Below are 144,179 nucleotides of genomic sequence, written 5' to 3' on the forward strand. Positions count from 1 at the left end.
TCCTTACGTAATCACAATAGTCTATGGATCAGGTCCATATCAACTTTCAACACCAGATGGAGAACATTTGGAAGATTCAATTAATAGCATGCACCTTCGTAGGTTTTACACATAGCTCTTCAAAATATTCTAATTCAAAAATACAAAAAAAAAATAAAAAATATCAAAAATACCAAAAAATCAAAAAAATAGAAAAATCGTTACTTGGTGAAAATTTGGCAAATAGGTGCCTCGTGACACAAAAAATATTTGAAAAAAAAAATAAAAAAGGTAAAGAGAAATAAAGTTGTCCAACAGTGGAAACCACTTCAATGGCACCCTGGGCAAGTACCATGGTGAAAATCGGGTTACCGGTGCCATGTGTAGAGACATTGCTCCTCCCTCCTTCAGGATTCAATCTCATCCTTTCACTTTGCACACACTCACAACCTATCCATATATAATAAGTTTACCCATTCCCATCATGGCTTTTTATTGATCTACCTAGGATTGGTTAGCCATTCATAATAAAACCTCCTTTTCACCCTTTCCTTCTATAATAAATCAAGTCCAATCTGTAACTGGGGAAAAATCCTAAATCTAGTGATGGAAGTGGTACCTTGAGCATCGCATGTTGAGGAGCATCATCTTTTCATTCCTCCTTCTTTTCACGCACAATCCGCAATAAGAAGTCATTTGCATCGCCAATCCACAATAAATTTCCAATCTTATTTGCAATAAAGTATCAGTTTCATGGATTCAGTCAGTTTTAGATGAGACACAAGCAATAGTGGGCTTTCAACAAATCAAAATATTCAACAGACTTTGGCAACAACAAAGTTTTCAACATAATCTATCCTTTATTAGGACGACAACATTGTGACCAAATCAAATGTGGCAAGAAACGCAAATAACTTGAAGATTTCATTGTGTGTTGGTGTCAAGTCTTGGTTTTGTTTTGATTTTATTTTTTGGTGACATGTGTTTTAGCTTTTCTAGGATGTCTCTGACTAGAGATTATATCTATAGGATGTCTTTGACTAGAAAGGCGAGGATGGGATATGATTCACCTACTATTGTTTTGATGTTTGTGGATTGTCTCTTAATAATGTTATGGCTTGTCCAAGGATATGAGGAGACTGTGAGTCTAGTGTGAACTGGGGCATTCCTTGTTTGTGATTGTCTAATCTCCATGCAAATGGGTACAATGAATTTTTGGGTCGAACCTATACCTAGATTGTCATAACCTCTTAGCCATAATAAAACTCAATTATGATAATAGCACAAGAAGCTCTTTCATTTCCATATCTTCTACCTTTCATCCCCCTTTCTTGATTGACCTCCATTGTCCTTCCTAAGTCCGTGTAGCTTGCTATCACATGACTGAGTACAATGACACGCCAAAAATACCTACATTTCATTCACCTACATCACCACATGTTAGTATTTTTTATTAAATGAATACATATAGAAATCATAATCACATCACATCATGCATACATCACCGATTAGCATATCATATATGCATTTGCATTCTCATCATGTAAATAATTATAGCATGTCATACATCCACATATAGTACATTCAAATTTTGCATCATGCATGACATATAAAACATTAAAGAACAAACAAAAAAATGCATCTCATCATGTACATATTTTGCATACATATCATAAGCATCATAGAATTATTATAAGAACGTGCATACATAAATGACATCATCATATAGAATCACAAACACATAATACACATGCATATAACTGTTGCAAGGAATGAGTCATCTCATATATATATATATATATATATATATATATATATATATATATATATATATTAAAAATAATAAGTATCATGATACAATGATGTCAATATCATATATGGCTACAAAATCACCCGAAGGTGTCTACATTATCATACAAAAATACTGATACAAAATGGGATCCAAGAGAGCTATGATGAACTCCCTCCCTCGAAGCCAATTGGCCTCGAAGGAATTTGAGCTCTCGAATTCCCTGGTCCAAGATCACCATGTATGTCCCCTCCTCTATCCCCTCCTCTTGGTGGTTTGGGTGGACCCATGACCCCGCCACTGGATGCCTATCTCTTGTCTCTCCCTATAGTCGTAGTCTGAGAGGTCTCCTGTAGCTACCCGCCCTAAGATCTGGAGGAACTACTGCATAGCATAGGTCTCTCCAGTGCCCAATCTCCTCACCTGCTCATAGGACGTAGGCATAACCTACCCGACTTGTTCCTATACCTGCGCCCCTCTCCCTGGTACCTGTACCTGTCCCCCAACCTGTAGGAGTTGTCCTCCTCTCCCTCTTGGTGGCCTACCTCCCTGTGGATCCTTTCCTCCCTTAGCTCTCTCACCAGCATCTCTCTATCCACCGCTACCCCCCCACCACCATCCTCACTGCTCCTCTCCTTCGTCTCCCCCCACCCCTATCCTCATCATCATCATCCTCAGCTACTAGAGGCTCATCTGGGTCATTCAATCTCGGTACTAGATCTGTTGCAAAATAGGTTGCATACTCTTCATCTGTGCCTGCGTCAACCACATCTATCTGTAGATCCCAAGGCATAGGAACTAATTGCTCAAACTGTGTAATAGCAACATCATAAGACAAAATCGGTCCCTAATGAGCCTACTCTCGCACTGTCCGTGCAAACTCTCCAGATCCCTGAGGCATCCTCTACTGCCACCCAAATTGCCTACATAACCTATCAATCAGATTTTTGTCTAGTATATATGGCATCCGCGCGATCAAATACCTGCTCCTGAAGACATAAGGTAGCTCTATTGTGTCCTCCTAATCCTCGCAGTCAAGATAGGGTCTCCATATGACACTATCTATGTCATCGATCACCCATCTCCAATAGTCCATCTTCCCAATATGTGGCTGGGAAGTGATCATACTGTACAAATATGCATAAGACTGTCCATATCTTCTCCCTCTAAAGTGCACTAGCCTAGTGGTGCAGGAGCACCTAGTTTTGCTTATACTCTCCATTTTTAGTATTTTTCATGCTTAAGTTTCTTGTTAGTTTTAAAATTTTGTCATAGGTTGTTTTGATTCATTTCATAGATGTTTTATCTCATTTTGTGCTTTAGAGATCAAGTTTTGTTTTCCTAAGGTTTGAGTTGTCAGTTTTGTGCTCCTAGGCCAAATAAGGCTAAAAAGTGAAAATTTGCCTTATAGGCTTAGCCATGCTTTGGAAAGCATTGAAACATGTCTATAAAGTGTTTTTAATCATTCCTAGGTGATTTTGGAAGGTTGGTTGAGTTAGGTTGCTCAAATTGCTATTTGGAGCAACAAAAGTTGTCATTCTTGCTTGTAAAAGTTGTCATCTTGGACACTTTTTTGTAAAAAGAAGACAAAATTGCCTTATGTTCATATAGGACTTGATAAATACCTTCCAACACTATTTATATTCCTCCCTCTTCTTGGTATAAGGTTGGCTTTTGTACTTTCTATCATAATCAATTGAAAGAGCGAGCATTTTTCTATCTTTTCTCATGTTTTGAAATCCATTTGGATAGCAGTCTGTACTGGGGCTTCTCTTTTCTGTACTGTACCTTTTGGAGAGTGGATTTATTTTATACACAATTCTCTTTATGTAATTAGTTTGCAGGTTGTGTATTTGGAAGTTGGTTCTACAAAATTATTTTCTTTTTGCTCCTTGACTGCCCTGTCAAGGGTTTTGGACTCCAAAATGCATCAACTTGTCTAAATCCAGCTTTGGGCTCCCATGGGTGGACTTAGACAAGTTGTATTGCATATGTACAATGTAAATATTTCATATTTTGGCCAGGGTTGTGCAAAAGAAGTGCTTTTGAGCACATGCTAGGCAAGTTGGAGATGGACTTGGCTAGTAAATTTGAACAAAGATTCAAACAAGTTTGAGCTCAAAGGTAAATTGAGTGAACAAACCTAAGACAGAGGTTTGCAATAGTCTCCTTGGATTTTTAGAGACATTTGGAGCTCCAAACAGTGTTTGCTTTACCTTGAAAATGTGTCAAGTTGTAGCTGGCAGCGAGTACCCTGGTTTGGAAATTTAATGTCTTTTTGAACCCAAAGTTGATTTATGAACATGTCCATGCTTGGGAATCTTGTGACAAGTGTTAACAATGTGTTTGGAGGTTGATATATGCATTGGTGTAGTTTTCTATGAAGTTCTAACCATGCAAAGTGCAGAAAGACAGTGAATTAGCAATGACAGTGCATATAACAGTCATTTTATTGTTATATGGAAAATGTTTGATGTAATGTCATGCAAGGAAGAGTTGGAGAAAGTTCCAAATGATGTGGCAAAGGTTCTAAAATAGTTTGGAAGCTTTACTTGTGGTTTAGAAGAGACTTCTTTTGTTTCATGAGCAAAACCCTACTTTCTTGCCTAAAAATGTGGACAATCATTATACCATCTTCTCAGGAGTTAAAACCATAAAAATCCTTGAGCTTAGACCTTGTTGACACCTTCCAAGTCAAGTTCCATGGTTTTTATGGCCATCATTGTACTATGCAAGAAAAATTCGCCCCGATTAGGCCTCCTCGGGCTAGTAGCCTTTTAGCCCTGTTTTAACAAAAAGTTGAACCCGAGTGCCTCGATGATGTTAGAACCTTCCAAACTCTTGAAGGACAGTTGAAATACACACAATGGGCCTAATTCAATCAATATTGATAGTTAAGACATCATCTTGGGGTGTGGACCTATGGTGGAGGATTTGAGTAATATTGAGGAAATAAGCTTGAGCAAGGGAGTGTAGCAACATAATAGGGTGGTTATTTGAGAAGAGGTGTGGGTGTTGAAGGTTGATATTACAAACACTAATTGAGCACAAAGAAAAGCATGTCTTTTGAGTCCTTTTTGATTAATTAAAACAATTTAGACTTATTGAGCAACTTCTCACTCAATCTCCCTATCACCTAGTCACCACAATGTGCTCATATGACCAAACTCGTAGCAGAGTAACCCCGCAACCTAGCCTGCAGCCACTGAGATACGTGAACTAGTGAAGCTCATGATACAAGTGTGCTAATACACATGGACCCCATGCATACCTAGTGTGCTAATACACACGGACCCCATGCATACCTAGTGTACTTTGTCACAAGTGTCTCTAGAGTCCTCCCCTAGCCCACAACCATACCTCGTGTCGGCCTGTCCGGACAATGGTAACCACCGATCACTCCTCCAACTAGTGTCTGTAGTTTGCATCCAGTAGACAATATAACCTCCTAGTTGACATGTCCTAATCTCATCTCCAACTCCGAGTCAGCAAAGACCCATCTCAATACATCCCTGTCTCCCTCTCAATCCTAAGCCACGAGCTACTCGTGGATCAGTATCCACAGTATAAAATAAACATTCTCTAAGGTGACTGACATCTCACCAATCGACAAATGAAATGAACAAGTCTCAGAGCTCCATCTCTTTGCTAGAGCAGTTAGTAATCTTGTGTTCGCCCGAATCTCAGGCAGGTACATGATGTATCTCAATCCCATAGCCTCGACAACTACCTGCTCCTCAAAGGTCAACTCTGGTCGTAACCTTTGTGTCACAAGGAATCTCTCTTGTGACTCAATCTGGGGCAAGTACTCCTGCATCCAATCAAACAAATTGTGTTAATCGTAGTGGTACTTATGTTCATCACATAGTGCTACTTCTATCACAGTACTTATATCTATCACATGGCACTGCATCCTAGTGTATATGTTCATCGCATTGCAATTGATCCTATTTAGAGGCCCTGCTTGAGTGTATCCTCTTAGCAACTTATCTAATTGACAACGTATGTTTATCACATAATTGTCAATTATAACCTATCTCTGAGTTTGTCTTCCTAGAGGTCCTGCTTAAGTGTATCCTCTTAGCAACTTATCCAATCGTCAGTATATGTTAATGACATAACTGTCGATTCTAGCCTACTTAGACATAGACACATTTTTGCAACACAGATGTGGTTTTAACCAACCTATACGTGATTTCTTGCCCTGGACGCGCTTGTACATCATAGACGCGACGTTGTTCTAAATAGATACACTTGTCTTTCACAAACACGCCCCCTTGACACAGACATGCCTTCTCAGCATAGACGCGTGACAATCTATACCTAGACAAGATTGCATGTGTATACGCAACCATACCAAACATAGACGCACCTATCCTACGTAGATGCATTCGACACCGACCTAGACGCATTCAAATGACCTTTTATCAATTTCGTGTTTTTGTTTATCTACCCTAAAGTGCATTAATGACAACAATAAATGCATAAACGTACAAAGAGGCTTCGATGTACTTACCGACTCATCCATGTCGTCTGGTCTCTGATATCACTGGACTCGATCAAACTTGTGAACTCTATCCATCGTTGTTGGCTGCTTTGACTGCTCTAAGCTCTCTTTGCACTCTGATCTCTTACGTGTGTGGATGTAAATGAGGATGTTTTTCCTTGTGACCCTATCATATAGGTTACTTAACGCTAATCTCCCATGTCAGAATTTCTTCCCTGTGTCGGTCAATCCTTTCTAGCCTTTCTTTCTTATCAAAAGATTCTCTGCGATCTTTTCAAACATTTTCATCCAATCTTTTGAGGGGTATCATTCCCGTCTTGGGACAAACTTTGTATCAGTTTATCTTATCTTCTTTGAGCCAATGGGACAAGCTGCATTGTCTCAAAGAGGGGCAAAATGTAGACACCTAAAATTGTCCTCTTTGATTAAATAAATATTTTATTTATTTAATTATTTTATTGTAAGTCTTCTATTAATTATATAAATCTTTATTTATTTAATTAATTCATTAATCCTCTTCTAAGTCTAAACTCATTTAAATAAATGCTTTTATTTATTTAAATAATCCTTTTTCCTAAATTAAATAAATATTTTATTTAGTTAATTGATCCCACTTCCTCTATTAATTAAATAAATCATTATTTATTTAATTAATTCATTAGCCTTTTCTACCCATGATGCATGTCATTCATCTCTTAATTCTTCTCTTACCTACCCCCTTTATCATTTAATTATTTTCTCTACCTACCCTTTAATCCTAGCCGACCATTTATCCTTTACACCTCTTAATCTTATCCCTCCATTTCCTATAGTGTTCTCTATACGGGAGGATGCACTCTTCCTTTTCAACACTAATCAACTAATAATACAATCACTCATATGCAATCAAGCCTTCTTGAGATCAAGCTATCAACCACAATCTGTTCTTTGTTGAACTCTTGTCCACACATAAAATTTGAGAGAAAATATATCAAACAAGATCAATGGAGATAGGAGACAATGGAGATTGAAACCCTACTTGACATGTGAATGGTATATCTTGCTTTATTTTGTTGATTTGCATGATTTTAGGTATCTTCATTTGTGTATGGTGGATGCTTTTCATTGTTAGGCTAGGGTTTTGTGGTTGGATCTTTGTTAGTCTTTCAATATTATTGTTTTCACCATCCTTTTTCACCGTATACACATACACATACATACACACATATATACATATACATATACATATGTATAGTCCACTTCCGTTTACAACTTTCATCTTGGTTCAAGCCCCATTTGTTGTCAGAGCAAGAAGCAATATGCTAATGCTCTTTATATGTATGTATGTGCGCACACACACACACACACACACACACACACAGATATATATATATATATATATATCTTTATACGTATATGTATATATACACACACACATGTATGTATACATATACATACATACATACACATACATACATACATATACATACATACATACATGTATGTGTATATATACATGTACATGTATATACACACACACACACATATATACATACATATGTATATATACATAAATATATATGTATATATATATGTGTATATATACATACATATGTATATGTATACATACATACACACACACATATATGTGTGTGTGTGTGCGCATATATATGTATACGTATATATATACACCTTACCAAAGTAGTTTTTTTTAAAAACCAAGTTGAACTAAAACCAATCTTCCCCCAACAACTACTTCAATCTATTCATAGCAAACAAAAATTAGATCTAAACATGTTAGGATTTCGTATTATGAAACCTATTTATACATACATACATGTATATATGTATGTGTGTGTGTGTGTGTGTGTGTGTGTGTGTACATTGATTAATAAATAGATAGATATGAAAGCACAAAGGTTAAAACCTATCATAGAGATTAAATCCAACATTCCAAACAAGGATATTCAAACCAAAATATTACGACACATCGTAAATTATCACCAATTCGACATAAGGCAACTTACATACACACACACATCTCTCTCTCTCTCTCTCTATATATATATATATATAGAGAGAGAGAGAGAGAGAGAGAGAGAGAGAGAGAGAGAGAGAGAGAGAGAGAGAGAGAGAGAGAGAGAGAGAGAGAGAGAGAGAGAGAGAGAGAGAGAGAGAGAGAGAGAGATGTGTGTGTGTATGTACGTACATACATACATATATACTATATATTATAGATACATATACATATGTGTGTGTGTGTGTGTGTGTAATATAAGATGATTAAATAATTAAAATTATTTAACTAATTAAGAGAAGAGTTAGTGAAATTGACATTTGTAGGTGTTAGGGCAATTTTAGTTGTTTACAGTTTGCCCCTCTTTGAGACAATGCAATTTTGAGTGTTGTTTTAAACAAAATTTCATTGAAAATTTTCCCTAGTATGTAGAGGAATGGATGTAGGATGCCCCCTTGAGAGATTGTTTGTGCATTAAAGGCATGAATATCTCTTGAAAGAAGAATAAAAATGTTGAATGAAAGATGAAAGCTGATGAAATAGAAGAATGGTTAGTAAGAAGTAAAGAATGCTAGTTGATATTAGACAAAGGTTGATCAATATCAAATATAAATAAGAATGATTGATCAAATAGAATGGATAACACGAGATTGATTGATTGATTGGATTGGTTATTTGGTTGATTGGAATGATTGATGGATAGAGTAGTCTTGAGATTTTATTATGCTTTCACCAGTGTATAATAATATCATCATAGAGCCTTATTTTGTGGGAAATGAATGTATTGCACCAAGGTATGGAAAGACCAAGGTGAGGACTATTTATTTGTGTGGACAAACAGATTGCAAACAAGGAATGTCGTGACTCATACTAGTGAAAATGGACCATATTGGTGTATGTGAAGAAGTAACCACAAATCATGTTAATCCTGATGCAAGAAAGCATTATATGACCTTTGATTTGCATTGGATGTTTTGATTATGCAAAATGAAACCCGAATCACACATAAGGAAGATAGGTGCGCCAACAATATCGTCAAAACAAATTGCAAATAGAAATCAAAGATAAAAATCGTGATCCATCCTCGCTCCTCTAATCACTCGTGGATATCCTTGAGTAGCATGGGAACATGATGTAAATATAAGTCACATAAATATATAAGACTTAGTGGACCAAATGAGTCAACAACCATCTAGATCTTCTTGCCAAAGACAAGTGTTTCTTGATATGATGATTGTTTGATAGGATGCGCATTTGTAGAGGTGGAAAAGTGAATCACTCCAACAAGTGGATATCAATCTCTCGAGGACTTTCTAATCAGCCTCTCCACTTAGGATGAGCACAAAGAAAGAAGTTGTCAGGTGGCAATAAATAATAAGGGATAGGTCGCAGAGATCTTTTGAGGACCTCCATTAGCTCTCTGCCTAAGGACACATGCATGGGTAGTGCACGACATCACGACACATTGGCATCTTGTACAAATAAAGTATAAAGTTTCATACAAAAAATGCAATGCAACAAATACATGTTCCGAGTGAATTAAAAATATATGGACTTATGATATAAAGCAAAAAAAAATGACTATAAATGCTTAAGTAGAAGAGAAATATACAAAGGAAAAGAAGAAATCTCACAATTGGTCCAACAATAGATCCCTCCCATCAACCTACACACAAGCAAGAAATAAAAATCTTGGGGTTGTGTTTTAAAGGTCTACCACAATCAAACCCCCATTATGGTGTTGCCACCTCCATGAATAACCAAGATAGATTGATAGATAAAATGATAGATGAAATAGAAAGTAAACGTAATAACAAATATGCCAATGGAGATAACAGTGAGAAGAGAAGAACTTTGGTTCCACACCCAAAATGGAGAGCTTGGAAGAAGAAGAAGAAGAAGAAGAAGAAGAAGAAGAAGAAGAAGAAGAAGAAGAAGAAGACCTCCCTAGAGCATGAAAATGGTGAGAGTCTTAAGCATGAAATTCACAATGAGAATGAGATAAGAGTGTTGGAAAATTGATAAGAGAAAGCTATAAAGAATGCATAGAGTCCATAGAGAGCCAATAAAGTTTGTAGAGAGATAAAATGAATCTCCCAAGGTAAGTTATAAAACCTGGGAACGAAATAGATGTCGGTGGCCACAAGAACAGGTGTTGTGAGCTATGTTAGGTGCATGTGTAATGCTTCAATGACCACCTTTAAATTACAAATTTGCCAGACGGTAGCGTAGTGTGTGAATGTCTCTATGGGGCACATGCATCTGTGAGTCAATCAATTAATAGAGTTGGGCAAAGGGTGACAAGGCAAGCCAAATAGACAAAGGGACAAGGCATTGATGGAATTATCCAATCAACATAAAGAAAAGACACTTATATAGCATGGACTCACATATGATACAATTTACAACACTACATTTCCCCCCCACTTTAGCAAGCATGTTATTGTCACAAGATGAGATTTAAATTAGAAAACATTGGAAAGATGTTAAACCGAGATATGAAGGGTGAGGAGAATCCTCTAATTGTGCAGAGTTGTTCCTAGGGAAGAGACACGAACCTTTGTGATACGTTGCTAATCTATTCCATCAAACATGTCAGCTGCAAACATACATGTTATATGAAAAAGCAAAAATCTTGATAAAACAATACGATTAGACACAAAGATAACAAGATACTGATCACTGAGATAAAAATAAATAAAAATAAAAATTCATCGATGTGGGTAGCAAGTTGTCTTATGCTAGATAGCCATACGATAAGGCAATCATAAATTGATTTGATAGTGGATTGGCCCCCACAAAGGCAATAATGATCAAGTGGTTTGCCCCCCACACAAGTAATAAGATCCAGTGGTTTGTCCCCCACAAAGGAAACAAATAAAATAAAGATCAATTGGTTTGGCCCCCACCAAGGCAACAAATAAAATAAAATTCAAGTGGTTTGGCCCCCACCAAGGCAATAGGTAAAATAGAGACAATTACATGAATAGATATTGAGATGCAAATGTAGATATGCAGAGATATGATAGCCCCCCATGAGAATGTTATGTGTGAAATACATGTCATTCTACAGAGAATAGATGTCGTGTCATGTCAAAATAATGAAATGTTTATGTGGAATGCCAACTTGCAAGAGATGACAAATGAAACCCACAACATCAACAAAAACACAAGGAGACATGGGGATTTGATAGTTTAGATCCAAAAGAACTCACGACTATAAAATTAAATAATGCATAAGGCTACATACAAGTGACTCATCATGGTCCCAGAGTTTGCAGATTTGAAGAAGGCAAATGAAGACAAAGATAAAATAAAACTTGAGTCAACATGGAACAGAGCCTAAATGCCCCCAACATTTTTCATCATCCGTGAACGTCAAAATTTAAGATACGAGAGATAGAAGAAATAAGATCAACAAATAGATGAAGGTTCACAATGGATAATACCTTGTTTTTAAGAACCTACATAGTGACTTGGGTCCTTCGAGAGAGCACAAAACGCATAAAGGAAATCAAAACCCCCTATTTCCAAGCACCAACAGAGTAACTTGGGTCCTTTAGAGGGGCACAAAACACATAAAGCAAGCATGAGGGAACATAGATAGGCACATTCTAAGGAGGCTATTGTCCTGGTAATCGCCACCCATCAAGTTATCATCCTCCCAATCTTGATCATACAAGGAGGGAGGATGAGACTGAAGAGGAACAATCATGAGGGAAACATCAGGTGCTTTGCCAATGACGAGAGCTAGGGATGATGCAACTTCCACATCCTCATCCTATAACTCTTGAGAACTGAGAGATAATGTTAAAATCATAGATGATGCCAAAATATCCTCTAAGGAGTCAAACAAATGCCCCTGTACAGAAGAGGTAGGTGACTCAGCCCGAGGTAATGAAACAAGAATCAAATCATTGACCTCCAGAAGATAGATGAAGACAAACTCCAAAGAAATTAGAACCTTTTCAATAACACAAATAGATTGCAAGATAAAGAAAGAAACAAATAAATAGAAATAAAGGTTGTTGGAGCTGATTTTCGATGATTAAATTCAAGAATGTGGCCCTACTCAAACTTTTTCTTAGGTTTTTATAGAGATGAAGGCCTCTGATCAACCATAGTAGGTCTAAGTTCCTTGAGAAAGTTCCCTGAGAAAGCTCCAATTAAGGTGAGGTTGTGAAGTAGGTCAGGTGGAAAATGATACACTAGACACCACCTATGTATGCAACATGTTTATGGGTTGGGAGAACATAGGAACATCAAGCAAGGAAGTGATGAGAGACAACTCCAAGGAGGGAGCAAGGAAAACCCATACCCTTGTGAGGCGAGGCTCATTGGTAATCCCAAGAGCAACAAACAACATCATAGAAGACAAAGCAAGCACAGTTATAACAAGAATGATAGAGCAAGATTAGTCACAAAAATAATGGGAGCTAGAGCATACACCGATGAACCATCCATAGCCTTAAGAGCAATCTCACGTTCTCATGCCATTGCCCATCAATGATGCTTACACTCACACATAAGTTGGTTTTGACGTAAATGGAAACCAAAAGAAAAAGTCCAAGAAGGATCAACAACATCATGATCCATGGGAGATTCTTCTGAAGCCATTGCTGGAAAAGGAGAAGGCTTAATTGATGAAGTAGAGGTATTGCTGAAACAGGTCCTACAAGTGCAATTGCAGACACCCTCATTTTGCTAAAGGAGTGATCAAAGGAACATAGGGAACCCTTAGAGGCTATGATGTAGGAGATAGAGGTGACATATGAGTTCTAAGTGAATTCCTAACCTTATTGTACTAGGTAGGATAAGGGATATCAGCTAGCATCATAAGCTCAAACGGAGGGCGGGTTGTGGATGTTGATAGTGCGAGTGTCTTTCCTTTGCCTACACTAGGCGTAGTCACATGAACATAAGACATCGCCAGAGGTTGTGTAGTCCTAGGTGTGCGAGGAGGTCTACCTAGGTCTATCCTCAACCCCAAGATGGAGGAGTGGTAGAGGACACAACCCGCTGTAGTACAAGAGTAGACAAGGAAGGAGGAGAAAAAATGATGTAGGAGGAGATAAAAAAAAACTACAAGGTAGACCACTGCAAAGGACAACTCCCTCATTTTGTTCTTATAATAAGCTTTATAGAAAAGGTCTGAATGAGGAAGCATAGGCCCAATTATAGTAGGCTATAAATGATCCAACAAGAATCCCCCGTGGGCAATCAACAACTAATATATAGTATCTTAAATAACATACACTATGTCCTCATGAGAAAATTTTAAGCATTTGTGAAAAACTAAGGCGACTGCTTCTGTGGTGATCAACCAAGGGATACCTAACTTAACCAAGAACAGGTCTAACTAGGAGGAACATACAACCTGTCATGCGTTTGAACAAAGGTATGACACTTGTCATAACTCACTCTATGTAATCCATTAATAAACATTGCCTTTTCTGTAATAACATCGACTTGACATGTGGGATCAACCATCACACCTATGATATTGTGACTATTTATCTTTGCTAATATGTATAACATACCAAGATACCCATTGTATGGAGCATCCAAAGGTGTGAAAAATATGCAATCATTTCCTTTCCTATAGCTAGGGGCGAGACCAAAGTGATAGTGGCCATGTTAAAAAATGGGCCACCACTCAAATTATGGTTTGATAATGCAGAAATGAAGTTTGAAGAGTGAGGAGGGAATAGAACAATATAAATACGAATCTCACTCTTGGTTTTATCAACAAACTTGTTAGTTTTTTTTGTTTTCAATCACTGACCCGTATAGCATCGCTATCTATATGGCCTTGGACTAGATGTCTAAGATGAATACAATGCTCAGTATCGTGTCTAGGCACATGATGATACTAACAAAATAGAACCATCATATCACCGAGGGTATGGTTTGTTATCAGGCATTGGTCTGATCTCATGAAGGGTTATGAGATTATCTTTTAAAAGCTTTTGTATTATTCTTAAATAAGAATTTGACAATGATGCTTTGCAAAAAGGACAAGGTTATGATAAGCAAACACCGAACAAGAAACAATAAGAAGTCGATTGTTAGATGTTAGAAAATCATAAATTAAAAACTATCCTAAGCAAGCATATCAAAAAAGACACCACTAAGCAAAAAGAAAGCTTAAGGAATCTACAAAAAGCAACTAAGCTCTTCCAAATGCTCTCTACCATGCTAGTAGTTTCTCCTTCCTTGATCCTCTCCTCTCCAAGTTCCAAAATAGTGTAGCTCTCGGCAGCTTTTTGCACTATAGATGCTTATGGAGATAAGATTAAAGTATTTGCTTTAAATATGAATGAAAAGCTAATAATAGATGTTAGAGATACTAAGATGATTTGTTTTAAACCAAAATGACAATTATATGAGTTTATTATGCTAAAATGCTCTCTAAAATTCATTATAGATTAAATGCATACAAGTTTTCAGGATTATGACTATGAATGCTAAATGTTTGAGGCTTTGAAAATGAGGAATGTGAGCTCTATTTATAGGTAAAATGGAGCAATGGATGGTTGAGATTGAGTAATCTCAACAAGGGTCAGGATTGAATGATTTGAGATCCATGTGAGGGCTTTCAACCCAATCCCAAGATGACAAGTGTCAATGTGAGATAGGTTGAGAGGAGAGGGAATAAGCATTAAATGTTTGACATGACTTGAAGGTTAACTTGGAAGTTAAGGTCAAAGTTAGTTGAATGAATAAATTCTTTATTCAAAGAATAAAACTTTTATCCAATGGATAAACTCTTGTGCAAAGGCAAAAGGGATAACCATGGTCAAAGCAATAAATGTTTGGGGAGACACATGAGTGCAAGTTGAAATAACCATAAATGGTCATGTAAGAGCCATTAATGGTTTTGGAAGACTTTGGAGGATAAATTGTTGAACACACAAAACATTAAATGCTTTTCAAAGACTTTGAAGTCTTTGAGAAGTGACTCCAAGTTGCTTAGGAATGTGACAATAATTAGGGGATGGATTAGGTTAATTAGGAATGAGTTAGAAGAATCTAGAAGGGGATTAGGATTGCAAGTGGGTTTGGTGGGTGAGGGAAAACAAGATTTTTAATTAAAATAAAATTCATTTACTTTAATAAATAGGCGCAAGTTGCATTTGTAGGAAAATGCAAGTGGGGGGGGAATAAATGATTTAAATAAATGTTTTATTTAATTTATTTAAAAGAGGAAAAAATGTTAAATGAAATAAATAAGATTTATTCATTTAATTGATTGCGAGTTTGGTTTAATGAATTAATTAAAATAAATTGAATAATTTATTTAATCAATAGGAGAATATTTTGAAGATTAATTAATTAAATATTAATTTAATTAACTGATGGCTAGTGGATTTTTAATCAAATAAATAGCAAATATTCATTTAATTAAACTGGATAGATTTATGTGACTACATTTGCCCCTCTTTAAGATGGTGCAGTTTATCGCGTCATTTCAAAGAAAGAAAAATATGTGTGAAGAATATGCCCCATAAATGTTAATTTAGTGGGTGGTATGCCCCCTCGAGAGATGGGCCTAAATTTTTTGAAAAATTGAGCGATCTAGCGAAAAAGAATAAAAATTGGCAAGGTGATAGAAGAGAAGAAGTAAGCAATATGGATGAAAAATAGAAGAAATCGAAGATAAAATGGAGAAATGGGAGGCTCGGGAAGTTCACGGGGACCATGGCGGTGAGCGGGGGAAAATTACGGTGTCGGCGAAGGGTTTATATGGGGAGAAAGGGGTGAAAACAAGATCATTTGCAACCGCGACCAGTGTGAATTCAGAGCTCTGATAGTGACATTTTAGAGGAGCAAGCAGCAGTCAGGATGCTGTACCCATTGCAGAACACCGTTTCGAGCGAGGCTGGCGATTCTAGCGGCTAGACGACTACGGACCAGCAGTACGTAAATTTGAAAATTTGAATTTTACGCATTTTTGTCATTGAGTCCAAGTTGAGTCAGGACAATAGCGCTGAAACTATGTTTTGGTGCTGTTGTCCAATTAACTAGCGCTTTTGTGCCGCAATGGTGCTATTGGGCTGCTGTTTGAGCACTATTGAAAATATTAGTGCTATTGTGTGTATGTTTAAGCGCTATTGTTTGTTTAGCGCTATTGAGGGGTCAATTGAGTGCTTTTGTCTTTAAGCAGCGCTATTGTATAGGTCTTGTAGTGCTTTTGTAGGGTTAATTAAGCGTTTTTGTTAGGGATTTAGTGCTATTGTGAGGTGTTTAACGCTATTGTGAGGTGTTTAGCGCTATTGTTTGCAAGATAACGCTTTTGTTTAGGAAAAAAGATGCCCTAGTTGGTGTGAACAAAAATCTCTCGATGCCAATGATGGATGAAAAAGGGATGTGAAGTGAGAGTTGTTTTGAACCATAGCAGCCCTGATGAGACTTAGGTCATTAGGATAAATGTCTGTTAAAGTCTAGGTGTGTCATGATTGCTTACCTGTTGAGACCCGAAGATACTTGTTCAAAGTATCTGTTGATAGTCTAGGTTTAAACTTAAGATAGTTTGAAAACAAAACAATTGATGATGATTTATTGATGCCCGTGTGCAGGAGGATCTACGCATGTTGCAGTTACGCGAGAGACATCTAGCGACACAGAGGTTACGGGATCGGCTGACAGAGGTCGAGATTAATTGCATTGCATCGACTGGGATGTATGATGTGATGCATATGCCCATGATTTGGATGAATCACGGTTTGATTACAACTTTGGCAGAGTGTTGGCACGGTGAGACGTGCACGTTTCACCTAGCACAGGGGGAGATGACGATGACATTGGAGGATGTGTGGCACATCCTTCATATTCCCATTCGAGGTGAGCTAGTCACTTATGATATATCATAGGGGACTTTAGTGGTGCAATGATTCTTTGATGAGGACGTGTACATTAATGACAGCTCCATAGCTTGGGAGGACATCGCAGCATTGTACAAGCCATTGCCCACAGTTTTGTCTGGGATCGTGAGAGGGCTACTGTGTCTTGATAGGCGCTCGCATGGTCTGGCCATTGGATGGGGACAGGTTATAGAGCAGATGATGATGGAGGGGACTCGATTTGCCTGGGGATTGTGCATGTTAGCACACATGTATCAGGAGCTGCATGAGGTAGCGTACTGTGGGAGAGGCTCTTTGGTAGTGGGAGTGACGCTGCTGCACATTTGGGCGTGGGAGCACTTACCGGTGACTCGACTAGTGAGTCTAAGATTTCGGGTAGTTGATCAGCCCTATATGTTCATGTACAGCGGCATGATGAGTCAGCCCCACCTGGGGAAGTTAGAGTGGTGGCGACGGGCACTAGATGATCTTGATGCAGTGATCTAGAGACCTTATCTGGAGTGTGAGCCTTGGGAGGATGATGCGGAGGCCTTGCCGTATGTATTCATGACCCGATTCCTCATTGAGCGGACATCCTACGATGTAGAGAGACAGGTGCCAGGCAGGGTTCTGAGGTAGTTTGGACAACAACAGAGATTACCTAGGGGATCAGGAGAGTACACCAGAGTGGTCTGAGGGAGATATGCATGGGGGCCAGTACTTCCATATGATCAGGCATTGGCGGAGTTCCGGATGCTTCAGGCGAGGCCATGGGATATACGGCCGAGGGTGGTGGATGCAGGGGTATCGGAGGAGTATACGCAGTATATGGTGGCTCACTCGATTCCTCAGATATTAGATCCAATAGAGCCGATTCTTGATTTTGAGGAGGAGAGGGGACGAAGACGGAGGAGGGGAGGAGGTTGAGGACCGATGATAAGTAGACGAGGGAGGGGGGATGGTGGTGATGGAGGAGGAGAGGGTGGAGGTGGTGGAGGAGGTGGCTTAGGTGGTCGGGTCTAGCGGAGAGGGAGAGGCGGATTGCCACTGCGGATATCACAGGGACCGTTGGTGCCGGGAGGAGTCAGATTAGGTGGCCGAGGGATGGAGAGGGAGATACCGATGGACAGAGGGGAGGGAGCCACTGGAGAGGTACCTATGGAGACAAGGGAGGGAGCAACAGGGGGTGGTGATCCTTGGGAGCATATGCTAGCACATTTGCATACTCGATTGACAGCAGTCGAGACACGGGTGGAGGATCTGGAGGTGAAGGTTGCAGTGAGAGATGTGCAACTATTTGCACAAGAGTCAGAGCTGACTATAGTGCTGTAGGAGAGAGATCAGACCATTGACAGGGTGGTCCAGTTGCAGGAGAGAGTGAGGGTTTTGGAGGGAGTACAGGGACATGGACCGTCTGTGGAGGCATTGGCGAGGGAGGTACAGAGAGAGAGTGGAGAGGTTGATTATTGGTGGGGTCTATATGAGCAGGTGGTGCCAGTTAGTCAGCGAGCACTGAGCTATTCACAGATGTGACAGGCCAAATCAGAGCGATCTCAGAGGATGCAGAGCACTGGGGGTGTGGTGGGTCCACGACAGAGAGAGGTGTCAGGTGGTGCAGGAGCTAGTGGGGGTTTGATGGGGCCTCCACAGAGAGATAGATCAAATGGTGCAGGGACTAGTGGTGGAGTAGGTGGTGATGGTGGTGCAGCATCTGGTCAGAGTGGCATTTGAGAGAGTATTTTGCATGCATGTATTTTATCATTGTTGTTTTTGAACTATGTCTTGGATGGCTCTTGGTAGCCGATTTTTGTAGACTTTATTGTACTCTGATAGATGAGATGATATATATGAGGAGATCCCATATTTTGATGATATGCATTTTGTTATGTATGGATGTTATGCAGGATAGTGATTTTATGAGTTGATGCTTAGATGGATACGTGTATATGTATGCATTTATGAGATGATTCCTATATGCATGTTTTATGATGATTCATGATGTTGGATACTGACATATGAATGCAGGTTTATACATGTGTGCATGTTTTGATTGATGCAATGCTTTATATATGTAATGCCATGATGATGATGAATGCTTATGATGATTAGATGGATACGTGTATATGTATGCATTTATGAGATGATTCCTATATGCATGTTTTATGATGATTCATGATGTTGGATACTGACATATGAATGCAGGTTTATACATGTGTGCATGTTTTGATTGATGTAATGCTTTATGTATGTAATGCCATGACGATGATGAATGCTTATGATGATATGGACATGATTTTGTGTTTCATGTTGATATAATGATGAGATAATGATATGCAATGATGTTAATGCAATGTTTTGAATGAATGATTCTATGTATGTAGATGCATCTAGATGGTGTCTTGGATGAAAGTAATATGGATAAACAAATGTAAAGTACAATTATTTATATGATGATGTCTAAATGAATGCATACGTATAATGTAAATATAAAATGGTATGAACCAATGTTTGAGACAAATGGTTTTATGATTCTAAATGTCCTAAATATGATTAAGTAAAATGATAATGTGATGATAATGCAACTTATGGTTAATAACTGCACCTTAATGCAATAAAAAAAAGGATAATGAATGCAATGTAAATGAATCTCATAATGAGCATAATAAGACATTTAATAATGGATGAAGGAATGCAATTTTTAACTGACACTAAATGAATGTATGCAATGATAAATGATAAAGGATAATAAAGGATGATAAAATGATAATTGATAACTGACACTAAATGAATGCATAGTAAATGGCTAATACAATCAGGGATAATTGGTTTATATGAATGAATCTAAACATCCTGATTATGCAATGATGAGATGATATAAATTTTTAATAAATGATAATGAACTATATGCATTTTAAACAACTAAAATGATATGAAATGTACTTGATGCAAAATGCAACTAAATGTAATGATGATGATATGACCATGATGAATGCAAGGTATTTTAGACTTTGCATGATGCATTGATGATGTATCAGAGTACTTGGTCGCGATTGTATCCAAGACCAGCCCAATTGTCGCAGAACTTGCTCATTTTAACTTTGTTCACATTGGCATATAAAAATCATACATATGAATGAGTGAATGGATGGGCGATATGCAACAGAATGCAATATATATACAGATGAGATGAAATGACGATCCATAGTGCTTTATTTTTCATCATCGAGCTTTAACATGTTGTAAGAAAATACAAGCATCTTGACATAATGATTCAAGATGACCATAGTATTTCTTACATGGATTTGATATAGCAAGTTAATACAAACAACTTGATATAATGGGTCAAGTTGATTAGAGTATTGCTTGCGGAACAGACAAGGATCATCTTCGTTCATGCATGACTTGGATTGTCCTCCTTGATCTTGAGCTAATCATATCCTGATACAAGTTCACACCTTAATAAGAGACAAAAACCTTTATCCAAATTGGATGAGGAGGAACCAAAGAAGGAGCATTGTTCGTGCAAACAAAACAGTATATACATAAAGAATAAAGAATATGGATCCCTGGTAATGGTTCATGCTCATATGGTCGAGGTATACGATGTAGTCAGCAAGCCGTAGTGATCTATGACTGCATTTTGCATAAGATCATGTAGCTTAGTGAACTTCCCACGTAGACACCATTAGTACATGCCCCAGAACTTCATCGGAATAATCTGTAGAAGATACACATACAATGCTGTAGGAACCTGATACATATAAACGAATGAATTACTCATAAACCAACCAAGTATTTGATAGCTTAACACATAATTTTCCTGTCAAAGAAAACGTCATTTTGTCTTTGTTTTGGTAAGGAAGGATGCATCCTTGTTGAAGACAGTTTTTTGAGTGTTGATGTTGATGGTTTGGTCGATTTGAGAAGTGATCATCGTGCGAGTATTTTTCAATGCTTGTTTGGTATCTGCATGGATGAGTATGTACAATGTTTCGCCATGTTTTTCTATTTGATTTTCGATGTTTTCCGATGTTTTTGGATTTTGATGATTGTTTTGAATGTTTTTGAATTTTGTGAGATGATTTTGGATGTTTTTGGTATTTTGCAAGATAGTTTTGAATGAAGAACCAATGAATCACAAGTAATGTAGAATCCACTTCCATCAAAAGGTTAAGGGCATTGCCCCTAGTTTAGACATGACTCTAAAAAAGCGGGACGCAAGAGGCATGAAGTACTATCTTGATTGCGGATTAATAACAAGCCATGGTTTGGACGGATGGATGTGTGTATGAAAGGAATGTGATCGCAACAAGCCTGAAAGACAATGGAGCTATAGCCTTTACGAGTGGCGCCTGTTTGCCAGGTTTTCACCATCGCACTTACCCAAGGTGCCACCGGAGTGGTTGTTCACCGTTTGGATGCATGATTTTTCTTTACTCTTTTTTATTATTATTTTTTATTTATTTATTTATTTATTTGTATTTTCTTCAGGACATTTTTCTAGATGTTTTTGGTATTTTTTCCAGTATATACGGGAGCCTAACGCTTTGTGCAACTTATGTATAAAACCTTTTGAGGTACATGCTATTGATCGGATCTGCTAGCGGTTCTCCTTCTGAAGTAGCCAACTGATATGCCCCAGACCCAAATACAGCAGTGATAACATATGGACCCAGCCAATTTGATTCAAACTTTCCTTGATGTTCTTTGTTTGGTTCATAGGGGTTCGAATGCTAGTTCGATATGCCCATAGTACTAGATTCAATTGAACGTGCCAATCACGACCGACATCATTGACTGTCTTCTTTAGGATCCTCAATATGTTCTTATTCAATGGTTCGGCCTGACCATTGCCTTGTGGGTAATAGGGAGTGGAAAAGCGGTGTTAGATGTGAAATTTCTCACAGAGTTCACGGATATCCTGATTTTTAAAAGGAAGACCGTTATCTATGATGATAGACATAGGTACACCATATCGACAGATGATGTAATTGAGAATGAATGAGGCGATTTGCTTGCCAGTAACTTGGGTAAGTGGAACAACTTTGATCCACTTTGTGAAATATTCAGTGGCGGTAATAATGAATTTGTGACCATTGGATGAAGATGGATGGATTTTACCCACGAGGTCAAGACCCCATTGACAAAAGGCCCATGGTGTTGTGATTGGTTGCAATTCCTGTGCCAGTGCATGTATTAGGTCTCCATGAACTTGGCATTTCTTGCACTTTTTGACAAAGTAGTAGGAGTCTTTTTCCATTGATGGCCAATAGTATCCAGTGCGTAGGAGTTTTTTGGCTACTGACGGACCACTTGCATGAGTTCCACAAATTCCTTCATGTACCTCTTCCAAGGCCTTTGTTATCTCATCACGTTCCAGACATCGAAGGAGAGTACCATCAAGACTGCGTTGGTATAGGGTTTCAACAATAATGGTATATCGAGCAGTTTGGCGAATGAAGGTTTTACGTTGGTTATTCGATTGGTTGGGAGGAAGGGTGTGATCGCAGAGATAAGTGTAGAACTCACCGTACCATGGGGATTCAAAACCGACAAGATGACATATCATCTCGGATTCTGGGATATCATAAGCGAGAATCCAAAGCTGTTCTACCAAGAACTCGTAGCGTGTTGAATTCTGCGGAAGATCTAGGAGAGATGCAATAGTAGCCATAGCGTCAGCAACTCGATTCTGATCTCTTGGTATCTTTTCAAAGGTGATAGTAGTAAATGATGCCTTTAATTGGTCCACCATTTGCTTGTATGGCATGAGTTTATCATCCTTGGTCTGATATTCATCCGTTGGTTGTCGAATGACCAGTTGGGAGTCGCCATAGACTTGTAGTTCTTGTAACTTCCATTGTGTGGCTAGCGTGAGTCCTGTGATCAAGGCCTCATACTCTACTATGTTATTTGTGCATGGAAATGTGAGCCTGTAAGACTTCGGGATGCTGTCACCTTCAGATGTGATAAACAAAATGCCTGCCCCCGAGCCATGCCTAGTGTACGAACCATCAAAGTATAGTTTCCATGGTTGTGTTGTTGTGATCATGAATATCTCTTCATCTGGAAAATTGGAAATGAGAGGATGATCGCCTATGAGTGGTGCATTGACCAACTGATCTGCAATAACTTGTCCTTTGATAACTTTACAGTCCACATACTCGATGTCAAATTCACTGAGAATCTTCACCCATTTGGCCAAGCGGCCTGTCAATGTTGCTTTACTGAGTAAGTATTTGAGTGATCAATCTTCGCAATGAGTTGTACTTTGTGTGTCAACAGATAGTGCCTTAGTTTAGTGGCTGCCAAGATTACTGCTAGGCAAGCTCGCTCAATAGGGGTGTAATTGAGTTCATAGCCAACTAGTGTGCGAGAGATGTAGTAAACAATGCACTCTTTCCCTTCTGCATTATGTTGTGCTAGTAGTACACCCAATGCTGTACTTGTTGCTGAGATATAGAGTAACAAAGGTCTGCTTGGATCTGGTGGGATCAGCAATGGTGTATTCATGAGATAGTCTTTAAGCATCTGGAATGCTTGCTGGCATCTGGCATCCCATTGAAAGCGGATGTTTTTGTGTAGCAGATGTGTAAATGGGTGACACTTATCTGCCAGTTGTGCAATGAATCTTCAGATGGATTGTAGCCGTCCTTGTAATGTCCTTAGCTGACTGATGTTCTTTGGTGGTGGCATGTCCACGATTGCTTTGACCTTTGCTGGATCGACCTCAATACCTTTGCTTGAGACAATGTATCCTAGAAGCTTCCCTAAGGTTACTCCAAAGACACATTTATTTGGGTTGAGTCGAACATGATATTGTTCTAGTCTATCAAAGATTTTATCTAATATGTCAAGATGACCTTCTCTGGTGAGTGATTTTGCTAGTAAGTCATCAACATAATCTTCCATCATAGTATGCATCATGTCATGGAAGATGGTGGTCATTGCTTGTTGATAGGTCACTCCTGCATTCTTTAGATCAAAAGGCATTACATTCCAACAGTATGTGCCCCATGGACATGTGAAGGTGTCATATGTTGATCTTCTGGTGCTATCTTTATCTGATTGTATCCTGAAAAGCCATCCATGAGTGAAAGCATGGCATGTCCTGCTGTTAGGTCCACTATGATGTCGATGTTTGGTAGGGGGAAGTCATCCTTAGGACATGCCTTATTCAGATCTCTGAAGTCAGTACAAATACAGATGCCCCCGTTTGGCTTGCCGACAGGCACAATATTGGATATCCAATCTGCATAATCAATTGGTCTAATGAAACCAACATCTAGGAGTTTCTTGAGTTATGCTTTGACTAATACTACAATATAAGGATGCATCTTACAAAGCTTTTGCTTGACAGACTTGGCTCCTTCTGCTACAGTGAGGTGATGCATGACTAGATCAGGATCAAGCCCGGGCATGTCTGCATATGACCATGCAAAGTTGATCTGATGCCTTTGAAAGAACTCTACAAATTTAGGTTGTTCCTCTGGAGTTAGAAGAGATGCCAGATGTATGTGGTGAGGAGTTTCAGGAGTCCCCACGTTGTATTCTTTTGTTTCCTCGATGAGAATCATTGATTGTTTCCATTGTGTGCTACAAGGAAGGATGTCAAACCTTTCATCCTCAAGCGCGTTAGAGAGGTTTTCACCATTGGATACGCTCTTTATTTTTACTTTTGTTGAATCAAATAGTGCCACGGTGTGGTTTTCACTGGAAGATCCATGTCTTATTGTTATATTTTTACAGCTGAAAGGTTTGGCATCTGCCCCAAAGTATGCTGCGCTATTAAGTTCTATGGCGAATCCAGCTTTGTGATCCCCGCTTGGTATGTTATCCCGTAGTTCCAAAAAGTCAATGATTGCCTCATCGTTTTGGAAAAGGTCAAGACATGGGGGATTAGGGTGGTTCCATTCGATGAGTTCAGGATGGATAATAGGCATTACTTCATCAATTAGGTTAAATTCGTTAGATGTGTCAGTGAGGGTTAAGACGGTGTGGTGAAGGTTGTTGATGGTACTCTCACTATCAGAATCAGGCGCAGGATGCGACGTAGGGTCTGTGGAAGAAGTTTCCAGCTCGGGAACCCAAGAGGTCTTTATCTGTGCTTCTCTGTAAATAGGGATGTCTTTGCGAGGTGGAGGTAGTGATGTGTCTTCCTCATTTGAAGTATTAAGCTGGATGGAATCAAATTCCCATTCATGTGAGTTAGTCTCTGAGTCACTTTCCAGTATCCAATTACTATACCATACTGGGATGTCCTTTGAGTTAAACACTACAGGTGTGATCGGTTGATGTACCTTTGTAGATGAAATGATCGGTGCTGCAGGAAGGATGATGGGGATCAATGAATCCGATACGGGGAGTATCGGTAGTGTTGACTCTGTTGCTTCTGCTGGAACTGCTGATGTTGTAGATACTACTGCGGGTTCTGATACAATTGCTGCTGCTAATGGTGCTATTGATGTTATTGTTGTTGTTGATGGGATCACTGGTTTGATGAGTGGGATGATGGGTGTTGTAGATGGTTGTGTTGGGATTTTGAGCCTTGGTGGGGGAGTTGTGATGTGTTTGATGCTACTTTTATAATAAAAGGTGTCCTCTTTGCAATAGGCCGATATAGTGGTTTGCTGGGTTTTCCTTTGAATCTGAGCTTAGGAAAGATCTCCTTTTGAAAGCCTAGGCCTGTATTATCCTTGGGCTTTAATTCCGGCAGTAGTGGTTCATGTCTTCCTTGTTTGCAAGGTCCCAAAGCACTCTGACCATCATAACACATTCTTTGCATAATGAGGAGGCCTTTGCCATACTGATCCATGGGAAGTGTAGCTTGCGGCATATTGGTGGTGATGGGATCTCTATAGATCCATTCCGCTAAGTCCTCATCTCTGGTTTCTTCTTCTTGACTCTTCCCAAGGATGAGAGGCGTCAAAGCACATGCTGGCATGATCAGTGGTGTTTGAAGTAACTGCTGAGGTTTTCCATGTGTTCTAGGAGAAGTGGGCATTTGTCCCACACAAAAGAGTTGACTCAAATTGTATTCCCCAGGAACTTCCTCTATTATTTTCATCTTAAGCTTTTCTTGCTTGGGTATAGTGGTGTTTGAACTGGCAAGAGAGGTTGGACTTATGTATGAGGTGGAGGAGATGGCTTCTCTATTGTTAGGAACGGGAATCTCTGGTTGATGACTGATATTATGACAATATGCAAAGGGGTTTGCATCGCCCAGGATTGTGATCTCTACACCGTTATGTGGGAACTTGATACACTGATGGTAGGTGGATGGAACGACTTGCATGGCATGTATCCAAGGTCTTCCTAACAATAGATTGTATGGCAGAGGAAGGTCCAGAACTTGACAGATGATGTGTTTCACCACAGGACCCACTCAGATTAGTAGTACCATAGATCCTTTGGATGAACGCTCTGCATCATCACAGGCTTTGATTATGATTTTCTTGCGAGGATCCACTGATTCTATTGCATATCCCAAAGTTGTGACCAATTGCAGTGTACAAATATTCAGGCCGACCCCATTATCGATCAAGACTCGCTTGATCCTATGTTGGTTGATAAATCCTTCAATGTGTAGGGAAGCGTTATGAGGTTGCTGGAAGGAAGAGTTGTCACATTCGGAAAAAGTGAGACAAGTTGATGACTTTAGACTTCCATCCATGGCTTGGAACTGATCAGTATTTAGGTTTGCAGGGACTGACGCCTCTTGGAGAGCTTGATCCAAGATTGTTTTATGAGACGGAGATAGGCACAGTAGCTCTAAGATAGATATCAATGCGGGCATTTTGTCTAACTGTTCCACAAGGTTATACTACTTTGGGATAGATGGGGTGCTTTGTGGAGCTGGTTTTATGGTAATCTTGTTGCGACGTGTAACAACATTGCAAGTGGAGCTGGGATTTTTGATGGTTATAGTTGCAATTTGTTCACTGGCATCGTATAGGTGATTTATAGTGTAATTATATGCGCCTTGCGTATAATCAGTGGTATTAGTGCCTCTCCTGGAAGTGGAAGGACCCCTTTGATCTTGTGATGGAAGTGGATTTTTGAACATCAGATGATCATTGTTTGTTGTCTTTGGGTCATGTCCTTCGATTTCAATTTCACCTCGATCAATAAGATCCTGAATAAGATCTTTTAATCTGTGTCAATTACTTGTCTTGTGTCCTCTCCCTTGATGGAAATCACAATGTTCAGTATCCCTCCACCATGCAGGTTTGACTCGAGGCTCATAGTTTGATGGTTTGGGTAGGGTTACCAGATTTTGAGAAACTAGTTGTCGTAACACAGTTTCAATGGGTTCCCCTAAGGGAGTGTATGTTCGCTTTTGTTTTTGTTGACGAGGTCTGGGTTCATCGTGAAATGTGATGTGGCCTTGATTGGGAGGAACAACTGTGTTAGTCTGAGGTGGGGGATTTTGTCTTGCAAATCGAACTACAAGTTGTACACTTTTGATAGTTCTTGCATCCACAACCCCGTCGTTGACGACATTTTTGTTTTTGTTCCAGAAGCTTGGTTTGTCACTATTGAAGCGTGGGCGAGGAACATCCTTTGGTTCATTATAGATTTTGACAAGTCCTTTCTTGATGAGAGCTCGTTCACATTTTAATCCTTTGGTGATCATGTCATTGAAAGAGTCTGTGTCTTTGACATCCAGGTGAAATTTCATTTCTTCGTTTAAGTTGGAAATAAATATTTCCACTAGTTCTTGTTTAGGTAACTGAAGAGAACGTCTGCTAGACATTTGACACCATCGTTGCAGGAATACTGAGAATAGTTCACCTAGTTTTTGTTTAGTGTTACATAGATCAACCATGGTGATATCACGTTCAATGTTATGAGAGTAATGTGCCAAGAACTTCTAAACTAGCTCTTCAAATGTCCTAATGCCACCTGGTAGTTGGGAAAACCATGATGTGGTTGTTCCTCCCAAGCTTTGGGGAAAAAGTTGCAGTAGGTATGTGTCCTCGTATGCCACTTCGAGGCAAGCTGAATGGAATTCTCTGACATGATCGTGAGGATCTCCTTTTCCTCGATACTTTTCGAACTTGGGTGTTTCGAACCCTCGTGGAAAAGGTGGCATATAAAGATTCCTATCAAAGGGATAGGGACAAATGTCATTGAGTGAAAATTGATTAGTCTTTACGCCACTGTGAAGTTGTTGGGCGAGATTTTCAACTTGTTGTCGTAACATCTCTATGTCATTTGGAGGAGGAGGAGGTGGGTTACCTCGAGGAATGTTATATCTGATGGGATCTCTACCTCTTTCTTCCTCATGGCGACTTTGTCGTTCTGATGCTTGTCTGAGTTGTGCAAGATCAAAGTCAGAGGGGAGTTTGGCTCCTTCTTGAGCAAGCTTTAAAAAGTGAGCATCCACATTGCTCCTGAGTATTTCGTGAAAAGGTCTATTAAAGAGAGGGTTGTGCTGAGCCCTTTCTATTGTTGCAGGGGTAGGAGTACTTAGGTTTTCGTCATTAGCATTTCCTCCAAGTGCTTCTTGAAATTCGTTGATATTTTCCTCCTCTTCTTCTTCAATTTCTATTTCTTGTTGCCTTGACTGTGATCGGGTATGAGCCATTTTGTTTACAAGTTTTTGTTGAAGTTGGGTGAAAATGATAATGAGTTGTTGATGAAATGAAAGATTGATGGTTGGTGAATTGTGTTGCATGTGGATCTCTAGCACTTAAAGGTAGATGTGACCGAAATTCTTTCTTGAATTGCTTATTGTTTTTTATAAGGTTTAATGTGATAAGGTTTAGAGAAATCTGAGATGTGTTACAGACTTAACTACCTAGTAATGAGAGGATTCACTCATAAACTAGTTTTAACTTGTGTAGATATGTCTCTTAGGATGAGCTTATCCTAGATGTAGAAACAATCTAAAAGTGATGTTTTGTGTTTGATTCAAGCAATATCCCAAAAGAGAACTTAGGACAGGAACCTCTTAATGTTTTGAGAGTTGAAGATGAAGTGATGATGTGTGAATGAGATAATGGATGAAATGTTTTAACTTCAATAAAAGCTTTGTGTCACAAATGGAACAAATTCTACCTCTTCCCTTTCGGGCATTGGTGGCATTTCTCGATCTACATTGTAAGTGATACAAATGTCTGGGAAGAAGTTGGGATTGATCTTTCCTCCTTGGTTTTTGTGATAACTCAAAGCTCTATATTGCATAAAAGCTCTGCGGTTCAATGACTTTGGATCAAATTCGTTTGATTTGCCTTGAAGGTAGAGACGCATGTGATGTAGAAAAACTCTATAAGAGACAAAGATTTGTCTATTTAGATAGAATAATTTCCTCCTTTTGATCAAAGCCTTTGAGATCAATGGTCTTCTTTTCAAGTTGATGTTTTGATGAAGATTCTTCTTTCTCAAGATGTGAAGAATGGTCATAAAGTTTGATACTCTTCTTTGTTTTTGATCTTTTTGGTTGTTTTGAAAAATGTTTGGTTGGATGAATACTTGTTTTGATTTTTGGATTTTATGATGTTTCTTTGACAAGAAAACAAAGCAAGCACGCAAACACAAGAATGTTGCCTTTAAAGGCACAAATGAGTATGGGTCTAGATCAACCCAATCCTTGGAATTTTTATGACCCTTTCCTTTAAGTGTTTTTTTAGGCGTTTTTCTTTCCAAAGCCTGAAGTCAGCTCAATTTGCACTTGGTCTTGACTAAAACAAAAACACTTCAAACACTTTGTATCCCTAAGGTCAAATGGCCAGTTGCGATAAATTTAGCCCACATCTTGATATTTCTTCGACTTTGGTACTATGTACCTTATGAATCCCGTCGTGGTAGGTAAGGATGTGATATACTAAGTCTTGCACAAGCATAACAAATAGATGATCCCTATGATGGGGGAGTCACCACTTTCATCAAGCCACAAGTGACTTTTAAAAAAGCTATGTTTCTACTCAAGGAAATATGTATGGTGAGTATCTTGGGAGCAAAACCATATATGCTCTTGCACTGAATTATATCACAAATATCCTCAATCAATAGAACGGGTGGGCTACTACTTAAAGGTGTTTAGTAATTTTTGATGTCTTTGGACATAAGTTCATTCTACAGTGACTCACTTAAGAGCCTTGTAACTTGTGGTGGGGCCCATTCGTCCTTTCGGCAAGTTACACTGTAGGAACAACTATACCCAAGGCTACAACTTTCGCTCTCACCTGATTTCTATAGCGGTTCGAAGGATTTACCGCGCGAGGTCGTTCCCAAGAGTGATGTGTCTCTTGGCAGACCTCTCTTAAAAAGATAAAAAAAATGAGTGTTACTAAAACTTTTCTCTTGCACCTAGGACCACGAAAGCCAAGGGAGAGGATAGTGTGTGTTAGAAGTAGGACTATTCGACCAACTCTTTTGCACAAGTGTGCCAAACACAAAAAGCACTTGTTATTTTTAACTTGTTATTGCAATGATTTTCTATCTAATTTGGAGATGTTTCTCCAACAACCATGATGTTCTTTTTAACTTCAAAGACAATATGTTTAAGTAACTAGGAAAATGAAATCCTGGTCAACTTAATAAAAAACACGTTTGCTTGAAGTAAATAGCTTTTGCAAAATTGAGACAAGTTGATTGTGAATTTTATTTGCACCAAAATTTTGAAGTGTGGATTGCAAATTTTAGTTTGATGCAAGAAAGAAATTTGTCTTGTCTTGTTTTAAGCACCAAATAAAATGAACCTAACTTGCAAGGAAGTAAATTTGTTGTGTTCAATTTTTAGAGCACCAAATGCAAATGATCCTAATCTTGAAAAAAAAAAAAACTTGTTTTGTTCAATTTTTAGAGCACCAAAATGGATTTTTTTTTAACCTTTAGCAACAAAAGGGTTAGTTTTGAACACCTGCACAAGAAACGAACAATTAGGAAAAACCGAATTTATGGTGGGCTTCTACAAGCCTAACAAAATTTTAAATTTTTGGTTATAGGGTCTTTTTTACAACGTTCTGTTACAATAGTGCCACTCTGTGTTTGAACAGAAGCGCTATTTAACACAAACGCGCTAATACAGACACAACAACGCTAAAAGTAAAATTTTGATAGCAAATGCAACAACGCTAAAACAATCACAAAAGCACTCAAATAAGCACAAAAGCTCTAAAATAAGCACAATAGCGCCAAACTTGAGACAATAGCGCTAGAATGTCAAGTTGCAATAACACTACAACGCGATCAAAAATGCTAAAGCGCGACCTGTGTGTCAAGTTCAACATTCAAACATGTTTGTTAGTTTTTAAAAAGATTGTTTTGGGTGCTTGGATTCACGTCGGGTTCACCAAATGATGCTCTGTAAAAAGGACAAGGTTAGGATAAACAAACACCGAACAAGAAACAACAAGAAGTCGATTGTTAGATGTTAGAAAATCATAAATTAAAAACTATCCTAAGCAAGCATATCAAGAAAGACACTGCTAAACAAAAAGAAAGCTTAAGGAATCTACAAAAAGCAACTAAGCTCCTCCAAATGATCTCTACCATGCTGGCAGTTTCTCCTTCCTTGTTCCTCTCCTCTCCAAGTTCCAAAATAGTGTAGCTCTCAGCATCTTTTTGCACTATGGATGCTTATGGAGATTTGAGATTAAAGTATTTGCTCTAAATATGAATGAAAAGCTAATACTAGATGCTATAGATACTAAGATGATTTGTTTTAAACCAAAATGACAATTATATGAGATTATTATGCTAAAATGCTCTTTAAAATTCACTATAGATTAAATGCATACAAGTTTTCAGGATTATGACTATGAATGTTAAATGTTTGAGGCTTTGAAAATGAGGAATGTGAGCTCTATTTATAGGTAAAATGAAGCAATGGATGGTTGAGATTGAGTAATCTCAACAAGGATCAGGATTGAATGATTTGAGATCCATGTGAGAGCTTTCAACCCAATCCTAGGATGACAAGTGTCAATGTGAGATAGGTTGAGAGGAGAGGGAATAAGCATTAAATGCTTGACATGACCTGAAGGTTAACTTGGAAGTTAAGGTCAAGGTTAGTTGAATGAATAAATTCTTTATTCAAAGAATAAAACTTTTATCCAATGGATAAACTCTTGTGCAAAGGCAAAAGGGATAACCATGGTCAAAGCAATAAATGCTCGAGGAGACACATGAGCGCAAGTTGAAATAACTTGTAATAACCCACCATAATTAACTCAACAAAATTGACCATTCTTTTTTTTTGTTTAATTTATTCAATGTGTTTGATTCAATCGCATACTCTGGGCATCCATCCATTTGGATTAGGCATTCATCCATCCGAGATGAGTATCTAACCATACGGGTTAGGCATTTATCCATACGAGACATAAGATTTCATCTATCCAATACGGGATAGGCATCTACCCATACGGGGTAGGCATCTATCCAATCGGGATAGGAGGTGCTCTAGCCAGAGGCTTAGACTCATCGGGACCATTCGGGTCCTGAGCTACTCACTAAGTATTACACTCTTCTAACAGAAGTGCACCGAGGTCGTCGTCCTTAGGAGTAATTAAATAACATAATACAAGCTTGAATTCCGCCTCGAAATTTGGCTTAAAGCCTCGGGAAGTCAAGCGAATCCATATGGGATTCCTTCCGAGTACGCATTGAATTACTTTTTCAAATTTAATTATCTTATCTTTCAAATTAGGATTCTTACTCAATCTTTCTTTTACCAAGCCTAGACCCCACCCACGAACACCTGAGTACGAGGGACAACTCCGTCCCAAGATTGCCTACATACCCGTTTCGGCACGAGATCAAGGCGTAAAGTATGTAGTTCTATTTTCTACTCTATGGTTTGATGTAAACTGATTAGTGGGTACGCAACCCTTTCTAGGTAGTTCTATTTTCTACTCTATGGTTTGATGTAAACTGATTAGTGGGTACGCAACCCTTTCTAGGGTCAATGTCCCAGACAGTTTCTCTGTGGTTGCTACCCACGACGATAGCGCTTAAGCAAAGGCTCAAGATGGCTTATTGCTTGTGGCCTAAAACACTAGATCGTAAATTCTTATCATAAGCGTCACCCATGACCAATTGTCAATTGACAATAATTTTTGAGATTAAATCAATTTCATAAAAGCATTTCACTCACCATCCCTATAGGGATTTACTATAGTTTAACTCAACGGATGAAAGATCGTTTTAGAGTTATCTTATTAAATTATCAATCCAAGGGGGATTACCCGCCCCTTGGATTTTAACTTCCAAGTGTCTCTTATTACTCCCCGATGATTTATAGGGACGATGCCACAGACGTCGTTGATGTAGCTTTATTAGGCGTTAAGTACAGTAGTTCAACATGACGACATTACCCGTAAGCGTGACCTATAGGCACTGTATATACTGAACGCTACTTGGTTTTGGTTTTCCAACTTCCTTTATTTAAATTTTTCTAACTTATGATAAACATCATGTTTGGAAAATAATTATGAATTGAACGCGCATATTTAGACATTGCAAAGCTCAATTAATCGAAATAACTACTTGATGAATGACATGGGATAAAAACCATAACTAGAATTATTTATCATTCAAAACTTGAATATAACTTGCATAATAATGACAGCTAGGTAACTTGCATACTAACAATTAAACGTATAATTTGCATGAAGATGGGAACACCAATAATTGAAATCAATGTAAAGACATTTGCATGAAGCGAAGGTAGGGTAAGTTACATGCGAGAATATCGCTTATAAAACCACTAATCCCAACATAGAATTTAGCTTCAAGTCATTTAATATGGATTAATTGTTAAGTGAATCTTAAGAGGATCTAAGTATCTTTTAATATAAATTTGTTAAAACTTAGTTATAAATCTAATAATTACCTAAGTTAAAAAATTTATTAACTAAAATTTATATATATACATAAAAGAAGGTATTTAAATAACTAAAATTTTAAACATATATAAAAAAAGAATTTACAAATAAAATAAAATTAACATTGCCCTTTGAATTATGTTTGATCGGCATTAATAAGGGTTAATGGGAGTGGGACCCCATGGGTCCCCTCCACTACCCTGCGGCCACTATCGCAGCAGTGACCGTAGGCTAGTGGGGGGTACCGTTATGGTACCACTCCCTGCGGAGTATTAATTCCATCCTCCACCTGCGAGCCGGTACGCACAGGCATTATATCGTGCAATATAATTATTAATTACTTCGCATAAACTATTAATACCTTATATATATATATATATATATGTATGTATGCATGTATGTATGTATATTTATTTATTTATTTATTTATTTCTATAGTTCATTCCAGAATAATAAATTGTATAAAAGGAGAATACATAAACAGGTATGTAAACTTAAGAAAATATTAATGTAAGAGAGAATATCATATTAATCCCAGGGACGAAATATAACAGAGAAATAAAAATAACTAGAGAAGTAATTTGCTCCAGCGATGCACAGATTATCGAGAAGTAGGTAGGTGTTTAAACTGAGAAATACAAGCTAACACAAATGAATTATATTTTATTTCTCAACCAATGTCCAGAGAGGGTGATAGAGAGTTATTTATAGGAAGATTATTTATTTTCAGATTTCACAGGGAGAGAGTTTGTTCGACTGATATTCACAGAGATTCAACTAATATTCATAGAGAAATTTTTATTCAACTCATTTAACTAATATTCACATAGAAATTTTATTCAACTCATTTAACTAATATTCCCAGAGAAATTTTATTCATCTCATTTAACTAATATTCACAGAGAAATTTATTTAACTAAAAATCACAGAGAGATTTAAAATAATCACAGAGAGATTTAAAAAATAATCACAGAGAGATTAAAGAATAAGATTCAGATTTCCATTCGAAGGACCAGAGAAATGAATCAGAGGGAGGATTAAAGATTCAAATCACACAGGAAGAATTTTGATTTCAGAAAAAGAGATTTAAACAAATAAAAGAATATGATTTTCTTTTGCTAAATTTTTTGGAAGAAAAACAAAAGCAAGATCATGTGCATATTTTCTTGAGGGAAATAAAATAATTTAAATAACTATATTTTACATGCACTATATGAAAGCATCATCATTACTATTTATCCTCAAATAAAAGATTTAAAATCAAATAAAAGAATTTCTTTATATAAAGGAAGATCTATAACTATTGATAATACGAATTCCTCATAAGTAAATGTAAAGATAAACAACGAGGAGAGAACCTGGTTTATCGAGCTTGATGTTGAATCCACTAGCTACCCTTATGATCTTTCCTTGCAACTTGAAAGAATTCCTTCAAACAACAACTTAAAATTCCTGCAACGAAATTGAGACTACCAAAAAGATCTATTTCTAAAACTTGGGAAATTTCCATCAAAACATAATCAACTCCCTTCTTTGAAACTTGCATATAATTTTATAAGAAAATTCCCTCAATTCCACTATCTAGAAAATTTAATTAAAAAGGAGATTCTTTCCCAATTTTGGATTTCATGCAAATTGATTAGACTTAGTGGAGGAGTTACATGCAAGATGGTGGAGAATCCTCTAGAAGCTTCTTATTCTTCTACAACATGTGCCATAATTGGACGTGGAAAATAAATCAATAAAAATAATGTATATTTTCCATGTGTGTGTGTGTGTGTTATTATTTTTCATTCTTTTTATAACATTTATTCAATCATTTAAATAGCTTATCCAAAGATAAAATAAAATTGTAATTTAAATCCAAAAGTGATAAATGAGGGTTGTGACACAACCATAAATGGTTATGTAAGAGCCATTAATGGTCATGTAAGAGCCATTAGTGGTTCTGGAAGACTTTGGAGGTTAAATTGTTGAACACACAAAGCATTAAATGCTTTTCAAAGACTTTGAAGTCTTTGAGAAGTGACTCCAAGTTGCTTAGGAATGTGACAATAATTAGGGGATGGATTAGGTTAATTAGGAAGGAGTTAGAAGAATCTAGAAGGGGATTAGGATGCAAGTGGGTTTGGTGGGTGAGGGAAAATAGGATTTTTAATTAAAATAAAATTCATTTATTTCAATAAATAGGTGCAAGTTGCATTTGTAGGAAAATGCAAGTGGGGGGGGAATAAATGATTTAAATAAATGTTTTATTTAATTTATTTAAAAGAAGAAAAGGGTTAAATGAAATAAATAGGATTTATTCATTTAATTGATTGTGAGTTTGGTTTAATGAATTAATTAAAATAAATTGAATAATTTATTTAATTAATAGGAGAATATTTTGAAGATGAATTAATTAAATATTAATTTAATTAACTGATGGCTAGTGGATTTTTAATCAAATAAATAGCAAATATTCATTTAATTAAACTAGACAGATTTATGTGACTATAAAACATATTGAACTACGCAAATAGCATGAAAGTATTAACAAAAAATATTGCTATTTAGTTGATCGACTCCTATTGATACCAACAAGGACATAAATGTTAAGCCAACACAAAAAGATACGCATGAAGAGGTTACCAAACATTTCAAATGAAATTATTATTAAGCTATTAAATGAGATAATTTTAATATCTATCTACACTAGTCCATAGCGATAAGCTTTCACAATTTTGGAACAAGCATTTAACCTCCAAACTTTAATCACTTGTAGTAAAACATGACACCAAGATTGACAATTGGAGTGATAGTGCTAACATTTAGTAAGGTAGCCTTATTTATTTGATTCTCACCTTGCTACTTATCTCTTACTTATTATACTATTGGTTTACACTTGTTTCAATCCTAAACCATCAAACTCTCTCAAGCTGCACAACCTAAAAACATTCAGTAGCCCCTAAGTGTAGGACTCAAGGATAGCAAAAGTAAAATGGTGACAATAAGTCACTAATTGATCTTACACATGACATCCATTATCACAACGAATTTAATAAAATTAGTGAAAATTTTGAGGATTCTTTGTTTATAATAGAATCTCCAAAGGTTATCAACATTTCACTAAAGAGACCTATAAACTAAACAAAGTAAATTTACCTTGACATTGTTACTCTATAGTAGAATCAAACTATGAATTTGAAAGAAAATAATCATGTGTGAAATTAAATTGGCATATATTTTTATTTCATTTTTTATTTCTAAATGAGATTTCAATAATAACAACTGAGAAAACAATAAAAGTTCCGTGCTAACAATTATGTTTTTGCAATACATCATTTTAATAGTTAATTTTTTTAACAATCATATATCAGTTTGCACAATTTGTTTTTTGATTTTGAAAAAGTTAGAATATTATAGAAAAACAAAAAATTCACTACTGAATATTTTATTTCATGTTTAAAATATTTTAAATTAGAAATAATACTATACAATCATAAATTGATATTAATGATAACCTAAAATAAATCTCTAATATATGAACTTAAAAAACTATTAGTTTATTTCTTTAATATTTTTTTCATAATTATTAAAATTATTAATTATTAAATACTACATAAAATTTAAGAATACTCATCAATATTTGTTTTATATTAAAAAAACAATACAAAATAATTAAACTAAATATTTCACATGACAATTGTCTAATCATTAATTTTTAAAAAACAAAACTTCTCATTATATACAAATAATTTATAACCAATTTAAAAAGTAAAAAACAAAACAAAAAAACAAACAAAAACGAAAAAAAAAAAAACATTAACTATAAATAAACTCTAATTATTAAATAAAATATTTGGAACCTAAATAATAATAGAGGAATTGATTAATGTAACTCCTTTACAACAAAGACTAACTTTAAAAAACAAAACTTACCACCAAATCAAAAGTTTTTAGACCCCACTTAAAAAACCAATAAAAGAAAACTTCCACATCTTTCTTTAAAAAGTGCACACCTCACATCTACTCAAAGTCCGTATCATGCCACGCTCATTTTGTTCACTTTTTTCTTTTGTAAGCTACAACTACTAATCCATAATTCTTCCCTAAATGCATATCCACACCAAAAAAAAAATGGTTGAATGGAAAGACAAGTTATATCCTATCTACCATTCTCAACCCCAAATAAAATAAAAAATCTAAATTTTAAAAAATATTTTGTTACATTTTCTTTAAGTTATTTAGAAAAGACAATAATTAGTATTAAGTAACCTATCAAATTATCTATTATTTTATTAAAATTTAAAATTTATAGTTTTTGAGTTATATTTATTGATCATATAGTAGTAGTCATTTAGGAGAATCCATCTCTTATAAGTATGAATTATCTATTTAATGTTGGTTTTAGGTAATGTTTCCATATATGAAATATGAAGGCTTTTTGGGAGGTAACCTATACCAATACTACTTTGAATCAATTGCAAGTAATTATAGAGTTCTTCTAATATCAAACACACTTAACTTGTCACCCCATTTACATAATCTCAAACAAGAATTATATCTTATGAATTTGTTCATTATGTAGCCTCTTAATTCATTCATTGTCAAATAGGTGATTTTTTTGTCACATGTCAAATTATATATTGTTTTATTATGATTCAACTAAAAGATTTCTGAGTCTCATTGATTCATATTTCACAAATAATAGTTCACAAGAATTCATTTTTCATAGTATGAAAAGTCTACTTAATGTTCATTGCTTCAATATGATGTTTATAGATATGAAGAATCAAGATTACTTGAAACTCAAGAAATTCAATTACTCTCTTAAAATTAAACTTATTTAACTTGCTACTTCATTTATGAGACATTCCAACCTAATGTGTATAGATATGAAATATCAAGACTCACCTAATTCAATATTATTTAAAATTGATCTATCTCAATATTATTTACATTTAAGACACTCAATTAGTCTCTTAAAATCAAACCCATTTAACTACTCCATTTACTAGTCATTCCAATGTAATAATTATAGATATGAAATATAAAGACTTCTAAATAATGACCTATCTCAATATTATTTAATTAAATTTAAGATATTCATTTAGTCTCTTAAAATCAAATCCAATTAATTTCCTAGTACATTTACCAAACATTCTAATAAAAATATTATCTTAAAACTAGATATACCGAATTATATACTATTTTATTACATGATTAACTGTCTAATTTTAAAATCAAATAGTAAACCACGAATAAAGATACCTTAGTTTTGGAACCGAGCAAATCTTTACTGCTAAAAATTCAACTCGCTGCGTCACATTTTTTCATTTGCGTGAAATCACAAGCGAAAGAAATAGGAGAAAAGAAGTGAAATATTAAAAATACCAAATTTGTTAATGAATGCCTGTAGACGACAAGGCATTAAATTCAGTCCAACCCGCGGGAGGTTCGATTATCAGCTATGCCGAATCTTCCTCGCATATAAATTTATTCGTCCATTTTTTTTCGATGATGTGTGGAGATATTTTCGGGGTTCCGTGTAACTAGGGTTTGAAAATTTTCAGGTTTATTTGGTTTTGTGATGAATGTGAGCACGAGAAGAATGATGGCGCGTAAGGAGACTGTGCGAGATCTCGTGGAGGAAGCCAAGAAGCGCATTGTTTTGATCTTCATTTGCGTCATCGGCCTTGCATACCTCATGTCCCGTAAGTTTTACAGTTTATTCTTCTCATTCGATGTTGGTTGTCTTTTTTTAAGAATTATAAAAAATTAGGGTTGTGAACGCTTTTCATAGGGGTTGTGTTATTTTTTTTGAAATACTAAGTGTCCTGAGCGAAAGGAGTTGTCGGAATTCTTTGTTGATGTCAAATTCTGCAAGAAAAGAGATCAAAGCCTTTACATGGTTTGATGTTTTGAATTGATGTCGGCTTGAAATTATGGTATGAAGCAAGCGACTGGAAAAGAATAAGCTGTTTTGAGGATTCATTGTTCTGAAATGTTGCTTGGAAGAGACGTTCATTGATTTTAATGTTTTACGTTGAGAACTTTATAATGCTGGAAATTATAACAAATCCTTTGTGTTATGTGGAGAAATTAACAAAGACTTGATGATTTGATGTTTTTCATAGAGAACTTCTCAATTTAAATGTTGAACTGAAACTATGTGAGAAAAATTCGGTTACCTTTATGTTATGATAAGAAACTGATGATCCTTAAGAGATTTGGTTTTTTGGATTGTGACCATGTCTTCAATTTTAAATGTTGAATTGAAGTTATGCTGGAAAAAACAACTCACTCTTATGGTATGCTGTAAGGTGACGAATCCGCAAGAGCTTTTATGTTTTGGATTTTTTCTTGGAAAAGATAAGGACAACTTTAAATTTGAATGTTTAATTTAAATTATGATGTAAAATAACAAATTATTGATGTTATTTTGATAAATTAAGAAACAGTTGAACAATTTGGTGTTTTAACGTTTGGATTGTTGTTTGTAATAGGCATTTCTCAAATTTTAAGTTGAAAATGAAATTATCTTGGAAAACTTAACAAGCTTCATTTTACTGTTAAATTGGAATAATCAATAATGTCTAGTAATTCAGTTATGGATTAAACCTTAATATTATTTCGACAAAAGAACTAACCCTTAAAGATTTCATGTTTTGGAGTTCTTCGATTTTAATACTGAATTGGAAATACGCTAGAAAAAATAATGAACACATATTGTTTGATGAGAAATTGACTAATCCTTGGAAGATTTGATGCTTTTAATTGTTGCTGGAAAAATGCGTCCGTTAATTTTAAATTTTGAAGTGAAATTATCACAGAAAAGTTAAACAATTTTTTATATCATATTGAGAAAATAAGAAAATTTGGTATGAAACAAACGACTGGAAAACAATAAGCTTTTTTGAAGATTCAATGTTCTGAATTGTTGCTTGCGAAAGGTGTGCTTTGATTTTAATGTTTTACGTTGAGAACTTTATTATGCTGGATATTATAACAAATCCTTTGTGTTACGTGGATTAATTAACAAAGACTTGATGATTTGATGTTTTTCCTAAAGAAATTTTCTATTTAAATGTTGAATTGATACTCTGTGAGAAAAATTCGGTAACCTTTATGTTATGTTGAGAAATTGATGATTTTAAGATATTTGGTATTTTGGATTGTGACCATGTCTTCAATTTTAAATGTTGAATTGAAGTTATGCTTGAAAAGATAAACAACTCTTAATGGTATGCTGTAAAGTGACAAATCCGCAAGAGCTTTTACGTTTTGGTTTTTTGCTTGGAAAAGATAAGGACAACTTTAAATCTGAGTGTTTAATTTAAATTATGATGTAAAAATAACAAATTCTTGGTGTTATTTTGATAAATTAAGAAACAGTTGAACAATTTGGTGTTTTGGATTGTTTTTTGTAATATACATTTCTCAACTTTTAAGTTGGAAGTGAAATTATCTTAGAAAACTTAACAAGCCTCAGGAAAACTTAACTAGCCTCATTTTACTGTTAAGTTGGAATAATGTCTAGTAATTTAGTTATGAATCAAACTTTAATATTATGTTGACAAAAGAACTAACCCTTAAAGATTTCATGTTTTGGAGTTTTTCGATTTTAATACTGAATTGAAATTATGCTAGAAAAAATAATGAACACATTTTGTCTGCTGAGAAATTGACTGATCCTTGGAAGATTTCATGCTTTTAATTGTTGCTGGAAAAATGCATCTGTTAATTTTAATTTTTGATGTGAAATTATCACAGAGAAGTTACACAATTTTTTATATCATATTGAGAAAATAAGAAAATATGGTATGAAACAAACGACTGGAAAACAATAAGCTTTTTTGAAGAGTCAATGTTCTGAATTGTTGCTTTGAAAAGGCGTTCTTTGATTTTAATGTTTTACATTGAGAACTTTATTACGCTGGAAATTATAACAAATCCTTTGTGTTATGCGGAGAAATTAACAAAGACTTGATGATTTGATGTTTTTCATAAAGAGATTTTCAATTTAAGTGTTGAACTGAAACTATGTGAGAAAACTTAGGTAACCTTTATGTTATGCTGAGAAACTGATAATCCTTAAGAGATTTGGTTTTTTGGATTGTGACTACGTCTTCATTTTTAAATGTTGAATTGAAGTTATGTTGGAAAAAATAAACAACTCTTAGTGGTATGCTGTAAAGTGACAAATCCGCAAGAGCTTTTATGTTTTGGATTTTTGCTTGGAAAAGACAAGAACAACTTTAAATTTAAATTTATAATTTAAATTATGATGTAAAATAACAAATTTTTAGTGTCATTTTGATAAATTGCGAAGCAGTTGAACAATTTGGTGTTTTGGATTGTTGTTTGTAATAGGCATTTCTCAACTTTTAATTTGAAAATGAAATTATCTTGGAAAACTTAACACGCCTCATTTTACTGTTCAATTGGAATAATGTCTAGTAATTAAGTTATGAATCAAAGCTTAATATATGTTGACAAAAGAACTAACCCTTAAAGATTTCATGTTTTGGAGTTCCTTGATTTTAATACTGAATTGGAATTATGCTAGAAAAAATAATGAACACATATTGTTTGCCAAAAAATTGACTATTCCTTAGAAGAATTCATGCCTTTAATTATTGCTGGAAAAATGCATCTGCTAGTTTTAAATTTGAAGTGAAATTATCACAGAAAACTTGAAAAGTTAAACAATTTTTTGTATCATATTGAGAAAATAAGAAAATAACACTCTTAACAGATCTGATGTTTTGGATTGTTTCTTGGAATAGTTGTACATCAAATTTAAATGTGATTAAAATTACACAATAAACCCAAAAAACATTTGATATTGTTGATGCTTGTTTTGAAAAAGTATTCTTCAATTTGAATAATCAAATTTGCAGTGAAGTTCTTGAAAGGTTTTGAAACTTTGCATTTGCTTGGAAAAGGCATTCTTTAAATTTAATGCCGACTGGAAATTGTGTTGCAAAAGTGACAAACCCTTAATGTTTAATGTGGCAAAAAATGATGAAATTTCAACATCTGCATATTTTGGATTGTTGTTTGGAAAGTAATTTACCAATTTCAATGCTGTTTTTAAAAATCCTTAAGTACTAGTACATTGCAAAACCAATGAGCCTTTAAATTTTTTGAATGTTTTGGTTGTTGCTTGGAATATATTAAAATAATATTGTAATATTGATATAATGGTCATCTTAGTCATTAAGTTTGTATTTAGAAACTTCCTTTTATGTCTTTCGTCTTTAGTTAGTTTTAAGAAGTTTTCTTTCTGTCTTTCCTATTTCTATTCTCGATCGTTTCCATTATGGAAAGATCCTCTTGTAATCTCTATTTAAGGAGTTTTCTTCTTCTTTTGTAATTATCGAATAATCAATTATCATTTCATGGTATCAAAGTGGGTTAAGTTTTTTCTTAAAAAAAATTGTGTGTATTTACCTAGGTTCTATTTTCCAGAATTTTTTTAGATTTTTTATGAAAAATCATGGTGATGTTATGACAATTTTTTTCAGAAATTTTGACAATTTTTAAAATAAAATTGTGGTCTTTTCTTTGAATTTTTCGTGAGAAATTTTTAGAAGAATTTTTTTAATGATTTTTTTTGAGAAAAAAATTGGAGGTTTTTATTGAAGATTTTTGAAGGTGTTTCTTAAAAAGGTTCTTGACCGTCTTTCTGTTCATGGGTTCTTTCTTTGGCGGAGGGTTTTTTGATTTTTTTTCCCACAAAAAATCATTAAGGGTGTTGTTATTTTTTGGGTTTTCTGATTTTTTTCCCACAAAAAATCGTGGTCGTGTGTTATTTCAGCATTGCTTTAAGGGTTTGACGATTTTTTCCACAAAATCATGGTTTCTTGCAGCTTGTTTTTGGGTCACACTTAGGCTTTCTAGGGCGAACAACGTTCTTCTGCTAAAGTTTTTGATGGTTTTTTGTACAAAATCGTGGGTGCTGCTTCTTTTAATGATTTTTTGCAAAATTGTGTTCTTTTAGACTTGTGAAGCTTTTGAGCAGCTTTACCCAACATCATGTTGGAAGGATTGTTGTAAACTTGGTCATATCCGGAAATTCTGCAGAACTAGGAAGGGTCTCAGCAGCAAGTTCATGTTGTAGAGCATTCTGAAGAGAAGGGGGCAGCCTTCTATGCATTTGTTGTCAAATGACCTGCAGATTTTGTCAAGTCTTTTGTAGGGTAGTTAGTAGGATGACCATTAAGGGAGGATATTAAAATAATATTGTAATATTGATACAATGGTCATCTGAGGCATTTAGTTAGTATTTAGAAAATTCCTTTTATGTCTTTCATGTTTAATTAGTTATAGGAAGTTTCCTTTTTGTCTTTCGTGTTTCTATTCTCTATCATTTCCATTATGGAGAGATCTTCTTGTAATCTCTATTTAAGGAGCTTTTGCCTCCTTTTGTAATTATCGACTAATCAATTATTATTCCAGAATAGGCATTTTTGATTTTTAATGTTGGAACGAAAATTTGCTGGAAAAAAGACAAGCTCTCAATTCTTTTTTTATGAACACAATGGCCCTTAAGTTTTTGTAAGTTTTGGATTGTTGGATTGTTGCTTGGGTAAAGGTTAGATTGAGATTGTGCTGCAGAGATACCAAACAAATAATATTATGTTTTGGATTGTTGCATGGAAAAGGCATTCTTCAGTTTTAATGTAAAATTGTTATTAAAACTAAAAAAAAAAATCACCAGTATTATGTTGAAAAAGAAGCAAAGTTGCAAACCTGTAAAAAGATCTGATGTTTTCGATTGTTGCTTGGTAAAGCATTCTTGTAATGCTAAATCGGAGTAATGTTGAACAAATAACTAATCCTTAGTATTGTGTTGTAAAAATAGCAAATCTGTAGAAGTGCTCTGTTTTAAATTCTCAGTTGTTTGGAAATTATATTAGTCAACGTTAATGCTGAACTGACGTGTTGCGAAAATGGCAAATTTATATTATTGTGTGCCATAAAAAAGAAATGTTTTAAAAGTTTTTTGATAATTTGGGTTGCCTCAAAAAGACATTGTCCAATTTACTGCCGAATTGAATATTATGTGGCAAAATAAGAAAACCCTTAAAAGAGTTAACACCGAGGATGAAATTAAACTGATGAATAATTCAATACAAGGAACATGGCACTTAAAATGCAGTTGTTTTTCTCTTTTGACTTTTTGGTATTGCGTAAAGGTATTGATTTTGAAGCTAGATTACAGTATTTGGGGGGATGTTTTCTGGAACCTAGTTTGCTAAATAGTGATTTTGGTCCTAGATTGGCAGTTTTCATGTATTAACGAAATATTATTTATGAGGTAATTGTTTGCCTTTAATACAGTGACAAGCTCTTCAGTATGGATTAACATGCCTGCTGCAGTTCTTGTAATAATTCTTGTTCGCTACATTTCATACGATCTTGATGCCCGAAGAAGGAAAGGAGGACAAGGTACAGCGGCTTCATTGAATCATTCATCACAAAATCAAGTACCTCTCGGTAATACTCCATCTCCATCTCATCAAAAACACATTGATTGGAGACAGAAAGTTGACTCTCCATTTGTTGAGGCAGCCATTGATCAATTCACAAAGCATCTTGTGTCTGAGTGGTTAACTAATATGTGGTATAAGAAAGTAACACCTGATCAAGATGCTCCAGAGGAGCTTATGAACATCATTAATGGGGTTCTTGGAGAGATATGCATGCGTGCCAAGGATGTGAATCTTATTGATCTTTTAACAAGGTGGATAGCATTATATCTAATCTCAGTTTCTATCTAGATGCTATTTCAATGTTATAAAAGGTCCATCCTCTTAAAACTAATAATTACAAATCTATTAATGTAGGGATATTGTGAATTTGCTATGCGAGAATCTAGAGCTTTATCGAGTGATACAGACCCATATTGGTGAAGGGGTGTTGAGCAGCTTGTCAAAGGATGAAAGAGATGCAAGATTGAAGTTAACTCTAGCAACTGATGACAAACTTCACCCAGCACTCTATTCGGCTGAGGCAGAGCACAAGGTTTGAGGTTATCTTGCCATCTTCACTTGTTCTTGTTATTTTATAGGTTGGATAATAGTGTGATTTAGTGTAGTTTGAAGATTGCCTTCTATAACATGAACCGATTTTTGGCACTTTGAAATGTGGCTGTAATTTTTTGCCTGAGTATTCTGTAACCTGTTCTAATTCAAGTTTTTATCAGTACGGTCTCTTTTCAGGTTCTACAAAGGTTCATGGATGGTGTTATGAGTTTCACATGTAGGGCTGAAGATTTGCAATGCAAATTGTTTCGATATGTTGCTAGAGAGCTACTTGCCTGTGCTATGATCCGTCCACTCATGAACTTAGCTAGTCCCAAGTATTTTCTGCCACTGGTTGTTCTGTCTTTAGTTTCATACATTTTCCTGAATTTGAGATTCCTTGTTCTAATACATTCTAAGCTGCCGTGAATACTATGGTTTTTCATGTTGTTTTATCATTTTCTGTTGTCTTTATTTTCACTGGCAGGTTCATAAATGAGCGAATAGAATCTGTTGCTCTAGCCCGCAGTAATAAAGATGAAAAACAAAACAAAACTTCTGATTCTGAGACAAAACAGAGCAAGTCTGCAAGATCGAGGTCTTCAACTGATCATTTTTCTGGTTTTTTGGATCGCTCTGCCGCAGGGGTTGAACTTGTTCAGTTTGGACCTAGTCCTAAACAAACTTCCTCAGCTGAAATTGATGGGAAGGAAATGGGATCTATCTCTAGTCCTCATCAGGAATCAACACATACTTATCTTGGATTATCTGCAGGAGTCCAATCAAAAAATTCTATAGCTCACCCTTTCCAACAAGAGGGTAATAAAACCACTGATTTTTCTGGAGAGAGGTTTAAGATTCCTATTAAAAGTGCTGAGGGGATAGGAACTCACGGTGTTAATGATAGAACCATTCCGGCACGTCATTCCTTGGGTGGGGAATGGGCTCAGATGCTTGATACTATCTCAAGGAGAAAAACTCAGGCCCTTGCTCCTGAGCATTTAGAGAATTTGTGGACAAAAGGGCGTAATTATGTAAGGAAGGATATTGCAACAAATTTGTCACATACAGTCAATCCTAGGGTCATTGATAAGACAGACCTTGGCAGGAAGCCATTACATGAACAGCCAGATAATTCAGGTATAACTAACACCTCTCTGTCAGAAAGGAGTACAACTTTTTCTCCTCTGACAAAACAATCTACTGATAATTTGGACAGAGCAATGAAAAATGCCAACAAATTGAATCAACCTCCCCAGATTTTACACAAGCACATAAAATTTGAAGAACCCTTTCTTCAGCATATGGAGATTGTAGAAGATAGTGGCAGTTCTTATGCAAGCGAGGAGGATGAAAATAACACTGTGACAGGACTTGGTACACCTGGTGTTAAGGTATGGGATAGCAAAAGTAATAGAAGTGGATCCACGTCACATGTAAGGCATCCTTTAGAAAATGCTGAGGGTGACCAGGAAAATCATGGAAACAAAAATCACCTCCGGTATCGTAGGGTATATAAAAGTGCATCTGGCCGGAAAAGGGCTAGATCCCGTCATCGAGCAGATAGCTGGCAGGAAGTGGAACGGACAACTTTTTATCTGGGGGATGGTCCAGACATCTTGACCGTTGCCCAGGAAGAAGCAGTAAATTTGGAAGATGAGGATAATGAGAATGATGATCAGAGTAGAGTTACTAGTGGTACAATGGCTTCTTCATCAGATGCTATTTCTTTCATTTCTGAAACAACAAATTTATCTGGAAGGAATTCTCAGACCCCTCTCTGCGCTGCAAATTTACCCTGTCAGCAGCTGCGTTGCAAAGTACGTACTTATCATACTATCAGGTCAATGAGATAGAAATTGGACTGTATAGAAAGGAAGTATTATTTTAATGTCCAGAATTATAAGCAGAGTTGGTTAATAGGTTTGTTCTGTGTACTTATAGGGGAAGATGCTTAATGTCCCATTGTCATTGAGACTGTGAAGTACATAGAGACAGAAACCTAGTTAGGGGGAGTGCACACTGCATTTCTGAGCTGTGATGCTTATCAACCATAAACCATTGTGCATAATTGGATTCCTAATGAAAATAATGCTCTGTGGAGTCATGTAAATAGGAAGGAAACATAATTCCATCTTTTAGTTTTTAATGGCTTCTAAGCTGTGCAAAGAGTCTTATGGAATTTCTTTGGCAGGTTTTTGGAGCCGACTTTGTTAAAAGTGGATCTAAAACCATTGCTGTATATTCCATCTCTGTAACAGATTATGCAAATCATTCTTGGTCAATCAAAAGAAGGTATTGTAATTAAAAGATCTGAAAACTTAGTACTAACTATTCCATCTTTTTGATGCTATTTTAAACCTGTTGTGTTGATGGTCAGTGCCTGTAGATATTCTCATTTAAGGGTGCACTGCTTTTGGAACTATTTACTTTTCATGTTGGACTTGGCCGACTTTGTTTAAGGTTTGTGAAAAATTTGATGCATATAGATTTCGACATTTTGAAGAGCTTCATAGACGACTCAAAGATTTTCCAGAATATAATCTGAATCTGCCTCCTAAACGAATTTTTGCATCAAGTCTGGATGCTTCGTTTGTTCACGAGCGCTGCAATTTGCTCGACAAATATTTGAAAGTGAGTAATCAATGTTTCATTTGCATCCTATTGAATTTAATGAAACTTGACGTTGAGCATGTGCTTTGTTATTTAGAGATCTCTTGTTTTCTGTACATCAATTTTTTCTTTATTTCTTTGAAATTGAGAGAAATAAATTACCTATCTTTAGAATGTAACCCATTTTAATGCAGTTAGTCATATCTGATTTTTGATTTTTTGTTTCTATGTAAAAAGTGGTCTTGCAATGTACCATTGTAGGGGTCTTGGGGGTCGATAGTTTCATTCATGTGGAATGATTGTCCATGTTTCTGTCAAATGCTGATGGGAATGTGTTTTTTTAATATTTTAGTGCTTCTTGTAGAGTTTTCTTAGAAGGGCATGTGAAATCAAACGTCCACAAATAAACTTCTAAACATTAAATGCCAATCCCTTCCCAATTTGCCCGTTAAATATAGTTTATGCATGTAGATTATATTTTATCCTTTTAATTATTCATACTTCCATTTACTTTTATGTCTGGGTGGGATGCTTTTTGATAAATAAAAAGATTTCAAACATCAAGTAGCAGTTTTCCCAAGTCATCCATCAAATATAGTGGAAGCATGTACATTATATTTTGTGCCTTTTCTTATGCATACATCTTGCCAATCTTTTTATGACTACATGGGATGCACTTTGACAGATCTCATTACTTTCTGACAAACAATCTTGTGAATATCCTTGATATAGGCAGTGGATATAGGCTATATGTTCCGTGTTTCTTATGTCTTGGAGACATGGGGACTGCTCCTGGATATCCACAAAATACTAGGGATGCATTATTCGCCCCAGAAAAGACACATCTGGATGCCTCTTGTCCCCTTTTAAAGCGAGAAATTTTTTGTGTAGTTTTTAAAAATTATTTTAGCCTTTACCTTGCTGAAGTTTTGGTCATAGCCTTTTAAAGCAAGAAATTTTTTGTGTAGTTTTTAAAAATTATTTTAGCCTTTACCTTGCTGAAGTTCTGGTCATAGCCTTTTAAAGCAAGAAACTTTTTGTTTAGTTTTTAAAAATTATTTTAGCCTTTACCTTGCTGAAGTTTTGGTCATATGTTCTCAGTTCTGCTGCAAAACATGGCTGATACTGTTGAAATTGTATGGTATCAAGTGCATCCAACTAAATTCTGTGATGTGCCTGAAATGATTTAGTTAACTACCTAACTCATACTTTGCGTATACTATGCAATTATGCAAGAGGTTGGATATAGCAACCAAAAGTGGACTATTTAGCCAAGAGTTTCATGAATAGGTATTGTACATTAATATTACAACTGAACAAGATTACTACTTGGCAGTTGCAAGAGAGGCAGCTAGTTGCCTTTGGTCTGTTCATATTTTTCATCTCGTCAATTTCTAGAAGTGCCATAGAGTTGGCAAAACAGGGCTGACACTGTTAAAGCTATGTGGTATTGAGTATGTCAAACCAGACTTTGCAGATTTGACTATGAGTGCTTGGAATGATGTCAAAGATCATGTGAAAGATTAAATGTGACCTGAAGTACTGCTCTGACACCACACTATTATATAAATTCTATTTCCTACTAGATTGGTTGTCACTTTTTGAGAAGCAGTGGTCCCCACGGCTGCAAGTTGAGAGAGGTAGTGTGAAAAGAGTTTTTGCAACTTCTGCTTTGGTGTATTAATTCCTTGCACAAGGCATTTGACCAAGCTTGACAATTTGTTAGATTAGAATATCCTGATTTCTTGTGCGTTTGACCTATGATTTGATGATTTGATATGCATCTGCTGGCATGCTGCAATTTGGATTTAGTTTTGTGTTTGAGTTAATCAACTACATCTAGCAAAGGTGAAAAATAATGACACAAACTGAAACACCCACAAGGACTATTTTTTTCTTCTTCTTAAATTAGAGTTCAGACCAATCTAAAGCATGCATTTCTTGTTAACTATTAACTAATCACAGTTTGATTAAACAATTGTTTAATCAAACTTTCCTAACTTCATCATGACAGATGCAAATCTGAGTACAAAAACCAGCCATCTGGTGGTGTAACTATTCAAGTTGAAATGTATAAACAGTTGGCATAATCGTTTGGAAAATAACCGATTGATCTCAAGTATGAAATAATAACCTCACTATTTGGATCTGCATGCCACGGACCAGAATTAATGGATATAATAATTTCATGAATGGCAATTAGGAGACAAGCTATTTTTGTTTAATATACAATCTGAGTTTCAGTTGGGATATTTCAGTTGTTTCCTCATAAAGGTGCATATATAATTGAATATTGAGTAATAATAATGTAATGCCAATGATGGATAAAACAAATAACAAGTTTGCCAATCCAGTGAGCAGATGGCAGCCCAAATGAGCTGCCAACTTGTGGCTTCCATGAGAAGTATGTAAACTAGGCAATATAGTAAATCTTTAGATTTTTCTGTCTATTTCTGTCTGCTGTCTGTCTCACAGTCTGTCTTTTTGTCTGTCTCTTGCATACCATACATCAGGGCCAAAGTTTATTGGTGGTTATTGTCATCTTGTCAACTTGGCAGTTTCTATGTATGCCTACTAAGATTTTGTCTTCAATTAACTTTATACTCCAATTAACTTTAATCTTAAGAAGTGATTAAAATGGTATCTTTGTTCCACATTTACCTGATTTTTGTCTGCTCTTTTGATAGTCCATTTTGACATTTACTCCTTTCTTCCTTCAAGCATTATATTAAGAGAAATTTGATGTGTTTGAAGAACTCGAGGATACTTACAAAAGGATTTTAATAGTTGGTCAAGATCAGAAATTACATGTGAATGTGTGGACCTCTTACACATTAAGTCTCAAGAAAATAAAAGAAAAGTCTAATCTATGACGATGTTTTCAGTATTCTCTGTTGGTGTTGTATGATGGTATCCTTTCTCAGTTCTCAACTTCTCATCGCTTTGGTCCTTGGGCTTGTTATTTTCCTGCTCAACTGTATGTGCAACCAATGGGAATGTGTGTCCTTCAATTTAAGTGGACATATTTGTAATATTGATAATTTCATAATTCATTCAGAAGTATGCCTTCTTTAATTTATTACAAGATCTCTATGGATATTGGTTTGCTGGACTTGCTTTTATATGGACTTCTTTTTGCAGGATATTTTCATTTTCAAATATGGTGGGCTTAAAAAATCAAATGAATTCTATTTTTATTAGTGTTGATTCAAAGATGCACTTGATTATTTTGTGAGATTGATTCTGTTTTTTACTTGCAGGATTTGCTCTTACTTCCTAACGTAGCAGATTCTATTGAAGTCTGGGATTTTTTAAGTGTTGATTCACAGGTGTGTTCTGTTATTGTGAAAAATAATCTATTTTTATTTATTAGTTTGCATAGCCATTTTTATTTTTTATTTTAGTGATGGAAAAGTGGCTCTAACTTATTCATCATTTTTTTGACAGACTTATATGTTCTCAAATTCCCTCTCAATAATTGAGACCTTATCAGGTGAGTGATTTGGTTGTGCTGTGGAAGACATACTCAGTATTTCTATGAAATTCATTTGTGATATTTATCCAGTGGTCTTTTTTCTTTCCTGAATTTTTCTCTTCATGCAAAATGTGGGCAGTTGATCTTGATGTCAAACAGCACGGGAAGCATTCAAATACCCTTGAAAATTACACAAAGAATAAACAAGAACATTTAGATCAGATCCCAGATAAAATACAAGTAAGAAAAATTGATTCTGCTTCTAATCTAGCAACAAGCCATGTTAAGGAAGAAATCAGGTGGCAAGGCAGAGAAACTGAACAAGATCAGCCCCTAAAGAAGAAGAAACAACTTGAAGGTATGCACATCTATTTTACAGATAGTGATTCAGAGAATTGAGAAACACAAAGGAAATTTTAAAATATCTGAAATAAGTAGAAATGCTGCAAGGTCAGAGGTGAGTGTATTGAGGAATGCTCCTGACATATTCGGTGCAGTTGAGGATGATTCTCCACTACCATCTGAGGTAATCTTAAACTCATTTTAGAGTCTATTTCCTCTTCTTGGTTATATTTATGTTTACAGGATGCTATTTTATAGTTGCTTTGCATATTACATAAGGCAGATTTCAAGAAGAAATATGGTTCTGTGAGGATATCTTGTTTCTCAAATCAAGCCTTCATTTTGTTAGATTTGTAGTGCTGCTTTCACCTTAGATTTGTGCTACTGTTAATTATATTATGAACACATTTTCAAGTTTCTATATTTAGTATTGTATGATGGTAGTAAATACACACTTTCATGAAAATTAACAGTACTCCCTTTCTTTTTAAGATAACTAACTTTAATATTACAATTAGAATATTGTATATAAGTAGATGGTGCCAGAAAGTAAGTCATTTCCTTTTCACCAAAACAAGAAGAGCAAGCATCTATAGCTGTATTTCAGAAGACAGGTTACAGTTCCCATCCGAAAGGAGCTTTGCAGTTTGCACTATATACTAAGTGAAAAAGATAATGAAAATCTATTCTACTTAGCTTTACATTTCACCTTCCAAAAAATAGAATGAAGTATTATCTGAAAGACATCTTAGAAACACCATGTTGGTTTCTTACAAAATCATGGTTCAACTACATTTTGAAAGGAGCTCGGTGAGAAGAATATAATGCCATTACTTTATTCCTAGTCGTAACCAAAATTTTGGGTGGATCCTATTTGTAGTTTTAACCTTGTGGGTGTGATAATGTTATAGTTTATGTGCATGGTGCAAACTAGAAATATGATTAGTCAGATGAAATCCTTATGGAAGTATTCTTTGCAATCCTATTAAGAGGGAAAAGTATCATCAGGGTGTTTTTCTGCCCAACCACGGACTTACTAGTCCCCTGTGCCATTTCCAATTGGAAAGGCCCGACTCTTCGCAGGGAGGTTTAAGAAGTTGGTTCAAATGCCATTTGAGTCCGGTGTTTGTCCCTACACAACTCTAGTCGGTCACACCCCATAGGCAGATCCTAACTAGTATGACTTCTGATTGGGTTGCATAACTGGACCAAAAGATCTGACTGATGCATACTTATTGTAGCGTCACCTTGGCTATAGGTTTTACATGTTTGCAACATGTTGACGTGTGTAGTCACTGATCATCACCCTATCGGTTGAACTAAAAGCAAGAGGTAGAACTCCAAACCATCAAGACTATCTCTTACGCTATTTGCATATTGACTCTATTTGACGCTTACTAGGCTTACACATTTGTTTCTGACTTAGAGGAAAACAGATTTGTAGTAATAAGCACCACTAGCTATTAATCCTGCTTTATGAAACACTTTTTATCTTCTTTGTTGATGATACCTTCTGGTTCCATACTTGAGCTCATGAGCTAGCTAACCTGCTCTCTCCTGTTCTCAGGTATGGGAACTCAGTTTACCATTACTGTATTATCTTACAATTGTTAATTGTACCAAGACTCTCTCAGGTCTGGAACTTAGTTAATTGCAAAAAACATAGAACTTGTGCGCTTATCCTTTCTAGGAATACATACCAGTATTCTGATTTCTAACTTTTAATTCCTTGATTGGTTCTACTAACCATCTCAAATGCTTATGCTAGATTCTACTTGAGTCTATGCTTTCAAGTCCTGTTTGGCTAGCCACTTTGGCTTCCTATCCAGCTGCAGCTTATTATTACAACAATGTTGCTTGTAATTTGTGTTTCAATCCTAGGATAGTTCTGAGTTTTAAAATGTATTCGATACCACCGTACAGTATAATAACATGGCTTTTGTCATTATTTCCATACACTTAAGCACACTTAAAGAATTAGGTACACAACCAATAGTTCCGAAAGTACTTCTACCTTAACATTTGTAGTTCGTTCTCTTCATGAACTCGGCTACAACTTGAACTCTTTAGGACTTATATTCTTTTGTTTTGAAAACTCAACTCATGGATGACCACTTATCTTTCAACTTGGTAACCATTTACAACACACATGAATCAAGTATAAGCAAATAGTTCTCTACTGAGTATCTTAGCTTATTCATCTTGGTTGGACTATCTGCCTCTTCTTGAGGTTTGAAGTCTTTTTAATTCTTATTTAATTGAGTATGAAAAATACTGCCTTGCCGAATTTTAAGTGTAACCCCCCTTATGGTTTGCTACTCCCTTTTTTAATCTTGCAATTAATACCATGGTATGAATAAGATTAAGTAGGCAATTTACTGCTAGCTCTCATATACGTGCTAAGCTTCTGCATGCATTGAGTTTATACATGCTAACACTGCACTATCCATATGAACTGTATGTTTTAAATATGCAAAAACTGCATCTATGGAGCACAATAGAGCTACCATTTTGTCTAAGTAATCGTCTTCATACTAGGGTAATTAGGTATTCTCCTCTTATAGGAAAATTAGTCACTTACATAGACTCGGTTAATCAGTACTGAGAACATTACTAGTAACAGTCTCCACCACAATTCTGGTTAGCTGTTTGTTTGGCGCTCTTATCTCGATCTCAGGTAATCCCTTAAAAGCTTTCTGCTAAATTTTGAATGAGAGAAAGAACAAGATAATGAGGTATCACACAATTATTGCCGCCTTGGCATCTTACATGTAATTACAACATTCTCAAGTCCTTATGGTTTGAATTTAACCAGATTCTGGAATATGTTTTTTGCGGTTTTAATTCTGTCTCAGGTGCACATGGAGTTATCTTATCAAATTGTTTAAACCCCAAACTCATAGGGTTGTTAAGGTGTAGTTACTTTACTCTGTTTAATTAAGCTACATGTGCATTCTAATATCGGATGCATTTCCATTTCAAATAAATTAGAGCTTCTAATACAGCTTCAGCTCAGACAAAAATGTAATCTTGTCATATATAAGAATGGAAAGAATCTCTTTCTTTTCATAAAAGAAAAGCATGGAACTGAAACAAATAGAATGAATAAGAGAACATGACCTGTTTAATGCAGCAAGTGAAATGAAGTGCAGGGTCTCCTCTTCCAGAAGTTATACGGTCAGCTATACTTCTTCCCTACACCAATGGTTTGGCAATGTATGCGTATATGAAGACTATCGAGACAGTGCTCTTATTTCTGAGCAGAACCCCAAGCTCTATTCTCCTTCACCTCTTGTAATTTAGTTTTCTTTTTCGCCAGTGAAAACCAAAGAATGCCCTCCCTCCATTTCGTATCTTTTTTAATACTTCACAACCCGTAATATCCTTACAGATTTCAAAGACTTTCAGTATCTTTAATAATGAAAGGTTTGGGCATATTTCATATTGATTCACCTTTAATTTGAGTCTCATTTCACTCACATTTGCCTAGAATGCTATATTTCCGCCTTTGCCAATATGGCAGTGATCAACTCGTACTAAAGTCGAGTGGCAAAATAGATAATCTACTTCAGCTTAAGCGCGTTATTTCACATATGAACCCTTTAGAATATAATAAGCGATTCTTTTATTAACGTATGATCTCATTCGAGAGGCATAGCTCCCGAAACTATGGTATACATAATTAAGCCATACAAAAGATTTGAGACAAGTTCAAGAAGTGACTTCAAGAAAGTTCCATAATTATAGGGAACATTTAGAGTTAAGACAAAGATCTCAAAATGGTTTGGTCAAAAGAATTGAATACCAAATCCAAGACCGGGATGGTAAAAACCCTAATCACCTACATTGACTAGTAGGGTTACCTGACTTGACATTGGCTGACGGTAAAAAGTTAAACACAATTCTACATGTTTCAACTTACAGATAGGATTACAAATGGCATTGAGTCCTTCTTTTGTTACCTTCTGACCTAATGATACTTCCCCTCCCTTCTCAGAGGACGATGACCTCCTACACACACTAGGTCAAATTCATGTAGTTAGTCTGGAATCTTGACATATCTCTATCATTGCATTTATTGATAAAAGAAGCAATCATCTCATATTCCATAATGATTAAAACTAAATCATTAACATATGTTTTGCGAATCACCATTCCACAATACTAGGCAACAAGTATCAATGCATAAAATAACATCAAAATATCTACGTCACAAGTGGGATGTAACAACCAAACATTCCATTATCTCTCTTTGCAACTTTCATGATCTTCTGTAAAATATCTCACAAGGTACTGCTCTTATTAATAATTTTGGACTTTACAGTGAAAACGGGGTTTCAGAAGAGAGGAGCATCAACAACGTCCTCTGTATTAGTTGGGGACAATTTAACCCACACCAGACTGTCAAGATAAAGGGATGGGATTCAAAGTACAGTTCAAACTCATTTGAGTCATATTCATGATGATGTTTGCAACCCTTCAATTAGAATGCCTAATAAATGACTTCTCTTTGTACTTGGAAATGTGGATGCTGTATGCAGCCTCCTGGACCTTGTGACCTCTCCTCTGAGGTGGGACATGAAGAAAACTTCATGGCACTTATATGTGTCAAAATTGGATCAAGACTTCCATACTGTTTTGGCCACCTAAGTACACATAAAGAGCATTACCATTGTTCCTTGGGATTGTCTGGTCATACTCCACACCAAACAGGTTTTCAAACTAAAGCATGTGGTACAAATTTGAGTGCCTCCTTTGTATTGTGTAATGTCCCCTAATTGGGAATGGCCTAAATTTGCCCTAATTCTCAATTTCCAAGTAAGTGGTTTTTAGAGTATAACTTCACCTGATTGAAACCCTGCAAAAAGATTAGAAATCATTTTCAACAACAATAATTCCAATAAGTTGATTATAATAACTGAACATTAGTAAATCCATGGCAGAATTATCAATTCAATCATAAAGCATTAAACATATTTGGAAGGCTCAACCATAAGAGAGCATGGGAGAGAGTGACTTTGATGGGGTGTCTTGGATCCTCTACCCTAGGCCCAAGAGTGGATATATCATCTCTCTTGGCCTCATGGGGCACATGCCATCCATATGAGTTGGTCTACTGAGTGAGGTGTCCACTTTCCGTTCTCCCTCATCTTCCCATCCTTTTCCTTCTCTCTATGATTGGTCTTCTTGTATTGATGCACCATGATAGAGGAAAGAGGTTACAACAGGGTGCCCAAGAAGCCATCTCCTCTAGGCCCAAGGGAAGTACCTTCTGTACCCCCTTGGCCTCATGGAACCATCTAGTCCCCTCATAGAGGTGGCGTACCTAGAGGAGTGAGCCATCACCGTACCACTCTTGCAGGCCTACTTTCCTTCTACCATGGCTATTGTGATACAATCAGATGCAGTTTAATGGCTATTGTGATACAAAATAGGAAAGGTTCCAGTATTACCCAATATAAGCTACAGAATTCACAAAATAATAAATAGGAAAGGTTCCAGTACTCAGAAAATAGGAAAGATTCCAGTATCATATATATACTTAAACATATAATAAATAAGCTACAGAATTCACAAGTCAGATGTAGTTTAATGGCTATTGTGATACAATCATAACCGCAATGTATTACTCAATCAGTAGGGTGCAGAACTATATTCATTAGTGCAGCATTCATTCTATTATATACAAAGGAACTCATACCAAACAGTGTTAATCAATCAATCTGCTGTATACTATTAAATGCTTTCTTCGATGATCCTCTGGCTGCTGAGCGTGCTCAACTTATATCTCTTCATCGGGTAGAGAAGTGGTGACCATTCACTAAGGGGTGACTCCTCTTAACAACCTACATGCCTCTTCATATCATTCCACACCCTTAATACATTATCACTCCTAACTAATCACCATTGCTAGAGATTAATGGTAAGGGCCGATCTTTATTGTCTTTAATCCATGGAAGTTCGGCTGTAGTAAATCAACGATTTTCTCCATGAAATTGCAAAGTCTTACTGTGTAAGACAATTTTGTTATTGGGATCTGCTGTGAAGAAATGTGAGTCGCTGATCAATCATGAAAGTTCTCCCCTCCCAAATTTGCTTGCCCTTGAGCAATGATCGTTTTAACTAATTTTTCTCAATGCGAGGACTTCTAACTAACCCTTGAAGACTTGTAATCTTAAGACAAGTTTTGTCTCATCAATTGTAATTGTAAGAACTGTGTTTGGTTGTTTCTATGGATATCCCCGACTAAAGATTTGTAATCTTAAGACATGTTTTGTCTCATCAATTTTAATTGTAAGAATTGTGTTTGGTTGTTTCTATGGATATCCCCGACACACTCTTTAAGTGCACAAATCAAGCTGATTGTTAAAAAATTACATAAGTCAAAGTGAGTGCTGAGAACAGTGGTGGACTGAGAGAGGCGAGTCTGTAGCTGGTGCCTGGCGGATTGACCGAGGCAGACTAAGAGAAACGAGTCTGTGTTTGGGGCTGCAGGATTGAGGTGATTGCATTTTTGTGGAGAGGTGAGTCTGTGTTTGTGGCTGGCGGACTGAGGCGTTATGTTGAGAAGCAACTGCAATTTCTAGAATCCAAACCATTGGAACTCCTGCCGTGCCGCATTTTATCTTCTACCACCGTGTATTTTGTTTTTGATTTTTTGGAATTTGATATAGTTTATATTTATTAATATTTTTTATAAATTTATAAACAATAAATCAAATTATATTAAAAGATTAATATATTAAATTTTTAATAATATAAATTTTAAAATGTTATATTTAATTAGGTATATATTGTTGGATTAAAAAACTGTTATATTAAATTAAACTATATTACTTATATTTAAAAATAAATAAAATTATATAAAGTGAATTTAATCCAATTTTTTTTCCGAATTTTTACCCTTGCTGAACTTCATCCAAATTTTATGGTTGCTGAATTAGTATTCAAATTTGAATGTTGTGACTTAGTATGTAGACATGAAGCATACAGAAATACATGTATTGTAGATCCTCCTTACTGACTAGAATGTATTTTATTGATCCATATTTACTTGACAAGGAAATTTTGGGGTCTTTATGAGTTGACATATTACAATTTTTATTGGGGGAATCTTAGGAATATGAGGGCGTTGTGATTACTAGATTGGTTCCTGCACAAAGCTCCATGTGTTAATTGTCCTCTCTCCTTTTGATGGTTTTCTCTCAAGATCTCCTTTGTCATATCTTGTTTTCTTGTTTGGGTTTCCTTTTGCTTCTTCATTTGATGTTGCCTTTATTATATGTAGTTGGCTTTCATTTCCACATATATGTCCAGGTCCCCACTTCTCTTTGTATTTGTAGCACAAGTGTTCATCTTTAAGGCCCCTTCTCTTGCAACTATGCCCCGACCCCCATACCTCTTTGCATTTAAAGCATAATTTTTTCTCTTGGGTTTCATCTTGTTTACAAGTGTGTCCTCATTCCCATTTCTTCTTGCAATCAAAACATAGTCCTTTCTTCCTTAGTTCTTCTCAGTTGTCATAAGAGAGGCATGCTCTCTTGCGCTTATCTTTCTCATGGGAGGGCTTATCTTTTGATGCCATCTTATTAAAGTGATCCTTTTCCCTTGTTTGGGCGGTATCAAGTCGAGTGGATTTAAGGATTGCTTCTTGGAGTGTAGTAGTATCCAAGACACTAGACCTCGGGTGGTATCCAACAATCCTTCTGTAAATAAGTAGATGAGCTTTCTTTCTGATATTCCAGGTAACATAACGGTAGTCTTTGAAATTCAGCCACATAATCTTCAATGAACCCCTCTTGCCTTATTCTTGTTAACTGTTTGAAGTGTTTCTCGAGGTGCTTTTGATCAAACCTCTCAATTAGTTTTTCGGTGAAGGTGTCATAGGTTATTATGTTTTGGTGGTTTTGGGTGACTAATCCGTGGTACTAACATTCATGGGCTACTCCCTCTAGGTGTAATATGGTGAACTTAATGACATCCTCTTCCACCATTGAGTTAAGAGATAGGTATGTGTCAAGCTTTTGGATCCATGCCTGGGCTGTGATCTTACTTGATCCATCAAAATTTGGGAGTATTAATTTGCCTACCTTGTGCTGCAAGTCCCTATTGGTTTGGTTTCTTCCCCTTCTTTGTGTGTTCCTGGTTCTAGCCTCACAATATACTGTAAAAGGGATACTTCTCTTAGCTCTTGGATCAAGTCTTGCATATGCTTAAGCAAGATGATTCCAATCAGGGTTTTGTGCATCTATATCTTCTTCTTCCCCTGTTCACTCTTCCCTTGTTAAGAAGAGAGGTCGGGTTCTCCTAGGGGTAGATCTTGATGTGCTGTCATTTTCAGATTGGCTTGGGGTAGTTTCCCTCCCATTTCCTTCTTGTGATCTTAAGAGAATTCATGGTGTCATTCAGATTTTGTAAGGCTTGGGAAGTTTGTTCCATGAAGGTCCTGAATTCTTGTTCCATTTGCTCACTTCTTTGCCTAAGCATCAACTATTTTATCCCTCAGGCTGGCAGAATCATGCTCTGATACCAATTGTAATGTCACGTGATTGGGAATGCCCTAAATTTGCCCTAATTCTCAATTTCCAAGTTAGTGGGTTTAGAGTGTACTTTAAGTTGATTGAAACCCTGCAAACAGATTAGAAATCATTTACAACAATAATAATTCCAATAAGCGGATTATAATAATTGAACATTAGTAAATCCATAGCAGAATTATCGATTCAATTATAAAGCATTAAACGTTTTTGGAAGGCTCAACCATAAGAGAGCATGGGAGAGAGTGACTTTGATGGGGTGTCTCGGATCCTCTACCCTAGGCTCGAGCAGATATACCATCCCTCTTGGCCTTATGTGGCCCATGACATCCACATGAAGTGATCTACCCAGTGATTTGTTCACTTTCCATTCCCCGTCATCTTGGCATCCTTTTCCTTCTCTCTATGATTGGTCTCCTTGTATTGATGCACCATGATAGGGGAAAGAGGTTATAACAGGGTGCCCTGGAAGCCATCTCCTCTAGGCCTAAGGGCAGTACCCTCTGTACCCCCTTGGCCTCATGGAACCATCTAGTCCCCTCATAGAGGTGGCGTACCTAGAAGAGTGCCCCATCATCGTACCCCTCTTGCAGGCCTAGTTTACTTCTACCATGGCTGGAAGTACTCAGAAAATAGGAAAGATTCAAGTATCATATATATACTTAACATATAATATTTTAAGCTACAGAATTCACAAATCAGATGCAGTTTAATGGCTACTGTGATTCAATCATAACAGCAATGTATTACTCAATCAGTAGGGTGCAAAACTATATTCATTAGTGCAGCATTTATTCTATTAAATACAAAGGAACTCATACCAAACAGTGTTAATCAGTCAATCTGCTGTATATTCAATGCCTTATCAAGTATTTACTATTAAGTGCTTTCTGTGATGATCCTCTGGCTGCTGGGTGTCCTCTACTTATATCTCTTCATCGGGTAGAGAAGTGGTGACCATTCACTAAGGGGTGATTGCTGGAGTGTTGGCATCCCTTCCTAAACCATTACATCTCCTCTTATCAACCCACATGCCTCTTCATATCATTACACACCCTTAATATGTTATCATTCCTCCTAACTAATCACCATTGCTAGAGATTAATGGTAAGGGTCGATCTTTATTGTCTTTAATCCATGGAAGTTCGGCTTTAGTAAATCAACGATTTTCTCCATGAAATTGTGAAGTCTTGTGTAAGACAATTTCATTATTCGGATCTGCTGTGAAGAAATGTGAGTTGCTGATCAAATTGGGGGTATGACATATTGTCTTCTCCCTGCTTATAGGATGCGATGTGGTGAATCAGGCATTATACTGTCAATTCCCATATCAACCTTTCTGTGTAATGAAGAATATAAACTAATTCCCAAAGGACCTCCCAGCAAAAGGAGGAAAATATCAGCGGTGTATCCAGTCCACTCTATCCCACAGCAAACCGATGACCCATAGTGGCAATACATTTTTGTTCAATTTGCAATGCCACTTTTAGGACTGTGTATCTCCACCATTGAACAGCACTGTCAATTTATGTTTAAATTTTTCTTCATTTCCTGTACCACATCTTTGCTTCAGTTCATGTCCACCAGGGCTTTTGTCCCTATTGCAGAAGCTGGTGTAAGCTCTCTATAAAGGATTCAGACTAGATTTGCCATGGGACCAATAAGGTTGAGCACAGGTCTGATGGTAAGTTCCATCTGGATCTGGACAATACTGCTAACTTCCTAGTTAAATTTAAACAAGCCTTGTGATGGATAGATATGCCTTTGAAACCGGTTGGAGTTTTCTTTGTCTTCTACATTCTAGTGTTGGGATGTTGGGTTATATTTATATTTTATCTTTTTCGTCTTGTATTTTGGCACTGAAACATGGTCAAGTATCTATTATAATGCTTATGTTTATTTGCGTTGGCTGTTCAGAATTTTGAACTTTGAGATTAGGTCCTTCTGCTCTTAGCATTATTATGGTTCTTTCATTTTCTTGACATAATATAGCTTAGAGGATGATTTAATGCTCCTTTTGGACTGCTTTATATGGAAGTGCTCAACTGCTTCTTGAACTATAACTATCTTGTACAAATTGCATTGACTAATTTCCACCAATTGGGGGTAATTTATAAGAGATGTTTCAAAGCAATCTTGTGTATTCTTGCTTTTGATGAATGAGGTTCTATCCTAATTGGACCTTAATTTATTTTGAAGAGTCATCTTATAGATTTTCTATGAGCATCTAAGTTATCTTCTGTGAGCACTTGATGCAATTGGGAGAATGCTTTGAGCATCTAAGTTCTCTTTTACAATTATTGTGATTGAATGATATTAAAAATTAACTTTTTGTGTTTGATGCATTGCAACATTCATATTTCCAACTCTGGTGCATTGATTTTATTACAGATATTTCCTCTGTTATGTTCTGTATTGATAGCCTCATAATATGATTTTTCAATTTTGCTTTTTGCAGTGGACAGCGCCAAATCTGAGTGCACCAATATTGAACTTGGTGGATGTCATTTTCCAACTGCAAGATGGTGGTTGGATAAGGTAACATAACCTTTGAAGATGTTAATTAGAAATAAACACACTGTGTTCAGTTTTTCACTGCAGGGGAAAGTAATTGTTGAAATTATTATGGGGCTTTCACCCATCAAAAGACATGGTACATATTTGCGGTTATACAGCTCTTTAAAATGGAACAAGGCTTAAAATATGCTACAAGGCCTCTTGTCTGTAGCAAACCTGTGGCTTTAATATTTTTTATTACAGTTCCAAAATACTTAAAAACACCCAGATTGGTGAGACAACTTTGAGTTTGAACCCCAATCTGAAATAGAGACAGGTTTGAAATAGAGCTCTATGATATTTTCTGAAGTATAGTGATACTCCCAGAAAACATAAATAAGGGCGAAAGTTGTCTGGTTAGCCTAGAATCATATTCATTTATTCTCTTAGCTTACAGGTTGTAAAATAAACTTAAACATGGAAAGATTTAACTCAAACTGGTTAGCATGTTCTTTTTCAGGGCTCCATTTGTTTGTACCTGCCTCTTTATGCAGTGAAACAAGGGAATGCATATAGAGTTTCGGTACCTCCAAACTAGCAATAATTTTTCATCAGATGAGTTAAGAAAGGAGTGTTAAAAACTTCAAGGGTCCTCATATTTGTTGACTCTGATCTGACTAAATAAGTTTTTTTTTTTTGACAAGTTTGGGATTTAGGGCTCCTATCTCATTTTATCAACTTCAAAAAAAGTCAGTACACTTTTCATTTTATCAAGATTTTCCACAGGGATATTTTATTTAACATTTATTAACAAAAGTAAAGATGCTCATGGTTATTTTCCAAAATTGCAAGCATATTAAATAGAAATTCACTATAGGAGTTCTGAAATTTGTTTTACACTCCTTACAGGCGCCAGGCATTTTGGGTGGCCAAACAGGTTCTGCAATTAGGAATGGGTGATGCTTTTGATGACTGGTTGATTGACAAAATTCAACTTTTGCGCAAAGGGGAGGTCATTGCTTTAGCAATTGGAAAGATTGAACAGGTGACTCCTTCATGGAATATCCTACCATTGCCTGCAGATGATGGCATGTGTTTGTAGACACCAATTAATTAATTTTAGAATTTCTATACTTGAATATTCCGTTTGTTTTCATTGGCCTTGTTTTGGAGTTGATGAATGCAGTGGGTATTCTGTTCCATTTATTTGGGGGATTTGATGCTTTTCTAAGACATATATTAAAGCCAAAAAATGGCAGCAAGAATAAAGGCTCTTTATCCTTGAGCTCTAATTGCTCCTTTTCTGAATGAGCTGGACAACTATGCTTGCCTCTTTTAACCTATAAGTTAACTTACAAGATACAAAATATAAATCCTGGCTACCTGCAAATGCTCAATAAAGAGAAAGATACGCCACTCAATTAGTTTTACCAGATGGATTTGCACTAAATATAATACTGTCTGGGCATCACACTGTAATTTATTTTGCTGTTTTTAATATATGTTTTAATTGGAATAGGCTGTTGTGCACTGCTTTTTTCTTTTCTGAAAATTTTATGCTCAAGAAAACAACATACTACAAAATATAGGAGAGGCACCATTTTTGGTAGTAATAATGTATGAGGTAAATACCTGAATCTATTGCAACTTTTAGACCATAGTACATAGTGTTGAGACCATAATCTTTTAATTCCTGATGCTTTTAAATTCAAGTTCATCTCTCTCAAGCAGTATAAATATCACTTTCTCCTTAGAGTTCAGACATTAAAGAATCATGGTTGCTTCTTCTAGTTATTTGTGTTCATGCAGGCAGGAGTAATCTTTCTTTCATAAGAGTTATATAGTTGTTCTTGATGCATTGCAAACATTCATTTCATGATGATGGATTATCTTACATATCCGTGTTATCTGAACTTTTAAATTATGTACTGCTTTCTTAAAGATTCTATAATATTCTATTGATCTTTATTATTTGTCCCTAGAATTACATGTCCTTCTTTCTAAGATGACAATTTAAAAAAATGGAAGGTTATTGTGAATCTTCATCAAAGCAATTCCAATATTCTTACATTGATTCATTTTAAATCTTTTCAGATGCACATGTTGCAATCTAGAAATTGACCATATGATTGGATTGGGGTATAACATGGAGGGAATGGGTTATAGACTAGTAGTTGCATGGTAGAAGGGAGAAGCCCCAAAGGTCAAATTCCTTTAAATTGTGCTTTGTGCATCTTGCATGCTTTCTCAGGGAGCCTAAGATGATCATCTTATGTTGAAATGCATTTGGTGGGCCTATGGCTATTATGTAACGGTGTTGTCCTGCATTTTGGTTGGCCCATATAAATTAAACTTGTATTCTACAGAGCTTGTCTTGAGCAAACCATGAATGGAAAAACTTAGAGCTATCATGTTGGATTCAATACCATTGAACTTGTTTACAGGAACGGCAACAGTTTTCAACTAGCAATGCATGTGACAGTTTTGAATGTGGTTTTGTCCTTAAACAGCCTCCATGGGAAACACAACATTTGTTGTGTACAGAATATATTGGTCACTGCTAGCTGAAAGAGGAAAAACACATTTTGATAATGAATGATAATGCAAAGATAGTGTGTGTGACAACCTACCTGAATTCTGAAGCTTGGATGTACTTTCTTGGGTTCATTAGCAGAAGCAGAAGCCTTATTTATTCTACAACCTGAACTTTTAAAACTTGAATATGTTCTTCTTGAAAGTCCATGCTTATATAATGAATCACACATGACTCGTGGCCTTCATCAATGAGCTGAACAATTAGAATGGAAAAGCCAAGTGTTGCTAATCTTGTGCTTAACTTCTATTTCAACAAGTGACTGTTAATTGACACTCAACTGATGTTTGATTGTGTTGGTTGAAATTCTGGAAGAATTGGATATTTTGTCACCAAGTGTGATCCATAAAATGCTGGAGATACTCTCCTAGCATTCACCAATTATGTATTTCATACTTGTTAACCCTACAAACACCTTCAAACACAACTGAACTTTCTTTCTTAAGGTTTTATATCAGCAAAACATGTTCATGATGGTTGCAATAGTAATAAAAAATACATAGAAGAAGTAAAAGTAAAATTTAAACAGACAAGAATGACTGGAGATATGATTTACATCTCTGGATAGATCCTCGAAAGGGAAGAAAACTCCAGAAGGGACCTTTTGCTCCTCATGCCACTATCTTTCAGTCTTTTCTAAGTGTCTACAATGCCTTTAGGGCAGATTAGAGTTTCAACAATGAATAGAAGAAGGTTTGTAATGACCAACCTCTCAAATATTGTTTACAATGAATATACCCCTTTCCCATGTATTCCCAAAGGTGAACCAAAATGAATAAACCCCTCAAATTCCACTCATTGTCTGTACTTTGATAGAATTGCTAGAGCAATTTGGATCTTGGTGTGGTAAAAATGTAATTGCCACTTAGAATAGTAGCGGTTTCAATATCGTAACTTGTAGAAATTGGCAAATTTGTTATTCGCAAATTTCCTCTCTTTGTAGTTGTAGCGTCATAAAATTGCAACCTTGCAATTTTCGACCGCATTTGGGTCTTCACATTGGCGAAACGAATCCCTAAGCCTGATTGGAGACTCGAGACATGCTCGCACCTCCCGAAACATTCATTTCCTCGCATCCTGCACTTCCCTCCTACACTTCTTGTCCTGAATTAGGGCAGGACAATGGCGTGGCGCCCTTGTCCTTGCCCTATTTTGGGCTCCCTCCACTTAAGTCTTGCATTGGGCTTGTCAATGAGCAGGAAAAGGTTTTCTATGTCGGCCTGAGACAAAAAATCAGTTACAAACCCTAATTGGCAAGTATATAAGATGCATTTTCCCCTCTAATATGCATAAGTTCGATAAGTTCAATAAGTGGATGAGCTCGATAAGTCAACGAGTTCAATAAGTTCAAGAAGCGAAATCAAGCATTCAAGCATTCCCTTCAAGCATTGAGCATCTCAAGGTTCCTTTCAAGGCTAGGTGTTGCATTCAAGTCAAGGATTCAACCATTGAAGAGGAGATCCCTATCAACATTCAAAGCATTCAATTCTACATATCCTTTCAAACAACTCTATCAACATTTCAATTGCATCCTCTCTTGAGGCGAATTCTACTTCAGTCATTTACTTTCATTTACTTGCACGTACTTTTCATCATTTGGTTAATTCCAAAACCGGGGTTTGACCTAAAGGCAAACCCCTAATCCCAACAACATTTTCCTCTCTTTCCTGTGTGTAGGTTGCAGGTGCGCAGCTGTATTTGCAAGTTTAAGCTTCATTTTCAGAGACGGAAAAACCCTTTTCGGTGCGCGGATTTTTCGGAGGACCAAGTACACTTTCAACACGGTCCCGACAACTTTCGATCAAATTTACAGGGGGCTTCGTCTCGACATTTTACTGCTAATTCAAAGTGCACAGCTTCATCCCGCATTTCTATCTCAAGTTATAATCATTTCTTTGCTATCTTTACACTTAGTTTCAATTCACTTAATTCATCCTATCCATTCTAAAAGAGGGGTTACATTTTCAGAGACGGGAAAACCCTTTTTGGTGCGTGGATTTTTCGGAGGATCAAGTGCACTTTCAACACAGTCTCGACAACTTTCGCTCAAATTTATAGGGGGGCTTCGTCTTGGCATTTTACTGCTAATTCCAAGTGCACAGCTTCATCCCGCAGCTCTATCTCAAGTTATAATCATTTCTTTGCTATCTTTACACTTAGTCTCAGTTCACTTAATTCATCCTATCCATTCTAAAAGAGGGGTTACTTTTACTTTCCAAATTCATTGTCAATTCACTTAGCATTCAATCTCTTTCCATTGATATTGGATCTAGTGAATTCAACTCCCCTCTTTTAAATGTAATGTGTGAAAGAGGTTGAAGAGGATCCTTTGTGAAACTTTCACTCCTTTCTTGAGAAGGGTAAAGCTTTCCACTTGATCTCCTCATCACCCCTTTTTCACCATTACATTTTGGTGAACCCAACGTCTTACATGCTTGACATTTCACATTATTGCATATTTATCATTTACAAGTTTAATTTTCTTGCAAAACTTAGTGATTAATTCATTCAAAACCCTAGTTGTTAAAACTGGAATTGAACTTGTGTGTTGCAAAAATTGCTATCTATTGTTTTAGATTTGGAAATTGCATTAAATTCAATTTCTTATTTGTCTTGTTCAATTTGCAAATCAATTTTACAAAATTAATTACAAAATTAAGTGGTTAATTGTCAAAACCTTAATTTTCAAAAATCAACTTGAATTTTTGAAAACATTGGATTCACATTTAATTTTCAGATTTGGAACTATTTTCAGACTTTTCTTCTTCCCTAAAATTCAAATTTTTCAGTTTCCCTCCCTTTTCCAAAATTCAAAATTTTAAAATTCAGTGGTTAGGTCCTAAAACCCTAATTTTCAAATTCACTTGGGCTTTGTGTAAAATTCAATCAATTTCAACTAATTTCAGTTTTCAAAACATTATTCAAGGTAGCCTTATCCATTAAGTTTGACCTTTTTCAAATTTGCAATTCAATTTCTTATCTTTTTCAAAACCCTAATAGGGTCCTATTTTCACATTCAAACCTTAATTCCGCATATCTAAACTTCGTAAAATCAACCAATTTTTTGAGGTTAACTCTAAAATCATCGTAGCTTTCATCCTTGAAAATTTTTGAAAAAGTTGGTGGGACTGTGTGCAACTTCAACACGGTCCCTGACTTTTTTTCCGAAATTTCGGGAGACTGTTATGATTGTATTTAATTTGCTTAAATCCAGAAAATTAGCTGATTTTGTCGAATTTTGATCCCTCTAAAATAAAAAATACTTCACAAATTCAACATCACAACTTTCAATAAAAAATTTAAAATTAAGTTGTTAATTGTAATCTGCCCTAATTTAAATTTTTTTGTCAATTTTAAAGTTAAGTAGTATCCCATTGGCCCGAATTTTAAAATTTCAATTTCTTTTCATTCTTATTTTGGAAATTGTGTCATTTCTTCTTTCAACAAAGTTCAAATTGTATAATCATCATTTGGGCATTATTCAATTTTGCAAACTTTGTTCCCCAAATTCAAAACTCAAATTCAAATGTCAAATTCAAATTTTCCCTCTAGTGCATGAGTTTTACCACTATTTGTCCTACCTCTATTATCCCCGTTAGACGAAGCATTAGAATTATGGCTTCCCAAGGTTTAATTCCCAAAGAGATGGAGCCTAATTTGGGTGACTTCTTCAATGAGGATAATGCTAACTCTTCTCATCCTAATAACATCCCTATCTACCCGATTGATGATTCCAATGATGAAGAAGCAGCTTTGACTAGAGTTTCCATAGATCAATTTTCAAAATTGGACAATCAATTTGACAACGTTCAATAATGGATGTCCCAAGAATATCCTAGTAGTGAAGCTCTTCCATTAATTGAAGGTCTAAAACGCATGATTCAAAGTGATAAGAATGGAATTGATATATTGCGTGGCATTCCTCACATTGTTGATTCTAATGTCATGCCTATAAAGAGTTGTGCTGAGAACTTAGGTTATTCACAACCTCCTACACAAGTCAATCATTCTATTCCTTTGACCACTTCAATGAGTAGCATTCCTACTTTCACTTCAAACATCATGATTACATCAACTCAAAATGTTATACCTACAACCATTAGTCATGGGGGCAATCCCTCTTCTTCATTTAATCCTCCATCTTTATCTATGCCTTCAATGAGTATTCCTATTGTCTCTCAACCAATCAATGTGACACAAGGGGGCAATTCGTCCAATCATTCTATCCCTCCGTTTAGTATCCCATTTCCTACTCAATCATCACCTATGCCTACTTACCATAGTGTTCCACCACCCTATTCTCAATCAATGCCTTCTTTCAATAACATCACGCCACCTTCTCAATCAAACATGTCTAACATAAATTCTTCAACCGAAGCAACCATTAATAGCCTTGCCCAAACTGTGTCATCATTGCAACAACAAACTGCTTCTATGAGTCGATCCAAGTTTAGTGTGCCCACATTTGATGTTGCGAGCCCTCTTTCTCTTGATATTGTTAGAGCTGTCCCTCCTAAATACGTTGAAGTCCTTCATTTGGAACTCTATAATGGAAAAGGTGACCCTTTAACACATGTCAAAACATTCCAAACTCTGTGTACTGACTTTGCTTATGATCAAAGATTGCTTGCCAAACCGTTTACTAGAACACTAAGAGATAAGGCTTTACAATGGTATTGCTCTTCGCCTTCCTATTCTATTACTTCTTTTCCGCAATTAGCAAATGCTTTTATTCAACAATTTCAAAACAACATAGGTCCTAAAATCACTTTGATTGATTTAATGCTTTTATTGGTAGATATAAGCATTTGTATTCTCAAATTTCTTTTCCAGTGCCTGATAATGATATTCAAAGAATTTACATTTCTAATTTGCAAAAAGACATTTGGGACAAACTTCTCCTTTCTGAGTTTACTTCCTTTCCGCAGTTGTGCGCAACACTTCACAATTATCAACTGACTGTGAGTCAACTGGAGCAATCTACTCCTATGGCTCCGAGTGATAAGGGTAAGAGTGTTCAAGAACCGTTTGCGAAGTTCAAACCGAATAAAGGCTTCATCAAATTCAATGACACCATCAACAACAACAATGTGAATGTTGCAACAGGTGTGCCTCCTATTTCTAAATTTTTCAGAAGAAAAAGACAATTTACTCCTTTGATTGAATCTTTACATAGCATTATGTCTCAGTTGTTACAAAGAAATGTTATCAACCTTCCTCCAATAAAACCAATTGAGACCCTTCTAAGGCAGCCTCACCTTACTTTAATAATAATTCTTTTTGTCAATTTCATCGTCAACCTGGTCATGATACAGAGAAATGCTTTGCATTAAAAAGTAAAATTCAGGACCTGATTGATAATAATATTATATCTGTGGCAGGTGTGAATGATAAGGGAAACAAATCGGTAGCTCCTCCTAATCAAAATTTTAAGATTTTTACTGATCCTTTACCCTCTCATACCTCTAACGTGATTGAAACTTAACATACCTCTTTCTCTCCCTCTGATCTTACCACCACGACTCCAAATTTGGTGAATATGGTAGAGAAACAAGAAACACCTAAGGATTCATGTATCACATTTGACCCTAGTGAGACCATTAGAGCACCTGATGGACCTTTATACATAGTTGCGAAGATTCAAGATAAACCTTGTCGCATTGTGCTTATCGATCCCTCTTGCATGGTTAATGTCATCACTGAAGAGTATCTTTTCACTTTACTTTTGCATAAACCAATCTATGATGATGCTAATGTGGTCGTTAAATTATTTGATGAATTTTCTTGTCCTACTATTGGTTCTATCACACTCCCTATTGAGGTTCACCCTAAATCTATGGATGTCAACTTTGTTGTCATTCCTTCATCTGAACAATTCCGTATGAAGTTAGGTTACCCTTGGCTATCTTCCATGAAGGCTATTGCTTCTCCAATCCATTTGGTTTGAAATTTCCCCACAATGGAGAAATCATAACTGTTAACTATAGCTTATTTCAACCAGTCGAAAGAAGCCCAGGTGTTCCTATTGATTACTTTTGGCCTCAACAATTTCAATCTCTTCCACAGAGAAGTGATGCTCTCTTTCAATCTTATCAGAAATGGAAGAAAGATATGATTTTATCCTTAAGCCAACCTAGAACTCCAACACTTGATATTCCCATCATTCTTGAAGATGTTGTTCTTCCTCTAACGGATAGAACTAATCTTCCTCCTAAGGAAGATTCCCAACCTATTCCTATGGATGAAACTATGCCTTCTCCTAAGAAGAACAATAATATTCCTCCTAAGGTTAGACTTGTACCTCTTCCTCATGATGGACTTGGTCTCCTTCCTACACCAAACATTCCTCCTTTGTGTGGTGCAGTTCCGCCTCCTTGCTCTTATAGAGAGAAGAGACCTGCCTCTCCTCTTGTTCAACCTAAGAGACCTCAACCTAAACCTCCAACTACCAAAGATGAGAATATTTCTCCTTTCATAAATAATCCTCTTTCTTCTCAGCCTTCCGCTAAGACTCGACGGAATCGTTGTACGAGAGATCGTTGACGGAAACGTCGTGCTAGAGCTTGTGAAGTTGTTTCTCAAACTATTCAATCTCCCAAAACACCAACAGTTGACATGATTCCATTTTCTCCTCAGCCGGATGTTGAACCTAAATCTCCAAATCATAAGTTGCAGAAAACGTGTGATGGTTTTACTTCTATTCATGTTAGAGCTCCTCTTTTTATAAATCTTGATGAAGAAATAGGTGAAAATGTTATTCATGATGGCAATACAACTCTTAATGCTTCTGATAGTGAATATGAATAGGATTCTTTACATTCTTACCCATTGCACAACCTTTACAAGCATCATCATGAGATAAACTGAGTTTAGGCATACCTTTAACCATTTTACCGAGAGCGAGGAGAGCTTGGAAGTGTAGGTGACCCAATCTTCTATGCCATAGCTCGCATGATTCAGGGGTCTCATGAATTAGAGCTTGAATTGGATTAGCTGCAAGCTTATATAAACTATCACATCTATTTCCAATAATACGAGCAGATTTGAAATTAGGTTTCGTAGGCCAAGCGAGTACTTTCCTTTTAGAAAATGCTATTTGCAAACCCTTATCTTCTAAGGCAGAAATGGAAATAAGATTTCTTTTAATACCAGGTACAAAGAGAATATCACATAGTTGTAAGGAAATACCATAATCTAGTTTTAAAGAGGTAGTGCCAGAACCTTTTACCGAGTATCGGGCATCATCATCGATTACTACATGAAGGTTGGTGTCCTTTTCAATCAGATCTGAGAGATGCTCACGAAATCCTGAGATGTGTCTGGAGGCACCACTGTCAAGTATCCACGTATTGCTATCCGTAGGAACATTGCTGGATAGAGCAGAGATAAGAAGGTAATCTTCACTTTGTTCGGCAACTTCATTTAAGTTGGCTTCCCTTTCCTTTGGGTCATTCTGACAATCTCTGGCATAGTGGCCATACTTATCACATTTGAAGCAACGAATGTGAGAGGAATCTCTTAGACTTTTTCCTTGCATCATAGGAGGAGGATCTGAAATCTTTGCTTCTCTTTTCTTTTTTCCAATGTCCACCTTTCCTAGATTTAGCTAAGAGAACATGATTATCTTTGTGAGAGTTCTTGAGTTTTCCTCTTACCTCAATTCGAGATTCCTCTTCGATGCAATTAGATTGAAGACGCTTAAAGTTGGGACGATCGGCTCTTCCACCAATGCTACGAATGAATGGTTCCCATTCATCAGGTAGACCATTTAATGCAATCATAACAAGATCTTTATCCGAGATTTGGCAATCAAGAGTGCTTAGCTTGTCCTTTAGTTCATTGATCTTCATGAAGTAGGCTATGATTGAGTCTTCTTCTTTCATTTTCATGTGAAGAAGCTGTTGTCTTAGAGAAAGGGCCCTGCTGAGGTTGTTGACTTCATACATCCCTTCCAAGTGTTTGATCATTTCCCTGGCAGACACAAACTTTGATATGACAGTGACAAGATGATTCTTGACGGACTCAATTATGATCCTCCTAGCCTTGAGGGAATCTTTCTTGAACTGTTTCAGCTCTTCAGCATCTTCTGGAGGAGACAACCTTTCTTCTTCTACAAACTTCAGCAGATCATTCTCTTCCAGGATCAATAGAATACGGACTTTCCAAGCAGCAAAATCAATGGCTCCCTCAAGTCTATCTTCAGCCTTCAAACCTGACATTATTAATCTGAAAACACACAGCAGCTATATGCACAAATGATTTGCTAAAATCAGAAGTTAGTGACACCTTGGCTCTGATACCATGTAATTTTATACCCTAGGTTTATTAGACAGATTTATATCCTTTAGTTATGCCCTAGATTGTAATCAGATCTGTCATAATTTAGTAAAACCAGAAATGAAGAAAGTAGATCAGAAACAAACACAAATACCCTGGGAAAACCTCCAAGGAGGAAAAACCCAGCATTAAAGACCCTTAGGTCAGATTATATATTCTCTTGATAGCAAAAGTACAATACTTAGCTCCTTTTACAAATCTGAATCCTTCATGAATGACAGATCTGCACTCCTTCAAGTCTGTACCAAAATTGCTTTTGCCCTCTAGAACTAATTCGCCTGAGTCTGGCTAATTTCGCACTTCTCCAGAGCAAGTTCGCACTTCTTCAGGCAGAGGTAATTCGCTGAATGATTAATTGATTGTATTGACTTGCAAGGTGTCTTATCTTTATATGCATCTTTAACTTTGTTTAATTGCAAGTCGGCCTCCTTTAATTTGGGTGCCAATATTTGTTGTAGTGTGGGGTATATAGGATAGGGTTGGGCTTATCCTTGGGGCACATTACCCTTTAGGATAGGGCCTAGACCTAAGTGGGTTCGGATGTTGCCTTTAAGGCAATCCGAACCCATACCTTATCCTAGTTACAAACAACACCTATCAATCTTGGTTGCTAGATGAGAGTAATCGACACTTGGACACAATCAACCATTTAGTGCCTTTGGAATTTATATTCAATCGTTGTACAATAGTAGGAATTTTATGCTTGGGTTGGGTGCAAATTGAAGAGTTGTGCAAAGGCTTGCATGATAGATAGAGGTCTTTATCACAATTCACACAACTATCGAAAACCATTTGCCAATTTGCATGGCGATGTACAAAACAACTAAGTCTAATTGGGTTTTGTGCAGAAGATCAAATTGTGTATCCAATATAACACAAAACATCAAAACATATTAGTGCATCCATGCTTATCTTGTGCATAGAAACAAAACTGAGAAACAAAGAAAGAGATATTTTTGGGTGATGCAAGATTACTTGACCCTTGGATTCCCTACATCAATCACCCTAGGTGAACAAATAGTAAGCATAGTGCTCACAACTAGGATTGCATGGAAGATTGGTTTTCTTGTCAGTGCACGAAACCAAGATTTGTGTAGTTTATTCTTATTGCTTTTAAAACATCTGCTTTTGCCAGTTTGATAGTCCTTGTGGTTGTACAAAATCTGATTCATTTAGTGCATGGGAGGAATACAAATCAAGGACATAGAATAATAGAGAGATATCAAAACCTTTTATATTATGAGTATGACCTCAACAAATATTAATGTAAAATATTTGCACTCTTCCTTGGGGATGCCCCCCCCCCCCCCCACAAAAAAAAAACCTTGCATCCCCTTACCGAGACTTGGAGACTTGGGGAAAACGCCCCCCCACAACATCACTGCTGGGTCGCTTGATATGGAACATGTCATTACATATCGATTGCAACCTTTAACTTTGTGAAAACTAGTTTGCCATCACCGCTGGGTCGCTTGATATGGAACATGTCATTACATATTGATTGCAACCTTTAACTTTGTGAAAACTAGTTTGCCTTTCATGGGGCCCTTGCAAAGATGTTATATTGCAAATTTTGCCTTGAAGATTTCAGTTCACCTTAATTTGTCTATTAGTGCTGCCCCCCACTAATGCCCCATGCCCCTCCGTTAGGAAACTCCATGGAACTATGGATATTTGCCACTTTCTAATCAACAAGATGAAGATCTCATGAGGGCAAGGTGAGAGCATATGGTGAATATATATTATTCTTTTGTGTTGCATGATGACCAAGATCTCATAGGGTGAGGTGAGAGCATACAATGGGTGAATAATAATTTCTATATGATTTATTTAAATAAATATCAAAGCTCAAAAGATATAGCAATAGATTGAATGAGCAATAGAAATCTTCACAAATACATTGGAGCTGAATCTTATTGCTCAAATATGCTGGAATGGTTTAGATAGATAAAATACAATACGAGTCTAATTTTCTATTGATATAAGTTGTTGCCCCAAATACTTGTTGGAAAACATATGAATTTTTTTTAGCACAAATACATATGGATGAGATTGCCTTTAGAAAACCAAAGGAGTTTCATCCTCCAATCTCAAGGAAATAAAAAATGGCCCACTTTGTTTTGTAACTCATTAATTTCTTGTCATAGAATTTGTTATGATAAAACTGCCAAGTGTTTTGGGAATTACAATAACCTTTTATGAAAACCCGTTCCCCCATATGTTGAAACTAAATATTATTTTAATTTTTTGGTTACTTTTCCAACCTTGGATTTAACATATACCGTGATTTTTTGTGCAAGAAACATTTTTCTTTAAGATGATTTTTTGGTACTGGTCTGGTTTGTTTTGGGTTCGGGTCCTGCTCCGGTTCGCTTTTGGGTTCGGCCACGGTTCATACCTGGGCAAGCTGGTTCGTCAATGGTGAACCTAGGGCGAACCCAGGGCTAACCCAGGGCAAACCTAGACACTTGGGGGGTGCCCAAATTTACATTTTTTTTTGTAAAATTTTATAGCAATGAGTTCAGACTAGCAGATTTGTGTGATTGTTTTGCAAGTTATCATGCAGGTTTAAGACTTAAAATTATTAAGAACAACAACAGACAATTGATAGATTTATTCAAATTTTTTATGTCTGAAGCAAGATAAAATAGAGCAGCAAACAATTGAGTTCTGACCTCTTACTTGTTAACCTTATACAATGTACTAGAGCAATGCTCAATCACAACAGCAAAATACCCATGCATTAGGTCATTCTGATTTACAATCCTCGGCTTATGAAAAGCAACAAAAATATTCAGTTTCCTGAGCTCACTTTCTTGACTGCTCATTCTTCTTCTTCTTCTTCATCATCTTCAATGGCATTAGTCGTTTCTGTGAAAGACTTTTTCTGTTATTCTTGACTGCTATTGCATTTTTTCTTGACTTGCAATTAGTCTTTCATCTTCTTAGTGCTATTCTTGACTGCTAATGCAAGAAGAAGAAGAATCCATTAGATAATTTAAACTTAGTATAAAGTTCCAATTGTTGCAAGTTGAATATTGAATTTGAAACAATGATACGTGAACTTGATATTATCATTTTAATATTTTGATGTTGAACTTGAAGTATATGATGCTATGATTGTATGAACTATGATCATGATGCTATGATTAGAAGTTTATGGTGTTTTTGTTGTTTATATGATATATTGTTGCTTATAGGCTGCATATATATATATATATATATATATATATATATGTTTTTGTACTAACGAACCCAAACCCCATTTCAAAATTTTGCCGTACCGGCGAACCGGTTCTTCAAACCCGAACATGAACCCAAACCGGCAACTTAGGGTTTTAATTTTAATTTACATTTTTGTTTACTTTTCAAACCCATGGGCCCTTTATTAAAAATACTTACGTATCCTTATTGGAAAGTAAGGATTGAGCCTACATGAGCGAAATTAATTAAAAAGTGACATTACGACTTTACCCTTTCCAAAATTGCTTGCCCTCAAGCTAATGCAAAGCTCGATGTCCTAGTATCGTTGATTCTTCCAAGCAACAATGGCCTTCTTTGTTACTTGATGATGTATCTAGGAATAATGGAGGGGGTTATTATGATGTTATTAGAGTAAACTCTATGAACTGTTGAGATCCCTTATTTTATAGCCATAGTGTAAGCATGCCACTAGATACCATACTATACTTGTCCATGATAGTGTGCATACCAGTATGATAAATGTGGTAATTACTTGAAGACAAAGTCGGCATGCCTTTCAAAAGAAAGCATCTGACTGCCCATGAGACTAGTTCCTTAGAGAAAGTCCCTTCCATGCTCCTAGCTGTGATCACTTCATGTGACCTCTTAGGTATGCACTTAAGTATCATGTCTTACCCTTGATATTTGAACTTCAGTTCCATGCATTGACAATTTTGGGAAAATTCCCTAAGGTGATGCAACCACTCTACTCCAAAGATTATATTTGCTTCCCCAAGTCCTACCACAGAGAAATAATCAACCTCATTATAGTCACCAAGGAATAACTCAAGATGACAACTTACCTTGATACAAAATCATGAATACAATAGCAATGGTGACATTGAATCTAGCAAAGGCTTCATCTTTCATCCTTTCCTAACCACCTTCATTAATGAAGTTGTGGGTAGCCCCACTATTAGTAAGCATGATAATTGGCTGTTTGGATAGACCCACTATCAATAAGAACCATAATGGCTATTCAAATAGCTCCTCATGAACTCTGAATGGATAAATATTGTGGCACTTTTGAGAAAGCTGCAAGAACATCTTTGCCAATGCTTGCACCTTCATCTATCTCAAATTTAGGCTCAATACTCTACTTTCCTTTTGCTTCTTGTAGTTTTGGTTCGTCAACTTCAATCTCCTCATTAGAGACCATCTTTTTTAATGTCGGAAACTCTTCCCTAGTAACTCCAAGTATTTATTGAAAGATATGGTGGCTTTGAAGGATTTAGATTTCCTTTGATATTCTTCAAAAAGTCTGTCAAGCTCCTATATGGAAGTAGTCTTTTTTAAAGTAATATTGTAATATTTAGCATGTAATGGTCATCTAGTTAGTTTTAGGAAGTTTCCTCTCTGTATTTCGTCAGCTAGTTAGTTTTAGGAAGTTTCCTTTCTGTATTTCGTCAGCTAGTTAGTTTTAGGAAGTTTCTTTTTTTTCTTTTGTTCTGGATTGTTTCTTTTATAGAAATATTGCTTGTACTCTATATTTAAGTAGTTTTCATTTCCTTTGTAAATAACGAATTATCATTTCATGGTATCAAAGCAGAGGTACCTATTTGGTGAATATTTAATAAAATTCATGTTTTCATTACTTTAAATTTTTTTCCAGAAGTTTTTTGAAATGATTTTCTATGAAAATCTGGAGGTTTTTTACCGTACACATTCATACGAAGATTTTTTTGAAGGCTTTTTGACCGATTTTTTCTTAATAAAAATTGTGGTGTTTAATTTGTAAAACTTCGAGCTGTTTTTTACAAAGAAAATTCGTGAAAATCGAGGCATTTCTTTCTGAAAATTGTGGCTAGAAATCACTTTTTTTTTTTTTTTCCTTGTGACTTTTGTAGCCCTCATTCCAACATGCTAAGTTTTGTCTTTCTCGTCTGTGATGAGAGATTTCCCGCCTTGTGATTGTTCTTGTTGAGACATGTTGCTATTTGCGCGACCTCTATAGCTGTTCGCATATTTCTCAGTCCGCGACTCGAGTTTTCTACAGCTTTTATTCTTGTGTCGTCTTTTGTCTAGGTTCTCGCGTTTGCTTTCTTTCTAATTGCGACACCTATGTTTCCTTGTGCCACATGAAGGTTTTGGGGTTTCGTGACTAGGGTTTTCCTATGGCACAATTTTTGAAGTTTTTTGTGCATCCAAATTTTCAAGATCATGGGTATTTTGTTTTTTTCATGATTTTTTCACCCAAAATTTGTGGGTTCTTTGCTGGCAGGTTTTGCATGATTTTTTTTCGCCAAAAAATCGTGGAGGGTTTTTTGCACGATTTCTTCCCAAAAATCATGGCGGGTTTTTCCATGATTTTTCCTAAAAATCGTGGTCTTCTGTTGCTATTTTTGATGATTTTTTAAATCATGGGTTTTCACCGTTTTTCCACAAAACAAAGGTTTTGTCGATGTTTTCTCAAAATCGTGGTGCTGTCTCACAACTACTTTTTTTGATGATTTTTGGACTATCGTAGGTTCTTTTTTTTGCCAATTTTTTATCAACAAAAATCGAAGCTTTTTGAGAATCTAATCTCGGTTTTAATATCTTTGGATAACAAAAGGGATGGCTTCATTACCCAACATCATGTTGGAAGGCACTTAGAGGTTCAATGACAAGAGCTACAATACTTGGAAGTGGAGGATGCTCACTATTTTTGAGGACTGGTGTCTAGACTAGATTGTTTTGGATGATAATTTTGCTTGTCCCATGGTCGTAGGCAAAGACCAGGACAAGTTTGATGAGAGCAAACATGAAGTATTATGTAGCTTAAGTTATTAATCACTTATGAGATGCTTCCAAAGGTTCCGTCTGGTAAGACTATTGCACAAAAAAAAATTGTACGATACGTCAAATAAAGGCAGATCTTTCTTCCTTAAGAGTATGATGTTCTCGATTACGATGGATGACAAGATGTCTTTGTAGGATCATTTAATGAAGATCAAAGTTGCAAGATGGAAGAAGAAGATATGGTGGTTATATAGTTGAAAAGCTTACCACGATTGTATGAGCACTTCATCGAAACTCTTAGCATTACATCCACTAATGTTGACTAGAAGTTTGATGAGCTGTGCAATAAGCTCTTGCAACAAGCCAGGTGGAAACAACAGTTTGGTAGTAGCAGTGACACGGCCAGTGTGGAATAGGCATTTACTACCAAGGATAAAGGCAAAGGCAAGTTAGCAGATTGGACAAAGTGCAGTGCACTTGATGATTCTTCTAAGAATCTAAAATCTATCACATGTCATTATTGTGGTAAACTTGGTCATTTCCATAAATTCTATAGAAAGGGGTTGGTTGATTAGAAATCCAACCATGGAGGGCCTCTGCAACAAGCTCATGTTGCAGAGCATCTTGAAGAGGAGTCTACCTGGCTTTTATGCATTCGTGGCCAAATGATCTGCAGATTATGTAAAGTCTTCCGTAGGGTAGTTAGTAGAATGACCATTAAGAGAGGGTTTTAAAGTAATATTGTAATATTTAGTGTGTAATGGTCATCCAATTAGTTTTAGGAAGTTTCCTTTTTTTCTTTCGTCATCTAGTTAGTTTTAGGAAGTTTCCTTTCTGTCTTTTGTTCTCGATTGTTTCTTTTATAGAAACATTGGTTGTACTCTCTATTTAAGGAGTTTTCATCTCCTTTGTAAATAACGAATTATCATTTCAATCTTAGGTTTTGTTCTTTCTTCTTTCTGCAGAAATGTTGGTCTAGAAGGTTTTGGGATGGAACTAAGTGCTAGTCGGTTATTTGCAAATGAATGTTCCCTTCTTTGTGATGTTTTGGTATGACCTTGATCTCACAAAAGGGATAGCATTGGACATATTAATCTAAATCTAAAGTCCTAATATGGTGTCTTGAAAAAACTCGGTTCTTTCTTCTACTGCTATGGGTCTTTTGGTCCTCTCCATTCTTGACATGTTGGCAGGATATTAGCTTTGATAACACTGATGATCTCAACAAATTTTAATATAAAATATTTACCACTATTTGTTCACTCAAATCACTTGAGAGTGAGGTGAGAGCATATGGTGTGTCAATATTATTATTCAACAACATCTGATCACTGAGATCTCGTTAGGGCGAGTGAGAGCATATGGTGGATGAACAATGATATTTACATGTCATTTAAATAAATATCAATGCCCGAAAGAGATAGCAATAGATTGCTTGAACAATAGAAATTTTCACAAACATGCTGGATCCAAATCTTATTACTCATGTATGCTAGAATAATTCGAATAAACAAAATACAAACATGAAATGAATTTGATCACACTATGTTGTTGGTCCAAATACAAATACTCGCAGGAAAATAAGGCTCAAGTTATGACAAAAAATCTATAAAAAAATGGTCCTCTGATCTTCAAATCCAATTGTTTTTGTCTTGAATTGATAGTTGAATACAAGGCTTAAGTTATGACAAAATATATATAAAAAAATGGTAGTTGTCTCCAAGGCTAGACAAGCACCTTATTTTATAGCAGTAGGAGGGCATAAAGATTGAAAGTGAAGGGCAAAGTAAAAATAAACCATATTCCTCTTCCTCTTTTCTCTTCTCTTCCTTCTTAGAAGACAAAAGTGTCTGTTAATAAAGGTATTCACACAAGAAGTTTGCATAATTTCAATCATACATTAATGATCTAAGTATTGATCAATTTGTGTCATATAAGGAGGTCCAAACTAAATCTCAATGGAAATAGGCTATGAAGAAAAGATTTGATTCTATCTTGAAAATGACACTTGGGGTCTGATTGAACTTCCACCAAACGAAAGTAATTTGCTGCTGATGGTTTATAGATTTAAAATTAACTATGGTTATTCTATTTACAGGTAGAAGAGTAAGACTTTGAAGAAGCATTTGCCCAAGCGACAAAGATGATTGCAATCAAATTGTTTAGTACTCTTGCAGCACACTTTGGGTGATTATCAAATGTGAAGTGTACCTTTCTCAATAGTATTCTTGATTATGGGATTAGTCAATTGCAATTGGTGAGAGTGATAGAAATTTTAAAATATTTGTAAGCTTAGTAGAAGATTTGATCAATGGGCAAGATGAAGAGGCTGAGCAGAGGGACCATATCTATGGACAGGTTTAGTGTTACTGTTGGACAAACTTCTTTTCAATGCTTGTCAGTCTCGTCAAAGACTATATGCTATCATGTATGCAAGCTAACTTATACTTGTTGTTAGATCCTATCAGCAGTTTTGTAGGGACAAGGAAGGTGGGCCTCCACAATCACAAAATCTTTAGAACATTGCCACACTTGAGGTTAATGTTACATATTTTCTTGCCATTATATTTGGCAGTGGATTGTGTATGGCTCTTCCTTTACATGGATGCTTGAGGACTTCATTTAGTGCTTCCTCATCCATAGATGAGAGAAGAAAGGAGAGCTGTTAATGTGGAATGAACTCCCCAACAAGAGATATGCAAACGATAGGAAAAATAAGAACAAATCTACTCAAGGAATGTTGGTGTTCAGTACCAGTTAGGCAATAGATATGACCCTCCATTGCTAGTCGAATTTTCACTACCAATGTAACATTCGCTCCAGTTTTTCTTCAATCCAATCCATTGTCCATGCAGAAAAGCCATCCACAAAACCTGGAGATGCCGTGCATAAAATTATGTGAGTTATATTTGCCAGGTCTTATTGTGAAATTGGTATAACATCCATGAGCCATCATCTCCAATGAGCAGTGAGCTAAATGGAATGTTGTGCTATTATGCCAACTATGCAACATGCAGCACAGGGATTCCAATGTGTATGATGATTGTATGGAAGCAGAGTTATTAGAATCTCTTGTAGGGTGACTGCACATGGAGTGGTTTAATTGACAGTAGAATCCAGATTCACTAGTTTTACTCCATATTGGGAGTGTTTCATATTTTCCAAAATAATCATGAAAATACCTCAAAATGGCATATTTACTTAAAAGAATTATAAAGTGAGTAACAAAATCCCTATGCAGGAAAACAGCTCAAAAAGTGTAAAGCAAAAACATGAACTGCCTGTGCCCTTTTATCATTATCACAAAAGCACCCGGACAATTGGAGGCTTAAAGCATTAGGGTTTACAGTGCACGGGGAGATGTTTTTGCTAAAACTAACCATAACCTAGTGAGATCTGCTTTTCTGGAGCTACAATGATGCACTTATCTATATGGCATAAAAAATTGCTCCTTGCTTTTTCCTTAAATTCCCTTTTTTGAAAGCTTTCAACCCAGACATACATGTATGAATCCATATCCATAACCAATCTGAAAAATATGAAAAACATTTTATGAAAAAACTGTACCAATAGGAAAAGGATGGGTGAAAGGAAGTCAACTTTCAACTTTCTTTGTACACACGGGTACAAAATGTGTAACATAATTGAGGAGGAAGGACCACAGAACTGTTCTTACAGGTTTCAGCTCTCAAATAGGTTGATTGCTACTTTATCAATATCCAGAACAATAGTACCAAACTCACCTAGGACCAATTAAACCTTACATCTGGGAGGCCTTTGGCCCTAATACCTGCCAATCTCTGATGCAGACCAGAAAGCTGTCTGTTGAATTACAGGGATGGTTTTCCATCTAATTCCCACCAATATCTGATGCAGACCAGAAAGCTGTGTGTTTAAGTACAGGGTGATTTTCCATTCAAAAAGCACCAAGATCTATTTTCAATGTGAATATGCAATTCTTATGTGTTTTAGAATTCCATGTGTAAACACCGAGAAGTGTTTGGTCATAGTGGCATCACAGTTCCAGTTCATGCTCTGAAGGAGCTTTCGGCAGGTTTTCATACTTCCAGATAACCTTTCATACACAATGACTCTTGGGTTGAATGAGAAACTTTAACTACCTCGTCTCCCACCATTTAATGTGTATGTGGTTAGGATGCTTTCAGACTTTGGCTTTATTAGGGCTATGGCAGATGCCTTGAGGATCAGTAGGAAAGTAATATATACACATATTGTTTGTGTATTGAGATTATTTGAAAGGGCAAGCTAATCTGAGTGATGGAATAAATTGCTTTGATATCACTAATTTGGTTGCCACTAAATTACAAAATATGATGATGTATAAATAGGAATGAATTTTTTAGTACTAATCAGTGATGATGTATAATTCATTCAGACAGCAAGAAAATATTGGCAATGAGAATTGAAGGGAAAATTTATTCATGGTTAGCTTTGCACAAGGCAATTTCTGAGAAAATATATGGATATTTGTATATCTTTATCTCCTATCCGTGCAATACATTTTTGTAAAGACTATATGGAACAGGAACTCTGGAGATAGCAGTGGGAAGTTGGGAATGTTTCATCTTCTATAAGTTGCTGAAGAAGTGGCGACATGCAGTCAATGTTTTCATTATGTAGTTCCAATGTGTGTAGTAACTCTATTATTGGGGCTGCTCCCAATGTTTATATAATAGCCTTTTATCCCTCAATGCCTTTGCTCATTGCCTATTCATGCCAGATGATGACAGCTGAGTCACTGGGTTAGATGGCTGGGTGGGTTGTATATAGACATGTACCCAGCAGAGAAGGAAAAACTATGTCTTTTCTTCCTTCTGAAGTAATTGCCTGCCTACAATATCATTTTGGAAGGGATTGATGGCCACAATTCAAATTGGGTCATTAGGAGAACCGGCCAACACTGAGAAACAATGACTGAAATACGCTTCGCAGGCCCCAGTGGCCTCTAGTTTGGAATGCCATTGAGTAGAGGGAGGCATTTTTATACTGTCTAGATTGATGTGCATTGCTGCCGACATAGCCTATAGTCTAATTAGTGGTGATAACTAATATTTTTAGTGGGTCTAGCTTAGTCTGGGAGAAACTTGGGCCCCAGGCAGTGATTCAGCTGTACATCTTTATTTTTCTGTAAAAAAGATCAAACTAATATGCAATATGGTTATCTACATTTGATTTTGTTGGGTTATTCCAACACCTGGCTTCTTTTTCACTCGTTTGAGTTATTTTATTTAGGTTGGGGAGCCCCATCAACTATACCTATTTACCAAGCAAGGAAATATGGTTGCTATATTATTGAGTATCATAGGGATTTTTTAATAGATCTTATTGAGACATGAAGTCACTTTAATTATGTTCATTTTCTTTAATCCTTTACTACATTCAATTAAAAAACTTACTTTTTACTTATCACTGTTTGATTGCAATTTGGTTGTGATATACCATTCAACCTATTAGTTGTTCATCTTTAATTAATCATCTTTTCTATCCTCTTCATATGTTTTTCAATTGCAAATATTGGTTGAAGTTAATAGCCATTAAACTATATGGTGATGGAATGATGCACGGACAAAGCAACAATAGATATAAAGTAAATGCATGCTTTGCCAACTTATTTTGATTCAACAGATTGTGTTTTATGGTGGTGTTGCATTGTGAAGATGTGAGTTTAAAAGCATTTTTGGTTTTCTTTGTTGAATATTTGTAGTGCATTTATTGTTGCTGTCCTTTCCCATTGTATTTTCCTAAAAATTTGATGCCGTGCGAGAATATTATCCTAATAATACTGCACAAGATTGTTTAGGAGGATTTTCCTAAGTTTATTCTTATCTATCTTTAAGGACTGCTATGCCAATTTATAATTATCATCACTGTAATACTAACGTAGTGCTCTGTATCTTGGAATATGCTTGTGGTGATTGCCATAACGAGGTGAATTTTATATGCTGTAGATTCTTTGGCCCGATGGTATATTCTTTACTAAGCATCCTCGGCGACATCGGCCACCTTCCCAAGATGTGGGTTTATCTGTGCCACAAAATCAAGGAACGATGACATCAGCAAAGGGAACGGAGTTTAGGCAACCTAACGTAAAAGATAATCCATCCTTACCAGATCCACAAGTGGAAGAAACTCGACGGGCAAAATTTGTTCGTGAGTTAATGATTGGTAAATTCATCTCTTTCTTATACATTTCACATGGCTTGTTTTGAATTATTTTACACCTCTGCAATAGTATATATTAATTCAATGGGAGTATGATAGAACCTATTTTGTCAAATATATCTTTTATAAACTAAGTTGCCGGGTGTGGGTGTTGGTGTGGATGCGGGTTCGCGCCGGGTCCGGATCTGGGTTCAGTGCAGCTCTGGGTTCGCTGTGGCTGAGTCAGCAGTCAGCAAAGAATAAAAACAAATGAATAGAATTTCTCAAAAGAAGCAATAAGAAAATTGAGTCTGGACAAGTGGTATGAGTGGTTAAATTGCTAAAACGAAGAGAGTTGTGGAGAATATGACCTCGATGTCACTGATTCCTTAGACAACAATGAATAAGAAAGCCGATCTGCTTCTGATGATTGCATATTTTGATGTGTGACTGTGTTATACGCAGCTCTGCTGCTATTGTCAATTATTATACACATTTCTCAAAGGCAAGGGTTTATTAATAATTGACAATAGCAGCAGAGCTGCGTGTAACACAGTCACACATCAAAATATACAATCGTCAGAAGCAGATCGGCTTTCTTATTCATTGTTGTCTAAGGAATCAGTGACATCAAGGTCATATTCTCCACAACTCTCTTAGTTTTAGCAATTCAACCACTCATACCACTTGTCCAGACTCGATTTTTCTGTTGCTTCTTTTGCGAAATTCTATTCACACACACACATATATATATACATGTATAATTACATACATATATATAAATTTTTTTTAGGGTTTGGGTTCGGAAAAATGGTCGATATTTTATCAAGTATCATAGGGAATTTTAATAGATCTTATTGAGACATGAAATCACTTTAATTTTGTCCTGTTCATTTGGCAAAGCATTACTTGAAACACTTTACTTTCTGCATTCAAATTTCAATCTTCTATATTGTTTACTGTCTGGAAGCAGTTATGGTAATCAATCTGAAGTGTGTTTATTGACACTTTGTCCCATTCAATTGGCAAAGCATTTAACTGAAACATTCTAGATACGTTCTACATTCAAATTTAGTTCTATAGTGTTTCCTTGAATAAGTTTAATGTCCATATGTAGGATTGACTGGAAGTATAAACCAATTTTGGTATTTGAAGACATTTTGCTTGTTGGTGCCCTAGAATATGAGGGGCTTGACCAACACTCAGATTAACCATAAAAAGCTGACTAATGTTTGCTCTTAACAGGGACTGCCTCATTCCTCTGTCCTGAAACCTATCCTAGTAATGTGTTAATCTTTTTGGTAACAATTAGAACTGAAACTTCCTCAGACAGAAATTGCCAGATCTGATCAGTGGTGTAAGTCACGTGACTTAAGCTTCTATGGCTTGTTTATTATATGACATATACTGGGAGTCTGATAATCCGCTACATTACATTTGTAAACTGTACATTCCTTATACTTTAAGTTGGGACATGCTTGCAGGCAAGTTACACCCCAGAAGATCTTGGACAATAACTTAAACCAGATTCAACGTTTTTACTGTCTCAGATCTTGGACAATAACTTAAACCAGATTCAACATTTTTACTGTCTCACTTCCATTTTAATAGTTTCTTTGGAACCCTAAATTTAAATATATATGATATGTATCTTAAATATATATTTTGTGATGGGCCTAGATTGTTTTTGTAAACTGTTTATCAATGAGTTTGTTGTGTTCCTGCTTCACAGATAATGCCCCGGCTGCTCTTGTTGGTCTAGTAGGACGAAAAGAGTATGAGCGATGTGCTCGGGATGTTTATTTCTTTCTACAAGTATGTTTCATTTACCATGTGTCGGTTTTCTCTAAAGTTGAATTGCTTCTGTAATTTAGGTTTTTCTATCAGGATGCATTTTTCTTCTCAATGCATGTATCATGCTATTTATTTGTATTTATTCAGTTTCGATAATTGGCTGTTTGGAATGAAGAGAATTTTATCTGATAAATCTTCATGATCTTTTCCATTTCTTTGCAGTCAGCAGTTTGTATGAAACAATTAGCTTATGGCCTTTTGGAGTTGCTGCTTCTCGCTGCATTTCCTGAGCTTGATGATATTGTGAGTTCTTGTCATACTGGAAAGGGAAGTTTTAAAGTAAATCAAGAAACTAAGTGATTTTATTCATTCTTTTTGTATTTTTTTTGGTTTGGATATGGTAATTCTTTGTGAGATTGTTTGACATTGATTGAACAAGTCCTGGTAAAATGGAGTTGGTCCACTTGATGAGTCGGAAACATGCTTATGGGCAATGTGTCCCCAAATTTTGATGGGATTTTACCCTTTGTTGATATTGTATTTGTAAAACACAACGAAGAGCCATGATAAATTTCATGTGTTGTATGGTTGAGTTGAACTTTGTTATTCTATAAAAGTTTTCACATTTGTAATTACTTTGTTGATATGGGCCTGATTTGTGTACAATTTACGATGCTGTGATTATATACTTTCATGTCCCAATTTAAAAGATACATAAGTTGTGATTTGTAACTAGTTAATCAATTTCCAAACGATGAGCTTACTTGTGGCATATATTGTCTAATCCACCTGATATAAAAGCTGCTTATTAGTGTAGAAGGATGTTACCAGCTTGTAGGAATAACTAAGTTTGATATAGTATTGGTTGCTTTTGTTAAATGTCCTAAATTTCTTGTGAAGACACTTAAGCAGTCACCATTGAGTTATAAGAATGCTTGAAAAACTTTATTAAAATTTAGCATACAGTCTCTTTTTTATGCGCATGCTTTCAAGAAATACAATTCAAAGAAAAATTCATTGACTCGGATGTTTTTTAATTAAAAATTATCATACAGCATCACTTTTTTTACGTGTATGCTTTCAAGAATACAATTCAAAGGAAAATTCATTGACTCGGATGTTTTTTACTTGGGAAGAATCAAGATGTACTTATTTGCTAACCAAGTCATTGATTTTAGTTTACTTTTAACATGATTGCAATTATTTAATCAAACCTTACAACACTGTCCTTCCCCCACCTCTACCCCCCACTGGCTAAAATCTTTTAACAAGTGCTACAAAAAAGTACTGAAGTATAAGCATATCCCAAAGAAACAGAATAAATAGGTTTACAAATGACTCTTTAGCTTACATTTCTGAACGTTTATTTTCTATTTGGTATATTCTTGTTCCTTCCAATTCAACCACTACACAAGCAGTCACTATTCACCAGAGTTGCACTGTTCACCACAGGCAATGTTTTTGACTTAAAAATCCTACATGGTATCATGATCGTGCTAAAACTCTTTAATCCATAGATGAACAGAATGGAGGAAGGCTGCCAGCAAGTACGACACTCGTTTCTCACAGTGGAAGTCAAATGGAAACCCTTTCCCTGAAACCAGAAACCCCATCATAGAAACTAACTTTCACTGTTTCAGGCTCCACTAATGTAATAGTGTTAAAATATATTTGATCCCATTACATGTATCATAGAACATACTTAATCTTGTATCTAGAATAATAAAAACTTGTTTTAGTTCCAGGCCAACGTGCAATAAAATTCATCCTTCACTTGTTCAACTTCTGATCTGCCTCTACAGCCTTTGGACGTACATCATCAATCTGGTTTTTAAAACCTGGGAGGTAGGTTGCTAGGTTCTTTAGAGTCTCCATTGTCATCTCATTCACTTTTTCAACAATTAATTCTTCTGTTGTTCTCCCCCTAAATCTTTGGATGACATTTGTATTCCTTCGCAGCTTATCTCCATCTTCCTTGAATATGTTTATCTCGAGAAATGACAAGTGATTCCTTAAATCCTTGATATCCAGTCGAAACTATGCTATGGTTGACCTTATTTGGGTATCCAATTCATCAATTAAGGAGATTTTCCACTCAAACATGTTTACCGGTCAACGAGTCTGATCCATTGTTGCCTTCATTGTTGATTATCCCTTCATTAATCAAAAGGGCTAGGGGCAACTCTATATCATGATCGTGATAAAATTCTTTAATCCATAGATGAACAGAATGGAGGAAGGCTTCCAGCAAGTACGACACTCGTTTCTCACAGTGGAAGTCAAATGGAAACCCTTTTCCTGAAACGAGAAACCCCATCATAGAAACCAACTTTCACTGTTTCAGGCTCCACTAATATAATAGTGTTAAAATATATTGATCCCATTACATGTATCATAGAACATACTTAATCTTGTATCCAGAATAATAAAAACTTGTTTTAGTTCCAGGCCAACATGCAATAAAATTCAACACTTTGTCAAGCAAGCTATGTTTTCTTACTCTTTCATCTAGTTTTAGTTCCAGGCCATTCAATACAAGAGACACATTTTTACAGAGTCTTGCTAGTGTTTTGGTTATTTAGATTGCCTTTGGAGTCAGATATAACATGCAAAATGAGTTAGCAGCATAGACAGGCTTTGTTGGCCAACTAAATGCTAAGAAATTGAATGGATCAATTCGTCAAATTTAATATGTAATATAAATGATAGTATTGTAGAGGAATAAAATGGTTCCTATACAAACATTTAATGTAAATTAGTTAATCCAACGATGAAAATCTAACACTATAATTCAGAGCGGAATCTAGATGACATTGAACCATGTACATTGTACTGAAATTGACAGTGGAGAGAGGTGCTCAGCTCTGTGTATGACTACCGAATATTTTGTTGTAATATAACACTGTGATTAGTCTGAGGAATTTGATATTAGGCATGCATGAGTTAGGCTTTGTCATCTTGGAAAACGTTTTGTATTGTGTTTGGATTTGTAGTCTTTCCATCTATGACGTTAAACTGACGTTTTGTTTATTCAGAGACCTGTTTGCGTATGCATATCTAGACTGGGTGGTGCTAAAAAGCACTGATAAGAGTTTTCTCTCTAGTTGGGGAATCTGCATTTTGTGTCGGTTGTAATCAGGACTTGTTAGACCAATTCAACATTATTTGAATGCACGCAAAGTAGAAGGCACATGCTCATGTATTGGTTTTATGAATGCAGATGCTGATGCAGTGAATGCCCAATGGTCAAATAATGTTTTTTGTGATTGCTATTGGATTTAATTGTTTGATGCTAAAGAATGATCTAGGAGTTGTGCTTCTATACAAGCTAGCGTTCAAGTTTGAATATTTTGCATTTGAGTTTGGTTAACGACCAATTGAGATTAAATTGAGTTAGGGTCATAAATAATTTTAAATTTGGAAAATGAGGTCAAGGCTGCGCTTGTTATCCTAAATTATGTTTAAGAATAGGTTTAGGTCTGGTTTGGGATGAATGCCATTTTTTTTTTCACAAAAATGATCATTTTAACTCCAGACATTTGTACTTGGGACAAGGGTCTTAAGGGATTCCAAAACAAGCAAGGAAAAGTGTACGTGAAACACTCTTCACCTATACATTTTGCTTCCACCTTGACTTGGATGTGAATTACCATAGATCACCATAGATCATGCTTATTAAATTAATTTATGAGCACATGAAAATGATATGGATATTAATTATGATCAATTCCCTTTCTATTTATTAAATTTGTTTTCTGCAACAAACCTTTGCAATCCCTATGATGAAATATTTTTGGAAGAATAAATGTATCGACTTGGTTTAGATTATGTAAATTATTAATGTTGTTTGAATATGTATGGACAATATTTATAGTGTGCATATCTAATTAAGCCAATGGAAACAATGGAGGTTTTGCAAGATAGTCGTCGTTGTGAATTTCCTTGTGATACCTACATTAAGAGTCATGGGAGGGCTAGTCTTTATGTGAAAGCATAATGCTAGATTTTAATTGGGATATTTACTATGGGTATTGGTACTTGTTTATGTGATATTTTAGATTTTTTTTTTTTTTTTAATGTTTTTACCCCTATTAAGTAACTACCTAGGGTCATTCAAGTATTTTATTTATTTGAAAAGGAAAGAAAGAAATGATCCAATTTGTTTTAAAGGAATTCTTGAGAATAGGATATTTTTTCTGGGAAATGTTTTTGTTTTTTGTTTTGATGGTGAATATTTTAAAAAAATCAAACCTACTTGTTGCAAATTAAATTCAAGTACATCTTATAGAGATTTCTATTTAAGTATTTTGATGTAATTGTGAAGGTGTGTTTTTATGTAGCTCTCTATTTGCTTGTTTTGATAGTGAATATTTTTTAAAACCAAGCCTACATGTTGCAAATTAAATTTAAGTGCATTTTATAGAAATTTCTTTCTCAGTATTTTGATGTAATTGTGAATGTGTGTTTTTATGTAGCTCTCCAAATCTGATTGAAAGTAGCCTATGTGTGGGACCTGAGGGAGGATTGAGGTTTCTTTTGGAAAAAATATTACAATTTCCTCGTGAAGAAAAAATTCTTGGCAAGTGTGCCATAATTATGACATTTATATTGTAAAAAATCAAATTATTTCTTGTAAAGGAAAATTCTAGACGAGTGAGATAATTATAGAATTTATGTGATGAGAGGATGATGTTATGAGTGTGATGTTGTAGAGGAAAAATGCTTATGTTGGAATATTCTGTCATGTTGATAATGATGCAAGAAGAATGGAATTTTTGGGGAGATTATAATCGCTTGAGGAGATATAATTTTTGGGGAGAATGGAATTTGCATGTGCTTTGAGAATTTCATCGAGTCTTTAAAGTCTCTAAAGACTTGGAACTATCTTGGAACACAATTTACATTTATTAATGATTTTGAAATATTTTTGAGCGAAAAGACTAAATGAGAATCTAATATTTTTATTGTTCAGTGCTTTCCATCAAAGTGATGATATTTTTCTTTGATTGTTGAACTATTTATCTTAATAATTTATTAAAAAATATATTAATTTTCTTTTCTTTCAGTTATTATATTAAAAATTGATATATATTTGCTTACACTTAAAATATTATTTTTATATAAAATTTTAATGCAATTTTGATTAGATTGCAGAAAGTTTAATGTACTACACTTAAAATTCTGCAAAACAAATGTTACAGTTGATAATATACTAAATATTATTATATGTTTTCGTTGTTTAACAAAGTTTAGCACAATATAATGAAGTTGGGCGACCATTGGAAGTGGGAATCCCCACCCTTGGAGTGTGGCGCATTAAGAACCATTCCCCATACATCATAATTTCAAATATTTTTCATGTTTTCATGACTTCTACTCATGTATAAGATTCACATTCATTTTATTAACTTTTCTGCAAAATTTATAAATGCAAGCAATTAAGTTTATTATGATTTAATGAGGAAATTATTAACTTTTCAGAATACCTCTTTATGATAGTTAGTAATGTAGTTGATAGAATTTATAGTTAAGGATATAAGTTATATAATGATTCAAAAGATAAATTTATGTAATAGTTAACATTAATCAATAATTTGAATTTTTGATCTTATTTTTAAATTTTAATTTAATATTTCAAAATTTAGAGTTTTCATTTTGGAAATAATAGTTGATTAGAAAGGAGCATAGAGGCAATGCTTGAGTAGGAAAGAGAGCTTAGCAAATACTTCAATAACTCTTAACTTGTGATCAATCAAATAGTACATTCCTCCTTATCGTAATAAAAATTGAATACATGCTCTAGTTTAATTTTGACATAAGCAATTAGAATAAACAACTCCCATTTCTATCTTAGGACGTGAATGAGCTTATTCAACATCTTTGTGCATTCCAGGGCATAGATTGAGAAACAATATTGAGAACGATATATATCTCACTCAAACACACAAATTAATCAGTCAACACATCATTGAACTAATGACCAGTAATTATGTATCATTATGAATGCCATATGATTGCAATTTGAAAAAATCATTTGAATTGCTTGTGTGATGATCTATGGTACTAAACTCCAATACTTGTGTGAAAATATGCAGTCTTTGGTTTGAGATCAACATAAGGGGAAGATTAATGTAGATGATGTAATCAATTGCAATTCTAGCAATAAAAATCAATCCCTTACAACCTACGAAAGCCAAGAAGTTGGCTAAACAATAAACATTTCCTTTTATTTTGAGTGCCATTAAAGTGGAAATTTCTATCTAGCCGCCTAGGATGCACCAATGCATAATTTACCTTCATGCACCATAACTTATGCATTGGTGTATCCTAGGTGCTAGATAGCCATTTCCCACCAATGTTAAGATTAGACAATCCTTGCTAAAAAAGGATAATGATCTTGTTGAGAAACTATGACCATCATATTCACAATAAGAGCTCTCATTTTCGCTGGCTTGATTAGCAAGAGCATCCCAGAGAGTTTGCTTACTTGAAGCAATGAATACACTCAAAGTTAGAGTTATTTGATTGATTTGATCTCAAGCACATGCCATTTTCCAATTAGCAATATTTTTTTGTTTGCTGATATTCATAATTATTTTGAATCCCTTTCAATTATAATTTTAGAGAAGTTTTTTGTGAGGGCAAGTTTTAGCTCCAATTAAAGTTCTTCAATTTTTCAGTTCATTATTTTTATCTCTTCAAATTTTAGATGTTGCAACAAGATTTTTTTTTGAATGATTTATTATCATTGTCTTTACATCAAAGAGTCAATGGTTGTTACGAGAGGCACCATTAAATATACACTTAATCAGTGACATGAGGGGATTTCCATTAATTGATTTTCTATCACTTTTAATCTTATCCTTTGAAATGATCATTTGAACTCTAGAAATTTGTACTTGGGACAAAGGGTCTAAGGGATTCTAAAACAAGCAAGGAAAAGTGTACATGATACACTCTTCACCTATACATTTTGCTTCCACTTAGACTTAGATGTGAATTGCCATAGATCACCATAGATCATGCTTATTAAATTAATTAGAGAAGCAGGAGGGGACTTCCATTAATTGATTTTCTATCAATTTTAATCTTATCCTTTGAAATGATACCATCTACCATTAGATGATGGAGGTTTAAGAAATTGGAAATTCTTACGAACATTATCAATTCCAATTTGCAATTTTTTTTAATGAATAATTTTTGTTGGCATTAGGCATTTTTGTTTTTGATATTTCTCTCTCCTTTTTGTAGAACTTTTCCAAGATTGGGAATAGTATTTCTAAAAATTCTATGAATTTGTTCTAACTAAATGCACCACATGATTAGAGTTACACTGATTTCTCAAATTTTGACATAGTTGGAATCTTTGTACAAATTTGGACAACATTCAAAATGTAGTAGTAAAACAGTATGCATGAGGCCAACCCAACTTTTTCTTGTAATTACTTCGAACATTTTATTGATAAAGTTATAATGTAGCAAAAGATGATTAGTATCTTCATTTATATGATCACAAAGAACATATTTGAGGAAAGAGATACCAAATTTATCAAACCTCAAATTGGTTAGGATTTTATTATCGAGAAAAATCCAAGAGAATGTAGAAATATTACTGCATGAATTTTTAGTAACCTTTGGCAAGTAAGTAAATTTAAAAATATTTACTTATAAAGTGGTGCTTGGTGAAATGAGGTTTATCGTGATGGTCAAGTAGCACAAGTCAATTCAAGGTGCTATCATTAGATGAGTAGTAGTTGGCTAGTCTACTATTACTAGATCAATCAAGTGACACTAGATACCTAAGTACTTTAATTTAATTAAATCATTGACACTTGATAAATATAATATTTTAGAAGTAGTGTGTTTCTCTATTGAACTTATACTATGCTACTTAACTAAGCTCTTCATTAAATCATTGACACTTGATAAATATAATATTTTAGAGGTAGTGCGTTTCTCAATTGAACTTATACTATGCTACTTAACTAAACCCTTAGATTGAGGGACATGTTGAGATTCACATGTTAATTGTATTTCTAGTTGGACCCATAAATAATTTGAGATTTTAAGGAAAATAGTAGGTTCATTTTTTTTCTCTAGATGCTTATATTTGTAGTTCTTTAGGGATGAACTTGGTTTATGAGGCTTGACTATGTGCTCTATCCATAAGTTTCATTACCTTAAAAATATAGGGGTCTAATTTTATGGGTCAATTTAGTTGAAGTAAAGAAAGTAGTCAATATGAAAGTAAATTTTTTTAGAAACTCATAAATGATATATATACAAATATCTCTTCAATACATTCTCCTTCTATTTAGTTCTTTATCTTCAGACATAAAAATTAAAAGGAATCAAATGTGTACCATCTAATAATCATTCAAAACAAATATATACAAGAAAGCTATAATATGCCATGTATTTGGAAATGATTGGTGTAATTGTTCTGGCGTTTGGGTTACCTGTAATATTCATCCTTGACTTGTTCAACTTCTGATCTGCCTCTACAGCCTTTGGACATACATCACCAATCTAGTTTTTAAAACCTGGGAGGTAGGTTGCTAGGTTCTTTAGAGTTTCCATTGTCATCTCATTCACTTTTTCAAGAATTAATTCTTCTATTGTTCTCCCCCTAAATCTTTAGATGACATTTGTATTCCTTCGCAACTTATCTCCATCTTCCTTGAATATGTTTATCTTGAGATATGACAAGTGATTCCTTAAATCCTTGATATCCAATCGAAACTACGCTATGGTTGATCTTATTTGGGTATCCAATTCATCAATTAGGGAGATTTTCCACTCAAACATGTTTACCGGTCAATGAGTTTGATTCATTGTGGCCTTCATTGTTGATTATCCCTTCATTAATCAAAAGGGCTAGGGGTAATTCTAAAACTTCATGCAACTCATGGAGTATCAAAGAGAAATTGTTTTTCTCTATTTTCACATTTTGTAACTCGTTCCAAGCCTTCATTTACTATGATATTAGAGCATATGCTCTCATAGATTATTCTATGCATACCATTCCATCCAATGTAACTTTGTTGGCCCAATTATCTACGACTAAAATGATAGATTGATTTCTTTTAATTTGCTTTAACTTACTGGGGTCCAATGCCTCAATAGGAACATTTTCACTTAGTTTTGGTGTCGATATTGTGTCTACATTATCAGAGAGTTGAATGTGCGAACAAGAGATTTATCCTTCGGTGTTGTGATTGAGGAGAGATTGGTGTTGCAGAGAAAACATCTGTGCTTAACCAAAACTATCATCAGGCATTTGTAGATGCTATCATTGCAGTTCATTTCTTCCGGATTGTAGTCCGAATCATATTGTAAGTCGATAAACTTATAAGGCACTGGTAGGGGGGGTGAATTAGTGCAAGCAAAAACAACACAAATATGATCACCACTTTATCAATTTGAAACTTAACAAGCATACAAGGAAAACAACCACATAAGCTAACACCCAATAAAGCATGCAACTCATAACACAATGTTTTTCACGTGGAAACCCAAATGGGAAAAACCATGGTGGGAATTAGTACCCACAAGATCAACTATCTGTAGAATAGGGATCAGACCAGTTAAGGTCTTATAAATGCTCTGTTAGGAGCACACCCGGTTAGGAGTGCCTTAGCCTGGTTAGGAGCTATTACAATAAGGCCTGTTAGGACCAACCCTGTTAGGAGCTACCCAGATATGGGATTTAAACAACACAAGTTAATGTGTGACCCTGTTAAGGGATTTAAACCTTTGGACCAGTGAGGATCCTCCCGCACCCTGTTAGGAGTGACCTTGTTAGAGGATTTTATCTTGCTGCAACTCTTAGGAAACAACAAGTGACTGATATGCTGTTAGCACCTATGTTCCTGATTAGATCCGCTTCAGATATGCTTCTAACACTGACTAAACATCAATATTGAGCTTCACCTTTCATTGCACAATAACATTCGCACTTCGAATCTCATCTCTGATACAACATCACACAATACACTCCTTTTTATAAACAACTCTGCTAAGTTGGCTAAGAACTCTTGGAACAATTTCCTAGGTACATTGAACCTAGTCAATCTTGCACATTACGCTTTCCTCATGTCAGCCACATAATTCATAACTCAAAAATAAAACATTATGTCTACTGATTTATCGATCTAAGTGAGTCTTTCTCTACCGATTAACTGTTCTTCCTGACTGACTGCTCAAAACATCTTAACTTGCTCATTGAATCTACTGATGCGGTTCTGGTCATAGACTCCTGCCAATGCCATGAACATATATTTCAATCCGCAACACTTAACTCTTCACCGATCTTCCGTACCGGTTGCTTGAACATAGTTTTATCACTGTTTACCGGTTCAGTGTTTAATTGCTTCCTCTACTGGTTGGACTAAAAGACTTAGATGAATAATAAAACTTGGTTACCATCAATGACACCACAATACAAGTCATCAATTAACCTCTTACAACAAAATCATCATCAAGCCAACAAGTGAGACTTCCCTGAGGGTTGTAGCCTTCCAGGCATATATCTTTTGAGTAGTGAGCTCTAGGCAGTGCGCCTGAATGCATGTACATTACCCATTGTAATATTTTCACATACTACTGCAGAGTATTGTCTTACTGTGGGTAGGTTCCCATCGTGATTTTTCCCTTAACCGAGTTTTCCACATCAAAAATCTTGGTGTTGTGTGTTGTGCTGTTAATTTGCTTATTTGTTTATTGCTTCAGTTTATCAGTTTATGTCTTAAAGTTTAATTTTCTAGACCCGGTGAAGATTGATTCACCCCCCCTTCTCTCAGTCTTCCTTCTTGATTGCTGATATCAATTGGTATCAAAGCTAGATCCTCTAGTAGAAGCTTAATCGCTTGAGGAGATCCGAGATGGCAACTCAAGGTATTCTTTTTAAGAAGGACAATCCAAGGTTTGATGGAAGTAACTATATTGTATGGAAGAGCCGGATGGAGGTGCACTTGAAGTGTCTTGGAGAGGATTACTAGAAGATTACTAAGAATGTCTATGTTGTTTCTCAGAATGGACCATCCACTCCTGATGAGGTTAAGGAAGAAAAATATAACATCGGAGCGAAGGAAGCATTACTTAGTGCCCTAACTGATTTTGCAATGACAAATGTTATGGGACTTCAAACCGCACATGAGATATGGGAAAAGTTTGAGATTCTGTATGAAGGTGATAGTCATGTGAAAGTTGCTAAGTTGCAGAGTTTGAAAGGAAAGTATGAGACATTGAAGATGGGAGATGCTGATAACATACATTCATACATGGCTAAGGTGAATGAACTTGTCCTTGGTATCAGATGTGCCGATAGAAAGATTGAGGTTCAGATGAGATTGTTGCTAAGGTGCTGAGATATTTGCCTCTTGCTTATAAACATAAGGTTTCCTCTATTGATGAGGTCCGAAGTGTGTCTACAGTAACAAGAGAGATGTTAGTTGGAAAACTTGCTGCATTTGAGCCAAGTGAATTTGGAGAATCACATGGAAAGTCTGAGATTGCATTTAGAGCATCAACATATGTATTCGGTAAGCAGAAATTTGATCCTGATGAGTGCATGATATCCAGATATGAAAGAGAAAGGAGAGAGATAACATAGCAAGAAAGAGAGCTTGATGAGCTTGAAGCATTGATTTCCCAGAGATTTCCTAAAGGTGTCAGTAAGTATGATGGAAAGTTGCCCTTGAAATGTTTTTCTTGTAATAAGATAGGACATTTTGCTTCTAGATGTCGGGAGAGAATGGCTAAGTATGACATACATGATAAGTTTGATAAGCATGATAGGAATGATAGATATGAGAAGCATGAGAAGTATGATAAGCCTTATAAGTCTAACCAAAAGTTTAGGAACCAGAAGAACTATTATTATGCTGCAAATGAAGGTGTTATAGATGACGAATCAGAAGGAGATGAAGTTGTGTTTATTGCCATTAAAGAAGATAGACCTGTGCCTATTGATTGCACTAGTTGTTCTGTTGAGGAGAAAGCATTGGCTGCTAAGGTAGAAGAAAAGGGTGAATGGGTGACTGACAAAGGTTGTTCACATCATATGACCGGTGATAAAAGCAAATTTGTAAGCAAGGAAATGTATGATGGTGGAATAGTTAGATTTGGAGGTGACAAAGCTTGTGTAATCTGTGGGAGAGGTTATATTTCTTTTGATGGTAGGCATAACACTGATGACGTCTTGTATGTTGAAGGTTTGAAATACAATCTTTTGAGAATTGGGCAGATGGTTGACAAGGGTTATGATCTACAATTCAAGGATGTTAAATGCAAGATCTTAAATGCCTTCGGTATAGAGATTGCATCCAGAACTAAAACTGAAGGTAACATTTTTCATTTGAATGCTGGTGAGAAAATTTGTTTAATTGCTAAGATAGATGAGAGTTGGTTATGGCATAGGAGAATGTGTCATGTAAACTTTTATTTTTTGATTAAGATCAGTTCTACACAAGCTGTTAGAGTCTGCCTAAGATTGTTAAACCTGTTAATCCAGTATGTAAGGAATGTCAGTTGGGTAAGCAAACAAGAATTTATTTCAAGAGTAAACGGTATACATTTGATGGATTGTTGGATCTTGTGCATATTGACCTATGTGGACCTACAAATATTAGAAGTGTGCAGGGTGAAAGATGCTTTATGCTGCTAATTGATGATTATTCCAGGATGATGTGGGTTGTGTTTTTGAAGGAAAAATCAGAAGCATTTGAAGAATTTAAGATATTCAAAGCTAAAGTTGAAACTAAGTCCAGATTGAAGTTGAAGTGTCTGAGATCTGATAGAGGTGGAGAATTTTGTTGTGGTGAGTTCAATTCGTTTTGTGAGATGAATGGAATCAGAAGACAATTTTCTGCTCATAGAACTCCATAGCAGAATGGAATTGTTGAAAGAAAGAACCATACTGTTTTGGATGCTGCAAGAGCTATGTTGATTGAAGGAAATGTTCCGAAGGTCTACTGGAGAGAAGCTATTAGCACTGCAGTCTATACATTTAACAAAGTTCATATCAAAGGTGATACCGGTAAGACCCCTTATGAGCTTTGGTTTGGTCATATTCCTACTGTAAAATATTTGAATGTTTTTGGTAGCAAATATTATATCAAGAGAGATGAGGATATTGGAAAGTTTGATGCTAGAAGTGATGAAGGTATCTTTTTGGGATATTATACAAAGAGAAAAGCCTACAAGTGCTATAATAAGAGACTGAGAAAGATAGTTGAGAGTGCAAATGTGAAGGAGATCAAAGCTTATGATGATGGTCAACATGTTGTTTTAGCTCCTATTCAGCTTGAAAAGCCTAAGTAGAATGATCTGGTAGAGACTGTTAATCTAGATGTTACTGTTGTTGGTGATAATGTGTAGGAACCGAAGGATCATAACAAACAAAAGACTCTGAGGTATGTTAAATTGAATCATTATGAAAATCAGATTATTGTTGATAAGAACAAAGGTGTGATAACTAGAAGAAGGTTAGCTAAAAAAGAAGTATGTTTGATTTCTAAGGTTGAACCTAAAGATGTTGCCGAATCCTGTAAAGATGAAAACTGGATAAGAGCCATGTAAGAAGAGTTAGATCAAATTGAAAAGAAAAACACTTGGGAACTTGTGTCTAGACCTAAGGATAAGAATATTATTGGTACTAAATGGGTTTTTAGAAAGAAATTGAATGAAGCCAGTGAGGTAGTCAGAAATAAAGTTAGACTGGCTTGCAAAGGGTATTCACAGCAAGAAGTAATTGATTGTGAAGAAAATTTTGCTCTGTTTGCCAGAATTGAAGATGTTAGACTATTACTTGCTTATGCTTCTTATAAAAATTTCAAGGTATATTAGATGGATGTCAAATCTGCATTTTTGAATGGTGATCAAGAGGAAGAAGTTTACATTGAACATCTTGATGGATTTTCACTATCGGATGATGGAGACATGGTATGTAAGTTGAAGAAAGCACTTTATGGACCGAAACAAGCTCCTAGAGCCTGGTATGCTAGATTACACAAGTACTTGTTGAAATTGGGATTTATTAAAGGTGCCATTGACAATAATTTGTACTTTAAGATTGAAAATGATAAAATTCTGATTGTTGAAGTCTTTGTTGATGCCATTATTTTTGGTGGTGATGATATGAGTATGAAGTTTGCCGGTGATATGCATAAAGAATTTGAGATGTCTATGATTGGTGATATGAAGTTTTTCTTAGGTTTGCAGATTGCATAGACAAGAAAAGGTATCTTTATATCTCAAACTTAGTATGTGAAGGAACTGTAGAAGAAATTTGGACTAGATGATTCCAAACCGGTTGGAACTCCGATGGTGACTGGTTGTAAATTGTACAAAAATGATGAATCTCCAAAAGCTAATCAGAGTTTGTATAGATCTATGGTTGGTGGACTGCTATATCTTACTCAGACTAGGCCTGACATTATGCATGCTGTGTGTATGGATGCTAGATATCAAGCTGATCCAAAGGAGTCATGTCACTGGTGTCAAGAGGATATTCATATATCTAAAGTGAACTATGGATTATGGTTTATGGTATCCGAAGAGTAATGATTTCATGTTGTGTGCCTACACTGATGCAAATTGGGCTAGTGATGTTGATGACCGGAAGAGTACTACTAGTGGAGCATTCTTTTTAGGTAAGAAGTTGGTTTCATGGGCTAGCAAGAAATAAGATTCAATATCTTTATCTATTGTTGAAGATGAGTACATTGCTGCTGCTAGTAATTGCATTTAGATAGTTTGGATGAAGCAAATGTTGAAAGATATCAGAGTTATTCATGATGAGCCTACTATTATATGCTGTGATAACTCTAGTGCCATAAACATGTCCAAGAATCTGGTGCAACATTCAAAGACAACATATATCAATCAAATACAATTACTTGAGAGAGCAAGTTAGTGAAGAAAAGGTGAAGCTAGAGTATGTATCTACTAAGGAACAAATTGTTGATATTTTCACCAAGTCTTTTCTTGAAGATACATTTGTCTATTTGAGAGACAAGTTAGGAATATCCACCTCTCTTGATGAGAACTAGATGCATTGAGCTGCATTGATTCAGTATATTTTAGAGCCTTATTCTTTTATCCAAACTGATGAGTTGATGCTGCTCCTCTGCTGGAGTAGTCTGTTGATTTGGTTGTGTATCCCACAGGGAGAGAGATTCGTGTTTCTGTTTTGGGGGAGAGTTTGGTTTTCTAGATCTTTGGCATTGCTGTCAAAGGGGGAGAGAGATCATGTGAAAAACTGCATTATCTATCTTGATCTTAGGGGGAGTTTGTTGGTGATATCGTCTTTCTTTGCATTGACTGTTTTTCACATTCATATGTTGCCATCAATGCCAAAGGGGGAGATTGTTGGAGTTGTTGGATTTGGTTGGTCATTGCCGCTACTAGGATATGTTGCTGTCATTGATGTCAACATATTCCTGTGATTTATTCTGGTGAGTTTGGGAAGATTTTCTGATCTGGTTTTGTAGTTTGGTTTTGCTGATCACTGTTTTGTAGAATCTGGTATTTCCTCCGGTATATTCCGGTGTGATCAGATCTTGTGCTAAGGATTTTCAATATTGTTTGGGATGATCTTGTGTATCTTCATTTCAGATGGTTCATGATTTGGTGCCCCACAAGTTATCTTTCTTCATGACAGTTGCTGATTGGTCGTGTTCTTAAGCTTTCTGATGTTGATCGATGAAGATTTGATAAGTGGTGTTGGTGCAGCTGTTGGTGATGATTCTAACATTCTTGTTGGTGTTTCCTAGTCATCCCCTATTTTTTTGGGTGATCCGTATTGATCATTGTGTGATTTTTTTGGTGGTTTTCATCAACCGGTGTTGATTTTCATGTTATGCGGTATTTCTGGTGGTGTAGCGTGTTGCGGTTAATCTTGGAGTGATTTGTGGTGGATATGATCATTTGGGAATTTAAATTAGGTCCATTCTATGTAATGTAAATCATTTTATTTGTCTGGTGGTTGATCTTTGTATCGTGTAATGTAATTTTGTGAATTGAGGGTTAGGGTTTGGCCGACCTTGTTATCAAAGCTGATGAATTGTATATATAGGTGAATTATACACTTAGTTTTGATGTCGATATTGTGTCTGCATTATCAGAGAGAGTTGAATGTGCGAACAAGAGATTTATCCTTCGGTCTTGTGATTGAGGAGAGATTGGTGTTGCAAAGAAGACATCTGTGCTTAACTAGAATTGTCATCAGGAATTTGTAGATGCTATCATTGCAGTTCATTTCTTTCGGATTGTAGTTCGAATCATATTGCAAGTCAGTCAGACTTCCTTGAGGGTTGTAGCCTTTCAAGCATATATCTTTTGAGCAGTGAGCTCTAGGCAGTGTGTCTGAATGAATGTGCGTTCCCCATTGTAATATTTTCACATACTACTGCAAAGTATCATCTTACTATGGGTAGGCTCCCACCGTGGTTTTTCTCTTAACCGATTTTTCCACGTCAAAAATCTTGGTGTTGTGTGTTGTGCTGTTAATTTGCTTATCTGTTTATTGTTGCAGTTTATCAGTTTATGTCTTGAAGTTTAATTTTTTGGATCCGACAAAGACTGATTCACCCCCCCTCTTAGTCTTCCTTCTTGATTGCTACTAACACACATATATTCCATAAATTGCCACACTAACTCATTCAAATTATCCACATATATATATACTGTCTCTAGGAAAGATAATCTTCTAAGTCTGCCAAGACAAAGATTTAATATAGGTCAACACTAAACATTCTGATGGTGGGAAGGAATGAGAAGTAGACTCTACCACAACACACATCATCAATTAGATCAACACGTTACATCCATCACATATTATGGACCCAAATCATGACTCACATGCTACACCAATGCCATTACTCATCCTCAAATTTCAGACTTAATCCAGACCCAAAATAGCATTACCTAATACAACAAAAATAAGAATGGAACCAAGATACTTATGAATACAATTGATCGACACCATAGAGAAATCTAGATCACCATAAACTCAATCAATCCACATTGAATATCAATTGAGACACATCTTCTAGATCACCACACTTTCCAGACCACTAACTCATATGTTGACATCAATGACAACCATTCATGACAACCATCAACAACACATTTGCAATAGGTTATTGCATTTGTTGTCGAAGATATTGGCAGGATGGTCGTAGTTGCTCCCCTTGTTGGCAAATGCACACTCTAATGAGAAATTGTAGGTGATTGAAGGTATTGTCATTGATGGCAACCTTACAATCATATGATATCGGCAGACACCGACATCGACAGACTCTACACCGACATACAGTTCATCGGCACCGAAAAGATTATCGGCACCCTGGCCGACAAGATTTTTGTTTAATATATTTTGTATTTAATTGTAAAATATTTTTGTAAGCCGACATGGCAGATTGTAATATGACTCATATAAGTATGAGATCTTGTAGATCATTTAAAAAGTATGTATGGTTAGATTATTGTAGATCTAATGTGCAAATTATAAGGTAGATTTTGGATAAGGGTTTATGATTATTACAGAGCTTAAACCGGTACTGAACCTAGCATAGAAGATGCTGATATGAAGCAGTACATGACATTGGATTTGTATAATCCATTTTTGTAAGTCAGTGAGACTTCTTTTGTATTCAAGCAGTGAGCTCTAGGCACTTGGCCTTCCTGCATGTGCAGGCCCCTATTGTAACAGTAATATTCTCTTATTGGATAGTAAGTGAATATTGTGGGTCACAAATCCCACCGAGGTTTTTCCCACACCGGGTTTCCTCGTTAAAAATATCGTGTTATGGTGTGTCTTTCATGTTGTGCTTATTATTCTTATTTATTGCATTAATTTTGGTTAATCGGTACACAGTTTTGGAATGCTTTTCATATAATAAGTTCAGAAAATTCACCCACCGGTCAAATACTGATTCACCTCCCCTCTCAATATCTTTGGGAATTCTAACAATTGGTATCAGAGCTTGGTCCTCTATTTTCAAAAGCCTAACATCTTGAGGAAGATCCTGACATTGGTAGAGATGGAAAACTTGAGAAAGCAATTGGAAACAACTCTTTCAGACTATGATGCAGAAAAAGTGAAGAATATCAAACTTGAAGATGATCTGAAGGCTGCACAGGATATCATTCAAGGACTTCAAGAGAATCTCACTATTGCAAGGAACAAAAGAAGAGAACTTTGTGAAAAGATGCAGAATGATGATGATGAAAAAGAAACTCTTAATGATCTGGTGAACAAACCGAGACAAGAAAACAGTACAATGAAGAATGAGATGCAGGATATGACTATGAGATTTTGTAAAGAGACTGAAAATCAGAAGAAGAATGAAGATGACTTGACTAGAAGAATCAATGATGCTGCAAATGAAAATCTAAGACTCAGTCATGAGAATGATATGCTAAAAATAGATCTAATTCACTTAGAACATGACAAAAATGAACTCATGAGACAGAAAGATTTCTTGGAAAATGAGTTGGCTACTGCAAATCAACACAAGGAGAAATTCAAGAAAAGTTCAGAGGAACTTGATGACATGCTGAAGAATCAGAAACCTGATGGTGATACAAATGGCCTTGGCTTTGAAGTTGGTCAAAGCTCCGGTACTGCAAACAATCATGACCACAACAAACCAACAAGACAAACTAATGCTTACAAATTTAATGGGAAATGCTTTAACTGTAACAAGTATGGTCATAGAGAAGATCAGTTTAGATCTAGAAATTATCAGAACACTAATACACCCACCAATCAATGTTCTAAATGCAACAAAGTTGGTCATAATTTAGAAAATTGCAGAATGAATGTAAGATGTTATGTTTGTGGAAGATTTGAACATCTATCTAATCAATGTAGAACACATACTGGCATAGGATATGGGAAAGCTATTCAGAAAAACAATGTGACTTGTTATGCTTGTAACAAGATTGAACACATTGCAAAATTTTGTAGAAGTAAGGCATCACCGACAAACAACAAAGGACCCAACTTGAAAGGAAAAGAAAAGGTTGAAGAGGTAAAGCAAGAATTTTCAAAACAATGGATTAGAAAGTCAGATCATAATGTTGATGGGAATACTCCTCCATTGACAGAATAAAATATCACTCCACCGGCAGGAGATTCTTCATCTAACTAAAGAAATATCCCTTGGGGGTATGACAACAAAATGAAAAACATGCTAGTTTACCCTCAGTTGATGGTGTGAAGTTGAATTACTTCTTTATCGACAGATGAGTTAAGTTTGACTTAACTGACAGGCATTAAATGTGGTAGTTGAAGGTTATAACACTATAAAACAAGTGTTTTGGTTCTTTTTTCATTCACCGAACATTAAAATCTCTAGAGAGAACGAAAATCCTGAGCGAAGGCGTCCATAGCATAAAGTGAAGCAAATCATCCAAGCAAATCATCCCAAAGGCAGTTTAAGGTATTTATAACAATGGCTTCCTCCTCTAAACTTGAATTTATTGCAAACCCTATTGTGATTGAAGTTATCAAGCGCCCTAGACTAGTGTTCAAACTTATTCCCGAAATTGCGAAGAAAGATGATACCCTAGGAGCATTTTCAAAAATACCTAAGGGAGTAGTTTATGCAGAGGATCCTATAATATATATACATTGTCATATTGAGGAACTAGGAGATGATGAAATCAAGAACATGTATAGGACTGTAATTTATGATGTAAATGGTAATATTAATCTAGAACACAAGGTAGTAGAAACCCTAGGTTTTGTGGACATACTTAGCATCCCTAATTTTCCTAAAGATGTGATAAGGATAGTCCTAAGCAGAGTCCATGGAAAATTCTTTTGGTTGGATTCCATCCATAAGATCACTAAAGAAGCAGTTAGGGTAGTGACAGGGTTACCTTCCACCGATAGTAGGCCTGACAAAACTAAAAAGGTCTCAAATGACACTGTGATGACCTTAACCGACACAACATTTGACAAAAGATTCCTAAGAGTCAATGATGTGAAGAACATCAATGTTAGATTTGTCAGTATGATTCTTGGTTATAAGGCTACACATGCAAACATATTAAACTCAATATCCAGCTTATGTATTAAAAGTGCATATGACATGGTGAATGAAAATGCAAGAATTGATGTGTGTGAATGGCTTAAAGATGAATTCATAGACAACCTGAAGAAAATCAAAGGTGATAAGAAGGGAACTTTCAGATTTGGTAAATGCTATACATTACCAAGGAAGTACCCGATATTGGTAAGAAAGACTTTGGTTTTGATATACCGGTAGGAAAGCAACTGTTAGACATATTAAACAACATGGGAGAAGACAGAGAGAAAATATAAATGAACATTTTCAAGCACTGAAGGCTAGAATGAAGACAAGAATAAGGCTATCTCGAGCAATTGTTGATAAATATCAAAAAGAGATATAGAAAGATGAAATCTGGATGGAGGCAGTTGTCCCTAGGACTATTTGGGTTACCGAGATGGGATATGAGACATATGATAATATAATTGAAACTTATGAAAAAGCCCTCTTAGAAGCACCTAAGGAACCCACTGAAAAACATTTTTGGAAATGCTGAAACAATTGAAAGTAGCATTCAATCCCAGAAAAGAGTTAAGAAAATTGAACAGATAGTGAGGAAGGGAACCAGACAGGCAAAAGCAATAAAAGAAGATGTATTAAAGAAAACTGGTATTAAGGAAAGTGAACTGGAAGGACTTCAACCGAAAGCACATCTTTCGCCAGTTGCAACTTCTTCTGACAGTGAGATACCGACTGAGTTCAAAAGGGTAGAAAGGAAAATAAAACCCTCACCGACACCCTCTCCTACACCCAGAAAGACAAGAAAGAAACAACAGGCAGTAAGGCCCCCTGCTAAAAAGATGACACTTAGAAAGAAAAAGCAAAAACAGGTTATTCCTCCTCTTGACAACCTATTGAATGAAATAACAGATGATGGAAACTTATCGAATGTAAGTAAATTGTATGATACTTTTACAAATGAGGAGAAAGAAAGAATAGAAATTAGTATCATCTTACACCTAGATATTTATAAGAAAGTTTTGATAGAGGTTGTAGATGATTTGCCTAGTGATCTATATAGGTGGCTTGATGCTAAAAGATTAGCCATTATGGAACTAGACAAGAAAATGAAGATTGAGAAATTGCTAGCTGTTCATCCAGTGAAATTAGTTGGGGAAATTGATGAACTGGTCAGTGAAGCAAATAGGATAGTCTTTTCTAGTGGTCACCAGCATGTAAGTCTAATGGCTGGCAGAGTAAATGAAATCTCTGAAGAAACAACTGATAAATGGGACATCTTCTTTGTGGAGAAAGAAAAACAAGAAGAACTAAAAAGACCAAAACCCTTTAAGGTATACCAAAAGGATAAGGACAAAGGAAAAGGCAAAATAGGTGGACCACCAAATATAAAAGTGACAGACAATTTGCCACCACCTTTAGTCACTCCACCAGTACTAACTGATAGTTCACCGACTACTGAGAATATGGAGACTCCACATGAGGATACAAATCTCGAGTCTGAAATTTTGTATACCATGAACATAGACACTTAGGAGGTCAATATTGTGGTTGATAAAGAGACCACTGAAGATAAGAAGAAAGAAGTGGCTACTGAGCCACTGACTGCAAATATTGAGATTAGGGCTAGTGATACTGTCAATGCAAGCATTGAAAAACCAACACAGACAGAGGAACCGGCAATGGATACCACTGGAAATCCATTAGAAACATTGGTAGATAACACTAAGAAACAATCAGAAAAATCGACAGAAGAGAGTACAGTGAAACCGACAGAGACAAAAGAAGAGAAACAGTTAGAGTCACAGGTTCAAACAAAGACAGTGCCAACATCAACTACAGAAAAGCCTAAACCTTTGCTAGTTGAAATGCAAACACAAACTGACCTACCAGAGGTTGAAACAAGAAAAAATGTTACTACCATCGACATCATGGAGATTGTGAAGTCAGTTGGGTAGACATCCAGCCATCAATGACTGAATTTAGGCCAACAAATTTGACTGAGGTACTATTAGACTCAATTAAAAAGATAACAAACTGCAATGTATTAGCATATAAGGCTATAGATGACACCATCCCCATTCTTAAATTGATTTCACCCAAGTGCAATGTAGATAATAAAGATTCTTTGAGTCAATTAGACACATTGTCTAAATACATAACCAACAATGTACTAACTGTGGATCAAATAAATGAAGAGACATTTAAAGAGAAAATGGATAAGGAAAAACATAAATTCTTTGATGAAACAATAAAGAAGTGCACGAAACACATTGATACCCTCTTACCGACATTGAACACAACAATAATGGAATTTAAGGAACTAGACTGAGACACCTGCAAGACTAATCTTCTAACAACAAATATTGACAAAGAAATCAACAAAGTGCAAAAAGAGATTGATGATATAGCTGACAATATCATTCGTTCATCTGAACCTATATCAATTATAGAACAAGAGATAGCAGGATTTGAGGAGAAACTTGAAAAACTGGAGAAAGAGAAGGAAAGAATAAAAGGAAAAGCAAAGGAACTCAATTGTAGACTCAGTCCTAAATTGGATAACCTCATCTCTTTAAGGAAAGCGATCTCAGAGGCACTTATTCAGGGAGAAAAGACATCAGAAGAGAAAATGCATCACCTCACCGGTAAAACTCAGATAACAGAGGCAACATTAAAGGATAGCAACAGGTTTACTTAGAGCCTAAATTTGGTATTAACAGACCTATTCCAGATTGTAAGCAACCGGTTACAAGGTTCAAGCTGAAACTGCACTCAGTTGACATTTTGACAACCTTTGTCATTGATGTCAAAGGGGGAGTAGTAGAACTGAGAAAAATAACTTGCAGAAGAGATCATTAGCTCAGGGGGAGCACACATTTTTGATAACACAGTTTTGGTAAGACATTTTGGCAGATTCCTTTTGGACAACATTTTTGGACTTGTTTTGGATTTTTCTCATGAGTGTTGCCATCAATGCCAAAGGGGGAGATTGTTGGAAAATGCACACTCCAATGAGAAATTGTAGGTGATTGAAGGTATTGTCATTGATGGCAACCTTACAATCATATGATACTGACAGACACTGACACCGATAAACTCTACATCGGCATATAGTTCACTGACATCGAAAAGATTATCGGCACCCTGGCCGACATGATTTTGGTATAATTATATTTTGTATTTAATTGTAAAATATTTTTGTAAGATGACATGGCAGATTTTAATATGACTCATATAAGTATGAGATCTTGTAGATCATTTAAAAAGTATGTATGGTTAGATTATTGTAGATCTAATGTGTGAATTGTAAGGCAGATTTTGGATAAGGGTTTATGATTATTGCAGAGCTGAAATTGGTACTGAACCTGGCATAGCAGATGCTGATCTGAAGTAGTACATGAAATTGAATTTGTATAATCCTTTTTTGTAAGTCAGTGAGACTTCTTTTGTAAATGAGCAATGAGCTCTAGGAATTTGGCCTTCCTGCATGTGTAGGTCCCTATTGTAACAGTAATATTCTCTTATTGGCCAATAAGCGAATTGTAAGTCACAAATCCCACCGAGGTTTTTCCCACACCGGGTTTCCTCATTAAAAATATTGTGTTATGGTGTATCTTTCATGTTGTGCTTATTTTTCTTATTTAGTGCATTAATTTTGGTTAACCGGTACATAGTTTTGGAATGCTTTTCATATAATAAGTTCAAAAAATTCACCCACCGGTCAGATACTGATTCACCCCCCCTCTTAGTATCTTTGGGAATCCTAACACCCCCCACCCTGTTGCCCCACACATGGGGGCTTATAGTGCGCATCACATATCACAACTGACATCTATTTTTGTTTAAGGCAACAAATTGCTTATTCATGGGGCTTGTCACCACACTGGTTTGTGGCAGAGGCATAAAATAAATAGAGGCAGAATCAACAAGTAGGGAGAAATCCAAACTATCAAAAAATTATTGGCAATGTTATCTCCACTGATTTGGTTGAAGATAAGAGAAACACTTTCTTGTGAATCGCCTGCAATAGTTGACAGGTTGTTAGAGTTGGGGATAGTAGGAACAAAAGTTACTTTTTTCGCTTTTCCCTTAGAAGAGGTTGGTGCATCCTCTTTGCACATAGATTCCAGCTTCACATTACCCTCTAGTTTCTATCTATCTCCTCTCAATTTAGAATTACTCCTCTAGGGCATAGGAGTTGAGATGGTTGTGGTTTTAAAGGTGGCAGGATTCTGAGATGTATTATGTTCTTGATTTGGTGCCCCTTTCTACAAGGATGAACCAATGCATTCCCTTGCTTTCTTCTGAATCCATTTTTTCATCCTCTCCAAGACATGCAAGGTTCTGTTCTCAATGTCTTTGTTATTTTTATCTGACCAAGATGAATGAAGGAGTACCAAAGCAACATTTTGATAAATCTCATCAATCATCTCAAAACTATCATCAACCAGAGCCTTAGGGATAAATGGAGGTAGCTCAAAGGCATTGAATTGATCTAGGGTTTAAACCTCATGTAATCTTATGTCTGTATGTCTTTGATATCTGTATAATCTTCCCTATAATCCTCTAATCGTGGTTGATGAAAATATGTTCTAGCTCAAAGAAAATGGGCTTGAACGTAGCCTTTGCTGAAATAATAAGGTTCCGTTGGCTTGATAATGATGTAATAGGTTGATTGATGAATTGATTTATATTTTCATTGATGGAAACCATGTTTTTTTAGTAATCTAATTCTTCTAGACCAACTGGTAGAGCCTAGCCAGTAGTGGAATCTGTCAGACAACAAAACTGCTAAGTTGTTGTCAACCGGTAAACAAGAACAATGCGATGATCAAGAAACCAGTATGGAAGATTGGAGAACAGTCAGATGTTGCGGTTTGGAACACATGTTTATGACATTGGTATGAGTCTTTTAATGTAATCGCATCAGATTATTGTGAAATTTTTGACCAGTAGAACAGTGACAGTCATGAAGAACACATAACTGGTAAAGTAGAGTCAGTTTGATCAGTCACCAATAGACATAATGTTATATTTTTGAGTTATGTTTTGTGTGGCCGATATAAGTAAAGTGTAATGAGTGGGAAAATGAATAAGGTGACTAGATTCAATGAACCTAGGGAATTGTTCCAAGGTTCTTAGCCGACTTAGCAAAGGTGTTTTAAGGAGATGAAAGTTGAATGATTTTATGGATCAAGAGTGAGAATTTGATTATGCGGTGGAAGAAGGAGTTAGAGTTTGATGTTTAATCGGTGATAGAAGTAGAGAAAAATTAGATCTAATTAGGCACAAAGGTACTAACAACAAACCAGTCAAACTTGTTGTTCCCTAACAATTTCAGCAAGAAAATCCTCTCACAAGGTCACTCCTAACAGGGTGCGGTAGGATCCTAATAGGTCTGAAGGTTAAAATCCTCTAACAAGGTGACACATTATCTTGTGTTTTGAAATCCCTTAGCCGGGTAGCTCTTATTAGGGTTGGGTCCTAACATGCCTTATTGTAATAGCTCTTAACTGGGCTAAAGCACTCTTAACCGTGTGTCACTCCTAACACGGTGTTGTATGACCTTAACTAGTCAGATCTCTATACTGCAGATAGTTGATCTTTGTGGGTATTAATTCGCACTATGGTTTTTCCCATTTGGGTTTCCATGTGAAAATCATTGTGTTATGGTTTGTATGCTTTATTGGGTGTTTTCTTATGTGGTTTTATTTATTGCATGCATATTAGTTTTCAGATTGGTAAAAGGTGTAATCAAATTTATTAAGTTTTTGCTTGCACTGATTCACCCCCCCTCTTAGTGCCTTATAAGTTTATCAATTGGTATCAGAGCCTAATTCTCTTAAGGATTAACTGCTTGGGAAGGATCTATAGGGCTAACATGGGGGAAGGTTCAATGAGTTACAAAGTGCTTTCACACAGGCTTGCAGAATCAGAAGAAGCCTATAATGAACTAAAGGTCAAGTACAAAGATTCATTGGCTAAGAGAAAAGAGATGGTTGAGCAGTTGTTGGAACTCAATGAAAACAATTCATCTGAGGAAGCAAACATTGATGCCTTGTCTAATGAGGTTGAAAATCTGAATGATGTTAAGTCAAATCTAAGGAGAGTTGGAAGCCCTTACCATCAAGATGAGTCAAGAGTTGGAAGCTAGGAGGATAACTGAAGACAAAATAAGAGATTAGGAGCATGAGATTGTTAAGCTGAACTAGGAATTAGTAACTCTCATGCACATCTTCATGAGGAAAGAGAAGAAAAAGAGGAAATACAAGCTGATCTAGACATGGCTATGTCTCTTAGAGAAAGTCTTACAAAGAAGAAGGAGGAGCTTACCAAGGAGTTGGCTGACGCTAATGAGTTATTTGTTGGCACTTGACATAACTGATGCAGAATTAGATGATACAGGTGATGCAGTTAAAAACTGACGACTGTACCAGTAGAGGATAGAAGACTATTTGTGATGAAGAGATTGAGATTTTGTGATTAGCTGACTTGATCAATTATTTGTGTTGTCATTGATGGAAACTGATGTCAAATGATGATTACTGATGTTCCTGATGTTTTGTTTTGTCATCTAAGTGATTTGGTTTACCGGAAGACAAGGTTTACTGACAAAGAAGAGAAGTTTATGAAATAGGACTTTAACCGGTAAAGTAGAGTTTTGGTTGAATTGGACGATTGACGATGATTGGTGATTTGCGGTTTGAAATCCGAGCTTGTATCATGGAAAAGAGTATCTGTCCGGAACTAGAATTTGTGATGACTACCAGAAGACTTGTTTCAAATTTCTGATGAAGTTTTGCGAGGGTTTTAGTAGAGTTTAAGGATCAGTGAAGAAATCATCAAATCGGTAATGATTTTTGTTATGACGGTGATCGATGACGAGTTTACATGAAGGTGGTAATACGACACAACCTGCGTGAAATGTTTGATTGCTATTTTGGCCTGATTCAAGTAAGAATTTCTTGAAAAACAATGAAACGCTTAGTGGAGTGTTTTGAGGCTTTGACTTTGGTACATATTTGATTTTCGTGATGGGTTTCGATCAACCAATTGTTGATATTCATAGTGGAGTGTTTTGAGGCTTTGACTTTGGTACATATCGGATTTTTGTGATGGGTTTCGATCAACCAATTGTTGATATTCAATGCAATTTGATGTAATGATCTGTATATTGATCTGAGATGATCTCTTATGATTTGTCTTATAATTTTATGATGTAATTAGGGTTTAGTGACCGACCTAGTTGAGATTGCTATTTAGGATGGCACACTTGATGTTTATTACGTCGGTGGTCTTAAGAGAATATGTTGAGCCATCCAAGAGAAGTGTGAGTTCTTCTTGAGAGTTTCAGAGAGTTGAGCATAACTGGATTTGATCTAGCAAGCTGAGAAGTGCAAGTAACCGATCACTTTTTCACTGTTGTTCCCTAATAGTTGCAGTAGGTTAAATCGCTTAACCGGGTAGGTCCTAACATTCCTTAAGAATTTAAGTCCCCTAATAGGGAAGCTCTCAAAAAGAGTGGTAAATCCTCTCACGAGGTTGATCCTAACAGATCATCAAGCTCCTAATTGGGCTGCTAGGCAAATCCCTTAACCGGGTGACTCCTAACATTGTCTGCTCCTAACATGATGTATTGTAAGCTCCTAACATGGCTAAGCTCCTAACAGGGCGTAATTCAAAGGAGTACAAATATTTGTGGGTACCAACTCCCACCATGGTTTTTCCCTATTTGGGTTTCCACGTCAAAAAATTATGGTGTTCATGTGCGGAATTCTTTTTGTGTGATGTTCTTGTTTATGTTACATTTCATACACTATTTCTGAGTACACTAGTTATGATGTTTTATCAAAGGTTACCGGTATTGATAAGAGTTGGTAGAGAATGTGTTTGAACTGATAAGATGAGGATAATGAGTTAGTAAATGATCAAATTTATATGACTGCTAAAGTGGTGAATGAATTGATAGATGTGGTAAATGATCTGATTAATGTGTTAGAAAATCTGATAAAGAGGTTGTTAGATTTGATAAAAGAAGTTGAGATATTTGATAAATGATCTCAAATATGATATAAGTTTTATTTTGGCTTAATCTTGTAAATTGGTATTGATTCTGTGAAAAAAGGATGTTAGAATATGTTAGGAAGACAAACACAAACACACAAGAAACAATCCAAGTGTTAGTCTTAGATATCACGAATCAAAGACTATCCTAAGCAAGCATATCAAGAGAGACGCTAAACACAAAATAGAAAGCTTAACAAAACTAAGAAATGCAATAAGACATCTCCAAATTCCCTCCACCATGTTTGTAGCTACTCCTCCCTCATTCCTCTCCTCTCCAAGTTCCAAATGAGTATAGCTCTCAGTAGCTTTTTGCACTATTTGGGATGTCTTATGGAGATTCAAGATTGAAATGATTAATTATGCCAATGCAAGTGTAAAGAAAACTAAATATGAGATGTTATTTAATTAGCTAATGTTTATTTTAGCCAAAAGACAATATGAACTATTATGCTAAAAATGCTCTCTAAAATTCATTATAACTTAGATGCATACAAGATTTCAGGATCTCGATTATGTAGAAATGAGCTCTATTTATAGGTAAAATGAAGCAATGGAGGGTTGAGATTCAGTAATCTCAACAAGGTTTAGGATCGATGGGTTTATGATCCATGTGAGGGCTTTCAATCCAATCTCACAATGACAAATTTCAACAAGAGATGGGTTGAGGGGAGAGGGAAGAAGCATTAAATGCTTGACATGACTTGAAGGTTAACTTGGAAGGTAAGGTTAATGTTGAGTTGAATGAATAAAGCCATTGTCCATAAATAATGTCTTTATCCAATGGATAAACTCTTGTGCAAGAGTTAGTGAGGATAACCATGGTCAAAGCAATAAATGCTTGAAGAGACCCATGAGTCAAATGGAGGTTGAGTTAGAGAGAAAGTCTCTAACCATGTGGGCGAGTTGAGTTAACCATAAATGGCTATGTAAGAGCCATGAATGGTCATGTAAGAGCCATTAGTGGTTTGGAAGACTTTAGGGGTTAGCTTGTTGAACACATAAAGCATTAAATGCTTTTCAAAGACTTTGAGGCTTTGAGAAGTGACTTGAAGTTGCTTAGGAATGTGACAATATTTAGGAGATGGATTAGGCTAATTGAGAATGATTATAAGAACTTAGAAAGTGATTAGAATAGTCTAGAAGGGGATTTAGGATTGCAAGTGGGTTTGGTGGGTGAGGGAAAATAAGATTTTATTTGAAAATAAAATTAATTTATTTCAATTGTGGTTGCAACTTGCATTTGTAGGAGAATGCAAGTGGGGGGAATTTGTTTAGTGATTTAAATAAATGTTTATTTATTTATTTAAAAGAGGAAAGAGGGTTAAATTAAATAAATATGATTTATTTATTTAATTGATTTAGAGGTGTGGTTTAATGAATTAATTTAAATAAATTGAATAATTTATTTAATTAATAGGAGAAGGGGTTGAGGATGAATTAATTAAATATTAATTTGATTTATTGATTACTAATGGTTTATTAATCAAATAAATAGTAAATATTCATTTAATTAAATGGACAGATTTGTGTGACTATAGGTATTAATACTGATTCACCCCCCTCTCAGTGTTAACCGGATCCTCATAGGATTATGAATTGGTATCAGATCTTTGGTCCTCCATGTGCAGAAAACCTAACCGCTTGAGGGAAAGATTCTGAGGAAGTCAAGATGATGAAGAAAGAGGGTCCTAAGTTCAACTAGGATAACTACAAGATCTGGAAAGACATAATGAAGATCTACATCAAAGGTCTTGGTGCACAATATTGGAAGCAAGTTGAAACAAAATATGTTGCTCCTACTACTACTCCCTTGACACCAGATGAACTCAAAGAGAAACAAGATAACATGCAAGCCTTAGAAGCTATTGTTAGTACTTTATCTGATTAAGAATATATTGATGTTCAAGGATTGGCAAGTGCAAGTGAGGTTTGGGAAAAGTTAGATATAATCTATGGAGGAGATGAGGATGTTCAAAGAGCCAAAGAGGAAAGATTGAGAGGAAATTTTGATGACATAAGAATGCTTGAAGGAGTAAATATTACACAATATGGTCAGAGAATCAAAGAAGTTGTTGGCAGCATAAAGAGTGGTGGAGGTAAAATGGATGATGACGCAATAGTAAGTAAAATTCTTAGAATTCTTCAACCTCAATATGCTATAAGAGTATCTGCAATCCAAGAACTTAGATCTATTTCAAAGGATAAGGTAACAGTCGATTCATTGATTGGTAAGCTTACAACTTTTGAGTTAAATAGTTTTGACAATAGTGTGACAAAATCTATTGAATCTGCCTTTAAACCTTCTGTTACCAGTTCATTTGTTAGAAAAGGAAAATATATATGTCAAAATCATGAGTGCAAGTCAAGTCATGGAAGTAACCAAGGAAATGAGGACAATGAAGATAAAGTGATGGAATTTGAGGCACTATTAGCAAAAGGATTTCCAAGAGGCACGGGTAAGTATAAAGGAAAGCTACCTTTGAAGTGTTTCTTTTGTAGTAAAATTGGTCATATTGCTGCTAACTTCCCTAATGCTGACAAGAAAGAGAAGTTTAGGAGATTCAAAGGAAAGGGCAAGAAACATTGTTATGTTGTAGTAGATGAAGGTGTGACTGATGAAGAGTCTGAAGATGAAGATGACAGTGAGGAAATTGTGTTTGTAGCCGTGAAGGAGGAACCAACAGATGAAAAGGTACTGGTATCTCATATGGAGAATAGTGATGAATGGATTATAGATAGTGACTGCTCACACCACATGACTGGAGACAAAAGTAAGCTCATTAACCTTGAAGAATTTGATGAAGGTGTTGTTAGATTTCAAAATAACTCTCCCTGCATGGTGAAAGGTAAAGGTTCAATTTCTCTAAATGGGAAGAGTAATGCTAATGATGTGTTTTGGGTTGATGGTCTAAAGCATAATCTTTTAAGTGTTGGTCAACTCAATGATAAAGATTATTTTCTCGAGTTTAAAAGTGGAGTCTTCAAAATTCTTGGAGGTAATGATGAACTGATTGCTACCGAGAAGCAAACTAGAGGTAACTTATTCCATTTGAATAGTAATATTAACAATTGTCTGGCTACAAGAGTGGAAGACAGTTGGTTGTGGCATAAAAAATGTTGTCATGTTAATTTTGATAATTTGGTTAAAGTAAGTCAAGTGCTGTAAGAGGATTGCCACAAATTGTCAAACCGGATAATGTGGTATGCAAAGATTGTCAAATCGGTAAGATGCCCTCTATTTCTTTCAAGAGCAAGAATTGTACTTCTGAGAATATTTTAGATTTGGTACATACTAATCTCTGTGGCCCTATGAGAAAAAAGAGTTATTATGGTGATAGGTATTTCATGATTTTCACTGATGACTATTCTAAAATGATGTGGGTGACATTTTGGAAGGAGAAATCAGAAGCGTTTAGTAAATTTAAATCATTTAAAGCTCTGGTTGAGAATGAAACTGGTAAGAACTTGTAGTGTTTAAGATTAGACCGGGGAGGTGAATTCACATCTGATGAATTTGTTAAGTATTGTGATGAAAAAGGTATCAAGAGACAATTGTATGCTCCGAGGACACCACAATAGAATGACATAGCAAAAAGGATGAACACAACAATAGTTGAAGTTGCAAGAACCATGCTATTACATGGTGATGTATCCGAAATATTTTGGAGAGAAGCAGTCTGTAATGCTATATACACTTTAAACCGGGTACTAGTGAAGGGAGGTAACAATAAGACACCCTATGAGCTATGGTATGGAAAAAATCCTTGTGTAAGTTATTTTAAAATTTTTGGAAGTCAATTTTTTATTAAGAGAGATAACTACACCGAGAAATTTGATGCAAAATCTGATGAATGATTTTTTCTTTGTTACTCTTCTAAGAGTAAGGCATATAAATGTTACAATGAGAGAACTAAGAAAATTGTTGAAAGTGCTAATGTAAAAGTTGATGATCTATCTAATAAGCCTGAAGGTACAAGCAGATCAGAACCTGAAAAGGATGATAATGAGGAAAAACTTGTGTTCATTGAATCAGAGTCACAAAATAATGAAGAGTCGATAAATGCAAAATTAGATGCTCAACCGATAAGTGATGACAGTGAGGAAGAAAATGAAGAACCTGATGCAAAAGATGCAGAACTGACACATGCAATACCTAGATATGTTAGATTGAACCATTCACAAGAGAAGATAATTGGTGATAAGAATGCAGGTGTGCAAACCAAGAGAAAGATCTGCGAGAACTCATGTTTGATTTATACAATAGAACCCAAGACAATTAAGGAAGCACTAAAGGATGACGATTGGGTCAATGAAATGAATAAAGATTTAGATCAATTTGAGAAGAATAAGACATGTTTACTTGTTCCTAGACTGGAGGATAATAATGTAATTGGAACAAAATGGGTCTTTAGGAATAAACTGGATGAAGAAGGAAAAATTGTAAAAAACAAGGTGAGGTTAGTCTACAAAGGGTATGGTCAAGAAGAAGGTGAGGATTATGGTGAAACATTTGTATCGCTTGCTAGATTAGAAGGAGTCAGGATGCTGTTGGCATTTGCTGCATATAAGAGATTCAACATTTATCAAATGGATGTCAAGTCATCTTTTCTGAATGGGATTCTAGAAGAAGAAGTCTAAATTGAACAACTGGATGGATTTTCCTTGACTAATGATAAGGACATGGTGTGTAAATTGCATAAAGCCTTGTATGGTCTAAAGCAGGCATCAAAATCATGGTATGAGAGATTACATGCACATTTGATCAAAATTGGATTCCAATGTACCATTGAGGACAACAACATTTATTTGAAGAGTGGAGACAAGATGCTGATAGAAGAAGTGTTTGTAGATGACATAATTTTTAGTGGAAATGATGATATGTGTATGGATTTTGCTAATATAATGAAAAAGGAATTTGAAATATCTCTAATCGATGAAATAATTTTATTTATTGGTTTACAGGTCCAACAAAAGGATGGTGGTATCTTTATTTGTCCGAGCAAGTATATCAAAGAGGTACTGAAGACTTTTGGTATGGATGATTGCAAACCGGTAGAAACACCGATGGTAACTGGCTGCAAGTTATCAAAGAAAGATGATTCCCCCGCTGTTAGTGAAAATTAGTACAAATCTATGATTGGAAAGCTACACTATGTTGTTCATAGGAGACTAGACATTGCTCATGTTGTTGGATTAGTGGCCAGATTTCAAAAAGAGCCTAAGGAGAGTCACATGGTGGTTGTGAAGAGAATTTTTTGGTATCTCAAAGGTACAATAGACTATGGTTTATGGTATCCCTATAAAGGAGATTTTACTTTGGATGTATTTACTAATGCTAATTGGGAAGGTAATGTGGATGATCGAAAAAGCACAACCGGTGGAGCTTTTCTACTTGGTGGAAGATTAGTGGCATGGACGAGAAAGAAAGAAACATGTGTTTCTCAATCTATAGCTAAACCAGAGTACATAGCTGCATCCATGAATTGCATGCAGGCAATATGGATGCGACATGTGCTAGAAGGATTCAAGATAGATATGTTTGAATCGGTGACTATCTATTATGATAATACAAGTGCAATAAACATTTCTAAGAATCCTGTACTTCATACTAGAACCAAGCCCATTGAATTGAAGTATCATTTCCTAAGGGAAAGAGTTCAAGAAAAATAGGTGAAAATGGAATATGCCGAGTAAAGATCAGCTAGCTGAAATCTTTACTAAGCCCTTACCAAAGGCTACTTTTGAGTTTCTTAGAGGTAAACTAGGGGTTAGACCCCTACATCAAAAAAAATGGAATGATGGAGATGCATCAATCCTGTGGATTTCATGTTTATCTTTCACTAAGGATTGATGAAGGTGCATGCTACTCCTTTGGGGGAGCAAGTCTGATGTAAAGCTTTGATTTAATGCTCTGATATAATTTTTCTGATTTGATTAGCAGAGATGATGGAAGAGGCAACAACATAATTGAAGACAAGTGATGCATTTGCACCTTTGGCATTGCTGTCAAAGGGGGAGAAGAAAAGAAATCAGATATGGGAGAAGTTGAAGATCAGATTGAGAGAAGCATTGGTTAAGGGGGAGAATACAAAAGGAGGAGAATCGACAAATGATATGATATTGACAAGCAAGTTTCACATGATGATGTTACTCAGATTGTATATCTGATTGGTGTTGCCATCAATGCCAAAGGGGGAGAATGTTGGCATTTGGCATAACTAATGCAGAATGAGATGATGCAGGTGATGCACTTAAAAACTGATGACTGCACCAATAGAGAATAGAAGACTATTTGTGATGAAGAGATTGAGATTTTGTGATTAGCTGACTTTATCAGTTATTTATGTTGTCATTGATGGCAACTGATGTCAATGATGATTACTGATGTTCCTGATGTTTTGTTTTGTCATCTAAGTGATTTGGTTTACCAGAAGACATGGTTTACCGACAAAGAAGAGAAGTCTGTGAAATAGGACTTTAACTGGTAAAGCAAAGATGTTTTGGTTGAATTAGACAATCGATGATGATTTATGATTTGTGGTTTGGAATGTGAGCTTGTATCATGGAAAGGAGTATCTGACTGGAACCAGAATTTGTGATGACTACCAAAAGGCTTGTTTCAATTTTATGATGAAGTTTTGCTAAGGTTTAAGGACCGGTGAATAAATCATCAAACCAGTAATGATTTTTGTTATGGTAGTGATCGACGACGAGTCTACATGAAGGTGGTAACATGGAACAACCTACGTGAAATGTTTGATTGCTGTTTTGGCACGATTCAATGAAGAATTTCTTGGGAAACAACAAAATGCTTAGTGAAGTGTTTTAAGGTTTTGACTTTGGTACAGATCGGATTTTCGTGATGGGTTTCAATCAACCAATGGTTGATATTGCATTGCAATTTAATGTAATGATTTGTATATTGATCCGAGATGATCTTTTATGATTTGTATTGTAATTTCATGATGTAATTAGGGTTTACTGGCCGACCTAGTTGATATGGCTATTTAGGATGGCACAGTTGATGTTTATTGTGTCAGTGGTCTTCAGAGAATGTGTTGAGATGTTCAAGAGAAGTGTGAGTTCTTCCTAAGAGTTGTAGAGTGCTGAGCATAACTAGATCTGATCTAGCAAGCTGATAAGTGCAAGTAACAAATCACTTTTTCACTTTTGTTCCCTAACAGTTGTAGCAGGTTAAATCCCTTAACCAGGTAGGTCCTAACAAGCCTTAAGAATTTAAGTCCCCTAACAGGGAAGCTCTAAAAAAGAGTGGTAAATCCTCTCACGAGGTTGATCCTAACAGATCATCATGCTCCTAACTGGGCTGCTAGGAGAATCCCTTAACCGGGTGACTCCTAATAGGGTCTGCTCCTAACAGGGCGTATTGTAAGCTCCTAATAGGGTTAAGCTCCTAACATGGTGTACTTCAAAAGAGTACAAATATTTGTGGGTACCAACTCCCATTGTGGTTTTTCCCTATTTGGGGTCCCATGTCAAAAAAATATGGTGTTCATGTGTGGAATACTTTTCATGTGATATTCTTGTTTATACTACATTTCATGCACTATTTCTGAGTACACCGGTTATGATGTTTTATCAGAGGTTTATCAAAGGTTACCGGTACTGATAAGAGTTGGTAGAGAAAGTGTTTGATCTGATAAGATGAAGATAATGAGTTGGTAAATGATCAAGTTTATATGACTGCTTAAGTGGTGAAATAATTGATAGATGTGGTAAATGATCTGATTAATGTGTTAGCAAATCTGATAAAGAGGTTGTTAGATCTGATAAAAGAAGTTGAGATATTTGATAAATAATTTCAGATCTAATATAAGTTTTATTTTGGCTTAATCTTGTAAATTGGTGTTAATATTGATTCATCCCCTCTCAGTATTAATCAGATCCTCATAGGATTAACATTATTAGCTAAATTCAACAAGAGCACTGCTATGATTGATGAGGAGATTCAAATAGAAAGGCAGAACAAAGATACACATGAATTGGGATACACAACCTTTGAACAAGGAGAGCCATCCAATACCAAGGACACCATGCATAAAGCTAAATGTGCACCTAAGACCAAGAAGATCACCGGTAAGAGAACCTACAAACCAGTATGTTTTAACTGTCATAAGGTAGGTCATACTGCTAATGTTTGTAGAAGTAGATTAAGTACTTTTGATGGATATAGACCTAATGCATATGAAGGTTATAAGCCTAGTACTTTTAATGGATATTGCTTCAATTGCAACAAGTATGGGCATAGAGTTGTTGAGTGCAAGTCTAGAGCGAACTATTAGAGATCTTACATGAATCAAAGCTCTAATGGTGAGTGGCAAAGATCTTACAATGACACCTAAAATTGTCATGTCTAATTAAATAAATATTTTATTTATTTAATTATCTTAAGCCTAATTCTTCTATTAATTGAATAAATCTTTATTTATTTAATTAATTCATTTATCCTCTTCTAGCCTTATTTCTCATTTAAATAAATACATTTATTTATTTATTTAAATTATCCTTTTCTTAAATTAAATAAATATCTTATTTATTTAATTGATCCCACTTCTTCTATTAATTAAATAAATCTTTATTTATTTAATTAATTCATTAACCTTTTCTACCCATGACACATGTCATTCATCTCTTAATTCATACACTACCTACCCCTTTCATTATTTTATTATTTTCTTTACCTACCCTCTAATCATAGCCGACCTCTTTTACACCTCTCAATCTTATCCCTCTATTTCATATAGTGTCTTCTATATAAGGAGATGCTTCCTTCATTATCAACCCTAATCAATCTATGCATCCTAACTAACTCACTATGCATTCAGCCCCGACTATGCTTTCGAACTTGCATATGCAATCAAGCCTACTTGCAACCACATTTCCGTTCTTTGTTGAGCTCTTGTGCATATATAAAATCTGAGAGCAAATATATCAAGCAAGATCAATGGAGATAGGAAGAATGGAGATCCAAACCCTATTGGACATGTGATGGTATAATCTTTGTGATTTCATTTGATTTGCATTGTCTTAGGTAATCTTCATATGTTATGGTGGATCTTTGTTGTTGTTAGGATAGGGTTTTGTGGTTGAATTCATTTAGCCTTTCAATATTATTGTTGTTATCCATTTTCACCATAAACAAGTGCAAGTCTAGAGCGAACAATTAGAGATCTTACATGAATTAGAGCTCTAATGGTGAGTGGCAAAGATCTTACAATGATCGGAGAAACCCTACTTGGCAGAGACCTTATGTGAACCGATCCAGTCCATATGAAAGAGAGAATAGATGGAATGTGACATGTTCAATCTGTCACGACTATGGTCATGTTTCTATGAATTGCCAAAAAAGAACTGGTAGAGGCAATGTTGGACCCTGGAGAGCATCTGGAATGGCATGTTTCCATTGTCACAAAATGGGACACCTTGCAAAGTTTTGTAGAGAAAGAATGAACCAACCAGTTAATCAGTCTGTTGACCAGAAAGGAAAGAAGAAGGTAGATGTGGAGGAATCCAAAAGAGAGATGAATAAGGCATGGAGGAGTAAAAGTGATGAGAAACTATCAAAAGACTCCAATTATTCAACTGGTGTGGAGAATCCCTCACTGAAAAACTAAGCTATGATGAAGCTTAGGGGGAGCATATTGTCAGATCCATTTCTGGACCCCCTAAATGGTGTGCAATAAGTCAATTCTACATATTGTGATGCATTATGATGTTATGAAATTATTTTGAGTTATTACCGGTAGATTGGATGTGATTTATGAACCGATAACAAGTTCTATGGTTGAACGGTGATTAGGGTAAGTTCATCTAGTATTGCATTTAATGTAGTTTGTAAAAGCAAATAAAAAGGTGTTTTAGAGTTTCATTTGTCACCTAGCATTTTTGAGAACACAGTTGTGGAGTGACAAAAGCACATAAGAGCACTTGATTGCTACATTGGTGAATTTGATAGCTGATTGTGAAGATTTGAGAAGAAGTGAATATGTGAAAGTGCATTCAGACCAGAAACCCTAGCTGCGAAGAAGTTGAAAGGTATTTATCTATGAATCTGATTCTATGTTTGAGTTTTCACAATGGATACACCACACATTGTTGATGTTATTGAAAGGCCTCGACCAAAATTCAAGAGGCATCCTCATATGTCGATGGAAACCGATCCAACTGGAGCCCTATCAAGCGTTCCCTATGGTGTTTTGCATACTGAAGATATGCGATCTTATATTTATTGCCAACTAGAGGATTTGAGAACTTTTGCAATCTTTAATCAATACCGAAAAATATGTGATGAACAAGGTGTGATAAAGGATCAGTTCAGAAGGGTTACCGATAAAATTTTTCATCATGCTTTGAACTTTGTTGATGATTTTGAACAAGACCATATTAGATATGTTTTGAACAGGATTCACGATCAGTTTATGTGGTAAGATTGACCACACAAGATCACAAAGGAAGCCATCCATGCTGTCACCGGATTATGGACAACTATTGAAGTTTCCATTCTGAGAACAATCCCGAAGGATGAGGTTACCCGATTGACAAAGTCTAAATGGGATGGTCGTGCTATGACAATAAATGAGATTGAAGGTCCAAAGGTAAAGTTTGTGTCTATGGTCATCAGTTACAAAGTTTATCATTCGAGCTAGATGAATAGGATTCCTGAAGCTGCTATCCATACAACTTACCGAATGTTGAAAGAGAATTATGGTTATGACCTAGCAGAAGCCTTGAGAGCCCAACTTGTATTGAATCTTGAATCAATCAAGAAGGACAAGCGACAAAAAATCAAATTTGGTCAGTTGATCATTGGTTTGTTTTTCTATTTCCAGAACTTCTTTTTTGGTATAGGTGATATTCAATGGTCTGATGATACACCAACAATGTTGCAAAATAAGAACAATATTAAAAATCTTGGGAATGTGTTTACAAAGACAATTTGAGGATATTTCAAAGATTTCCAGAAGAGAATGCATAATAAAGGATACCAGAGCATGTTGTAAAAAGGTATGAAGATTCTATCTACTTTATGATTGATATAAATACTTGTCAAAAAGAAGCTGCAGACCCAAGAACTTCAAGGGTCATGCTTATGGGGTATGGGGTAGGAGAAGATTATGCTGAACATCTTCTATCTACACCGGTAGATCCTAGTGTAACTAGGTTTTAAACTTTTAAAGAGAAATCAATAGAGGTACATTCTAAGTTGGCAAAATCGGTAATAGCTAAAAGGGCCAAGAAAGAGGTTGAGGAATTTGCTGTTGCACAAGGTTTCACAAAGGAAATGATTGCTAAAGCTAGAACCATATTTGAAGTTGGAAAGGAAGGAACATCTAGTGCACCTACCTAAAGAAAAACCAAAAGTACAAATGTTAAGGAGAATCCCCCTCCTCCTCCTAAGATACAAATCAGAAGAAAAGCGAAGGAGATAGCACCAGAAGCACCTAAAGCTACATGGAAGAGAAAGAAAGAAAAAGAACATAGAGCTGTAGTAGAGGAAGAGGCAGAGGAGATAGAATTTGAAGGAGGAAAGAAAGAGTTAAGGGAAAGTGGTAGAAATCCAAAGTGGTTGGAGCACCTATTGTCAAATCAGTAAAGCCATAGGTAACTAAAACTACTATGCTTGAGAAATTGTTGGAAACATAAGGAATTATAGTATATTGGTTGGTGTACCTAAGAATTATAACTATTTTGACGAGGAAGAGTAGAAACAAATTAAAGATTCATTTGTTTGGTATATGAATCATTATAGCAAAGCATTGATTGAATTACAAGGTCAAATACTTGATTCTTTGTATAATAAACTAGAAGCTAGATGGCAGACTGCTATTAGGAAGGACGAATAAATAATTGAGTATGTATTGATGCATTTGCAACCAGAGACATCTAAGGAGGAAGTGCAAGAAATTCTTTCAAGATCAAAACCATTATTTAGATCAAAGAAGAGGTTGACTAGATTGTTTGTTGGAGAATCCCAGTCGGTTCAAGCTGAGACTGAGGAGATTCTGAAGAAGTTTTTAGGATTGGAGAAAGAGGAACCGAAACAAATTGAATCATCTGAGGAAGAAGATATTCCTGAGGCATCGGTAAGTGAAGGTGAACTACCGAATGTGTTTAAGATTGATGAGATATTTACTCATATAGAGAAATAACCGAAAGGTACTACTACATCTGTCTCTACTGTCATAGTAGAAGAACTAGTGATATCGGAAGAGATTCCCATTGGTAAAGATAAAGTTGAAACAGAGACAAAAGTGAATGCACAAATGGATGATGTACAAATCACTAAGCCACCAGAGAAAGATGAAGAAATAAAGAAAGACACTCATGAGAGTGAACAAATTGATGTTGAGAAAACAAATAAAGAGTCACCGGAGAAGGCAGAAGAGAAGCAAAAAGAAGAAGACCAAGAGAAGAAAGTGACCTACCGGTCACTTACTTCAAATAATATTATTGATGATGATGAGGAAGATGATACAATGTTTATTCAAGGACTGATAAACATGGATATGTTGAGTCCTACATAATTGATGGAGATTGCATCTACTATGTAATATAAGGCTAAAAATAAGATGTTAAGAGCACAACAAAGAGAAGCACAAACTATATAGACTGCTGTTGAGATATTTTCAAGCCTGTTACCGAAGATTGAGATTAATAGTCTATCAAATCCTATTGAGAAATTGGAGCACTTGGTTACATCTGCAGGGGAGAAAATGAAAAGTCTTGGAGAAGCTGCTTTATATAATATTGAGAAAGAATATGAGAAGAGAAGGATTGAAACATTGATCAAGGCTATTGATAGAGATAGAGTAGGTCTTACTATTAACATGGACCAGATCAAGGAAGCATTATAGACCCGAGGTAAAATTCTGTCTATAATTTGCAACTTTTCATTGTTTTTGGATAATATTGATAAAAAGAGGAAGGAAGAGCAGCATGAGCTAAAGGTTTTGAGTGAATCATTTGATCCTCTAAATGATTTAGTAACGATTTTTGGTAGATCGGTTATAAGTATACAACATAAGCTTAAGGCGTATAGGCATAACAGGTTAAGAGGACTACTTCATTGCAAGAGTTACAGACTCATCTAGTCCCCAAGTTACAAATTTTGCAGAGAGGATACAAAGAGACAAAGGCAATTTTGACTACACCTGAGATAAGTACGCTTGATGCTATGGAAGAAATTGCATACCAGATCAAAACACACATTGAGATTACATCTACTCTTTTGGAGACATGGGAGAATGATTTAAAAGTCTTGAAGACTAATTTTGTTGACATTTTTCTCAAAATGTAATTGTTGTAAAACTCTTTGAACTCCTATACATTTTGGTAATGCAAATTTGATATATTGTATTCATTTGTTTCAAATGTATTTGCTTACCTTTGTCATTGTTGTCAAAGGGGGAGTAGTATAGTTAGTCAAAATTTTGTAACAACATGTAATTGCTAAGGGGGAGTCATGTCATGATTTTTGTAATGTGACACTTAGACAAAATTTTTCGTAAGTGTTGCCATCAATGCCAAAGGGGGATATTGTTGGCTTGATGATGATGTAATAGGTTGATTGATGAATTTATTTGTGTTGGCATCGATGGAAACCATGTTTTTTTAGTCATCTAAGTCATCTATACCAACTGGTAGAGCCTAACCGGCAATGGAATCTATCAAACAACAAAACTGCTAAGTTGCTATCAACTGGTAAGCAGGAATAGTGCGATGATCAAGCAACTAGTATGGAAGATTGGAGAAGAGTTAGATGTTGTGGTTTGGAGCATATGTTTATGAAATTGGTATGAGTCTTTTATTGAAACCACATTAACAGATTCAAAGTATTGTGCAAGTTATGACCGCTAGAACAGTGATAGTCATGAAGAACACAAAACCGGTAAAGCAAAGACAGTTTGATCGGTTACCGGTAGACATAATGTTATATTTTTGAGTTATGTTTTGAGTGGCCGATATAAGTAAAGTGTAATGAGTGGGAAAATGAATAAGGTGACTAGATTCAATGAACCTAGGGAATTGTTTGAAATTTCTTAATCGACTTAATAGAGTTGTTTTAAGGAGATGAAAGTTGAATGATTTTATGGATCAAGAGTGAGAATTTGATCGTGTGGTGGAAGAAGGAGTTAGAGTTTGATGTTTAGTTAGTGATAAAAGCAAAGAAAAAGCAAATATAATCAGGCATAGAGGTGCTAACAACAGATCAGTCAAACTTATTGTTCCCTAACAGTTACAACAAGAAAATCCTCTCACAAGGTCACTCCTAACAGGGTGCGGTAGGATCCTAACAGCTTTGAAGGTTAAAATCCTCTAACAAGGTGACACATTAGCTTGTGTTTTGAAATCCTTTAGCCGAGTAGCTCTTAACAGGGCTGGGTCCTAACAGGCCTTATTGTAATAGCTGTTAACTAGGCTAAAGCACTCTTAACTGGGTGTCACTCCTAACAGGGTGTTGTATGACCTTAATCAGTTAGATCTCTATACTGCATATTGTTGATCTTTGTGGGTATTAATTCCCACCGTGGTTTTTCCCATTTGGGCTTCCACGTGAAAATCATTATGTTATGGTTTGCATGCTTCATTGGGTGTTTTCTTATGTGGTTTTATTTCTTTCATGCATATTGGTTTTTAGATTGGTAAAAGGTGTAATCAGATTTATTAAGTTTTTGCTTGCATTGATTCACCCCCTCCTCTCAGTGCCTTATAAGTTTATCAGGTCCATGTGACAAGAACTAAATATTGAACTTGGCTTAAATCTTACCCACCATCTTGGCAACCTCATTGCTCTTGCAAGAAAAATCAGACAAGGAAATTGGAAAGAAATACCCTTTCTTCTTTATGTGTTCTATATATTTTACAACCACCTTTTCCATTTGGCGACAAACTTCTAGTAGCACAAAATAATATGAGACATACTTGGATAGTTTGTTTAGGGTATCCTCAACCTCCAATCCCGAGATATGTGAAATTGTCAAATTGAATAAAATAACTACTAAATTGGGTTATTAGAGTAGTATCTTCTGAGGATAATCTCCTTTTAGGAGAACCTTCAATTCGTTTAATCACTATCCACAAGATAGCATGATTGACAGATAGATAATTTGTCAATCGTAGCTTCTTTTGCAACTATGGGAAAAAATCATATATGGGCGCGTTTGCTATTAGAGGTGATGAGTGGTTCATCCTTATACTTTTAATCATACTTTATGGTTTAAAATTTTAATGATTTGTGAACTAATATGCCTAGTGACATTCTTTTAACATGCATGTTTACTCATTTTTGCTATTATATTCTGCTTATTAGAAGTGATATTAGAAATGATATCTTTTGGTCAAATGTTCTACTTTTTTTGCTTGATTTACATGAATGAATGGCATAATAATCAGATTTATGTCACTCTATTCTATTTTATCTTCATATATGTATTTTTGAATATGTTTTAAGAGAACAAGCAGACAACTCTAGTTCGGTTGCCACATGGATGATGACAGTTCCTGAGCGTTCCAGGTAGAAGATCCTCTTGATCTTCCCTGTGTTTATTCCATTGATTGTATCTAGAACTTTAACTTCCTCCCGAATTTTGTTAGTTGATTTTAAGTTTTTTGATTTGGTTTTTGTAATCGTTACTCTTTTTTAAGCAGGTAATTGCAGTTTGAATTTGAATAAATGATGTGTATAAACAACCTGTTGAGTTCTGCAGAATGTAATAGGAAATTAGTCAGTAAGTTAGCCATCTATAGAGTAACGTATTTTGTAACCAACAAGTTTGTTTGACTTCCTGTTGGAAGTACACTTGAATGAAAATCAGAAGTTGATCTAAGAACTCTTGTGTTTGGGATCCCACCAGAGGAAGAGCAGGGCCTGCTCGACCGAAGGGAGGTGATCCTTGTGTTTTTTCTTTTAAATGTTTAGTTTTGTGCATTAAAATTGATTTCATATTGTTCACTGTACATGATGATGCATTTTGATTAGATTAAGTATTTGATTCCAGAAGTTGTAGTTATTTATTTCTCATGCAGATATTGTTTCATTACGTGAATGTTAAAGAATTTTTAGTTTTTGATCTTCATTTAGTTTCTTCCCAGTAACCACATTTTGTTTTCACAGTAGTTAGAAAGATGATGAATTTGGGATTAAGAAAATAAAAAAAACATTATTAGATTAACTCATGCCACAAACATAAATATTTGACACTGTACCCCCAACAAAACCAACATTTAATTCTAATACTCAACAATGGATTGATGAAGATATGGATTCAGAAGCAGATGGAGTTGTTGAATTAGCCATGGTCACTCTAACTGAACATATTGAAGAGTATGAGAAATATGTTGATATAGGAGAAAAACTTGATAATAATAGCATTTTTAGTCTAAACAGTAGCACTTCCAGTCTAAACTTTAGAAATCTAGGTCTTAGAAACAGAGTTCTAGGTCTTGGAAACACCATTTTTAGTCTTACAAACAACGTTTTCAGTCAATAGTCTAGAGTTCTAGGTCTTAGAAATAGAGTTATGGGTCTTAAAAGTAGCGTTTTCAGTCTTACAAACAACATTTTCAGTCAAGAGTTCATCGTTTTGGGTCTTAGAAATAGCGTTCCTAGTCCCAAAATCAACATTTTCAGTTATTATTTCAACATTCCTGGTAAACTGTGTAAAAACAAGAGCATACACAACCTGTTTTCAAATTATTAAACATAGTCTCAAACACTTCTTTTTTAGGCATTTCTCAGGTTATCTCTGTCAGGACAAATTCAAGATTATGCATAACCAGTTTCGCAAGTATGCAACTCAAACAAGTTAAGGATCCAAATATCTCAAGTGCATAATCAAAACATCTTTGATAACTGATCTCTTAGACAAATTTTCTTATAAGGATTTATCATCCTTCATCACAAAACTACAACACTATATCAGATAAACCTAGTTCTCTTAATAGGATATATCTTTCCTATTAGACCCGGTCAAATTATATTGAAATTTTGCATTCCAAACAAGGATCACAAAAACTTGCAAATTCTCAAATACTTGCATGACTATTTCTAGTCGTTTGAAAAAGAGGAAGTTTTGTAAGAAATAAATCTTGAAAAGGAGAAAATTCCTTTACATAAACCACAAACTCTTATCGAAGTATCACACATTCCTGCACCACTATCGTGATTATCTACGCGGTCGTGAAAACGAGTTTGACAACAAACCTCTGAGAATGCATGCCTTGGAACAAAGATCATGAGTATCTCAATATCTCAATAGAAGTGGTCAAGTCAACTTGTCATATTTACCTCAACAACTAATCACCTATTGAGTCACAATTTAAAAAATTAAAAACTTTCAAAACACATAGATCACTTGTATGCTTGTATTAACTAGGGCCGAAAAACAAAAACTCAAAAGAAAGGAAAGAAAAACACCTACAATGGTAGAGGATAATCCTTTCTTTCATCGATTTGAACATGAAGAGGAGGTAGAGGAAATGACTGATGAAATACTTAAAGAAATACAACAAGATCCCAAATTTGGGAAATTTATGGAAAATATGTTAGAAACTGAAAAGGAGAAATATTTATTGATGTTAGTTAATTCAGGTGCTAAACTACCTCAAAACTTTGACATAACAAACTTAAGACAAAATGGAGAATCCAGTGGTACCCACAATACTAATGACCGACCTGAGGATACACTAAATCGCACTCATAATGAGACCAATGATGAAATAAGAAATAATGTTGACAATCCTCTTCTGACACTTACCCAACAAATGCAAACAATCCAACAACAAATACAAGATATGCAAAGAGGAACCATGAAAAGATAATCATTGGAGGACATTTGTCCATACCCTTTTGATAGGAGTTTAAACATGGTGCCTTTTTCCCACAATTGTGAGATCCCTAAGTATGACAAATATGATGGCAAAACGGATCCTCAAGATCATATCAAATAATTTTGCACCATGAGCATGAAGTTTTCACATAATGAAACATATCTCATGTGTTTATTCCCAAGAAGTCTAACTGGACAATTTATGGAGCGGTTCTCAAAACTACTAATAGGAATTGGATTACTTGAAGAACTTATGGATAAATTGATATCGCAATACTCCTATAAAATACAACATGAGATCACAATGTTGGACTTGTGCAACATAAAACAAAAAAATGGAGAACCTTTTATGACCTTCTTACAAAGATGGAGACGTTTGTTTGCCAGATATTCTTGGTGTGTGCCAGGTAACGAAAAAAATGGATATCTTCATTGACAATCTCACAAGTGAGATGAGCTATAGGATAATGTTGCAATGTCCTCCCAATTTTAATAAAATGGTTGAAAATGGGATCAAGATAGAAGATGGTATGGTTGAAAAACGAGAATTAAAACTTCACAAAGAAGGAAATAATTCTTTTAGCAATAACCACAACAATAGCAATCATAACAATGATAAACCCAAAATTTGGACCAAAAATAGAAACATTGTCAATGATGGAGTGGTAGATGCTAATAACCTGCAACCAAAGTAGCCCATATTCAATCTATCAAGTTGCGCACCAGTGGTTAACCAATATAACAACAAAAGAAAACCATCTTTTCCTAACTTTCGTAAAAAAATTACCAACATTGGTGAACCATTACAATCGCCATTAAAGACACTTCTTGCAAACAAACTAATCACATTTGTAGAAATAAGAGGCTTCAAAGCTAAAGTGAAACCATTGTGTTGGAATGACAACCATTTTTGTGATTATCAATGAAACAAACAACACCAAACAAATGATTGTCAAAGACTCAAACACGTTATTCAAGACTTGATTGATAATGAGGTCATAACAGTGGATGGACATAAGACAAAAGAATTGCACATGACATTGAAAACTCAACTTCCAAACTATGAGAAGGGTGAACGATCAAACACAAGTGATGGCAAAGGGAAAGAAAAAGTTAACTATGCTCACACATATGACAATGTGGTTAACGTTATCATTGTCAAAGAAAAAGTACAATCAGAGCCAACACATTCTATTACTAGAAGCAAAGCTAAAGTGACATTCCCATGTCCGATAACCAACACAACATCCACTTCTAGACAATATAACCTAGTAGATCAATTGCAAAAGACCCTTGCGCAAATATCAATACTAGAGATTTTAAAACTTTCACCAACGCATGAAGAGATTTTGGAAAAAGATTTAGTGGAGACCACTGTCTCTAAGGATTTGGATGTTGACCAATTCCAGGCCATGGTAGGTCATCTAATAACGCCTCATTGCTTATCCTTCACAAAAAATAATGAAAAGTCCTTACAATATCCTCGTAATGCTCCGTTGCATATTGAAGTGCTTATCCATAAAACACGCGTTAAATGTGTCCTCATAGATGGGGGAGCCGACTTTAATATTTGTGCATTAAGATTGGTCCAAGCTTTAGGTTCTTCTAAAGAAGTAGTGGATCCCAGAAAGAAGATCACCATAAAAGTATTTGACGAAGAAGAACACTCTTCTAAAGGAACGGTGATATTACCTCTTATAATAGGGCCCATAGAGGGACATAGTTTGTCAAGTATTAGACTTGAATTTATCCTACAACATACTTCTAGGAAAGCATTGGATCCGTGATATGTAGGTAGTTCCTTCAATGTATCACCAATGTGTTCAGTTCCCCTATGATAGACAAGAGATCACTATTTCAGCAGATTCAATTTTCTTTCAATATTATAGTAATATGAGAACAATTCATGATGTGTTAGTTCCCCATAACAAAGAGTCTTTGTCTCCTAAACTATCACCTAAGGAGAACTCGTTCACAACAACTTTTACAAGTTTTGGGAAAAAGATACAACTGAGTGCCAATGGAATGGGAGAATATTCTCTACACGATTTACCACTCTGTCCTCAACCTTATGGTAAACTGTCAATTTCATAATAATGACCTGTGGAAAAACCTCTCAAGATGTTTGATGGAGAATTTGTTAAAGAAGGAACCCTATCTGAAGAGACAAAGGACAAAAATGTTCTACAATGTCTCTACAAGGATGATGAAGCTCAACAAAAAATTATTAATGTCAACATACCTACAAATAAGTATGGAAAAGGATTCCACATCCTACAGAGAATGGGATATTCTGGCATAGGTCCATTGGGTAAAAGAAAATAAGGCATTATAGAGCTCATACAACCTAGATCGCAAAATACAAAAGGCAAGTCAAGGTTAGGTTTTGGTCAGTATACATCAAGAATATAAAAAGTGGCTTCCAATCAACAAGGACAAGAATATGATAGAAGGCCAAAAGACCTAGTGGCAAGACAAGAAGAAGTAACATCCAGTCCAAAAGTAAAAAAATATGAAAGAAGACATGAAGAGCTTTCTATTAAGAGGGAAGAAGAAGCCGTTCGCGACCAACAAGAAGAAGAATCTTGCAAACAACAAGGAGAAGAAGAGGAAAGATGAAAAGAAGAACTTGATAAAAAGAAAGAAGAAGATACTCATAACCTTTAAGAGAAAATATTTAGATTTCAAGCTTCTAGTGAAACTGAATCTCATGAGTGGGAGTGGGACACATGCTTTGAAAAATATTCCAAAGAATATTTCTCTATTAAGGATGTTGACATTGATGTAATTCATTCGTACAGGAGCCAAACGTTAGCTTACAGACCACTCGAATCAGAATTACAATTTATCGATTCTAACTTCATCGAGGACAATCAAAGAGTAATCGAGAGAGTTTATTTTGAGGAGAGTGACATCCTTAACTCGATCGGCTGAAATAATTGAAAACCTTGATAATGATCTGTTATGACTATTGAGGTCTTTGAAACTAACCAATCAGACAATCCTTTACCCTTCATACACCCAAAACTTATTGTCTAGGAAACCACTTGACTAATTTAGATAGAGACCTTCTCGAATGATCTTGCCATTACTTTGTATCTCAATGATGTTGAACGTAAAACCCCAAACACGTCTTCCACCAGAAAATTCGATAATACTTCATCTATTCAGGGGGTATCATATATTTCAATTGCAAAACTGAAATAAAAGAAATAAAAATAGATCTAATGCTGAAAATCATTTGACAACAACATTAGATCAATCAAAGTCTTTGGACATGTAGTGCCGCGGTTAAAAAACTTCATTAGTGAAGCGGCCACCATGGTTCAAATCCCTGTTGGGCCTTTGTGCTCGCAAGGCCTTGTGCCTTCACTGGGCCGTTGTGTTCGCGAATTTGAACAAGTCAAGTGTGGGGATGAGGTCCCCCATTTGTGGCCTCACTGGTTCATAGCTCCAAGTCAAAAGCATTTACCCCTTATTTAAAAAAAAACATTAGATCAATCAAAACTAAAAATAAAGGGCGTACCTCCTTGAGGTGCTAGAAGATGGGAGTTTTGACACTCTACCCGAACATTTTAAAGAGAGATCCGCCATATTGATTGAGCCGACAAAAGTAGTTAACATTTGCACCTCATAAAATCTTTAAATACTACATCCAACAACATCACTTTCTGAACAAGAAAGACAAGACTACAACGAGTTCTTCAAGAGGAGATAAATCAACTTCACCTAGTAATATACAAACATGCCAGGGTTGGATCCAAAACTCATAATGCATCACCTAAACGTTGCTCTTGGAGCTAATCTCGTCAAACAAAAAAGAAGAATTATGCATCCTCACATAGCTCTTCTCGTCAAAGCAGAACTGAAGAAGTTGTTGGACGTAGAATTCATAAGACTAGTCGCATGTCTAGACTGGGTATCCAATATTGTACTTGTTTCAAAACCAAACAAAAGTATCAGAGTATGCACAGACTTTAGGGACCTGAATAAAGCATGTCCAAAAGATGATTTTCCATTACCAAACATCGATATAATTATAGATCTAACAGCTAGGCATGAAATGTTTTATCCAATAGATGGATTCTCAGGGTACAACCAAATCAAAATATCACCTGAAGATCAGGAGAAGACAACTTTGACATGCCTCTGGGGTACTTTCTGTTGGAACGCCATGCTATTTGGACTCAAGAATGTAGGTGCTACTTATCAAAGAGCTATGCAAACTATTTTCCATGATATGATGCATACATACATGGAGGATTATGTAGGTGACATACTAGCAAAATCACACACACGAGAAGAACATCTGGAAATCTTGGATAAGATATTTCAAAGGCTAGAACAATACAAGTTGAGGCTAAATACAAAAAAGTGTTCTTTTGAGGTCACATCAGGTAAGCTTCTGGGATACATTATTTCAGCTTGGGGTATAGAAGCGGATCCAACTAAGGTGAAGGTTATAATGGAAATAAAATCACCTAAGAAGCTCAGCTAGTTACGTTCTATCCAAGGAAGACTGCAGTCTATAAGAAGATTCATTTCTCATCTGGCCGATAGGTGTCATCCATTCACTCACCTATTGCACAAGAATGTTCCATTTCGATGGGATGATAATGTGAAGAAGCCTTTGATAAAATAAAAGTGTCTGGTAACTCCACCTGTCTTAGCATCACCAATCGAAGGTAAACCTTTGTTGCTCTACATTTTTGCCACAAGGTATCATTGGGAGGTGTCCTAGCACAACAAGATCAAGAAGGAAAAGATAAATACATCTACTATATCAGTAGAACTCTGGTTGGCTATGAGTTTAACTACACATCAATGGAGCTAACATGTTTAGTAGTAGTGTTCGCATCCCAAAAGATATGACACCATATGCTTACTTATTCAGTCAAGTTGATAGAAAAAATAGACCCTCTAAAATATCTTCTCAGTAAGGCAACATTGACAGATCGATTTGCAAAACGGGTCATGATCCTGAGTGAGTTTGATATTTAGGATTTTGATAGAAAGGCTATAAAGGGACAAGTGATTGTTGATCAGTTAGCAGAAGCATCTCTGAATGATGATACTCCATTGTAGATTGACTTTCTTGCTGCATATGTTCTCATAGTCAGCAAGAAAACCTGGGAACTGTATTTTGATGGCTCCTACACACAACATGGATTAGGCCCTGACATACTTTTCATAACACCTCAAGGGCATATAGTCCAAAAATCATATAGATTGAGTATGAAGAATTAGTCATTGGAATCAAAATGGCTATTGAATGAAACATCAAAGAGCTACATGTTTATGGAGATTCTCAATTAGTGATCAATCAAATTAATGACGAATATCACACCAAGGATGATAAACTCATGCCTTATAAAAAGCTAATTGATGACTTCACAAAGTACTTCAGTCAGATCACTTTCACACAAATCCCAAGGAATGAAAATAGAGCAGCAGATGCCATAGCTACCATTGCATATCTCTTGCAAACACAAGAAAATAAAGAGTGTTATGAATTCCTGGTGGAAGAAATATTTTACCCAACTCATGACTCCCTTGATGCCCAAGTAGTTTGTCAAATATCTAGACCCGATTCCTCCCGCCATGGCCAACTTATACACACCTAAAAGATAATATCCCCCCCTGACCTTTCAAGAAACCAAAAGTGGAATTTTATCCGTCAATTCACTCATTATACTATAGTTGTCGATACCCTTTATAGATGAGGTATGGATGGTACTCTCGTCAGGTGCCTTGAACGAGATGAATTTGAGGAGGCTTTAAATGAACTCCACAAAGGTATTTGTGGCACTCATTCAAGTTGTCTCATGCTGGCTAAGAAACTCTTACAATTGGGTTATTATTGGCCTACTATGGAAAAATATTCATTCACATATGTCAAGAAATGCAAGCAATGCTAGATTCACAACAATCTCATACATGCACCGGCACAAGAACTCATCCTCTGGCAATTTCATGGCCTTTTTCTCAATGGGGTCTAGACCTAGTGGGTAAAATTCTTCCTTCTTCTAATGGACACAAGTTCATCTTGGTAGCAACATAATATTTTACCAAATGGATTGAGGCAGTGCCTTTAACAATGGTGACTGGGAAACAAATTTCCTCCTTTAGCCTAAATTACATTATCTATCGCTATGGTATTCCCATCTCCATCATCACGGATAATGGAAGACCATTCAAGAATCAGGATGTCCAAGAGCTTTGTGAGAATTTCCATATCCAACATAGATTCTCCATGCCATACTATCCTTAGGGGAATGGTCAAGCTGAAGCATCAAACAAAACTATCCTGAAAAATCCTGAAAAAAGATGATTAATGAGGATGGTAGGGACTGACATGTCTAGATGAATCATGATTTATGGGCTTACCATACTAGTATCTGTACACCCACTGGAGCAACACCATATTGTCTTGTGTACAGATTGGAGGCATGTTGGGAAAATGGTGTCTCAACCTTGCATTTACATGAGGTTATTATTTATAGTAAGTTTTCATTTTATCACTAAATCGTGTGAAATTCTCCCCAAATATTTTGGTTGGCTAGATAAGCATTCTGGTAAAGTTTCGTGACACGATCACAACTAGTTTTGAAGATATTAAAGTTTCCATTTTGGAGGGGTCGAATGAAAGGTTTAAACTTAATTTTGAGGACTTTAGTGGCCCCAAAACACCTTGAAAAATGGGTGCAAATGGTGTAGCTATTTGATAGGTGATGAATAACTTTACAAGCTTTCCGACGCTTCAAACGGTTCGTCAATCAGACACACGGTTCACAAGTTATAGCCTCCGAAAATTTGTACTCCTAAAATAGGAAATATAATTTGTATCAGACACATAAATGAGCTGTAAAAGGGACAAGCACACGTTGATGTGTGTTTTAACACGTCATAGGGAATCTAGATTGGAGATAAGGTCGGCTATGCTTTATTGGGTGGTTTCAGCCCATGGTTTGGTAATACCATTTGACAGTTTCTTGTATTGTATCTCCTATATATGAGGTGCATGAGATAGAGGTTGTGTGTAAGAGTCTTATGGATATTGATTTATTTTTGAATCTCTAATTAGTGGTACTCATGTGAAGAGCTTTCTCTGCAAGTATATTATAATCTATTTTTGATTGCTGAATAATATATTGGGCGGATTTTGGAGTGTAGGCTTTTTCTCCCGAAAAGGTTTTCCCCAAATAAATCACTGTGTTGTGGTATGAATGTTATTTATGAGTATTTCTGTTATGTTTTTGTAACTGTTGTGATGAATTGTAAAAGTTTTTGCATTACCTTCCCCTCAAGGTTAGTGTAGGAAGTTGTTTTGGTACTTAACTTCCTTACAAGTGGTATCAAAGCTTGATCACCTTTGGTTTCAGTTGTGGGTTGTTGGGTTTTTTGAACTAATCTAGATTTGAGTGGGAGATTGTGTAGAAGACACTTTTTGATCTTGTTGCAGGAATTTTCAGATGGTAAGTTCGTCAGGGAAAATAGAGGTGGAGAAATTTAATGGAATGAATTTTGAGATGTGGAAGTTGAAGATGGAAGATTTGCTAATAGATCGAGATCCATGGGATGCTGTTGATGCAAATGTCCAAAGGCCCTCAGATACTACTACGGTGCCTCAGTATGATTTTATGGACTAAAAGGCCAAGGGTCTAATCAGACTGTTCCTGGCAGACTCTATTATGATCAATGTCCACAACAAAAATTCTTCAAAGATGCTATGGACTAAGCTTGGTGAAATATATCAAGTGAAATATTTATTAAATCAGATTTTCTTGAGGAAGAAATTGTATTCCTTGAAGATGGAAGAGGGTGGATGAATTACAGACCACCTGGAAGCATTCAATATGTTGGTGGATCAATTAGTATTTGTTGGTGTTAAGATGAATGAAGATGATAAATGCCAAATCTTTCTTTGTTCTTTGCTTGTTTTGTGGGATTCTCTTGTTATGGCTATTTGTAGTACTTCTGTTGTTTTGAAGTCTGAAGATGTGGTGGGTGTCCTACTTGGTGCTGAGATGCAGAGGAAGGTATCCCTCGGTTCAAAGGAATCCCTAACTATTGATGGAAGACCTAAGGAGAAAGGCAAGAAGAATGAGAAGCGCGATAAGTCCAAATCGAGAGGGAGATCAAAATCTCCTGGAAAGTCCAAAGTCATTTGCTAGAATTGTGGTAAACTAGGTCACATCCATAAGGACCACAAAGAAGAAAAGAAGAAGAAAAAGAAGTTTGATTTTGATTATGAGTCTAAGAAGGAATATGGTGATGCATTTATTGCAACTTTGGTGACTCATGTAGCTAATGATGCGTGGTTAATTGACTTAGGTGCATCTTTTCATATGACTTCCAATAGAGATTGGTTTTTTGGATATGAAGAATTTAATGGAGGTAAGGTGTACTTGGGTGATGATTCATATTTAGACATTCTTGGTCAAGGTAAAGTTAGGATCAGGTTTTGTGATGGTAGAATAAAAAGGATTAATGCTGTGCTGCATATCCCTGGATTAAAACAAAATCTGTTATCTGTGAGCAAATTGATAGATGCGGGTGTGCAGGTATTTTTTTTTGAAGCGAGGTGTAAGATGATTAAGGGTGCTATGGTAATTGATAGAGGTCATCAGGTTTGACACTTTGTATAAGCTAGACGCATACACTGTTTAGTGTAATAGCACTTATGTCAAAAGTAAATCTGTGGAAGATTTGAGGGTTTCACCTTTAGTAGATGTAAATGGATTTTGGGTACCTAAGGGTGCTCTTTCTTCTGAAACAAAGTTACCTATAGAGAAGACTATGTTATGGAACCAGAGGCTTGGCCACATTGGAGAAAAGGGTCTAAGAACCTTGAAAAATAAAAACCTTGTTGAAGGTTTGAATGATTGTAATCTTGACTTTGATTTCTGTGAGCATTGCATTTATGAAAAAAAAACGCGTTCAGTTTTACTTGAGTTCTCATAAAACTTGTGGTGTTTTGGATCTTATTCATTTTGATATGTTTGATCCTGTAGATGTTCCTTCGATTGGAAAATCCACATATTATGTTTCATTTATTGATGATTTTAGTAGGACATGGGTATATTTTTTAAAGAGTAAATATGAGATTTTCAGTTGATTTAAAGAATTTAAAGCAATGGTTGAGTTGCAGACTGGAAAGAAAATTAAATTCTTGATGACTAATAATGGCTGTGAATTTTTCTCTAATGATTTTGATAGATTCTTTAAAGATTGTGGAATTAATAGACATAAGACAACTCCATATTCTCCATATCAGATTGGAGTTGTAGAAAGAATGAACATGACACTAATGGAGAATGCTAGGAGTATGTTGAGTGGTGCTAGTCTAGAACAAAAGTTTTGGGTTGAACCTGTTGCTATTGCTTGCTACCTGATTAACAAGTCTCCTAAATCAACCCTTATTGATAAAACAACTATGGAAGCATGGTCAAGTCTCAAGCCTTCATTGAGACATCTTAGAGTTTTTGGTTGTGAGGCATATGAACATGTGCCAAAGGAGAAGCATATAAAGTTGGAGAATAAGGTTGTGAAATGTATCTTCATCGAGTATAGTTGTGGTGTGAAAGGATACAAGCTTTGGGACCCTGTTGCACAAAAGATAATTCATAGTAGAAGTGTTATTTTTAGAGAAATTAAGTCTCCTTCTGTTACATTGCAGCCAAAACAGACTAAAAAGGCAACATGACACAAGATCTGTAATATCTCTCCTCATACAAGACCAATAATATATCTGTCTCAAATCTGTGTGCATATTCTTGACACCTGGATGTGGCAAGTAAATTGTACAACATGCCTCTGACATGATCAAATATTGAAGACCGTTTGATGGTGGAACATAAATACGTCCCAAATGTAAGAATTAATTTAACTCAACTGAATAGCCTGCATATCTACCCTCAAGAGCTCTACCTGTGGCAACCTCTA

The 144,179-nt window shown here is 35.7% G+C and overlaps 1 protein-coding gene across 7 annotated transcripts; it reads left to right on the forward strand.

Annotated features, from left to right (window-relative positions):
• The first annotated feature begins 39,234 nt into the window (after positions 1 to 39,234).
• Positions 39,235 to 93,121, forward strand: LOC131050131 (uncharacterized). 7 transcript variants are annotated; one of them, XM_057984295.2, is made up of 18 exons: positions 39,236 to 39,386; positions 39,505 to 39,645; positions 45,281 to 45,683; positions 45,787 to 45,964; positions 46,162 to 46,301; positions 46,451 to 47,783; positions 48,158 to 48,258; positions 48,453 to 48,597; positions 51,837 to 51,905; positions 52,024 to 52,069; positions 52,191 to 52,409; positions 52,507 to 52,577; positions 63,389 to 63,468; positions 64,336 to 64,471; positions 86,290 to 86,506; positions 88,215 to 88,297; positions 88,499 to 88,579; positions 92,752 to 93,121. In XM_057984295.2, exons 1-18 carry the CDS (start codon positions 39,341 to 39,343, stop codon positions 92,767 to 92,769), a joined length of 3,507 nt encoding a protein of 1,168 aa, XP_057840278.2. In that variant the 5' UTR covers positions 39,236 to 39,340; the 3' UTR covers positions 92,770 to 93,121. The 7 variants fall into 7 exon arrangements, 4 of the variants coding, with proteins under 4 accessions (XP_057840279.2, XP_057840278.2, XP_057840277.2 ...); XM_057984294.2 differs by lacking the exon at positions 92,752 to 93,121 and having other exon boundaries at positions 88,499 to 88,908; XM_057984296.2 differs by lacking the exons at positions 88,215 to 88,297; positions 88,499 to 88,579; positions 92,752 to 93,121 and adding an exon at positions 70,948 to 71,125 and having other exon boundaries at positions 39,235 to 39,386; positions 86,290 to 86,459.
• The last annotated feature ends 51,058 nt before the right edge of the window (positions 93,122 to 144,179 follow it).

This window comes from Cryptomeria japonica, chromosome 6 (assembly GCF_030272615.1).
Source record: "Cryptomeria japonica chromosome 6, Sugi_1.0, whole genome shotgun sequence".
NCBI lineage: Eukaryota > Viridiplantae > Streptophyta > Pinopsida > Cupressales > Cupressaceae > Cryptomeria > Cryptomeria japonica.

What these genes read in the sequence shown, in the direction of transcription:
- LOC131050131 (XM_057984294.2), top strand. Translation starts at nt 39,341, where the DNA reads ATGCCTGTAGACGACAAGGCATTAAATTCAGTCCAACCCGCGGGAG. An exon ending in CGGCTGAGGCAGAGCACAAG is followed by an intron (nt 45,965 to 46,161) that starts GTTTGAGGTTAT and finishes GTCTCTTTTCAG; the next exon opens with GTTCTACAAAGGTTCATGGA. An exon ending in ATGTTTATTTCTTTCTACAA is followed by an intron (nt 88,298 to 88,498) that starts GTATGTTTCATT and finishes ATTTCTTTGCAG; the next exon opens with TCAGCAGTTTGTATGAAACA.